Source organism: Arvicola amphibius, chromosome 1 (assembly GCF_903992535.2).
Source record: "Arvicola amphibius chromosome 1, mArvAmp1.2, whole genome shotgun sequence".
NCBI lineage: Eukaryota > Metazoa > Chordata > Mammalia > Rodentia > Cricetidae > Arvicola > Arvicola amphibius.
The window spans coordinates 154,736,984-154,853,558 of record NC_052047.1 but is presented as its reverse complement, the minus strand read 5'-3'; the positions used below and the strand labels follow the sequence as shown (position 1 = coordinate 154,853,558).

Genomic DNA, 116,575 nt, shown 5'->3' with positions numbered 1-116,575 from the left:
AGCCAGAAGTGTAGTTCATTTGGAGGACCAGGAAAGCAGTTTTCAGTGACTGCTTCTTGTCCCACTGTGTCATGGAAGGAACAATGTGGAAGGTAAGAGAAGGCATTGATTAACTGTTCATCTTGCTTCTGAAAAGTCTGGCCTGGGAGATCGAAACAGAGAACGAGAAATCAGGCAGCCAGGAAGGTTTAAATATCTTTAAGATTGGTCAGGAAATGGCGGGGGAGGGGAGGAGGGAGGCAGAATGAAATAGAAGTAAGAAGGGTGGAGCAAAGAAAGATGTAAATGAAGAAGGGTGAGAAAGAGTGGTCAGGAACAAGAGAGGGACAAAGAGAAATTGCAGCCGACTGCAGTGGGACTGGAGAGGGGACTTTTAACAGGCTCTGTTACCTAGTTACTTCAAAGAAGAGACAGCAAGTTCTTTATTAAGATCAGTGGAATTTCAACTTCTCCCATCACAACAAAGATTGGTTTAGGCTACCGGCAAGCACTGACTATCTTGCTGTAACGTGGCTCTGTCTGAATACTGGAAAAGTTAGGAGGTGAGGAAATAAATATGGAGTGTTTGCTTAACCTCTAACTCTTCCTCAAAAACTTGTGAAGGAACTGCAAAATTCACATTGCTTTGTGTGTTAAGGGAAGCCTACCAGAGATGACCAGTCAGTCTATAGCCTATTGAAAGTCTTTATTCCAACTGACTAAGACTAGCTTCAAGTATTTGGGATCTAAGTGTAGTAGCCTCGAGCATTTAGACTAAGGGGCTTTTAAAGACAAGAACCACAACCCGATATCCTGTTCAGCAGCTGGAAGAGGAAGTTTGCACAAGCTGGCAATTTAACAGAAGTTAAGATAGCTTAGGCACCTTAGCCTGGGGTCCTAGAATAGTTGGGTAATTTTCCATAAAATGCTTCATCAAATAGACCAGATTTGAGTTAAATCTAAAATGGCCTCATCAGGAATATAAGATGGAGGAACCTCTGCACTGCCTTGCCCCTCACATAAGCTCACTTTCTTTTTCGAGGGAGTCCATTAAATGAGTCATCAGCAAAAATCAGTAATCCCTCAGATGTCTAACTGGTTGAGTTGGAAATTTGTGCCCACTTCCCCACTTACTTTTCAACTTTTACTTTCTCAGAATTTCCTCTGTTCTAAGAGTGTCCTTGGTTATGAGTATTGATAACAGCACTAGCAGTGGTGTGGCCTGAGCCATCTGTAACACATGACTATTGCCTGAAACCTCCACCTACATTTTTATCAGTGTTTATTTACTTGGGGTATTGTTTGTTTTTTGTTTTGCTTTGTTTTGAAGACATGGTTTCTTGTGTAACAGCTCAGATTGTCCTGGAACTCCCTTTGCAAACCAAACTGGCCTCAAACTTACAGAGATCCACCTGTCTCTGCTTCCTGAGTGCTAGGACAAAAGGGGTGTGACACCATGCCAAACTCCATGACATATTTTTAATCTTCACAATACTCAATGTTGAGTCTTTACCACTCATCTTAGGGTGAGGAAGAGGCAGAAGTTATCTGTTGTGCTCACGGTCAGGAAGCTGTGATTGGCAGTCTGAGCTGAGCCCATACTCGTTGGCACTGAGACTGCTGTGCATTTTTCATAGAGCGTCCTTGTTATTTACAGTTGCTGCTGCTTTTCACAAACTGGAAACTAGGTCCTGAGGGGCTTCATAGATTTCCATCATGGCTCATTCGTCATAGCTGTTGACAGAAACCTAGCGCTCAGGTTCCACAATGGAGGGGTTACCATCATGGATACTGCCTTTGGATGGCTCCTACTTGACTTAGTTCGTCAGTTACACAGTAATGTGAAGAAGAAACTTAGGGGTGACAATTCTCAAGACCATTGTTCTGTTCTTTTCCGCAGACTAATAATCCTATTATAAAAGACTGCTAAAGTGCACAGTTATGCCATGTTGCTGGTGTGCACTTGTAATCCCAGCACTAAAGATGAGACAAGATGATCACACGTTTGAAGTCAGATGGGGCTACATAGCAAGATCCTGTTTAAAAAATAAATCAGTGTTTGTTCTGCAGTTAAAAGCACTTGCTGTTCTTTTATGGGATGAATTCATTCCCCTCACACATATACTGGCTCAATCACCTATACCTTGAGTTCCAGGGAATTGTCCACCCTTTTCTGGCTTCCATGGCCTGGCATTTAGGTGGTGCAGTGCTTACCCAGGAAAACACATGCAAACGAAGATAGATAGGTGGATGGATAAATAGATAGTTGATAGATAGGTAGATAGATAGATAGATAGATAGACAGATGATAGATAGATAGATAGATCCAAAAAATAGTTAACTAAAGATGGTTTCTATAGCTCTGCTTATTTTTATTTGAGTAAATAAATTGGCGTTGTGAATATAGAAAATAAGGTCCTTCATGTCTAGAGATGGAAAGTGATTTGGGTCTAAAATGTCATGATGACTCTGTTGCCTATTAAAATGAAAGACAAAATAAATGTTCAAAAAGACAGAACACTATGTGATACATATTTGGAGATTCACAATACTTTCCTCTGTCTTTTCTATCAGAAAATATTCTATTTTATGGCTAATGTGGGACTATCCTTACCCATCGCACAAGATAGCAAGAGCTGCGTGACGTCTTTGGGGGAAAGCCTTTGGAATAGGGTCTCGCCCATCATAGGTCTCCTTCCATTCCATGAATGTACCAGAAGGGTCTGCCTTCTGCTGGGTTTTGTCCAGATGGTGAGGTCATAAAGAAATATAGATCCTTCTGATGGTATTAAGCACTAATAAAGGTTTCAATGTTTAATTCAAAATGTTTTCTATTGGAGAGAGAGCAAAAGAAAGATACAGGGAAAAACACATCTTTGGACAGAAAAAAAAAACCCAAAAAACTAAAGCAGTAATTTAAACAATCATTTTGGATATTTTTTTCCAGATCTCATTTTGATATTTTTTCTTCTTTCTTTTGTCTTTAGGGTATTGCCAAGTTCTTCACCTACTTATTCATCTGCAAATTCACTATAGCTTCACTACTTCCATCTTCAAGGAAGACCAGGGCTTAACATCAAGGTAAGTAGAAAACTTTTGAATTCCTGGGATATAAGCTGCTATGTGGGTTCTTCTCTTTGTGTTTGAATTCAGTCTCTGCTTTAGTTTCTAGGCTTGGGTGTGTCTTATTTCTTGTCACTGGTATACTTTCCCGCCAAACAAAATCTGAGGAAAGCATGCTTTTCATGGCAATTGTGGGACTAATAATGAGAGGTCATTTCTGTTAAAATTTTAGGGTAGTTCTTGACTCAGAATGCTCTCACTCTTTCTGTTGTTGGGGTGATTATGCTTGGTCAGTTAGCTAACTGCTTCCTAACTTAGCACACTGGGGCAAACAAGGCCAGAATTGAAGAGGCAGATGGGACCCCAGTTAATCATTTCTTCTCTATAGATTCCGCCATACATTGACTCATTTTCAAATTAGTGTTTCAGGTGAACCATCTCTTTCTTTTTTAAGCTACCATGAGCTGTGAGAAGTGCAAGTCACAGAGGGACCATTCTTCTCGGGTATGTTGCTATATTCTGTTATGAAATATTTATATAATAGACTTGGTCATATTTGGTCCTAGATTGCATAGTTCTTCCTGCCAGGAATCTGCTTCCTTGTGTATTGTGAAATCATCCCCATTTACCTGATGCTTCTTCCTTTCTTTTCTTTTCTTTTCTTTTCGTTTTTTTGATACTTTTTATATTAGTGCACAGAATTGGAGAAGACATTTGTAAATCAAGTCTAAATCATATTAAAGTGGTTTTTTTCTTAAAGAATTTTTTTAATTTTGCCTAAAACAATAATAATGATGATACTAAAAATGTCAAATGCAATCTGTTATGGTAAAATTTGGGGAAATGAAACCAATGGTATTTTACAGCATGGAAACATTCTGAGTATGGATGATTCATTTAATCAGGACAACCTATATTATTAAACTACTTGAGTTTATAATTATTTTGTATATTGATTCTTACTGTGACCTTGTCAGGCTGATGAGGAAGACTGTGTTTCTTATTTGCTTATGGAAAGAAAGGAGAAAAGGGAGTATCAGGAAGGAGAAGTGAAGACTTGTTTCAGTTTTCTGATGTGAAATCAGAATTCTTTCTATTCTTTAAGCTTGGCTATAAAAATGACCCTTTTCTGTGTTCATACAGCTTTTTGAATATGTCAAAGAGGTTGAGTATTGACAAGCATTTGAGGATACTACTTCAAAGCCTCTGCCTTGTTTCTTCTTATCCAAGTTCCATAAAGCTAGAAGACCTAAATAGTTAGAAAATTCACATCAAGCTTGGATCTGTCTCTGTCTTACTCTATCTATAGAGAAATAATCTGATAACCACATACACTGCTTCCCTTTCCTTAAAATTTCAAGCCAAGAAAGACCCGTAATCCCAGCACTCTGTAAGCAGGAGGGAAATTTTCACATTCCTGCTGATTCAGGGAGGTATAACATTCCAAAAACCAACAACACCACAAATTCACAGGGAAAAGTACCTAAATTGCCCCCAATGTCTTTGCGTAATGAAAATCATTTCCAGCACTCCGCACAGCATGGCAAGAATATCGCTGGTGACAGCATTTAGACTGCAGATAGACTTCAGGATAATGTCTAAGGATGGCCAGAGTAAGTTTGTTATTTTACATTCTTTTAAATCTCTAAATCTGAGAATATTGGTGTCATCTCAAATGATAACAGGAGTAACCTTTACCATGCTCTGTCATTGTTATCCTCACTACCAGTGTACAGTATTGCTGCACTATAAACCATGACGGTTGGCATCATTTTCATGAAAACATGACTTAGGGAAAATGAACTTTTCTGACACAGGAGGCAGATGCTTCCCTTTATATTGTTTGAATCAATCCTCCTTAGTCCCTACCACCACACTTTCCTGGTTCTTGAGATAACATCCTATAGAAATGGAAATTGTGGATACAAAGTTTACAAAAAAGAGTGCATAGATGAGTGGGAAATGATTGGAAGCTGGGTATTAGCCTTCACTTGTTCAGTTCTTTGCTGGTTATTATGTGATAACAGGTAAGGCACTCATAATGAAAAATGTTCAGTATATCATTAGGTCTATCAAAGCATAAGAGAGGCCATTTTCTGTCCTACCTACTTATATGATTTTGGTATTGATGTAATGGCAGAAATGGTCAGTTCTTGTATGTTAGATGCTAGGGCAATCAATGTATCTATTACCAAAAATAACTATTTTTATGAGAAAATAATTAGTTAAATAATGATTTTTTTATTGTTAGCATTGAATACCTGGTACTGGATCATTGTGCTGTACCGTTTCTAAATTTAAAGCTTCTTAAATTAAAATTTTTGAAGTCTGGTATGGTGAGGTATCTCTAAAAACCCAGCCCTAGAAGACACAAACAAGACAATCATATATTTGAGGACAACAAGGACTAATTGAAAAGTTCCAGGAATGCTTGGATACATAATGAAAATCTATAATAGAAAAATAATAACAAATAAGCAAATGGATACAATTGCCAGTACAATATACCACTATGATTGGCAAATATGAAAATTATATTGTTTAAAATAATAAGCAAGACCTGAAACACTGTATCAGAAAGTTGATAGATTTAAAATATCTGGATAACACTTCTTTCCCCTTTATTGGTTGGGAAATGTACCATATGTGATGTGAGGAGATTATCAGACTGATTTGATAGGAAGCGGAGCTTGTGTTTTAGATCCCAAGTTAAACTCAGATTATTTTTACTCACTGATCTTCTGAGGTTGGTACTGAGATTCCCACAGGAATTCTGTGAATTGCACACTAAAAATGGAAATATTAGACTATCTACCATTTATTTTTAGGTCCCCAAAAAGGAGCAGAGTGATTGCAATGTTCATCAAATTGAGATGGAATCTAGAAAAAGAGCAAGTGAGGAAACCAACCCCCACAATCAATGTCCACCTAAGAAATATCAACAAGATCAGCCCACTTCCTCAAAAAAGACAATTGGCATCACCATAGATGGAAACCATGAGAACACTCTCAATGCTGTCAAAGAAGAGATAGAAAATCAACAAGACAAAGAAATGCTGGTGTGTGGCAAAGAAGGAATGAAAGGGTACGTAAACCTTGGCATACCGGAAGTCAGCCACATGGTCATTACATTCTCTAAAACTGAAATTACAGGGCTGGAGAGATGGCTCAGAGGTTAAGAGAATTGCCTGCTCTTCCAAAGGTCCTGAGTTCAATTCCCAGCAACCACATGGTGGCTCACAACCATCTGTAATGGGGTCTGCCCTCTTCTGGCCTGCAGGCATACACACAGACAGAATATTGTATACATAATAAATAAATAAATATAAAAAAAACTGAAAGTGCACAGAGAGAAGATAAGCAAGTGTTTGGTTCGCAGCACCAGGTGTGTACAGACTCCATCAAATTTTACATTCATGCAGTTGGGAAGAGGAACGAAAGGATTCTCAAGTGTAGAGAACCTCACCAAGAGGGGAAAAACCTCCTTGTTAATGGCCTCAAAGGAGAGTCCATCAAGGACACTCTGAAGAAGGATGGCAGGTTTGATTCCTTTGTAGAGCGTGACCATTGGAAGCTCATTAGTGACCTGGACACCATCATAGAAAACACCCAGCCTGTAGATGAGTTAGACGGCAAACTCTTTCAGGTCGAGGTTGAGAGAATAAAATATCCCCAGGCGGCAAACTCCACTGATTTGGAGAAGCCATCTTACTATGAGTTAAAAGAATACATTGTGAACAAGTACCCCACTTTAAAGAGAGGAAGTGAAAAAATCAGAGCATACATCAAAGTGAAATACGAAGTAAGAAAGCTCTTTTGAAACGCACAAAGCCAACTTTGGGAAATTGACAAAAAAACTCCACCCCAACTAAAGTGCTCAAACTTCTCTCACAGTTCAGTGATTCAGTTGGGCTCATAGTTTGGAACAACAATGGGAATGGGGGCCATGCCACTTGCTTCGTTTTTAAAGGATTGTATGTTCTTACTTGTATGCATGTGATAAATGACATCGTGGGGAAAGACATAGAGCAAAGTAAGTGGGCAGAAAAAATTAGTCAATGTACAAAAGTCATTTTTGATTATGAAGAGTTCCTGGCAGATGACGATAACTGCTTTTCCATTGAATCTTGGTTCGTGATCTATGATGACACACTTGACTATGCTCTCTTAAAACTAGAGGCAAATGAACAACAAGAACCTGCAGGGCTGTGTAATGGAATAGCTCCCATACCGTCTAGTGGATTAATTTATGTTATTGGTCAACTGATATAAAACAGAAGCATAGTGATGGCTGTGCTGTAGTTTCTCAAGATGAGCTCATTCAGAAAAGAAAAGCAGTGGATGACAGTAATCCTACACAGTATATCTATATGTACACCCAAAGAAGTTTCCAAGAAAAAGTCCATGAACCTGGTGTGTCTACCTGGAATAATGTTTTTTTATTGTGGGTCTTCGGGATCTCCTATATTTGATTCTAAAGGATCACTGATAGCCATGCACACTGCTGGCTTCATTTGTGAGTATGAAAGTGGGGTTTCCAGTATCATGGAGTTTGGCTGAGCTATAGAATCCATCTTCACCCATATTAAGACAAATCATACAACATGGTATGAAGAGGAATGTGCAAGTCAACAAGATGTAGAAATGAATAGTCTAGAGAGTTGAGGACTGGAGAGAATTTAGTCTGGTTTCCTTTTCCCTTTTAAAGAACAGCATTCTTATTCTTACAGTTACACAATATAGTCTTGCAGTACATTTCTACAATGTATTCTTCTTACACTTATACAATGTATATTGATCATATCCATCTACTGCCACCTTGTGTCAACTCTTCTAGGACCCCAATCTCTATCTCAATTTCATGCCTTTTTATTTTTTGCTATTAATAGGTTCCTGAGCCCAATTTGTACTGCCCATATGCACATAACTATGTGGCCACTCACTGGGGCATGAACACCCTACCACTACCATGTCCCCAAAAGAAAGCAACTTTCCTTGCATCTGCGGCCATCTACTGTCAATAGCTGCTCAGCAAAGGGCATTGTCCTGAAGGCCCCACTTCATCCTTGTAGGACTTTTGATTGACCTTGTTTAGGAAACCATGGCTTCAGTGAGTAGGCCTGCAACATCCCTGTCATGTCTAGATGTCACTTTCCACAGCTCTCCTCCCACTCCTCTGGCTCTTTTGTGTTCCCCTTGACCATGAAGTTTCATGACCTGATTAGGGTTGATACAGATGCCCCATCCACAACTGAATACTTAACAACTGAACGCTTCATAAGTCTTTTCTGTCCAATTTTGAGTATAGCACAAATGTCCTCATGCCTGTAGCCTATTTTCCACTTTTTAAAAATATAAGATGCTCATTAGTTCTTTTAAATCTAAAGCATGCATATAATGTATTTTGATCATGCTCGTCTCTCTATTCCCCTTCCTAACTTCTCCCCTTAACTTCTCCCAGATCTATGCCTCCCAACTTAATATCCTGATTTTTCTTTGAAAAGTAACATTAGTCCAATTTGTGCTACCTATATACTGTCAGGTATTGGGACATGTACTGGAGCATGGTTGAACTACCAAAGCCCAAATCTTTAAGAAAACTGACTTTTTCTTCCCAAGTCAACTGCTTAAAGCTTCTCAGTGAAAGGTGGGGTTCCTAGGTCCCTTCCCAACCCATTCCAATGGAAAATCAGATGATAATATCTACTTTTATAATTAATCTTACTTAAAGACCTTATGTTTTTTTGAAGTTCGTTAGTTTATACCAAGTGTCCCCTCTTCTGTTCCCAGATTTCATCCACATTTACACTTAGTTATCCTCTAGGCTCCTCACAGCTTTTCAGAGCTGCTGGTTTGGATGCCCTGGCAGTTAGAAAGAACTGGTCAGGCAGCCTTTAGGATGCCCCTGTATTGGAGTCACCTGAGCCTTTCTGATGAGTAGACAGAGGTGTGAGTTCTAAGAAGGCACATTACAGGCAGGTATCATTTTCACACTATCACATCCACATGATTCGTACCTACAGTTATTGACTCATGTCACCTGGATGAAGTGGTATTTGCCAGATTTCTCCACTGTGAAGACATACCCCTTCTCTTTCCACGTTCTGATAGCACCCATGGGAAGGAAGTCACTTATGCACAGTCTTTGTTTAAAGAGTGGGGACTGTTTCCCCGTCCTGGAGTAGGTATTCCTGAAGTAGCTACATAATCTATTGGGACGATTCTGCGATGGGAATTTCTCTCTTATCCACTAATTTACTCGGTTATTCAGAAATATCAGTAAGAGCACAGAAGCTGTGCCCCATTGCCTCCCTGCTCCAGTTTCCTGCACTTGCCTGCATGCATGCCTACCTCAAGGAATGCACTGTACCTAACATAAATTCTTTGCCTGAATTTGAACCCAGAGTTTTATGAATACTATGTGTCTGTAGTCTGCTGGCCCCCAAGAATTTTAAGTAATATATTCTTTTCTTTTGTATCTGTGTCTCCTCTATTAATGGGAGAAGTTCTTTATATATGTGAGTGTAATAACCTGAATAGATAGATAGATAGATGATAGATGATAGAAATATGGATAGATATAGATCATATATAAATCATACATACATACAAGTATAGATATATAGACAATATATAATAATATAGATAATAGCTACATAGGTAATTGCATAGACACATAGGTGATAGATACATAGGTAGATATATACATAAATGCATATATATGATGATATACATGAACACATAAATAATATGTGTAGATAAATGCATAGATGTAAACGCATAGATAAATAGCCAATACAGATAAACAAATGTATAGATATAAATCCAGAGACATAAATTCAAAGATACATATAATAAAGACATATAATATGTAGATATTGTAGCTACATATATATATATATATATAAAATAGATTCAGAGCAACAGCATATATGGTAAAATTGCTTGTCTGCACTTGAATGAGGAATAACACTTTATCTACTAAATAATGTGCTCCTGTGCAGTTCCTTTTGCTTTAATCTGACATATGTGATTCTCTTCTAAAGTTGAGGTGGCTTCCACCCACTCCACCTACACCTGACACACACTGGATGAGATTCCTTAAACGTTTGAAATGGTTACACAAAAATAACTCTGGAATATCCCACATTCATGCTGTCCTGTTAGCCTTTGAATTCTGAATGATTTTGTAAAATTGTATAACTTAAACTTCACAGTGTGACATTTACTGGATTTAGCAGATGTGTACTGTCCCATGCTTATATAGAGCTTGTCTCTATTCATTACCACAGAGTGATACATGGATTTGCTATAATTTGTTTAGTTGTTCTCTTTTTCAAGAGATTTCAGTTGCTTCCCGTGTCCAGTGATTATTAATAAACTTCTACAAGTTTCTGTGTTTTGGTTTTTATATAACACTGTTGTCCAAATACCAACCAACCAAAGAGTATAATTGGAGTCTATACTAAGACAATGCTTAGCTTTATAAAAAAAAAATCAGCCAGAATTCTTCCAAAGTAATTACTATTTTGTATATTTCAACAAATGACAGAAGTCCCATGCCCCAACCCCAACATTTGGTATTATCTGGTTCTGTGTTGTGGTTTATTTGATTTGGATTTGAGGCACAACACTGGGAAGGATGGAGGCTTTCTGAGGATTACAAGGTTTGTTGAAGAAGTTGAGGCTAGTTTAGCCTCATTCGTTCTTGTAATGAGGCTAGACATTACAAGAATCAGAGGCTCTTTGAGTGTGAGAGGAGCAACAGAAGAAGGCCTCTGCGAAACTGCAACCAGGGAATGTCACCTGGAGCAGGGGGAAATTGTTGACCGAGGTGTAGATGTCTGAGGAGATGCCATGACTTGTCACTATGACACTACTAGTAATTTATGGAGAAATTGCAAAGCCACCACATTAGACCCCCCCCCCTACTTACAATTCAGATAGTACAAACCTCTATCTGACGTCCTTCCATAATCTTCCAAGAAATAATTGATTTCTACCTTCCATGTTTCCTGTCTTTTGTAAAAGCTAATGTTTAATTTATTCTTTGAGGGTTTTACACACAAACACAGTGTATTTTGATCATATCCACACCCACAATCCCATTTAACTCCTTCTGGATCTCTCCCAGCTCCGTGTCTCCTCCTCCTCTTTCTTCTCCTTCCGTCCTTTCTCCCCTCTTCTTTTTGTTTTCAAAACCCTCTAAGTCCAAAATTAGTACTACCAAAATCTACATGGATTTGAAACTATCCAAACCCCTGTGGTTCTCACTGTTCCTAATGCTGCTACCCTTTAAAACAGTTCCTCACGTTGTGGTGACCTTCAACCATAAAGTTATTTCATAATTGTTGCTACTTCATAACTGTAATTTTGCTACTGTTATAAATTGTAATGCAGATATCTGAAGTGCAGGATATCAGATATGTGAAAGGGTTATTTGGACCCTGAAAGGGGTTGTGGCTCACAAGTTGAGAACCACTGCACTAGTGTGTGGTCAACCCACCTGGCGCTACATCACTGAAGAAAACCGTGTCTCTTCCCTTTTTCCTGAACCCTGGCCATCATTCTTTTATTATATTTGTAGTTTTACGTTTTTTCAGAATGTCATATGACTGGAGTTACATGGTGTCTCCCAGTAGCCATCAACTGCTAACAGTGTCTCAGCTGTAGCGGAGACTCAAGGGCCCCTCTCTCACCAAGACTTGCATGTCATCTGGCTTGAATTTGTGCAGTTCTGTTGCAAACAACTGTAGCTGCTGTGAGTTCACCATTGCAACAGTCACGTCGTGTTCAGAAGACACTGTTTCACAGCAGTCCCCTCTGACCTCTGGCATTTAATCCTGGTCCCTCCTCTTCCACAACATCTCCTAAACTTCAGGGAATGGACGTATAATAAAGATGTCCCATTTGTGGCTGAACACTCCATAGATATTTGTGCTCTATACTTCGACAACTTGTAAGTCTCTTCATTAATTGCTGCACACTGCCAAAATAAGCTTCTCTGACTGGGATTGAAAACTGGTTTTATCTAAAGGTATAGAGGTAAGTTTGGAAGACAGTTTATCAAGATACACAGTAATGGGTTCTCCTCTAAGACATATGAGTTCCCCAACCACAGGCAAAATTTGCCATTCCAGGCATGATTTCCTCCTGTGAAACAAGTCTTAAACCAAACCAGAAACTGGTTGGTGGCACTCATAACATTTATACCACCATTGCACACATGGCCATGTCTTGCCAGGCCAATCATTATTGCAGCTTATATGATTCACACCCAAATGAGATTGTTGCTGACTCCCCTGCTCCCAGAAGCCTGCCTGACACTTTCCAGTATGAAGAAAGATAACCAGCAAGATCTAAGCTCCCAGGTTGACCCTAGTTTTATTCCTTCATGTCCTATGAACAAAGTATGTTGTACCTTTAGCAGTAGAGTCTTATCAAACTTTTTCAGAGCAATGGCAAAGGCTGTATTCTTTGGGGGGTCTTTGGGAACTCCCTGACCAAGCAGGGGGCAGGTATTCCATACCTGGGACTCAGTATTTTGCCTGACTAACTATGGCTTCTGAGAGAAACATTTGTCCCCATGTAGGGTGACTCCACTTAAACCTCTCTCTCTCTTGTGTGTGTGATGTATGTCTTTTTCTCCATATATAGGCATATACACACATATGAATATATATGCATATGTAGATATATATGTCAATGAGAAAAGTATATAATACTAATGAAGGGATAGGTTTAAATGGGAATGTAGCGCAGACAGGGGGAGAAAAAATACCACTTAAGAATGTTTAGAAACACCAAAGATAATCATTATAATTGGAGACATATTTATACAGACACACACACACACATGTATATATTCATTTTTTCCTTTCTTCTACTGAAATAATACATGACCTACTTATTTTTACAGCTTTGACTGCTTTCTAAATAGATATTCTAAGTGAACCCTAGAGGCTTTTTTATTTTATTTTATTTTCTATCATTTTGTTTAATTGATTTGTGTATTATTTATTCATATAGAGGCTAAAATTAGGTGCGTCACTCCTCCATCTCAGAAAACATCCCCTGTTCACCATCGGCTACCTGTGGATGTATAGATCATTCACTGCCTCTCTGTGTAAACTCTAACCCAGCTATAATGGAAAAGGGGAAAGTCCAGGTTAGACCTGAAGGCCACAAGTATATTCACAGGTTATTTATAGCACAATATCGCCCCCTGCAGGAGATGATCAGTAAGTACATGCTTTAAAACGAGCCACCCCCCACCCCACCCCAAAAGAACAACCTGTTGAAACTGATTCCTAGGAAGCCTTTTTTTTTTTTTTTTTTTTTTTTTTTTTTTTTTTTTTTTTTTTTTTTGGTGTTTCGAGACAGGGTTTCTCTGCGGCTTTAGAGCCTGACCTGGAGCTAGCTCTTGTAGACCAGGCTGGCCTTGAACTCAGAGATCCGCCCGCCTCTGCCTCCCGAGTGCTGGGATTAAAGGCGTGCGCCACCACCGCCCGGCTCCTAGGAAGCCTTTTTTTCCCATGCATTCTTTTCTTGGTCTGAAGGAATGCATCCTCACCAACTAGCACAAGCAGCATCCAAAAGGCCCTTGGCAGTTAACTGCAAATGATGTACTCAAGTCAGCGTAGTCCTGGCATTGCTTGTTTAAGACAACAACAAAGACAGCTCTCTTTTTGGAGGAAACTTTGTTCTTTACTTTACTCAGATGTTGTTAACTAATGCACCAGAGCCCCCAGCTTACAAGCACCTCAGGTGGTGAGAGGGGAACTCCAATAATAATAATAAATTCTATAAGTCGGAAACATGCTAGGACCTCTTAACCTTAGCAAAATATAAATGACGAAATCTTGCATATTCCACCAGGAAGAGGGAAGTATATGCTCCACTGGGGAGAGGGAGGTGTGCCCTGTGATTGGCTTCTTTGTGTCTGGAGGCTCAAAGTGGGAGAGGGGGCCACCGCACCCATTTGCAGGCTCATGCACAAGCTGTCTGCACTGAGTTGGACCTACATTATATAGGAGTTCTTCAGAAGCGCCATTGGTTGGGGCAGCTCTGCTGCTTTGGTCATGCCATCTGGCTAAAGCAAAAGTACCATGAAGTGGAAAAATCCCAGCACAACAGATTCCTGGGATTTTTGAAGCAAGACTATTTTTTTTTCTTACAGGGGAGAACCCAATCTCCTCTACACAGCACCTATGGGTATTTAGTATTTTGCAGTAGCAGGATTTATCCCACCCACTTTGTGGCAGGGTTTCTCAAGTCATAATGTCAGGAGTGTCCAAAACACAAAATCTTAGAAGATGGAAAATGAACTCTCAGCCCCGAACAAGAGCAACACAAGAGACTCTAAACAACTGCATAAGGAATATGGGAGGGTGTGTCCAAAAACGCACACCCAACCCTAGGCCTGCAAGGATGTTAGGCTTCATAGAAGGGGTGGGCGGAGTTCCACATGAAATTAACAATGCGAGTGGGTAGCTGGGTGCACCATATAAGCACAGCGGAGCTTCCCGAAGGGAATGTAACCATCAAATATCTTGATTTTAACCTGGCGAGGCCCACATCAGATTTCCAACATATCCCTGGGTAGTAAGAGATAAAGACAAGAAATGCCCACTTACCTTTGCTTGTTAGGATCTTCAGGCTGCCAGGCCCTGGCCCCCTGTAGGGGGAAACGCTTCTACCAGGAGACATGGAGAGATGTCACTGAACTCTGGAAGCTTTAGCCTCTGCCTGTCACTTCACACACGTGGCAGCTAAGGACATGCGGATGATCAGCCCAGCTCATAAGGAGGACACAGAGCTACCGTGACGGGATGTGACTGCCGTTTCAGGTGATGTATGTGAGTCTCTCTGGGTTCCTCTTTCCCAGATTTGATACTGAATTGACCGTGTGGAAACAATAACTGGGGAGAAGACACAGTGGCTAAAACAAGCATGAGGACTGAGTTTGGATCCCCAGCACCCATATCAAAGTGAAGAATGATGGCGCATGCCATAACTCCAACACTGAGTGGGGTGGGGAGCAGTGGCAGCCGCAGCAGTGGTGGTGCAGAGACAGGTGAATCTGGAAGTTCTTTGACCAATCAGCCGAGCCAACTAGCTGGGCCATAGGGCCATTGAGAAAACTTGTGTCCAGAAATGAGGTAAAAAGTGATTAAGGAAGATATTGGAAATCAGCCTGTGGCCTCCACATTCACACACACACACACACATGCACGCACACACAGGAACAAAACATGTGCACACACAGATGCACACAGAGCTTAGAAAAGGGGAATAACAAAATGGATATATGAAGAATGAACTACTACTACTGGTGATTATGGTCATTGATAATAATAATGATGAAATATATTAAGAGACATGAATTTCCAATGCCAATATCATGAATGAAATGGAGGGTCATGATAGGCACAGAAGGTATCGTGTGTATAACAAAGAAGGACTGTGAACAACTCCATGTTCATAAATCCCACAACTTCAAAGAAACGAATCAAGTCCTTAAGACAACAAGCCAAGACAACTCCTTGGATTACCCTATAACGACTGAGAAAATTTAATTTGTAACTGAAATGTTTCTGAAAGAAAATATCCACTCCTAGATATTTTAGAGACGAATTCACATTGCTCTTCCAGGAATTAGAAGATTATTAATTTCGCAACTTATTTTAGGAAGCTTATATTACCTGGATTTTGAAACCCATACAAAGACAGTACAAAGAAGGGGGAAAATGAAATAAAATATTCAGAAAAGTGTCTTTCATAAATGCATGTCTTCAACCCCTCAAAGACTCAAGTTTCCATTTATGTAACATTCTTTTAAAACAAAACAAAACAAAACAGAAAACCAGAGGCTAAAGAGATGACTCAGTGCCTTATAGTAGCTTCTGCTCTTTCAAGGGACCTGAGTTCGGTTTCCAGCATCTGTGTCAGGGGCCCACAACTGTCTAGAACTCCAGCTTCAGGCGTCAAATGCCTCTAGACATTTTTGGCACCTGCACTTTCTCTCTTTCTCTCTCCCCCGCCTCTCTCTCTCTCTCTCTCTCTCTCTCTCTCTCTCTCTCTCTCTCTCTCTCTCTCTGACACACAGACACACACACAGACACACAGACACACAGACAGACACACATGCATAGAGACACACACGTGCACGTGCAAGCACAGAGACACACATACCTATACATAATTAAAATTAATAAAATGAAATGTTTTTAAAATCACAGAATCGTATACATGGAGAGTGTGTTGATGACAGTCACAGACAGGATGACGGTGGAAAGGAAATGGTGTGTTTAGAACAGGGCAACGTGGAAGAAAGACAACCTGGGGGATTTGCTGCGTGTTGTGTGCAAAGCAGACTATACAGTGTAAAACGCAAGAATAGACCAATGAAGAATCATGGTGTAACATGAATTTTTTTTTTTTTTTTTTTTTTTTTTGGTTTTTCGAGACAGGGTTTCTCTGTAGCTTTGAAGCCTATCCTGGAACTAGCTCTTGTAGACCAGGCTGGTCTCGAACTCACAGAGATCCGCCTGCCTCTGCCTCCCGAGTGCTGGGATTAAAGGCGTGCGCCACCACCGCCCGGCGTAACATGAATATTTTAATTGTGTGGTTACCAGTAACAATGCCTATTATAGTTTTGTACAATTGGATATTTATGACTTGATAAGCAAGGGGGAAGGAGATACCTGGAATAGCTCCGTCTCCTCAACCAAGGCTTCTATCTGGCTTTTTTTTTTAAAATCTGGGGTTTCACTTAGCTGGAACCCAGCTTCTTGCAGTGAGGATGCCATCCGCATTGCTTAGGTCCTTGGAGAGAAAACTACATGTGAGTAATCAGATGACAGCGTCTGTGAGTAAGCAAGCCCAGCAGACTCCAGCCCCAGCCGGCTGATTCCCAGCTGCCTGGAGCTAACGCCTGTGAGCCAGACCAAGTGTCCCCAGACGCCTCCCTCGAATGGCAGATTGGATGCAAAGGAAATGCTTGCTGCTGTTTTTAGCCACTAATTTCAGAGTGGTTTATTACACAGTGATGGATGATGGGGGGAAAGGTGACGTTTACTTAATACTTCATGGGAGAAAAAGGTATGTGTTCATTGAAATTTGTGGGAGCAATGATGGCATTTTTAAAAGCATCGCCAAACTGAACAATTCAAGCCTGATTTTATTCCATTAAATCTTAGGGAGGTTTCATTATAACCACAATAACTCCAAATTACATATTATGTCATTTGCTTAAGGAGTTTTATACCACTGATAGCTATAAGACATAATTTTGGTGATATATATATATATACATATATACATATATATATATATATATATATATATATATATATATATATATATATTGGATGTTCAAGTGGAATGCTGTTTGAATTTTAGGAGTTTGTGACCCAGATTCGCTGAAGTTAGGATATCTTTGAAATATTTTTAAGGTATCACACATACATAATTATTATTGACTTATAATTAGAAATTATTACTTGAAGACTGGAGAGATGGCTCAGTGTTTAAGAGTACTGATTGCTCTTCTTGAGGATCCAGGTTCAACGCTTAGCACCAACATGGCAACTTACAACAGTCTATAACTCCAGCTCCAGGGGACTCAAAACCCCTGACAAAACACCAATGCATAAAGCAACAAGGAAACTGTTATTTGAAAATTGTTTTTATGAACTGTAAGTTAATGTGGCTTATTAAAATACTAATTTTGCAAGTATCTTTGCGTCAGTTGCTTGTCTCGTTTCTATGGTAACGTATCTGAAAGAAGGGAGGAAGCACTACTGTTCGGTTCCTAGTTCGAGGGTAGAGCTCCTCATATGAGAGAAGTAACTGTGGGAGCTGGTTGCATTGTGACGTGTAAGGAAAATAAGGGATGGATACTGGTGGCATTCAGTTCTCCTTCTCCTTTATGTCCAAAACCGCAGCCGGTGGAATGGCGCTGCCTACAGTTACGGTGGATCTTCCCATCTTGATTGACTTGGCTCTAGCTAAGTCCTTACAGGCATTCTGAGACAGTTTTCTCCTGAGTGACTCTAGATCCTGTCAGGTTATCAATCAGTATTAACTATCCCATCTAATTACCGATGGAAACTCCTCTGTGTATTCACACCCTCTAGCAAATTACCCAGGCTTCGCATTCTCTCCTTTAAATTCTGCTATAATCCCTGCCGTGTTAGGATGGCAGACCCAGGAAAGCTATAGGATGGACAGAGAAAGTAGGGGTCTATGCCGGGCAGTGGTAGTGCACACCTTTAATCCCTGCACTCGGGAGGCAGAGGTAGCCAGATCTCTGTGAAGCCTGGTCAAGAGAAAGGAAGAAAGGAAGGAAGGAAGGAAGGAAGGAAGGAAGGAAGGAAGGAAGGAAGGAAGGAAGGAAGGAAGGAAGGAAGGAAGGAAGGAAGGAAGGAAGGAAGGAAGGAAGGAAGGGGTATATCTATTTCTTTCTGTTTCCTGTTTATCTTTCAAGCAGTCAGTTAGATATTTCTTAATACTTCCTCCACCCCCCCCCCCACGCCTAGATTAAGCGTGTTCCACCTGGGAATTCCTAGTTTATCTGCTCAGGAGCAGTTTTTGTTTGTCTCCTCAAACATAAAAAGAGCATATGAAAGTCTGAAAAGGCAATTCTAAAAAAAGATTCACAATTTCATTACCAATATAAAATTATTCCAAATACCATCTTCACTTTATCAGAATGAATTCATTGTACGTGAGGTTTCACCCACGGAGAAAGGAAGTGTGTATTCCCTGACAAGGTTAATATGTAATTCTCTTAGAAATGTTAACTTTTTTTTGAGACCTGGTCTGGATATGGGGCCTGAAATTTTAATTTTATTGCTCAGTCTCTCAAGTGCTGAAGTTACGAGTGCGGGGTACCATGTCCAGCAATAATGTGCAATCCAGATCTCAATCCCCTTTAGTCAGAACGGACTTTAGAATATTTTCCTCTTTAGCCATTAATGATCAAAATAAGTGAGTTAACTTGTGTTTGTTCTGCTCTCTCCTGGTTTTATTCACAGAGACACTGCAGGAGGAACCAGTTTAGCCTGTGCCTTCTAACTCTAATAATAAGGAAATAGTCCAACAAGACCTTTTCTGCTCCCATTTGACTCTGTCTCTCAGTGGTCACCAGTGTGTGGCCTTTGACCTGTACATGAGGTTTCCGACCAGCAGGGGGCGAGAAAGCTCTAAGCGCTCTGGTGCGAGCGGCCAGGAGGCGTGGCTTCTTCATCCTTGACCGACAGCTAAGGAAGGATGCAGGCGAAGATGAGGTAATAGCAGGCAGAACGAGGAGGGCGTGGGGTTGTTCGTGTGTATGTGTGTCTCTGTGTTTGTGTGCGAGTGTGAGTGTGTCCGTGCGTGCGCGAGCCGGAGAAAAATGCGACCCTCGGAGCTCGCGCCGCGGACTCAGTCGGCGCTGCGCTTAAAACAGAAAGACATAAAGTTCCATTTTTAAAGAGACTGCAAAGTTAAGGCCCGGCCGTGGCCGCTGGGGTCGGGATGTTGCGCGTGCTCTCGGCACCCGGGGACTAGGGAAGTGTCCGCGGGAGCGAGCTCTCCCTGGCGCACTGCCGGGGAGGGGCGACTCCTTCTGGAAGGCACTGAGCCGAGCCGCAGGGAGGGGGAGCTGTGCCGCCGCGGTCGCCACGCTCCGCACGGAGAGAGGGCGGAGGGCGTGACCGTGCGGCGCGATCCACGCGGACGCCTGCGGAGCCCGAGGCGCAACTGGTGCGAGGCGGGTGCAGCGCCGCTCGGGCCGCGCGCCCCCGGGTGGCTTTGCAAGGCGGGGCGGCGAGGGCGCAGGGCCGGGCCTTTGCATGAAGCCGCTGGACCCTTCGGAGCAGCGGTGGCAGCGGCGGAGCCCGGCGGAGCGTGGTCGGAGGCGGGCGGCCCCGGGGTCCGCGTCCCGGTGCCTGCGCGGCTGCGGACTCCCCCATGGGCCGCAGCTGAGGCTGCCCGCGGCGGCGGGGCGCGGGGCGGGGGGCGCGGTCCAGGCCCGGAGGCGGCGGCGCCGGAGGAAGCGCAGGAGGCCGGGCCCGGGAGACGGGCAGCGGCGCGCCACAGCCCCGGGCTCGCCATGCTCCTGGCCTCGGCCGTGGTGGTGTGGGAATGGCTGAACGAGCACGGCCGCTGGCGTCCCTACAGCCCCGCCGTGAGCCACCACATCGAAGCGGTGGTGCGCGCGGGTCCCCGCGCGGGGGGCAGCGTGGTACTGGGCCAGGTGGACAGTCGGCTCGCGCCCTACATCATCGATCTGCAGTCCATGAACCAGTTCCGTCAAGACACGGGTGAGCCGCCCACAGCCCTTGTCTCTCCCGGGAGCTACCGCCCTCGTGGTCGTGGGTTGTGGGCAGTTTCTCCTACTGGTGTCAAAGATCGGTGTTGAGGGCAGGTGCTTCCCTTCCCTAGATCCTCTCAGGATTCTATGAGCACCTCCAAATAAATGAATGCCCTTGCAAGTAATTTAAAGTGTCTTGATTAAGCAAACTCAGCTACGGCTTAACAGCAGGAGACCCCTTTATACCCCCTTTCAGTCCCTAGTGGCTCTTTGTGCAGGCACCCTAGAACTTGGAGCCCCCAAGCAATGCTTCCTTAGCAAGGAAGACATCGCTGGAGCCCCTTGGCTGCTCACACCTTGGCTGACACTGCTTTGTCTTAAGCACCCTTGTTGCTACCACATGTTCCCCTTTAACCTTGCTGTCTCTGGCCCTCCTCTGTGAACTCAGGTTTCCCAGTGTCTGCTCCTGGGTGTAAGTCTTGGGGAGACAGAGTGATCCCCTGGCTCTAATTGCAGTCTAGTATGTGGAAGTGTGGGAATATTACTGGGAAGAGAGAATGGGGCCAGGGGTTTCAGGGCTAGAACATCCTGGATGTGGTGGCATCCACATATATCTCTGCTTGTATACTCCAAGTGCTGAAGCAACAGGCCAGAGCAGATGGAGAGAGGAGGGGGGAAGGACTGGGCTCTGGAATGCCTGGCAGGGAAGCTGCTCCCTTTGTCCGTGGAGGAGGAGGGAGAGAGTAGGTGGAAGGCTAAGAAGAAACTGTCCCCAGTTTTTTTTTTTTTTTTCTTAAAGTAGCATACAAGGGCCACTCTGGCCTCCCAAGGCACTTAACTCTTGTCTTTACATAAAAATCGAGTTGCCAGCAAGACCACTAGGAATCTCCCAGCTGTGCAGCCTTTAGCCTGGAATGGAGCTACAGAGGTTAGAATATGGGTTTGGAGCCAGGAGGGAGAAGGAAACCACAGTTGCTCTTTCCCCTGGGTCTAGTGTGTTCAAGTTTAATTTAACAGATGACCTGGGACAAGCTTCTGTCTCCAGAGAGTAATCTTTTTAATTGGGGGTCATTTCTGGAATTCTGGCTGGCCTTTCCCAGGGAGGTAGCTGCAGAGCCTGGAGAAGCAGGTGTGGTAGGGAGGGAGAAGAGGAGGAGGGCCCTGTGGCTCAGGGAACAGCTGCTGGACAGGTCCTCTGAACTTCCTAGGAAAACCCTCACATCCTGTGGGCTAATTGGAATTGTCATGGGAAAGAAGTATAGTTCCCCCCTCTTGTTATCTGCGGTCACAACTCTGAACAGCCTGTTTGCCAAGAACTGAAAAACCCTGGCCAATGGAGGAAAACTTTCAGGGGAGGGGGACGTTCCAGAAGTTTTAGCATCTGGCGGACTTGAGCCTTGATGGAGAAAGTGGGGAGGAGGAGCTGAGAAGGAAGAGAGGATAAAGAGGAATGCAGGGAGGTGGGGTAAGAGGATTAAATGTAGGAATTAGATGCCATTGTGCCTTTGGGTAGAGGATGTGGCAGTAAGGCATGGGGACCTCAGATGGAGGGCCTGTGTGGGGGTGTGATGGAGGAAGCAGCTGAGCCATGGAGGTGGGATCAGCAGACCACCTGACAGGGAGTTCCAGGCCTGCTCAAAATAAAACAAAACAAGTTTAGCTCTTCTATTTCAGACTAAGTCTGTGCAGCATATGGAGAGCCATTCTAGCCATGGGCCGGCCCCATCCCCTGCCCCGCTGTTAAAAAGTCAGAGGTTTCGCCACAGAGAAACCCTGTCTCGAAAAAACCAAAAAAAAAAAAAAAAAAAAAAAAAAAAAAAAAAAAAAAGTCAGAGGTTTCATCTGCATTGGGGGCTATTTAAGATGGACACAGATCTAGGAGCAGCCGTGGCTTAGGCGTTGTTCTTGACAAAGTGAAGTTCTAGAGAACCTGGAGTCAATGACAGCATCTCCTTCCCAGGTTTTGGTGCTGGTGGCTCTTCTCGGGACACAACCTATTGCCCACTGGTTATGGCAGAATCACTTCGTTTCTTCTGTTTCATGTCCGAGGCTGAGAAATAGCCATGGTCCTCGGCAAGACTCTGCCACTGAGCTGTTTCTTCTGCCTCTGCACCCCCTTTAAAAATATGGTCTAGGTATTTCCTTCAGGCTGGCCTCAAACTGACCAACTCCCTGTCTCAGCCTCCCAAGTGCTGGGATTGGTTACAGATGTGCACCACCCCCTCCAGCCTGAATCCTTTTAAAGTTTGCCTTGCGTGTTTCACATCCACACTGCTTTGGCGTCGTCCCCGTTTCCTGCATCAAGTTCACTTTCCTGGGCACCTCTCTCCTCCATGCCAAGTGCTAGGCTGGGATGCTAAAGGCATAAATAAGACTGAATTCCTAGAAAGGCTGGGCCTGCCAGGGAGCTTGTCAGTGCAGATTAGAGTTCCTTCATGTCAGCGCTGACCCCTTCTGCTGTCTCCTGAGTCCACACAAGAACTCGGTTCCTCTCAATGAGACCATTGATGAGACCGCGACATGTTAGGAACTTTAAGCCACCAGCTCCCAGGCAACCTTAGCCAAGCCCTGGCAATGTTTAATTAAATTACTCACTGTCCCCAAGCCTCACTGTAAAGCTGGGAACCAGAAAAGTCCCTATAAAGCCAGACAAGCTGGAAGTCCCCTGCCTAGAGGCAATTCCTTTCCCTTTGGTTGTCTTGTTTTATAGGCATTTGACATGAGAGCTTTCTCTTTTCAGAGTTGTATGCCTGGATACCTAGTGAGCTTGGTCTCTTCATTCCTTCGAGCTCTTGACTGCATCCAGACTGTCTCCAGGGAGATGGCTAGGAGGTTGCAGACACCCATCTGCCCACTTCTGTTTGCCCTGGGCTTTCCTTCCCCAGACTTTTGCAAATAGGAGCTGATTTGCATTCTAGGTTACTTTTCTCTAGGCATTTGGGCTGGAGAATATTGGAAAAGGTAAGGAGGGAAGGGGTTCTGGACCAGTCTGTATGCCTTAGTGGAGTCCTCTCCATGCGAAGTCCTCTGCTGTCATCTTCCTTTTCTTTTATAGTCAGGCCTTCCCATATCCGTTCAGGTCTTTCCCCTCGTCGATTGAAGAGAAGCCTTCAGAGACCCTTTCTTCCAGCATAAGCATCTGCACATGCACACCCCAGACCCCCTGCACCAACAGCAATGCTAATGATAATGGATTGACGCAAGAGTGAAGTATTTTCCAGCTCAAAGCTTTTCGTGCTAGCCTGTCTCTTTTTATCTTTAATGAGAAGGGCCCGATGGAGTGAGTGGGACTGCAAGATTGGACGGAATCTCTCCTATCGCATACTAGCTAGTGTGGACACAGCAGTGGAGGGGTTAGACACAGTGGTTACCGAGTGGGTACTAGAGATGTGTCGTGCCAAGAAAGTTGCACGGGTGTCTTGTTTCAGCTTCACGAGGATTATACGAAGACTAGTCGCGTTTTATGGAAAGAGGAGCAAGTTGACAGAGCTTAAATTGCTCAAGAGTTCAAGTTACTTTGTCAGTGACAGAGCTAAGCGTCCAGAGAAGTGTCCCGTGTATGCTTGCTGCATTTGTGGACTAATTTCATGCGCAGTGTAGGTGTGGCTTGCTGCATTTGTGGACATTGTGGACTAATTTCACGTGCGGTGGTAGGTATGTGGGGGGGGGCCTATCAGGAATAGAACATCCACGAATTTGCCCTTACGGAGCTTTCTACACTGAGGGTGAGCTGACATCACCCTCAGTATGAGAAGCTGAGAGTTTGACAGTATAGACTAAAAACACAGGTGTGGGTCACATGTCAGAGATCTCAGCCCATGCCTGGAGCAGTCTTCTAGTTCCCAAAGGCAAAAACATCTCCAATGCTCTGAAGTGAGAAACCATTTTTCCTTCTCTTTCTTCCTCTTTGGTTTGTGAACATCCTCTATGCCTACTGTATTGGAAACCTTCTCCCTGGGTCCTCACACCATAGGACCCAGGTGGATGGAACTTCTTCAGATTGTCTAATCCACTGCCCTGATTCTAGAATAGCCCAGGCCTAGAATATTCCAAATAGAGAAGTCTCTAGGAATAAAATATTATCTTCTCTCTTCTCCCAAGCCTTTTGTTCTGAGGTTATATATTTTTGATGACTACCCTATAGGGCTAAACCAAATTCAGCAACTTTCTAACCAGAAACCTAGCTCATCTTTACATTCCCCTGTTTGCTACCGCTTTGCATTCTCCTTGTGGTCAACCTCAGGATTCTTTGACTCATCTTCTTGTTCAGAGCCCGAGTGGCTAATGTTTCCAGGAATGCAACATGTGTGCCCCGCTGGCTGAAATTTTGATGTGGATAAAGAGAACTGGATTCCCAGACCAAGGCTCTTGGGTCTTGGGGTCATTGCTGCGTCCCTGGAAACCTCATTTGCAGAGTGTTCAGCTGCCTGTGCCAAGTCCTTCCCAGTCCTCTCTGTAGGGTCTCCCCACCTCTCCTTTTGCTTCTCTCACACTTGTCCACTCTGAACTGATCAGGAGAGCAGCTTTGGTCCTATCACCTATACTTAATACCCTTCGCTAGCTCTTCCTCACCCTAAAACAAAGCCCATCACAGCTTGGTGTTCTAGACCATTGATGCCCTGGCTATAGCTTGGTCCTCTATGCTGTAGGTTCTCCTGGTAGTTCTGTGGTTTTCTCCACACCACCTATTCATGTGGTTCCCCTTGGAAAGAAGCCCTTTCTTTCCATCTGACTATTGAAAGTCTCTGTATCTTTCAAGTCTTATGTCATTTGTCATCTATTTCTCCAAAAGTTCTGCAAGCCATCATTACTTCGGTGATTAATTACTATATTAGTGAGTCCCTCAGGCTCAATAAATGTCAAACCTGTGGGACAGAGCTAGGGTAAACGGTTTTATGCGCTCTGTCATCCGATTGAGGATCTAGGGAGAGTGGTGGATCCGCATCTAACGAGCCACAAAGATAAATATCCAAACTGCGCGCTGAGATCAGTGCTGTTAAAAAGTGGGAACAGGATTTGACTTGGTCACAAAATTTTCATTGGGGTGAAATGAGTTTTCTTTGACCCGAAAGAGCCAACAAGGAATTTGCTGAGTGGTTAGGAAGGAGGACCTAGCATGGTGAAAATTCCCAGAATCAGAGACCAGCAGCGGGAGAGACTGGAGGCCAGCGTGAAAGAAATGTGTGTAGAGTATGTGGGGGGAGGAGCTGTAGAGGGGGTGAAGCAGGGGATTTTGGGCCTGGCTGAAGAAAAGAAAATTGGGGGAAGATTTAAGCAGAGAAGGTATCCAGTCATTTTTCTGGACAAATTGAGTTCCCTTGATGGTTTTTTTTTTTTTTTTTTTTTGGCTCCTCATTTTGCATCATAAACAAACAGTCCCTCACACATTTGCCTTCTTACACCCTTTGAGGCTGCGCTCTGCTAAGGAATGCTGGAGTTTTGCATTTTCCATAGCAACTGAAGGAATGCTGAGCACCCTGCGATCAGTGAGTAACTATGATAGTAGCCGGAGTGTTCGTGGCACAGTTTATGGTGTTTTAATCACGCCAGACCTTGCCTTAGGGAGTGGACTACAAAGAGCCCCACAGCCATATCCCTGCCAACGCTCAGCACCCACAAGGAGAGTAAGCGTAGACATCTAGTATAGACGTCTGAAGACTGTCAGTCCAGTTCTGCACCTAAAGCTTCCTGAGGGGTGGGGCTGGGACTAGAGAGCGGACAGTGGCCTGAGAACTAAAAGAGAGAATTTCAATAGGTGAAAATGACAAGGGCTTGTCAGTAGAAAGGGAACCACAATGGAAGACATGAGGATTAGGTCTGTATCTGACAGAAATAGTGGGAAATACAAAGAAGATCAACTAGGGACGTGTGTATGGAGCCAGGACATGGTCTAGAGAGTTCAGAGACAATGTTTAAACTTTTACAGGATTGATAATTTTATTGGCTAAAAACTAATTGATCAAACAAACAGAATTATTGCTTTTTAAGTGCCTTTGGAAGCTCTAAAGAAGTGCATTGCCCCTGTTCCCTGGAGGGCATTTTCAAAAGTGTCATTAAACTCTCTGAACTTCATTTTCTTATCTGTAAACTGTGTTTTATAGGATTGCCATGGAAGTTGTACCTGTGAGCAACCAAGAGTAAAGACTGAATAGGGGCAGGGTGATTTTGTGTTTTTTCTCTTTCCGCCGTGTCTTCCCCTACACACACACACACACACACACACACACACACACACATACACACACACACACGTCCTCTTACCGCACTTTTCCTATAACATCTCAAGGGTGAACTGCAGTAATAATCACTATTTGATTGAGCACTTGCTGCATGATAAGTTCCTGCCTGTCTTCAAATCCACCTGTTACAGCTATGCATAGGCCTAAGAGATGAGGAAAGAAGGCTTCCCCCACAGCTGGAAGGGATGGAACCTCTACCATGGACCCTGTCCTTTGTTCCCCAGAAAGCTGACCTGCTGCTGAGGAAGGAAATGGAGGCTAACCGGGGAACTTCCCCCTCCATCCTGATACCCTAGGGCCCCTCACAGAGTCCTGGCCCTGAATGGAGAATTGTTCTGCTTCTCCCTCCTGCCTCTGAATGTTGATGTTTTGGGTTATTAAGGGGCTTGGAGATGGGGTGGGGAGTAGGTTATGACCCTGGCAAAGGCCTGAATAACCATTGTTCCTTTCTTTCCCCCTTGAATGGCATTCTGTCCCAGTCATGGTGTCTCCCGATTGGGGGAAGGGGTGGGTCAGAGGCCAGGGAAGGGGAGCCTTTTCCCACCACTTCCTCAGATAGAGTGTAAGCTGGCAGATGCAGGGACCCCCAGCATCTCAGAGTCCCCTTCAGACTTTAGCCCCGATGTTGATGCCTTGAATGAGTCCTGGTTGGACAGAGAATTTGTTACTAGGGTGGGGAGAGGAAGAAGGTGTAGTGATTCTGGAGTCCAGCTCCCTGTGGGCCTGCTGGGTCGTCCCTCTGATGGCATCATCTTGTTATCACCGTGGTTCTTCCAAACCTATAGGGAGACTATTAAAATGAAGAGGATGCCATCTTTAGAAGGGTTGAGTTTCTCGGAAGAAAACCTTAGATAATTATGAAATTATTCTCGTGACTATTGAGAATGTTATTACTGCTGATAAAAGACTTAATTCCCGGGGAATAGGTAAGAGTTCTCTCAAGATGACGCCCCCATCTCCCAATAACACTTTTTCATTTTAACTTTTATTTTTGTTTTTGTTTTGTTTTATTTTTACATTTATTTGTTTGGCAGGGTAGGGGATGGGTTGGGCTGCAGCATGTGTGTGGAGGCCGGAGGGCAACTTCTGGGAGTCAGTTTTCTCCTTCCACCATGTGAGTCCTGGGCTCCAAATTGAGGTCGTCAGGTTTAGAAGCACGTTCCCTTCCCCTGAGCCATCTCACAATCCCACGTTTTCCTTCTTTTTAAATGTGCTCCAAAAGAGCCATGGTCAGCTTCATTTTTACAACTCCTGACCTTTTAGATGGAAGCAAAGTTGTCTTTCTTTCTTCTGGACTTCCATGGTTCTGTGTTCTTTCCTCCATAGCCCTGGGTTCAGGGCTCTTCAGGTGGGCCGAGATGGCATATGAGCTCTTCTCTGCATGAGGGGATTTCTCCCCCAAGTGAGTGTTACCAGATGGCCATGGAAATTCTGGCACCTTTAGTGTTTGTTTGTTTGTTTTTTGCAAAAAACTCCCGGGGAGAGTTGCCTTATTCCTCTGAACAAGAGTTGACTGAGGTATTCTGTATTAGCTGGAAAGTGAATTGATTTGTCTCCAAATCAATATACCTGAACCCTGAGTTTGGAGGTCCATTCTGCTGCCTGGCAATGCTTCCTGTGCCCTCCGTGTGGCTTCATCTGCTTCTACCCTGGATTGTTGTAGACTCCCGAATGAGTCTTATTCAAAACCCTACTAGGCAGTGCAGTAGGACTGCAGTTATGCTGACCTGGGAATCTAATACACATCAGTGGTGTTCGCTACCAACCCTGACCCCTCCCTCCTCTGTTTTCGGCAGGGACCCTACGTCCAGTTCGCCGCAACTACTACGACCCATCCTCAGCCCCTGGGAAGGGTGTCGTGTGGGAGTGGGAGAACGACAATGGTTCCTGGACACCCTATGACATGGAAGTGGGTATCACCATCCAGCATGCCTATGAGAAACAGCACCCCTGGATCGACCTCACTTCCATTGGCTTCAGCTACATCATTGACTTCAGCACCATGGGCCAGATCAACAGGCAGACCCAGCGCCAACGCCGTATCCGCCGCCGACTAGACCTCATCTACCCCATGGTCACAGGCACTATGCCGAAGGCTCAGTCCTGGCCAGTCAGTCCTGGAACGGCCACTTCCCCCCCTGCACCAGCCTGTTCCTGTCCTCAGTGTGTTTTGGTGATGAGCGTCAAGGCTGCTGTGGTCCATGGGAGCAGTGGGCCCCTTCAGCCTCCAGGAACTCGCAAGAATATAGCTCCCTCTGGAGTGGGCAGGCTGCCCCCACCATCTGGCCCTGGGACGAAGCCACTAGATACCTCCAGCACCATGCGGGGCCCAGGGAAGACTGCTTCATCACAGGTGATCCGGAGACAAGTCCCTAATACACCAGCTGGGGCAACGGCAGGCTCCCCCACCAGCCCACAAGGAAGCAACAGGAAGCCTGGAAGGGTGGCACTGGCCACCTTGAATCGGTCCAACCTGCAACGACTGGCCATAGCCCAGTCCCGGGTGCTGATTGCCTCGGGGTAGGTGTTTCCATGGCTGTCACAGAGCACTTACCCACCTCAGAGATAGCATGTGACTCACCTGTGGGTCAGACAGCAAGATGGGCTGGCTAAGACATGCATGCCTAGTCTCGTCAGACTGAGCTGCCTCTGGTAGGTGGAAGCCAGCCTGGTGTGAACAAGGAGCGATTTCACATTAGGGCACCAAGAGGTCTGGATATGACTGAGGTTTTGCCTGTTAGTTGCCATGTCGTCTGAGGCACGACCCACACGTGAAGCTCTGACTTCATCATTAGTAAACACTGCAAGCATACCCATGTTACAGTCCCAGCGAGTACAAATGACAGTGCTAGGAAATCTTAGCCGGCATTAGTTGAGCTTCCACTGTGTGCTGGTTTAATGGTTTTAGCTTTTCATTTATAATCTCTATAATGACTGGAGACATTATCCCATTTCACAGATGAAGAGAATCAGATATATGGCAGGAGTCTGGCCTTGCAGCACCCCCCCCCCCCCCCCCACACACACACCAGGTATTCACATCAGTACAGGCATACAGTAGGTGTCAAGCAGGGATTGCTTCTCCCATACCGCATTTCAGCATGCTTATGACATGCTGGAGCTGTTGTAGGCACCATTAGTGTTTCTTACTTTCTTGATATCCCTCATCCACCAAATGGGAGTGCCCAGGTCCCTACAGTGCCCACAGCAGCTTTTGCCTGACCTGCTGACTTCTTGTCAACCCATAACACCCAGCCGCCTACCTTTTGTCCCCAAAGGTCTGGCCCTGTTGCTGCCCTGTGCCCGTGGTTGAGATGGCTTTAAAGCTGGAATGGGTCCCTAAGACTGAAAATCCAGGCTGCCCTAAGGCAGGGCCATAGATGCTTAGCTGGGTCTCCAGATATCTTAGCAGAGGGAGGTCTTAGCACAAGAGGGAAGGGAAATGAAAGAAAACAGGCAGCAGAGGGAGGAGCACTGGGCTGGAAGAGCCTCTCTTCCTGCCTCTCACTAGTGGAAGCCCTAGGATCTTTGCAGTTTGACACACACATTTCCTTGTGTGTCAAATGACGATTCCCGGTTTACACAACCTGCTTATGGGATTGTTCTGAAAACGTCTATGGACAGAGTTCACTCCTTGACAAGTCCCAGATGGGCTTGCCCAAATTATCCCATTTCTGTCACTGATGTATTTTATACATGGGCACTTTGCTAAGTTTTAACCTTTCCTTGGAGGGTCACCCAGCTCATGTGGTGCAGAGAAGTTGGAACACAGGATTTTGCCCACTGCTCCATCGTTGTTTTGGCTACAGCTGCAGTGACTCAGAAGGCAGCGTATAATGTCAGTTGGAGGCATGGAAGGCTCATGACTGCTTCCAGGTTGAAGGATGGGACGGAGGGCAAGAGGTTCCTGGATCCTGCTGCTCCTCTGCTCCTCTCTCCTGGATTGCAGCCGTGTGCTAGGCGCTCTAGCAGAGTTCGGGGGTGATTGCTGGCACACAGGAGGAGGTTCTGTGTGCACACATGAGCCCTTGATTGTTGGGCTTGAACCCGAGTTCCTTGCTGTGCCACTTGGAGTAAGTTTTGCATCCTCTGTCTTCAGTGTTCTTGGCTGTTGAGTGACATAATAGTACTTCCATTCAAGGGTTGTCTGAAGGGTTAAATGAGGCCTTCAGGTTAGAGACTGCAGAGTCCAGTGGGGGTTAGCTGCAGATGATGATGATGGTGATGATGGTGTATCTAATGGCTAAACACTTGTGTTGTTACTGAACTGACGTCAAAGCTGAGCTGATCCAATTTACACCTCGTCTTTGTCCCCCTTGAGAAATGTCCCAGTGACTCTATGCCATCACGGAGACAGATAGCCCTTGAGCTGCAGTGAGTCTGAGGAGGTCAACAGGCTTCATTTCTTCCCTTTATCCCTCCACCAAACTGCAGAAAGGAGTTCAGTCCTGGCAGCACACTTTCAAAAGGGCTATAGAAATGAGTTGATTTTGCTCTGTCTTCCCGAAAGGGAGCCCCCTCCCACCTCTGTCTGTCTTCCAGCCCTTTCTTCTCACCTTTTCCCACCTCCCACACCCCATTGCCATCTTCCTTTCCAGCTTTTCTTGGCCACTAATGAGCGTGTGTTATCCGCTTTGTCTGGCATTGCCATCAAGCTTCTGTCATTACACAGCCCGTCCCCATCCTCCCTGCCCGTGACCTCTTCAAACAACTTTCCCACAGGAAAGAAAAAGAAAGAGAAGATCAGGGAGGGCAGGCAATGTGGGATGAAGAGAAGGTCTTGGCAGGGAACAAAAGATGCAGTGAATTATTCAGACACAAGCAGGAGGTTCTTAAAAGGGGTGGGGAGGTCTGTGCAGGGCAGCCATCACCCTTCTCCCCTCAGAGTCCAGGTTTCTGTACCTCCAGCTAGGCATGGTTTTTGGTTGCCTTAGAGACAAGGCCATTGTCCTTCATGAGGTTTCCTGGTTTGGTGAATAACTCAGAAAACAGGAGCTTTCTCATCATAGGGTCTGCAGGGATAGCCCCCCTCCCCAACCCCATTCACGCCCCCTTCCCTGCTCTGTGTCAGCTCCTCTCTTTTCTTAGTTTTATTTTATCAATGGAAATAAAAACTTGGACCCTCCCATAACTGGTAACAACCCAGGAGGAATAGGGGCAGGACTATCATCGGATTGGCCAGCTCATGGCTAGGTTCAAAGGCTTTGGCTGAGTTTGCCTGGAGCATGTGAGAAGCAGGCTTGTAATTGGATTGCTGTTTCTTAGGAGGGGCTCTGGCTCAAATAGCTGAGGCCCCAAGGGCAGAGGACAAGTTTTCTGGGGTTTTCCTTTTAACCTGGAATCATGGGGGAAGGGTAGGCAGGTGTTGCCTGCTCATAGTCCCCAGCACTGCTGGGCTTTCTTCTCTGCCCTTTATACCTGATACCCTGTGCTCAAGAATGTGAGAAAACTGGATTATTAAAGCAGGAAGTGGCAGATATCAAGTCCTTTGATGATTGGAAAATAAAAGTGTAAACAGTTGCCCAAATTTGCACAAGGCTCTGCTGTTCACCAGCTACTTGACCTAGATCCTACAGCCTCATGGGGACCCCAAGGGAGCAGACATTTATCAGGTCCTGTTTACAGCTGGGGTAAAGGCAGGCAGATGTGATCACAGAATACAGAGGAGCTGGCCAGCACTGCCAAAGGCAAAGCAGGCTGAATACAGATGGGGCAGCCACTGTCCCTTTCTCCCTCCCTGTCTGGTGTTTGGGAAAGCACGCAACCCTGGCTCCACTGCTGTCCACAGACTAAGGACCACGTTGCCCGTTTCCTAACTTACTGGCCCAGGTTGGCCCCACCGGTTGATACCAGTGTCTCTGAGTATTCAGGGGTTCCACAAGCAGACTTCCCCAATCTCTCTTTAGATCCCCTACACTCCACAGTTCTTGGGCTGCTCTGAGGAGTGGAGTATTTCCTGGTTGACCAGATAGCATGTGGAAACCCGCCAGTCCAGTTTGTGGGAACAAAGGTGGCCTTTGTCACTCAGATCACAGTATTTTATCAGCTGAGGTGGAGGCCCGCTGGGGAGGTGGTGAAAGGGGGCAGGTGCCAGGCTGTAGTGTGAGTGCTGTCCCCCGGGTGGACAGCCTGGGAACATACCACAGGAGGCAGGCTCTTCGAGCCTTTCCATGTAGAGTCTGGAAGGTGAATCTGCCTGGAGGGGGTCCAGGGCTTCTGAGTCACCTTCCTCTCAAACAGTTGAATGGGAAATTGCCAAGGGGACACATTCTAACCCTAGACCACTGAGACTCCAGCAGTTAGCTCTTTCTGTTTTCAGTGTTTGGTCATTTACAGAACCTGGAATCAAGTCGGTTCCTTTTTTCCTTGGTCTAGTGACTCTTATTTAAAAACATCTTTCCCTCCCCATATCCAGTCCTTCCCTTATTCAGGGAGCTGTTCAGAAAGAAAAGTAGCCTTTTGGTTTGGCCAGATATATAAACAACATTGTTTTATGAGCTTCACCGCATCTGTCTTTTTGGAAAGTGGCTTCATCATACTGGGCCTGTGTAGGACAGAGAGACCTGGCTGTTAGGCCTCTCTTCTGTCCTAATGATGGCTTTGTTCATTACAGTATGGGCTAGCAAAGAGCTTGTCATAATGGGAGGCAGAGTGGAAGGCTCTGGAGCCGCATACTGTGTTGCAATCTTGGTCTGGTTTTCCTAACCTCTGTGTGCCCAGCCCTGTTACCTATGCAGTGAGATTGACAGTCATGCCTCTTACATAGATTGTTGGGAGGATTGTGTGGATTTTTCTGTTGTGGACAGTTACGGTTGCCCCCTAGCCTGATGGAGAAAGAGCTGGGGGTGTCACGTTCACAGCTGCTGCACCCCCAACATTAAGCATAATTGTTCCAAAGTGGGTTCAACAAGTTCTTTTCAAATAGACCCATAAATAAGTAAGGATGTCTTCCTTCTGACTTCCCAGAACAGACCCGCCCCAGCTGGATTCTCAGGCTGCCTGGCTCCCAGAGGTATCTCTCACCAGTCTGGCTGGCTTCTCTAAGCCAGCTGTGGAAGCCTGGGTGGCAGAAGCCTGGAATGGCACAAGTCCCATCTCTATGTGTCCTGTATTTTCTCTGTGGGTGCTTTCACTGTGGGCGGCCCAGCTTTTCTCAGGCAGCTGTGTGGCTCCTCTCCAGAGCTGGGGGGGGGGGGGACAGGACAGGGAGCAGAGGAGATTCGGCTTGTGTTTATAAGTTTCTGGGACCAGGAGAAGTGACAGCTGTTCAAGCAGTGGTTTCCAAGTGCTGGACCAGGGATTGCAGCATCTCCACTCTGAGAAGCTTTGTGTGGTGGTGGGGGGGCAGGGGAATGCAGATTCCTGTGGTGCATGCATTTGGGGGAAAGGGTTATGGCTCTGATCTTGGCTAAAGATCTGTTTTACCCAAGGCTGGGTGTAGGCAGAAATGGACAGCAACTTAGAAGAACATCTAGGTAGAAAAGCCAACATTTATGAAGGTTCTTAGGCAGGAGTGTGACTGGCAGGAACTAGGACCAGCAAGAACAGAGAGTTAAGAAGCACCTAGGAGGGACTGGAAGAAGACAAGGAAGTTAGGGCAGAGGTCTTGGCAGCTCGCACAGGGCCAGGAACCTTAGCGTTCACTGGACCCATTCTGCATTCTCAGGTTCTAAGTGGCGGGTGTTGTGATCTGAGTTCACTTTTGAATCTCTTACCTCCCACTGATGTGTGAAGAACCTAGTGCGCTTTGGTAGGTTTAAACACTGGTTCATTTTGTTATGTCCATCGAAGCCATATTACATATGCCCTTTCCTTCTACAGGGTCCCCACTGTGCCTGTGAAAAACTTGAATGGGTCCAGCCCTGTCAACCCTGCCTTGGCAGGTAAGAACTAACTGACCTGGGCTGGACTGGCTTAGGCTGAAACATCAGTCATGGAATAGCTAATGGACACTCATTTATAAAGAGGAGAGAATTTGGATGCTAACTGGAGAAAATGGGATCTTAGGGGTTGAACAAGAAGACTTGGGGTGGTGCTAAAAGCTGAGCATGTTAGGGGTCGTGGGGGATAGCTCAATAATAAAGTGTTTGACAGGCAAGCATGAGGGCAAAAGATTTATTTCAAAATTCCTGTTTTTTTTTTTTTTAAAGAAAAAAAGCAATTTGGGAATAGTGATGTGTGCATATAATCCTACTGCTAGAGAGGCAGAGATAGGCATATTCCTGGAGTTTGTTGGCCACCAGTCCCCTGGTGATATCCAGGCCAATGATATCTTGACTCAAGAAACAAGGTGAGCATCCTCTCTAAGGTCCAAGGGACATCATGGAATGGGGTGGGGGGTGGGGTGAGAAGAATGGAAGATGTGGAAGATGCGGAGAAGGCTGTACAATTCCACCTCAGTTCAGTACAGACAGCTCAGTTATGATCTTACATTAGCTGTCGCTGCCTACACGGGGCCTGCATGAGAATGGGCTTGCCATTGGTCAGGCATGAACTGGGGAGGACCACAGAGAGCCCTGAAAGTCCGTATTGAACTAGTAGCTATTAATAGATTCTGGGAGGGGGAGTTTTTGCCTTCAGTTATGCACCCCACTGAACTCTAATGAATAGTTCTGTACTCACGGTCACACAAAAGTCCCTGATCAGAATTAGTGATTCCCAAAACAGAAAGATGCAAATGTGGGACAGAGGCTTTTAGACCAAGCGAGAAGAACTGAAGAGGGTAGGGGTCAGAGCAAAAGTACATTTAATTAATAATTTTTTTAAGTGAGATGATTGGCTTCTGAGGAACAACTTACAAAGCTATCTTCTGGCCTTCACCTACCCGCACACCCAAACATGCATACAACTGCATTTGTGTGTGTAGAGAACGCATGAGTTATGAAAACTGCTCAAGAGGAGAAGAGTGGGTAAAAGGGAGGGGTGTGTGGGAATCTTGGGACCACATTCTTCAGCGCTTCCTCACCCCTGCCCTGCCCCTTCCAGGAATCACCGGGATCCTCATGAGTGCAGCTGGATTGCCTGTGTGCCTCACTCGGCCACCAAAGCTGGTCCTCCACCCACCCCCTGTCAGCAAGAGTGAAATAAAGTCCATCCCAGGGGTCTCTAACACAAGCCGCAAGACCACCAAAAAGCAGGCCAAGAAAGGTACAGGCCTCTTCTGATTAGATACCTGCAGTGAAAGTCTGGACTTCCAGTCCTGTCTCTACCTGCACCAAGGTCAAAGTTACCCCCCTGGGCTGTCACTTCCTCCTCTGCTAAGTAGGCCTCACTAGTAGATTTTGATGAGTCAACCAAAGTGGGTTGATTGGGTCAGAAAGAACTACCTGGAGACACATAAACATGAAAAGCAACAGTAGCAGAAATATAAAAACGTGAAGTGTTGTACAAAGACAGTATGTTAGAAGAGACACAAAGCTGGAACCAGAACAGAAACCCTTAATCAAGAAGTCCTAACTTTGTCACTAGCTAGCTGGGCACAACTTCTGCTTTCTTGTCTTTGTAACGCTCAATGCCAGCAGGTATATCCTAGAATGTGCCCGTGAAAACGGAAAAGCGACCACTGTCTTATGTCTCTCTGGGCCTTGGGCCCCATGAACTCTCCTTCACAAATCTCTGTGTCCTGTTTGTAATCCAGCTACTAAGGGAAAGGGTGCCTTCCTTGACCACAGAGACTGTGGATTGATTCTGTGGCTGATTGTCCTGCTGGCTGCTGTTGGTTATGAAATGATGTGCTTCTCCTTCCAAGCCTCCATCATAAAAACTTCCTGTGAAATTTGAGTCAGAATATCTGTGTGTAGCCCTTAGTCCAGGGTTTGGCAACAGGTAACAGGCTCTCAACTAATAGAAGCCCAATTCTTTCCAGAGAAGCAGGGCATTGGTAGGGAAGGGCCTGCATCTCAGCTTTTGGCTGTTGTTGGCTGAACTTCCTCACACCCTTGTTCTACTTTCCCTGTCTGTTTCAATTTCCCTGCTCCAGTGAACTCGCGTGCTTTGTTCTTGGTCCAGTAGGTCAGGGCAGGGGTTTACACTTCTGCCCTCTTCCTGGCACTATTAATAGCACATACTGTCTCCTTATCTGGCCAAGCGCTATCGGGCTGTACATACATCAGCTCTTTAGTCGTCAAAGCACCCACTGCAGTAGGTGCTATCAGTTGTCCTTATTTTATGGATGTCAAGACAGCTTGCAGACGTCAGGAGAGTAGCCCCAGATTCCATGGATCTCTTTGCTCTGTGAGGACTTGTAAACCTATCCTCTGCCTTTGCGTTGGTCAGCTTACTTCTCAAATCCAGCTCCTGAAGATCCTTAGTTCCTGTGACCCTTAGTATGCTTCCCGGAGCCTTAACCTCTCTCCACCGCTGAGCTGCGTCTGCTGGCAGCAGCAGCACTATCCAAAGCCAGGGAGGATTGTCCTGAAACTGGGGGTCATAACTTCCTGCTTTCCCATAAAAATAATTTGAGTGTGATACCATGTTATGAAGCTGAGCTAGGGCTTAACGAGTTGTAAGAGAAATGTAACCCGACTTGTGGTGTTTGTGGAGCAATGCAAAGTGTTTGCATTTCTGTTTTCTCCAGGGATCATTTGGGCAAGTCTAGGCTCCCTGAGTATCAGGAAGGAGAAATATAGTTTTATCTCAGTTATAATGCGGATTTACTGAAATAGGCAGACATGTCACAGAGTGGACTGGAGGAGGGCAAGACAGCCAGGAGCAGCTCGTCCTTCCTCAAGCCATTTCGATTGATCTGGGACAACCTCTCCTCTGTTCACACTCCTTAAACTATTGCAAAATATTTTAACCTCCTTTTCTCATGTGTGTGTGTGTGTGTGTGAGAGAGAGAGAGAGAGAAGGGGGGAGGGAGGGAGAGAGAGAGAGAGGGAGGAGACACAGAGTAGGGAGGGAGGGAGGGAGGGAGGGAGGGAGGGAGGGAGGGAGGGAGGGAGGGGACCAGAGGTCAACCTCAATATCATTCCTTAGATGCCATTTACCTTGTTTTTGAGACAGGGTCTCTTACTTGCTTGGGGCTTTCCAGTCATGCTGGTTTGCTGGCTGTCAGTAAACCCCAGAGTTCTGCCTGTCTTCAGTTCCCTATCTCTGGAATTATAAGCATGTTCCACTACACTGGCTTTTTCATCTGGTTTCTGGGGACCAAACGTAGGTCCTCATTCTTGCAAGGCAAACATTTTACTAACTCAGCTCCTTTCACCCCCTTTTCTCTGTGAACTTTCACCTCACTCTCTTCTCTGAAGAGCATAGAATGCAAGGCTGGTTGATCCATTTCCTCCGTCTTGGTGACATAGTGACTGTCCTGTCCCCATAGGTAAAACCCCAGAGGAAGTGTTAAAGAAATACCTGCAGAAGGTCCGGCATCCCCCAGAAGAGGTAAGTTCAGGGGGCATAGGGTAGGGTTCACTTTCTCAATCACCAAGTGCATGTCCTCTGTCCCCATGTTCTGCAGGATATGGCAGGTGCTGTGTTCTCAGTCCTGGCTGGCACAGAGCAGATTTAGCTGATGCCATCACTTCAAGGTTCAAGGTTTCCAACTGAAGCCACGGTTTAACTTGCCCCATTTAGCAGCATTCTAAATGATTCTAAGCTGCCTTCCATGCTTGTCTGAGTTTAAGCTAAACAGTGTGCCAAGCCATGTGAACTCCCTTTAGAATGGATTTGATATGGACCAGTGATTCTCATCTGAAATGATTTGCCCCTGAGGGAACATGTGGCCTTGTGTGGGGATTCCCTGGGTTGTGGTGATTGACTAGGGAGTGTGCGGCTAACATTTAGTGGGTAGAAACCAGAGAAACTTCTGAGCACCCTGTAAGGCCTGGAACAGTACCCACAGCAAAGACTTTTCCCTGCCACAGTCAACAGTCATAGATTTATTTAGATACAAGCCCCCTCTAATTTGAAATATAACGTCCTTACAGATATGCAGCATCAGCAAAGATTGTCATGGTATCTGTTGACAAGCAGCTGGAAGACACCAAGTAAGGGCAATGTAGCATCAAGATTATAATGCGGTCAGTGAGCCCAAGTTGTCAGGTATAAGAATTATTTGAGGTATTTCTCTGCTGTGTAAAGCAAGACAGCACTATATTTAGAACTCCCCCCGCCCCAAACACAGCATCCCTGATTTGTAGACTTTCTAGAAGGGGGTGACCCACTCATCTGGTGCCTGCCATCATACAGGAACCATTATGCCCTGGTTGTCCTGGCTGGGTGAGAGCTGATGCCTCTCTCTTCTTCCTCTTCCAGGACTGCACCATCTGTATGGAGCGCCTCACAGCCCCTTCTGGCTACAAGGGCCCACAACCTACAGTCAAGCCTGACTTGGTGGGGAAGCTGTCCAGGTGTGGCCACATCTACCACATCTACTGCCTGGTGGCCATGTACAACAATGGGAACAAGGTTAGTGTCTGCGGGGGTGGGGGGCGTCAGCCACGGTTTGTTCCTAGGTGTCCTTGTTCTCCTGTAAAATGGTTTAGATCATGTAACAGGTACTCGAGGTATATTTGATACTTTACTTATTGCTGTGACAAACTTCTGGCATGAGCGATTTAAAGAAGTAAGGGTTTATTTTGTCTCACAGTTGAAGACAGCCTTATGGTGAGGAAGTTGTGGTGGTGGGAGGAGCTTGAAGGAGCTGGTCCATGGGTAGATAGGAGGCAGAGAGTGACGGATGCCGGTGCTCAGCTCACATTCCCCTTTTTATCTAGTTTAGGACTTCAGCCCATAGAATGGAGCTGTTCTCATTTAGATGGCTACAGCACATTCTAGAAACATGTCCCTCACAGACATGCCCAGAGGTATGTTTTCATGGTAAATCTAAATCCCATCAGGTCAACAAGCAGGATTAACCTTCCCATCAGGGCAACCGGAATGAGCATTTTCGCTGTTTTCTTCTTTGGTGTTTTCAGGATTAATTAGCCCCACATTACAAAATCTGTCTTCATTTTCCCTTTGGGCTAAGCTTCTCCTCATCTCTAGTTTGGGTTGTATGTACGGTGGTCTAGCAGAGGTGAGCTTTGTCCATGAAGACTCTTTGGAAAATGGTCCACAGCTGAGTGACGTGGCTCCCATCAGTAAAGGGGCCTTCATCACAGTGCCGCACCCAGAGTGAGAATTTGTTCATTCATGACACTGTACGCGGTCTCCCGGCAGCTTTTATTCTCCATGCGAGTGACTTAAGTTGAAATTCGTCTTTGAACAATGGCAAAACACTTAGATTGTCCCAGCCAAGGCGTTGTCAGTGTACCTGGTAACTCCTGCATCGATTGTTGGAGGATGAGACTAGGCCTCTTCCATTATTTCCCATCATAGTTTCACATATCTGGGTGTTTCCCTAGGTGACAGTTTTCCCTTTTCCGTATCTGGGCTTTTCAAAGTCACTGACTTGCATTCTTGCCAATGTCTGGAACCGCCATCACCCGCTTCCCTTTGAGTTTGAGAACTACTCATGTCTCTGGACTCATCAGCTCACAAGTCTGAGATTTCCATGGTGTCTCTCAGCTTCTTAGTCACCCAAAAACATGTCTGGGTTTTTTAGGGGTCTTGTGTAGTGGGGATGAAACAGTAGCTGCTCCTTGCCCCGTGTGTGTGTGTGTGTGTGTGTGTGTGTGTGTTTGTGTGTGTGTTCACATGAACATGAGGAGGCTGGAGGACACCCTCTGGTGTTATCTCCAGAACAGTACCCACCTCTTTTGAGACAAGGATGTCTTGTGGCTCACGAATTAGGATAGGGTGGCTGGCCACCAAGTGCCAGGGATCCTCTTGCCTCCATCTCTCCAGCACCAGGTCACAAGTGAATGTCCCCACTCCTGGCATTCTAGGGATCAAACTCAATGACTGTAAACAAGCTGCTTTCCTTCTATGCCGTCCTTTCAGATCAATGACTACTTCACAGATGTTATGACTGTTACTATTCAGAATGGTATCTCTGTTTTATTATGGCTCTCATTTCCCCCTTTCATCTTTACATAGGGTTGGATGGCTAACCATGTCATCTTGGTGTCCAGATGGCCTTTGTCATTGGTGAAGTGAAAGAGTCCATGTCCCCTTTCATAGCTCAGGACTGAAATCTTTTATGAGTGCCTCACCATTTCAGAGATCTTTTGGAGATTTGGGGGTGTCTTAGCACATTCTTTCCCCTTCCGATGACTCTCCCCAGACTGCCCAGTAACTCCATTTGCATGTCTGGAGGGCTCCAGACATGTTTCTCAAGCATGCCCTTTGCTCTCCCTCTCAGCAGTACTTTGAAGCATTTTTATTCTCTTAAGCACATTGAAGCATGGGAGAGAATGGACTCATTCGCCCCAGGCCTTGAAGCAAATTAAGGCTAGTGGAGAAAGCGGGAGCCTGGTTTCAGAGGGTGGTGACTATGAATACTAGCTGTTATTTAAAGCGAGCCAACCGTGGATGGAAACATCTCATCTCCTTCTTCCAAAAGACTCCAGGTGTCTGTCCGCCAGGGCCTTGGTCCCACCTGAGCAGCATCATGTTCTGCATACATGTTTGCTGCCTGTGCTTGCTTCCTTCCTAGTTACTCCCCTTCCTTCTCTCGGAACCGACAGTTCCCTATGCTGCCTGGGACCTCTTGCAGGATATTATCAGCCCTATCAGGTGACTCTTCACCAGATCCTGCTATGAAACTACAACCGTTTACATTACTGTCTCCACAACCAACATTCAAATCAGTTTTTATGGCTATGACAGAAATACATGGGAAAACAACAGAAAAGGAAGGAGTGGTTTTGTTTTGGGTTTTTGTTTGTTTGTTCTTTGTTTTTGGCTCACCATTTCTGTGGTTGGCAGAATTCTTTGCTGTGGGTTTATGATGAGGCAAACCATGGCCACAAGCACATGAGGTGGGAAGGGAAGAAGTCTCTCACTGAGGGCAAGCCCTGCTTGGGTATATCATGTAGCCTCTGTGTGTCCCCCCCTCTATCCCTCCCTCCCTCACCTCCTTTTCTTCCTGCCCTTCACACCTACTGGCTGCCATCACATCAGTCCACCAATCGCTTTATCTACTGATGAGGTCTAGCCAGTCACTCTACAAAAGCTCCCCAGTGAGAAAACAGTCCCAACAGTCCCTTAACCCATGCGCCTTGAGGGACAAACCTGCCATGACCTGCTATGTGGTGTAGGGCAGAGACTGGGGAGTTTTAGGGACTTCACTGGAATTCCAGCCCTCGCTGGTGGCAAGTACTTCCCTCTTGATGTCCCTCAACTTCCTTTTCTCTGGGGGAATCTCAGTTCCTTCCCTGCTGGAGCCAATTTGTAACTGTTTCTAAGAGCCTTGGGTTTTTTTTTTTTTTTTTTTTGGTGTGTGTGTGTTTTGTTTGTTTTTGTTTATTGTTGTTTCATTTGTTTGCTTGAGACAGGGTTTCTCTGTACTGCTCTGGCTGTCCTAGAACTTGTTCTGTAGACCAGGCTGGCCTCAAACCTGCCTCTGCCTCCTGTGTGCTGGAATTAAAGGCGTGCACCACCACCGCCCAGCAAGAACCATTTTCCTTAAAGTAACTTTTGTTCTTTTCCGGCACAGGACCCAGGCATTAGTCTCCACGGATATAAGCACACTGATAGCATTTAAATATGGCATAGGCTGAACATTTTCTCTGCGCATCTCACTTAACTTTCGTTAGCCCAGTGAAAGAGGAGGTTTATATTTCTTGTTCTGCAAGGAAATGGAGGCAGATTAACTTGTCCCAGGCTACAAGGTAGAGTTGAGATTCAAAATCTAGGAAGATTTACTTTAGAATTCATACTCTGAACCTCTGCACTTCTAGGTTGCCAGTTCTGACTCAGTGGGCCTGATGTGGGGTCCACAGTTTCCTGGGTGAGTCCAGGACTCAGCAGTTGAGCAGTTGTTGCTCTTGAGCAGTTACTGTGTGTTCCACCCACGTATGTGTTAGTTAAATCACAATTCCCTGTGTAGGCTTCCTGCCCTGGTTACGCTTCCTCTCAAGGACCGGTGTCTCATCTGTGCGCCTCAGCTGCTTGTGCCATTTTCTTCCTTATATTTTAGAGAAAGCCAAAATGGCTTAGGTAGCTTGAGAGGGCTCCAGGCCTATTATCGGTTGGGTGAGTTTTGTCTCTTGAGGCCTTGGTCTCTGGTGCCTTAGGGGCTGAAGGAAAGGTCATGCCCGAAGCAGTTTCCTAATTTAACTAAAGTGCAACTTGTTTCCTTAGGATGGGAGTTTGCAGTGTCCAACATGTAAGACCATTTATGGTGTCAAGACAGGCACCCAGCCTCCGGGGAAGATGGAGTACCACCTCATCCCCCACTCCCTGCCTGGACACCCAGACTGCAAGACCATCCGAATTATCTACAGTATCCCACCTGGCATTCAGGTGAGCCCACCCTTGAATGGTACTGTTTATGATTGCAACTTTCAGTGTTTGTGGGTAAAATGTTGTACTAGGAAAAATCTCCTTCCCATCCTTGTTCTGGTCCTGTGTCTCACCCCCCTGGCTCCCCCTTCACCACCATTGTTCTTAATTTTCTGTATCCTTCCAGCGTTCTTTGTATATACTCAGTGCAGACCACATCCTCCCCTCCTGTATTTGCACAAAGAGCTACATTTAGGCTCATTGTTTCACACTCTGCTTCTTTCAGCTAACAATATGGACTTTAGATTTTTTTTCTGTGTTCATATAAAATGTCCTCATTCTTTCTCATGTCTGTGTAATAATCCAGTGTATATATCATTTATTTCAGCATCTCCACTCGCTATTTAGTTGTGGTGTTCTGCTTCAGCAGATAATGCTATCACTAATAACCTAGTATACCCTTGACCACGTCTGTAGGATAATTTCCTGGAAGCAGAATTTCTTGATCAAACAGTTATTTGCGTTAAAAAAAATTTGATGGTTATGCTTGTCTTTGTCTTTGGTGGCCTTTCTTTCCTCTCTGGGTCAGGAACATTCTGAGTAATAGTCCCATGAGTCAGTGCGATGTGGCCCTTCCCTCATACAGGGGAGCCTTTCCTCGGTGTTCTCAGGAACAGACTGGATTCATCCCTTAGCAAACATTGCTTAGCTGGCCCTCTCTCACTCCCACCTGTGTCTTCCTGCTTGGCTTTTGTCTGACAATGTTTGCATGTGGGTTGTGCCCAGGTGTGTGTTAGGTACCGGTGAAACAGTGTTAGAATTGGTTCAGCCTTTGATCCCTTGAAGCCAGTGGGACCAGGAGGACGGTAAACAAGTAAATGACAAAGTGCTTCCAATGCCATGTCAAGTTATGAGGAAATAAAGCAGGGAAGTGTGATAGTTCATAAAACACGCATCTTCCCTGGGGCATGTGGTAGCCAGGCAGAGCAAGATAATTACCTCTCCCTTCTGATCTGGGGAGCAGAAACGGATCTGCACCACTGATGAAAGTGACACAGAGTGGGGGGGTGTGGGGCTTCAAAGTCTTATGACCCCGGGTCCCACATCCTGTCTTCCAGCTGCCTGGGTTTTTTGTTTTTTTTTTTTTTTTTTTTTTTTTTCATCTGTACTGCTGGGAATCTGCTAGGCAGAGAGCCAAGTGGGGGAGATCTGTCCGAGTGCACATCTCAGGACCCACTACTACCAAAGGGCTCCTGCTTCCTGCTCTCTGATTGGCTGGGATGTTAGGGTGAGGAAGAGGTTCTTATGTGTGGTCTCTCTGGAAGCTGGGAGGAGACTTTCTGGTGCAGGGCACTCTCGAGTGAAGCCATGAAAGACAAAGAATTGTCTGCATCTGTACTCTGTGCATTTCTATCTGGAGGAGGTAACAGTTGTTGAGAAAAATTGTTTATGTTTATGAACGGTAGAATTTACTCGGTTAGGAGGTTGGGAGCTGAGACTTGTGAAAGGCAGGGAAGAAGGAAGCTGATGAGGTTGTAGGGGACAGGTCACAAAAGGCCTTATGTGTGAGGGCCATGCATGGAGACTGGCTATGAGGAGCCCCTGTAAACTGCTTGTATGATTAGGATTATCGATCATCATGTAAATTTGGAGTGGCATTTCACTTGTAATTTAATAAATAAATCTTGCCTGGGGATCAGGAGTAAAACAGCCACACTGGTCAGTCTCACAGCCAGGCAGTGGTAACACACACCTTTAATCTCAGTATCCACACTAGTTGCCGTAGAAACCGGGCAGTGCATGCCTTTAATCCCAGTGGTGCACACCTTTAACCCCCGAACTAGAGAGGATTATAAGACAGGAGGAGACAGCTCTAAGTCACATTCTCATTCTGGATCGCCATTGAGGTTGAGGTAAGAGCCAGGGGCTGGCTGCCTTTGCTTTCTGGATCTTCAGCTCGAACACTGGTTTCTCTCTGTGAGTTTTCATTAATTGTGCAGCAGTGATTGACATTATGCTGTAAGAAGCCAGTGTGACTTCAGAACACGAGATGAGTAGACATAAGACCACTGCAGCGTTTCAGGCTCCCCCTAGGGGAGGGCTAGGGTAAGAAAGTAAGATGTGGTTGGCTGTTGCTCAGGAGAGACTTACAGAATGATTCTGGGGCAGCTGCCGGAGTGGTAGGGAAGAATGGAAATGTGGGAGTGGGTGGCAAGATGGCTCACTCGTAAGGATGCTTGCTGCCAGTCCTGACAACTGAGAGCCAGTCCCTGAAATCCATGAGTGGAAGGAAAGAGCTGACTCCTGCAAGGTGTCCTCTGACCTCCGTACATGCACTGTGGAACACACACACACACACACACACACACACACACACACACACACAAAAGAAAATGAAAAAAAGTCCAGCAGGGGTCAAAAGGTCAAGGAGGTGGGGCATCCATTGAGAATGCCACACTTTTAAGCCTCCAGAATCAAGGAAGAGAGAAAGCCTCTGCAGAGGGGCCAGTGCTGCCTATTCAGGGCCCCAGCACCTCCAGTAACACTCTGGCTTGTGAGAGGAAATAATCTCTAAACAGTCAGATGCTCTGCAGACTCACTACTGAGTCAGTGGCAAGATGTTCAGTGTTGTGTCCCTTGAAGCTCCAGGGACAGTGCAGGCTTGGGCTTCGCTGAGCTGAGATCTTCAAGCTCCACTTTCACTGCAGAAAGTGAGTCCCTTCGGGAGAAGCTTTGGGCCCGGCTGAGGCAGAGTCGTGACTGCTTTACCTGGCGACAGGCCCAGACTGCACAGCCTTACTGGGTCAGTGCCACTCAGGCTTAGCTGGACACACACACAGCAGCCCCAGGCATCAGAGAAGCAGTTGGAGCTGTGGTCAGGCTTGGTCCTCAGTGAGGAAGCCTACCTTAGAGGCGTGTGGCCGTGGGAATGCTGCCCATTTGTAGAGATTTAGTCTGAATGTGAAGTCAAGTCTGTCAGACTCTTTTACTCCGAAAGAACCTCACTGCTTCCTTTGGCTCACAGTGACATTTGTTTATCTTTTAACATTTTTTTTGTATGATCAAAATAAACTGTATACAGATACAGAATTCCCAAGCAATAGATAAAAGCATACTTTAAAATTTTTTATTGTTTTTACTCTTTGGCATCTTTTATACATATGTACACTGAGTTTGAGCATTTTCAACCCTGTTGCCCTCACACCCCTCCCTCTCACTTACCAAAATCCTTTCCCCCAACAGTCCCCCTCCTTTTTCTGAGCCGGTGCATTTAATTTCATTCATTCACTCATTTGCTCACCCGATACCCAGCTGGCAGGCATTCATCGATCTGCAGGAGAGCATTGCCAACAGCTGCATAGCACTGTCAATACTGTGTGGCTTGCACTCACAACGAGCTTTAAGTAAGGTTCTACTTCCAAGGGGTCAGGAACGTTCAGAAATGATAGACGGGCATGTGTATAGGTGGAAAGTTGTCGTATCAACCTCCGTAAACTTCTCGAAGGGACCAGTGACTCTGATGGGCCTTGTGATAGCTCTGTCAATGTCGCACAATTTAGAATCACCCAGCAAGAGAGTCCCATGAGGGACTGTATAGATTGGTTTGGGTCATAGGTGTGCCCGTGGGGGATTTTCTCGATTGCATTCGTTGAGGTGGGAAGACCTGCCCACTGTGAGTGACGTCATTCCCTAGGAAAGGGGGCTCTGTCATGCAGAAGAGCAGAGCGGGTGAGACTGCTGTGCATGTATTACGTTATTGCTCTGTGCTCTTGACTGTGGGTATAATGTGACTGCCTGCTTCAAGTTCTCGCTACTTTGACTTCCCCACAAGGATGGACTGTAACCTGTAATTGTGAGCCAAATAAGTCCCCTATCCCTTAAGTTCTTTGATTGGGATACTTTGCCATATTAACAAAAATGAGACTCAGACAGACACTAATGGGGAAGCCTCTTACCTTGTTCTTTTTTGCTGTATCTTAACAGAATATCTGAGCTGAGTGATTTTTGTTTTTTTAAAAAAGAGGTTAATGTAACTCATGGTTCTGGAGCATGGGAAATCCAGAAGTTGTACCTGGTAGCATTGGGCAAATGGGAGCAAATAGACAGCAGATGTGTTCAGAAGAGCAGGACACAAGGAGCCCTTGCTTTGTAAGCAGCCTGCTTTCACAACATCAGTCAGTCCCTGGAGAGCAAGACGAGAACTCTCTGAAGAAAGGCATTCATCCCCTCCGACAACCTCATCGCCTCTTCACACCACAGCTGCCCACAAGGCTGCACTGGAGGCCAAATTCCAGCAAGCGTACCCTAGCATCTGGGTTCGGACTCCGTTCTCTGTTCATGTCTTTCCCACTCGGTGTCCTGAGATGACTTGTGTAATGAAGTGTTGGGTGACCAGAGATTAAGGGCCACAGATTTTCTGACCTGAACATTGCTCTCTATGTTGTTGAATAAGGAAGCAAAACCCATGAAGACCAAGGAGAAGATCATGCGAAAAACTCTGACCGCATGGCTTGTAGCTCAGAGAACTTTATTATTTTGAGTAGTTGGTTTGAAAGTCCCGTGCACATGCCTCAGAAAACATAGGATTAAGTCAGTTTTGGCAAAGGCAGTCACGTCTCGCAGCCAGTTAGCTTCTGTGGGCTGTGGTCTTCACCATTCATAAAACAGTAGAATAGGTGGTGTTGGAACTGATGCTGATAAAATTTCCTGTGCTCTTTCTGAAGACGGGCCCCAAACTCCCTGAGCATTGGCAGCACCCCTTAAGGGAGTGCTCCAAATCACTCCTGCCAAAGGGGAATTCCATGTGGTCCAGCAGGGAGCTAGCAGCTGCGGACCAAACTCAGGTCACATGATGTGTGACAACTTAGACTGAGCATTTTTTTTTAATTTGTTATTATTTTTGGGGTGGGGGGGTTGTCCTCTGCCTGAACTCTGTGACTCTTGTTATTGTCCCACCAAGCCTGAACTAGCTTCTCATCAGAAATGTTTTGCAAGATGCCTTTGTTTTCTTTCTGCTTCCAGGGACCAGAACATCCAAATCCTGGGAAGAGCTTCAGCGCCCGTGGCTTCCCACGACATTGTTACCTTCCAGACAGCGAGAAAGGGAGAAAAGTAAGAGCAGATGTTCTACAGTAGGGATGGGGATTGATTGTGTTTCTGCAGTGCACAGAGCAGAGGGAACTGGTTTCTTTTAACTGTGTATATGCAGTAGTGAGGTCATATTGCAGTAAGCCATAGGTAAGAATTGGTATGATTAGGATGTTTTATTTGACTTTTTAAAAATCTCTCTGTGTGTGTGAGTGTTACATGTGTATGATATCTGTGGGATTGCAGACACTCATATTCTGCAGTGTGCATATGGAAGTCCGAGGACAGCTTTCAGGAGATAGTTCTCACCTTGTACTTTGAGGCAGGGCCTCTCTTGTTTCTTGCTGCTGCATCGCCTACTCCAGACTAGCTGGCCTCAGAGCTTCCAGGTGATTTTTCTGTAGCTACCATCCATCTTTCCCAGTAGTGCTGGGATTATGATGTGAACCACTGCATCCAGCTTTTAACGTGGGCTCTGGGGATTCGAACTCAGGTCATCAGGCTTGCATAGCTAGTGCTTTCACCCACGGAGCCATCTCACCAGCCTGATTAGAATACTTTTGCAGATAGTTAGGAGTGGAATGGTTTCTTCTCCTCTCCTCTGAGTATTACTGGCAATAATTCACCTATGTTGGGATCTTTATCTAGAGTCCTGCGGTTTAAAGCTGGTTCTGGGGAAACACTAGTGTTAACTCCTAACAGCACAACAGAAACTCGGAACTGAAACCACGATCTTCTCAGGATCCCTGGTTGATCTAATCTGAGCACTCTTGAAAGCATGAGCAGAGTGTTCTGGGATCTTTGTTGGTGGGAAATTATTTTGTTTGTTTTCTGGATTCCTTGTAATTCATCAAGACTTCTCAATATTTTAGTTGGAAGGACTGGATTTTCAGAGTCTTTCCTGATGTCAAGGGGGCTAAGAACATTAGTCTTGGGGACGTATTGGGGAAATGTAAGAGGCATGCTCTTTAGTCAGCCTACTCAACAAATGACCATCTTTCTGCATTCTGAGTGTTAATGGCTATGTTGCTGCGGTGGGTTTAAAGCTTGAGCATATGCAAGTGTGCTTGAGCTCCAGCAGACTGCTGCAGACCATAGAGTGGTTCATAAACAGAAGATGTTTATTTCTTGTAGTACTGGGGTTTAGGAGGTCCAAGATCAAGGTGCTGGCAGAGTCAGACTCTGGCAAGGGTTCACTTCCTGCTTGTAGACAAAGCCTCTTCTCTCTGTGTCCTCAACAGGGAGAGAGGGCAAAAATTCTCTTCCCAGTCCCTTTTTATAAGAGTGTTGATCTCATTCATTGGCATTCGTTTATGTGACTTAATAAACCTCAGAAAGCTCCATATTCGAATACTTACTTTGGAGGTGGTGATGAGAAGTTCACATGAATTTAGGGGGTGCATAAGTACTTACCCACAGACTCCCCATGTGTCTTCCTGTTTTGAAAGCCAGACTGAAGAGTTTCCAAGAAATGTAAATGAGACCATAGAGTGGTCCTACAGGATTCTGACAGGATTCCAATTGATAAGGGAAACGCTAGACTACAGGGATACAGGAAGGCAAGATGTCTTCACGGTAAACAAAATGAGCAGTTTTGAGAGTCCCAGAAAATAGTCAGGAAAAGATTCCTGCTCAAGCTTGTGTACATCCATCCCTTAAGCCTGGCTTATTGCTATTTTAAAATTCTTATTTGAAAATATGTCTGTGTAAAAGAAATCTCTCTGTGTGTGCAGCCTTTACATCAAATGTAAATTGTCCTGGAATTATTGATTCTCCGCTGGCCAGAGGTTTCAACCCGACTCCAAAGTGGAAGCTTCCATTTCCCCCCTTCTATCTCATAATACGCTCCATCTTTCCATACTGCTCAGTGTCACGGGGTGTGAATATGTTCTGTCCTTCCAACGAGGAAAAGAATAGTTTGTAACAAGGACCACACCAAGAAAGCTGCACTAGGGCCCCGTCTTCCAATTGAGACTGAGAATTAAGGCAGGCAACTGTTTTCCATTAAGAGACAAATTTCTGTGCTTCAGCCTAAGATCTGCAGCTGAGCGTCTCCACTGTATGGTCTACTGTTCAGACTGCAGTCATGGGCTGGGAGTGTGGTTCAGGGGGTAGAATGCTTGCCTAGAATGTGGGCAACCCTGGCTTTCATCCTCAGCACTTATAACTTACGCTTACACTTGCCTGTAGTCTCAGTGCTAAACCTGTTAAGTTTGAGGCCTTGCTGGGATGCGTGAGGCTGTCTCAGACAAGCACAAGACTACACCCACGTGGCTGAGGGCCACTCTCTTTCTAGGCCTTCCTCTTTGTGTAGCAGCAGACCTCAAACCCTTGGAAGCCAGGCTGTGCACATTCACAATCTTGAATTCTTGCTTTCAGTGACCGAATACACTCAGCTCACTCCTCCCTGCATTGCCTTCCCAGACTCTTACTCCTCTGCTAATCCTACAGGAGGCTGCCTCATTTTTTTTTCTTGACACCATGTCAGTTATCCCAAAACACAGTTTCTGGCATCAAGCGCCTTTGTTTAAAAGTAATTAGTTTTTCAAGCAGCACATGATGCCTCAATGGCCTTTCCCTGTCTTCTTTACAAGGAATACTTGTCTTGACTTACCATAAGTCCCCACCTTACAGGATGCATGTAAACCATCTCCTCTCACCATTTCCTTTAGCAATACCATTATTAGTCCGTGCCCTTCATACCCACAGCTCCATGATCCTAAACTTGGGCTTTGTTGCAGGTTTTTGCAGCTGCACCATACTTTTCGTTCTGCCCTTCCTAATGGTGGGTCAGTGACTCTCACTGTCTCAAAAAAGAAAATGTGTGGAGAGCACTCCGGTAAAACACAGCTCCTCCAGGGGCTTCCGAGTGCACACACACACACACACACACACACACACACACACACACACACAGTTGCATGCTCCCACACATGTGCACATGCTTACGCCACACATGCACACAATCTTTGGGGTGGGTGATCCTATTGACATTTTATAAATAAACAAATTAAAGCTCAGAAAGATATTTGAAGTTGTCGGAAAGTAACAGAGCTGAGATTCACTATAGAATGCCCAGACTCCAATTTCAAATCTTTCTCTTCTTCTGGGTTACTTAGAACATCACGATGAAGGGGCAAGGGTGGTTAGGTACCTTGGGATGAATCCACCATCTGAAGACCAGTATGGAACAACTGCCTGTGGTCTCTCAACTTTGTTGCCCTAGGTTCTGAAGCTGCTTCTGGTGGCCTGGGATCGCCGTCTCATCTTTGCCATTGGAACCTCCAGCACCACGGGCGAGTCCGACACTGTCATCTGGAATGAGGTGCACCACAAGACAGAATTTGGCTCTAATCTCACTGGCCATGGCTACCCAGATGCCAATTACCTGGATAATGTGCTGGCTGAACTAGCTGCCCAGGGTATCTCTGAAGACAGCACTGCCCAGGAAAAAGACTGAGGTGGGGCGGGGGGAACTGGGGGACTACATGGCAGGAAGTGAAGAGAGTCACGTGGAAGTTGATGCCGTGCCTCCTGACTCCCTTGTTTTCTTTCTTGTTCTGTCTCCATCTCGCACCCCACTTCTTGGTCACAGAAGGAACTAGATTAAGGTGATGTCATTCATAAACTTTATCCAATACAAACAGGATGTGGGATGAGGGCCACCCCCCCTTTGTTCCCATGGAGTTGTCAGTGCTGGGAAGGCAAGAACCTGCACCTCTCCTTGCCCCTAAGTAGGGGATGTGGTCAGCACACTTAAGGTATGGGCAGTGCTGAAGCACTCCATATCCTGGCCTTGTGAAGCTGAGATCCCGTGCCTCAGCTGGCTTCTTGCTGCTTCCTCTCTGCTTTGATAGCAGAGTTTCTGCTTTTCTTTTTTCCTCCACTGGAGTCAGGGAGCTCTCACTGTGCAAGACTGGGGAGAGAGGTGATGCTGTGACATCAGAAATCGGATGCCTTGGTGTAGGTTGAAGGAAGCAGTTCATGCTAAGAGGGTCAGAGTCAAAAGCCTCTGGGAGCGTGTTCAGCTCTCACAATAGTCCCTGGCTTCTCTGGGCCTGCCCTCTTCTTCCTCATGCCATTGACCTGTCCATAGGCGTCTGTTTCTCTCACGTGTATGGAAGGACTCAGGGATTCCTCTCTGGGGTGGCATCATGTGATGCTGTTTCCAGCCCCTGTCTGATCAAACCAGAGTCTGCATGCCACTGAGCATCTGCAGTATCCTCAGGGAGGGGAGCCCATAGCCTTCTTCCCAACTCATCTCAGACCAGCTCAGTTTCATCAAGTCACTGTGAGTTGGAGCCCATACTTGTCTCTGTGTTGTCTATGTATGCACATATGTTTGTGTGGGTGTGTGTGCATCACTGGGCTAGGTTTTTGGGAAAGTCCCATCATGTCTCCGAATTCTCTTTCACATATCAAATCCCAGTTGGGTTGGGGATCCAACAGTGAAGGTATGGCCCTTCTTTTGTGTTTTTCTCAGCCTTTCCCTGCCCATCTCGTGATAAACTTGCACCCTGATGTGCACAGACCTGTACTTGGGAAGAAGTATTGATGCAAGAGCTAGATTGACCCTTCTCTTTCTTATTAATATTAGATCAGAGCCAACCTCCATCCAGTCTTGTTTATATAAGAGCTCAATTCACCTCCATTGCAGATTTGCTAATTCAAGGCCAGAGATGCTACCAGTCCCCTTTTCTTCAGCCCCCATCTAATACAGGTTGACCAAAAGCATGGTGGTGGGGGCCTCTTTAGTTCATTCCTAACATGGTTAGGAACACATTGTAGTCTTCTCTAACCTGCATCTGGGTGTTGTCCCAAGATCCAGTCTGTCCCCAACATCTTCTCACCTTTGACTCCACTAAAGAATGGACTAGGTATCTGGTAAGAGAGAATGAAGAATCAAAAAGGGACATCAGTGTCCCCTTTGGAAATGGGTTCTTTGAACTGTGTTTGGGGAAAGTTCCTCTGAATACTAATTCGAATTTATATAACTCATGTTGTGGATTTGATGTGTATATGTGTATGTGTGTGTGTGTATATATATACATATATACATTAAATATATGTATATATATTCATATATAACTCGTAAGATTTGAAAGGTTTTGATGCTTGAAGAAGAAACAAAGAGAGAGGAATAAAGCAACCTTCCACAGTGGTACATAAGTTGTAACTGGAGTCCACACTTTGACGACACCCTGCTCCAGACGTGCCTCCCTTGGGGCCTCCAGCATTGTTGATAAGGCTGTGGCCAGGAGAATCAGTCCAGTTCCCTGGAACATGCTGGTACTGAGTTTTCTTTCACTCTACAAATGGCTAATGGAACTAATTGCTTCCCACTAGGGGGAGCTGAGGTAGGGGAGAGTGTTTGGCCATCTTATTCCAAGGCCTTCTATCAGTGGGAGGCCATTTTGTCTTACTAGCAGACCATGAAGGAGACTGTTGAGTTCACTGAGCCTGGGGAACGTTTCTGCCACAATAGAGAAAGAAGCATCAGAACTAAATGGAAGGCATAGCTCATGACATTTAAAGTCGCACCCATGCCTTTTATCAAGTTAACATATCTCAGAAATTATCAGCGCCTCATTCAGGGCTTATATAGTCATTTTTTGCCTTCCGTGCCCTTGGTACCTAACTGCCCTGCTTCTTGGCAGCAGGAATAGGAAGATAGATGGGAGTCCATGGGTATGAAAATGAGGCAGTGGCAAGCAAAGAGGTGGAAACAGGCTCTGAGCTGTGGAATTGGGCAGTGAGGGATGTTCTCACAAGGCAGAGGAGAGAGGTAGCACAAGGCAGAAGAAAGAGAACCCAAGAGAACTTCGAAGGGAGCGATTGTTCTAGGGGGGCAAATGAGAGTTAGTCCTCATGCCTTCAAGAATTCCTGCAGAGGACTTTGGAATGGCTGTGCTTCATTTGCTTTTGCCCCGAGGGGATACCTCACCCTCATCTTTCAACTTTCTGGGCTGAAGGAAACTTGGAAATATCAATAGTGTACTGTCAGTCAAAGCGATTGCTTTTACCCTGCTCTTTCTCTTGTGCCAACCCAAAAAGATACAGAATGGGTTTCAATGAGATTGTGCCCTGGGCACCAGCTACATTGACTACAGTTTTCACCCCAAGAGAAGCTCCAGTGTGCTCTGCTAGGCCAAGCAGGGGACCCCATGCTTTTCCTTTCACACTCCCAGCACCAGCAGCCATGTTCTCCCTGCCTAGGAGTCCAGGGACAACAAGTGGGATTTGCCACACCTTGTAAGACGTTGGTCCCTGAAGATGGGTGGTATATCTGTGGTTGTCTGTGCCTTTGTGTTCCATTCCCCTCTCCTTTTGTAAGACTCAGACTTCTCTGTGGTTTAAAACTTGGTCAAAAGTACTTGCCCTGGTATTACACTGTTTTGTGCATGAGAGGCTAGAGAGAAGGCTGCCTTGGCTCAAGAAATAATCACTGCCTCCTTTGCTTTTTGGTGGTCAATTATATCTCAGTGGGGGTTTCCGGGAGAGGGCTGGTGAATGTCCAGAGGTCAGGTGTTCTGTTTGTAACTGCTGTGCTTTGAAGTTCTTGGTGTTGCTCTACGAGAGGACATCGCCCCCTGGTGCTCATGAGGTGTATTGCAGAACAATAAACTGCAAATGAACAAGCACAAACTGTGGTTACTCTGAAGGGCCTGCTTTTGTAGAAGTGCTTTGGCACCTGCCTCAGAAGCATGTGGGTTACTTCCTCTATGTGTGAGGAACCTCAGACCGACTAGCTAGATAAAGGGAAAACCCCTTTATTTTCTAAAACTTTCCACATCTCTTCTACCCACACATTTGACCTGGCTTGACTCTAGGTTCCCCTCAAAGAGACAAACCACATGGCAAGGGAAATGAGTGCATGAACTTTGAGTGAGGGGAGGTTATTCAGAAAATGGACATTGGCTTCTTGTGTGCGAGAGGTTGTATGCGGGGGTGCATATGTGTGAGGGGATGCATGTGTGTGAGGGGATGCATGTGTGTGAGGGGATACGTGTGTGAGGGGATGGATGTGTGTGAGGGGATGGATGTGTGTGAGGGGATGCATGTGTGTGAGGGAATGCATGTGTGTGAGGGGATGCATGTGTGTGAGGGGATGGATGTGGCGGTGCGTATGTGTGAGAGATGCATGTGTGAAAGAGAAGACGCTTGTGTGTCTGCGGTGGGGGATGCATATGTGTGTGAAAATGTGCTGGTCTTGGAACTCAAAATCTGAGGTTAAAGGTTGGCATTAGATATCTTCCTCTGTCTTCTGCCTTATAATGAAGGAGGGTTCTCTCAGTGCACCTGGAAATGACCATTTTGGCTAGAGTAGTTTGGCTGACCAGTGAGCCCCAAGAGTCACTTGTCCCTACCTGCCAGTTCTGGGGCTACAGGGTCATACCATCATGCTTTTTTTTTTTCTTGGTTTTCCGAGACAGGGTTTCTCTGTCAGCTTTGGAGCCTGACCTGGAGCTAGCTCTTGTAGACCAGGCTGGTCTCAAACTCACAGAGATCTGCCTGCCTCTGTCCCCCAAGTGCTGGGATTAAAGGCGTGTGGCACCACCCCCGGGCAACATCTTGCATCTTTTACATGGATGTTGGGGATATACTCAAGATTCTCATGATTAAATAGCAAGCACTTTACTGAACCGTCTTCTTGTCCGTGAACACTGACTTTCATTGTCAGGCAGGTTTTTTTTTTTTTTCTCAAATAATTATTATTAAGCATCCGAGTAATCCTAGGAACACAAAAATTAGAATCAACTGTCCTTCCTCCTTTTCCACCAAACCATGTCTCCATCTCTGAAATCCTACGGAGTGTGGCTTTCTCAGAAACCAGCCCTGGTGTTTATGTAGACCCCAGCCTTAGAAAGTCAGAACCCAGCGGAACCCCAGAGCCCCACCCAGCGCTTCGTGAAGTGGCTTGAACCCCAACATTCCGGCTTCATACAGATGAGCACCCAAACAGAAGGTTGCTGAGTATACATTTTAATGCATATTTGCACACATTCTTGTTAGTAGAACATCATGTTTATAGAACAGATATTAAACATTTCCATGGGAAGTTGGTGCCTTAGGTCTAGGAGTCTCCTGCTGTGCTTTGCTGTACAGACTCAGTAATCCTTAAAGAATTCACAGAGGAAAGTCAGCACTTTAAGACAAATTCTTAGCTTGACTGAAGCAAAACTCACTCAGAACCCACAAGGCATGGAGGAAAAAGTTTTAATATTGAACATTTTAATACTGAAAAGGGCAGATTTGGTGAAAAAGGTTATGGAATCACTCCCTGCCCCCCCTTGGCTGGGCAGGAGGGAGGGCAGAGTTCAAATTCAGCTGTTCAAATTCAAGTTCATCTCAGCTGGAAGTGAATGAGTCATTCTTCCCACATTCCCAGAGGCTGAGACACTCAGAGCTCTTCAGAAGGCCTACTATGTGCACAGCCCTTGACTGTAGACAGTGAGGAGAGAACACATGGTCTTTCATAGAAGGCAGCTCACTGGTCATGTGCTGTGGTTAAGGTACACAATTTCTGAGGGAGCTGTGGAGTCATTTCTATGTTGTGGAGAATTAAATCAGATATTAAAATTAAACAAAACCCCAACTATTCTCTGGTGTCAGTCATGTACCCTGCCAGATATCCCATGAAAGTCATCCTGCAATTGAAATAAATGTCACAGGTGGTTCTGGAGGCCTTTTGCTGTTAATGATATAAGGTTTTCGTTTTGTTTTTAATCATATCAGCCCTGTTCCTAGCAGTGAAAAACAGCGAAGTCTAAAGGAGTGGAAGTTTTGTATAGTTTTAATTTTAGGGAGGAAGTAAATGCTTAAAAGGGGGTTTATTTTGACTTTTGCATTTTTCACCCCTAGGAAAATAAAAGCTTTTTGGAGTATAGGGGTATTAATGTTTGTCTGCCCCACACACGTGATGAGAAGATGGGAAGGAGAAAAGTAGAGAGGAAGAATGAAGGAAAGAGAGGAAGGGGTTATATTTTTGAAACATAGACATGAAACCATAATGCTTAATCTATCCAAAGTACAGTGCCATTCAGGTCCTCATTTATGATGCTATTAGTTGACAGATGGAAGAATTCAACTCTGGAATAGTGGCATTGTCTCCAGAATCCCAGTTTTTATCCTTAGTTACTTGTTTCCCTATAGGTCCTTTATCCTTCACTCCCTAACAGAAAATCGTAAGTTAAAACATTTTCTGAGGACTTGTTAACACTGTTCAGAAGCCCAAGACTGATCTAGACTGAGTCCTAATTCTGGGGCACTTGGGGAAAGTGGAATTCTTAGAAATATTCCACTGGGAGAGGACAGTCTGTACATCAACACAGAGTCCTTAAAGCTAAAAAGTAGTGGCCACTTAGGCCTCTGGTGGCATGTCAAGGTCATGCCTGCTGCTTGGTTTGTGAAACCCAGAGAGCTTCTTTAAAAAACAAAACAGAAGTAATAAGGTACTCAAAGCACAAACCCCTTCTGCTCATAAACTGGAAAGCCTTTTGAATTCAGACTAAATTCCTAATCTCCAAATCCAGTCTCTTCACGTCCCTACTTTGCATACACATGCATTCAGGTAAAGACAACCGTGAGAATGGATACACACCTGCTTCATGCCCTGGTCCTAGTCCATCCAGCTTTTTCAGAATGAAGCGTCCCCCTCCCCACCATACCCTTTTTAAACAGCCCGTTTAATTTCCTGGTGCAGAGGCCTAAACAAGAAGTCCCACAGCGGTAATACCTGCTTTTCATGGCAACAGTCACTTCAGTACTTAGAAAGGCAGAAGTAGAGAAAACCGAGTGAAAAAACGTGCTTGAAGCTGTGGCTGGAAATGACAAGAGACTGTTTTCTTTGATGACAATTAAGCCGGACTGGGATCCTGTTCTCTGTTGGAGGCCGATGCATCTGTTGCTAAGCTTTCAACCAAATTCTCTCGCTCACCAATTGCCTGGTATTCCTTCTTCTTGTACTTCCGGGTACTATAGATGGCCAAGGCAATGACAGCTCCCAGTGCCACGATGACTGCCAACGTGATTCCAGCAGCTTCTCCTCCTGACATACTGCTGTCCCCATGGATAACTGTCATGGCTCGGCGCAGCTCCAGTGGATCTCCCAGCTTCCACTGGTTGGTCTGGGGGTCTTTAATCCAGGATCTGGCAGTCTCACTACTGGTCACTATGACGGTGTTGGTGGCAGCTTGGCTCATGAGGGGTGGTTTGGTGTAAGGTGGGAGTCTTACAGGGAGCAGAGCCCCTCCTGTAAAGACCCCAGCCTTGACACAGTAGGACACTTGGCATCCATCACTGATGACAGCTAGGTGTTGGCTGAAGCCCCCAGGACATTTCTTTAGAGATGGTGCCCCTGCGTTTTTGGATGCATTGGAATTAACCAAAGGGTTCCCCATTATACAGCTAAAGAATCCACCAAAGGGGACTGAAAACTTGTACCCCAACTCATAATCCAGAGAAACACATACCTTAAGGTTCTCAAACAGGCTCAGTGGAATGTACCCAGCTGGGCATGACTGTGCATTTGTCTTGGGGTTGATGTTCTTGTCAGTGAAGACTCCTCCAAAGAGAAGTCCCGAGTTTTCAGGTACCTGGCCAGTGGCTGCACACCAGTAAGCCCTGAATTCAGCCTTGGCCACTCGGAACACATCTTCACACACTGTCTTGCAGAAGATTTTGAGGGTGCACTTCTTCTTACATTCCAGGCGACTGTAACCCTCCTCATGGATCTGAGACAGCAAATGGACAGGGGTGTAGCCAGAGGGGCAAGAGAAAGCACCAGTGAGCAGATTCTTTTGCTCCAGGTATTGGCAGAGAACATCTCCTGACAGTTCAGTGCATTCCTGGTAAACTCCACCAAAGGTGAAGTTGGTTACTTTCTCATCACAGGAGCCGTCGTCCATATTGGCTTGAAAATCGAAGTTGGGGGAATCGACATTTGTGCAGCCAGGGTGGGTGTTAAAAGTGTAATAGTGTCTCACAGCGGTTTCCACTGTCTTCGACAGCTTCTTCACCAAAGGACCTGGCAATCCAGGCAGCTTGTCAGGCTTGATGAAGAAATGCAGAGGCAAGCCAGATCGGTCTATTGCCACCAAGTGGTTAGTGATGCCCTTCTGCCAGGTTTCTAAGGTGATACCTGGATAGAATGGAACCCCACCCATGCTCTGCATCCTGGAGTTAGTTCTGTTAGAAAGATAGCTCTTGGTCAAAGCATTCTGGGAGGTGTAGTCCGCCTCAAGTTTGAAGTTCACGATGTTTAAGAAGGCAATCCCAGCAGAGGCAGTCACTGCGTTCTGGCTGTTCTGGTTGTCCAGGAGGAAGGAGGACCTTATGTGGTCCTCCTGAACAAGTGCGGCCCCAGCATCCACACTGGTGATCACGTGTGTGCCATAGTTGAGGACCAACAGTTCTGCCAGGTAGGTGGCCATCTTTGTCTGGTTTTTCTCTAGCTGGTCACAGATGTCCATAAGTGCTTTCATAAACCCCAAGCTGAGTTCTGAAGTAGGGCTGTTTTTGACAGTGTAGACCAGGTTTCTTACCTGCACCCTGGTGGTTACAGCTTGGTCCTTTACTTGAAGGTTCTTCATCCTTTGAAACTCAGAAGAGAACTTGCCGTTGACTTTAGAGAAAAGGGAGAGTTCCGTGTTGATGGAAGCTGAGGTAGTGCTCTGGTAATTCACCCAGGAGTCCAGGATTTCTGAGTTCATCTCCAGGTTGCTCTCTTTCTGAGGAATAGTAAAGACTTCATCGGGGATGATGTACTGTCCATCTTCTGTGGTCTTACAGTTGGTGTATGTCAAGTCCATCACCCGTCCCATGTCTATGTTTCTCAGATTATCCCAGCCGCCTCCTGGTAGGACCTCCAAGACAGGTAGTTTCAAGGTATCCTTGCATGTTTGAAATCCAGTCTTAACTGTCTCTCCAGGAGGCTTGTCTGTTTCTGCATGTGCTGTTATCGTCCAGATGATGACCATGGCCATGAAACTGTTCATGGTGCAGACAGTTCCAGCCATGTTCATGCCCCAGGCATCCACCAGCAAGACTGGAGAAAGCAGAAAGATGGGAAAGAAAACTGTTGCTGAAATAGAAATTTCTATAGTTCTCCTAAAACCATCAGTTCCTCTTTATGCTGCTCTAGTTACAAAATAGAGAAATGAAAGCTGGTTGGAATATTAGAGATCATTAGGACCTTGTAAAAATTATTCTACACTGGATAAACAAAGTACCCTCTTTATCATTTACTCCCCTGTGGCCCCCACCCTGCCTTTCTTTTACTGAAGTGACAGCCAGTAAAAGACACCTACCTCTTCTCTATCAGAAGGCTCTGGTCTGGTTTGACTGGTTTCAAAACTGCCTGACTGTTAGCTGCTGTAATCACTTTACTAGTTTCTTTTTACTGGAAATGCCAGTTAGTAGCAACATTGCCCTTATTTGCATACCCCGCCTCCACTAGACAGGGTACTCCCTGTCAAGGACAAATTGTAAGAATCTCCTTGGCACACTGAAGTCGAAGGCTGTCCTCTCAGGAGGAAAGAGTAAAGAAACTCAGATACTTTTGTGAGATCTCATTGTTACAAGTTACCACAATCCTGCTTTGGATGTGGAGTTATCTGGGGCTGAGCTCAACGGTCTAGAAAAGCATTCCATTTGCCTTATGTTGCGAAACCTCAGTTTGAGCTGACCTGAGCATTCTGTGTGATGGTGAGGGCCCCCCACACTGGGCTGTCTTTCTCCTTCCAGATCGAAATATTCCAGAGGAGACAAAGCCACACTATAAATTCTGTTAGGCTCAAAGCATAGAGTGCCCACACATTTGTCTGCTCTTTTCTGTGTGTGCGATTTTAAAGTAAACCATAACTGACCAAGCCTTTAGCTTTCCCATCCCATTATCGAGTGTATAGATTCAGGGAAGATGTTCTTTATTACTCACGTTAAAAATATTAACATTCATTTCTCATATTTCCAGGAAAACATACCCATAGGAGTTTTCTTTTCTTGTTCTCCCCTCTTTTGGCAAGTACTGACACCAGCTCCTTCAGATTTATAATTCAGAGAGATGTATTCTTTCCCAATGATCAAGTATCAGGATTAAGGGAAGCTCAGATGAATTACAATAGTTTGAAAAACTGGAGTGGTCTCAGGACATTTTGCTGGAAGCCAGGGACTCCATAATAGATTAAAAGGTTTCACATGGCACCCTCATGACTCCCCAGATTACTCCATGAATAGGATGCAAAGCTAAGACTTTTCAAACAGAATCCTGTTTCAGCCACAGGTTGGTACTGTCACCTGTGTACAGGCTATGAAGATCCCAAAGAAATGAATTTTCTCAGGCTGCCAGTGGGGCAGCAGAGAACACTTTTAGAAGGGACAAGGCTGCCCTTCACCGACTGAGTTTCCCTAGTCATTTTTCAGGCTCCAGTGGTGCTCTGTAAATCTAGAAAGGCCTCTCTGTGGGTCTGTTTATGCCAAGGTGTTTGAGGAAACCAACTCACACCAGCCTCCAAAGATGAATGAATTTGTAAACAATGTCCAAGCAGAGCTAAGCTGGAGAACACAGCCCAGCCACTGCAGAGGATGCTCTAGTTCATAAAAATCGGGCTATATACACCTCAAAAGAGAGCCCAGAGTTAAGAGGCTAAAGTTGAATGCTCTTTAGCACTTGGTAGTAACTCAGTATTTGTACTTTAATTGTTTCATGTACACGCATTTGAAGAAAGGCTAACCATTTCTCCTTATTCTCTCTTTTCTAGATCTCGTGGGTTGTGGTTCTGTGGGTACAGGGTATTTTGTGCAGGTATGAGGACCTGAGTTTGGATCCTTAGAACCCACCTAAAAATGTGGGTACAGCAGTGCATGCCTGTCTCCTCATGCTGGAGGATCCCTTGAACCTCTAGCTCGTGAGTCTCGTCAAGATGGTAAGCTTCAGGTTCAGCGAGAGACGCTGTCTCAAGAAATGAAAGTGGGGAGCAATTCAGGAAAGATCCTGATGTCAACCACTGACCTTCACATGTACCTGCAGGACATCAACACATACGCCTGTGTATCACACACACACACATACAAACACACACCTGTTGGGACCTTGATGTCCTGAAGGGAGAGGACAAGCAAAGTAAACACAGACAGTTCTATCAAGTCTCTCTAAATTACTAAACATTCTACCACTTTTTTTCATTCTTTTCATTATTAGTACAGTTTCCCACTCAACATTACAAAAAACCTGAAGAAATTATGCTACAATATTCTACAGCTAAGACAATTTTTTTCAAACCGTTTTGATTTACTGAGAGATCATTGTGTTATCATGATGTGTAAAACATGTGACTAGACCTTCAGCATGACTCCAGTTATGAACAAATACATAAAATTAGAGGCTTCAACAAAAACCCATTGACAGCAGTTATATCTGCTCAGGAGAGTTTTTTTTTAAAAATCATTTTTCTCAATTTTCTAGAGATTCTTTGGTTTTCTTGCTTTTTCAACAAGGGAATGTCTTACCTATTTGAGGTTTTTGTTTGTTTTACTGAGTATTTGCTAAGTGCCAAATAACTGGATATAATTTTGTACTAAGTAAAATAATTTGGGATGTAAGGATATATATTTTTAAAGTTTGTTTTTGTGATTATAACTAAATTTCTCCATTCTTTTCTCCATTAATTGTTATCTCATACACACACTCACACACAAACACACACACACATATATTCCTAAATATAACTTGCTCAGTCCATATAACGTTAATTGTGTTTATGTTTTCAGGAGTGACCATTTGGCACTGGACAACCAATTGGTGCCCCCACGCTTTTTTTTTTAAAAATGTTTCAACTTATTTTTGGCATTTTCATGTGCTAGGGGCGGGTGAGCACTTGGATTTTATTGTTTCTGTGCTCAAGGAAGTTCTCTTTTTAGTCGGTGGGGAGACAATAAAAGGAGAAGTGGAAATGGCAAGAATCTAGGACACAACCTCCATTTCTGTGCCAGGGCTGGAAAGTGGGGCTCGGAATAGGCAGCTGAGGATTTGGCTACTGTGTCTCTCCCCCATTTTTCCTGTTTTACTCCTCCCAACAATTTTCTTGCTTTTTCTTATACTTGAATACACATGCAAACACATGTTCTCTCCAGATGGCTGCCTGGAGGGACTGAGGACTGAGGCTAACCACTGAACTCTGACCTCTCGCAGAGAGAGGCAGTTCTTCCATAGAAGGTATGCATCCGCGGTGCTGAAAATCAATTTCGCTTCCTCCAACAAGCAGCAAGGGGGAAGTCACGGATCTTCTTTCTTCCCCAATCTGAACACGTGTGCCACTTCAGACACTGTCATGAGTTAAGCCGTGATTCATGTCTGAGGTTCACTTCTGTGTGGGCTTGGAGCCTGTCCAGGTGTTTGTGCCATGTGTGTGTCACTAGAGGTGTAAGGTGGTTGCACTAGCCAGGATCAGCACACTTGGTTTGTCAGGGATCTAAGAGACAAGCCCGGACCCTGACACACAAAGGATTGCTAAATGGAGCCTAGAGCTGTGACTTGTGCAGACCCTGGAATAAATGCTGGTGCAAACGAAGGACCTGTGTAGCACAGAACACAGTGACAATTTTTTTTTTTATTTCTGAGCAGTTAACTTCTAACCTGATATTCTGAGCATGGCTTTGTCATCTTAGAAGAAATTCTTTGCACCAAGTTTGTCCACTAACCACAAAAAACAAGAACTCAATGTGTCATGCTCCCCTTTACTCTGGAGGGCAAAACCAGAAGCTCCATGGGAAATTATGCATAGTCATAGTCAATGTGAAGCTAGAATTTGGCAGCCCAAACCGTTTTCTTCTGTTCTTTTCCTGAGACAGGGTCTCACTGTGTAGCACTGGCTGACCTGGAATTCTCTATATAGGCCAAGCTGGACTTGAACTCACAGAGCTTCCACCATATTAAAACGGGAGAAAATTTAGATGCAGTTTATTAAAGCAGAAAGCACAGCTCTCACCTCAAAGAGAAAAAGACATAGTTTATTCTGGGTTCAAATATGAGTGACCTGGAAACATATCCAGATTAGCCAACATGGTAACAATTTCATAAAGTTTGTCTAGAGAAAGAATGAAGACATTTATTCAGGAGTCAAGGTGTTTCTAAAATGTTTTGGGGGGAACACCAGGTAGTGGGCTTCGGCAAAGCTGCAAAGTCTGGGCTCTAAGGCTCAGGTGCTACCTGATGACACTTACCCTTTGGGTTGGTGGAAGCAAGGGGTCTGTTTCTACCTTCCGTAAAGGACTTCACCTGAAAGCCAGAAGGATTAGGTCAAACATGAAGGTAGGCAATGACCGTTGACTAGAGATAGCTCAAGATAATCTGACTCTAGACAGGCATCTTTGCACTGCTTACAATTGGAAAAGTTAGTCAGTCAGCTACGTGGGCTCCTCAATGCACTGGCGCAGCCTTTGTTCTGGGCACTTCAGTTTACTGTTTCTGATTTTGACCAAATGTCACACTTTTGCATGGAAAGGCCAAATACAGTGTCATGCCCTATGGTGCTGGGAAAACTGATGTCTAAGAGCGGATATAGATGAGATTGAATAGGCAGGAAGGCAGACTTCTAGAGGGAGAGGGAAATAGTTGGTAAAGCCATTAAGGGAGAAATCCCTGGTCATGTCAAATCCAATCCAAGTCCATCACAATCCAAGTCTGATTTTTTTCTCTTTTTTGCCTGATACTGCATTTTATGTGATGCACAATAGACATACTACACCTAAAGATAAAATAATTAAGAACACAGGATAGCCCTAAGATGTGACGAGGGAAATACTTACTTTAATCAATTGAAAACCTTCATTTAAAAACAATTTCTTTTTACCCACCGTGAGTGTGTAGGTGCCCAGACTCAAGTAGAGAGTCTTGGGTCCCGTGAGTGACGTATGTGCTGAGAACTAAGCCTGGGTCCGGGGCAAGACCACCAAATAAACGCTTCTAGTCATGGAGCTCGTGCTCCAGCCCCACAGAATCTCCTTTGAAAGCGCGATTGACTTTCCTCTTGTATCTACAGCTGTTTGTACTATGTGACATGCTTTATTTGACTTTCCTCTTGTATCTACAGCTGTTTGTACTATGTGACATGCTTTATTTGATGTTTGCAATATTTGGTCTGGTTCATTTTCTTTCAATTTCAGTTTTCTGTTGGCAAACTTGATTTTACAGCTGTAATCTCATAAGGAGTGGCCTGTCTTAACTTTAGAAAGTACTGATCTTTGATCTGAGTTATTATAGTTGTACCTTGTGGATAATAACTAGATCTATCTTTAATATCTTGCTATTGTGCCAGATTTTAGTTTGAGAAAGGAAATAAAAAGTCACATTATAGAAGACATCAGTAACAATGTACTGCTACATTAAATATCCTTTTAACAAATTGCCATTCCACATACCAAATATTATCAGTAACAGGGATGGAAACGAGGTCATGCATGCTAGAAAGGAGGATCCAGAAGTTTTGTAGGTAAACCAAAGATCATTTTTTATTTTTTATGAGAAAGAAAAATGTTGAAGTCACCTCGTAATTTTTCTCTCTTTTATTGGCAAAATACTTTGTGTGACTGAAGAGAAGGCTCAGTGGTTAAGAGTACTTGATGCTTGATGTGCCAGGCTTTGCCCAAGCCCATGGGAGACCTGCCCCTTTTTGAATGGAGATGGAGGAAGAGTGGATGGGGAGTGGGAAGATGGGAGTCCAGGGGAGGGAACAGGAAGAGAGAAGGGAGGAGAGCTGTGGTCAGTGTGTAAAATAAATTTTAAAAAGTACTAGTTGCTCTTTCAGAGGGCCTAAGTTCTTTTGCCAGAATGCACATGACCGCTCATAACTGTCTGGAAACCCGCTTTCAAGGAAACTGAGTCCCTCTCTGACCTCAGTAGACATTGCATGCATTTAGTACATTTACATAATACAGGCAAAGGCCCCATACACTTAAAATATATAAAAAATACTGTTTAATTTTTTAAAATCCCTTGCTAACTATACTATAAGATACCTTAAATAATCCATTCAAAAAATGTGTTGTTAGTGTGTAGCACGAATAATGAAAACCCAGAGACAGAAATTGGGGTTCAATCTGAAAACCAGCAGAGCAAATCAGCCAAGCCGCTAGAGAAGTCTTACCACTACTAAGGCTGGGTGACCACAAACTAAGCAGACTAAACCTCTCTCTCCTCTCATTTTATATTCCCTGGTATTAAAGGCATATGACTCCCTAGGACTGGGGTTAAAGGTATTAGCCACCACCACCTGGATTTGTTTCTGCCTTGATCTTGTGTAGTCCAGGGTGGCCTTGAACTCACAGAGCTCCGTCTGACTCTCTCTCCCAAATCCTGGGTTTAAAGAAATTGTTTAAGAAAACCTTTGATCTCTAAGCTAGTTTTTCTGTAAATATCATTAAGAGGAAATCAATATTTAAGAAAACATTATTGTTTTAAATAGAGAACCAGGCACCAGTTTTACAGAGTATAGAGTTTTGACCTTAGGAATTTTTAATGACCTTTAACTACAGCAACTGAAAACATACCTTGTATCTTAAATATCTAGAAGTTATAAATAAAGGCAAAACAGTGAGCCTTTTCTGTGTTGTTGTAACAAATTTAAATGAGCTATTTTTTAAACATTTAAATCGTATAACAGGCATTTAGAAATTGCTTTTGTTTCAGAAGATGTGTGTGGTGGGGGAGGGGTAAACAGGCATTTCTGTTCCCACCGTTTTCATCCCTTTCACTTGAAGTCAACTCTCTCCACCTTTGGAGTAGACGTATTAATCATTTAACAGGCATCCTACTCAAATGTTTCTTTTCTTCCTCAAAGCTAAAGGTGGCACAGAAATTAGTTATTGTCCCAAATACATTGTAAAAGACAAATTACATTTACGAAATATTAAAACACGTTGGGATCAACTGTAAGCCTTAAGATACATTTGTATGCCTTTATGTAGGTTAAATAAACTTTGAAATGATCACTTTTTTTTCTGTAGCCACCAAACTTTAGAGTTATATCTTAACTAAGTTTGACTAAGATAAGGATCTTGAAAAACCTGTTTTTAAAAGAGCCAGCAACAGTCAAAACACACCCTTAAAAGTCTACATTCTCTCTCTCTCTCTCTCTCTCTCTCTCTCTCTCTCTCTCTCTCTCTCTCTCTCTCACACACACACACACACACACACAAACAAACTCACAAACACACATGCATCTTAAATCAGACATGCCAATGCCAAGAGTGGTAATTCTAGAGCAAAATAAGTTTTAAATTGTAAGACAAAGTGGGCATAGTTTTGTTTTGTTTTGTTTTGTTTTTTAAAAAAAGCCATGTTTAGGAATTTTAGAGCAGGGAGTTTTGTTCAAGTAAATTATCATGAAAACGTGTAATACAGCCAGAGAGTACTTCTTTGACAAGACACAATAGTTCACACCTCTACATCAGCCAGAAGAAAAGCCTAACCAAAGGAAAAAGGTCAAAGGGGAAGTGTGTTGTTGAAACTGGATTCCTATATTTCTCTGTTTATGAACAAATAAGCCAAAAGACACTTACACAAATGGAAATTTCCCCCTCTAGGTTTTATGTTAGAGGCCATAATAGTCTTTTCCATTCATACAGAATTTGTTCTGCTTGGAGATAAGAAAAATGCAACATTCGAGACTGCATGAGACTAGGGAGCTAACAGTTAGACAGCTCAGAATTTGCCTTTGGTTCTGACAGAACCTCTAAGATTTTCCTAATTTCCTGCCTGGTGTTAACATCACCTTTGAACTTATAGTTTCCGAAGTTCTTTTTAAATATAAATTACAAATTCATTATTTCTTTCTTTCTTTTTTTTTTTTTTTTTGGTTTTTCGAGACAGGGTTTCTCTGTAGCTTTGGAGCCTGTCCTGGAACTAGCTCTTGTAGACCAGGCTGGTCTCGAACTCACAGAGATCCGCCTGCCTCTGCCTCCCGAGTGCTGGGATTAAAGGCGTGCGCCACCGCTGCCCGGCTCATTATTTCTTTAGATATTTTAAAACTCTAATTAAGCTGTCCAACTATAATTCTAGTGTCCACTGAGGACTTCACAGTTACCAAACAAAGGCACATGGAGGCCCCGAAACAGGTTTTCTTTAGCAGTTCCTCTTCGAGTTTCAGTCTCTAATTCTCTCCTGAAAGCTGCCAGCTTCCCTAAGCTAGCTAGGAGATCTGAATTTTGTTTCCGATTCTTGTGCTGCCTAAGCTGAAGACAGAAAAGTGACATTAAGCAGGGGAGGTGGCAGAAAAAAATGCTAATTAGATATTGGAGTGATGGCAGGAGAAAAAGACAAAAGCCATCAAAGCTAACAATCGAACATTCTAAAAACAAACAAAAACAGATGCCCCAAAACAGAACACTCTGAAACAAGCAAAATACAACGAAGGAAGCACACCCTGCAACCCCCTCCCTAAGTATTGAAACAGTCCTTCCAACCAGCTCAGAATAAATCTATTGGGTACTAACCTAAAGACGGGGAGGCCCAGGCCCGACAGAGAAGTTACCAAAATCTACCAGAAGAGACAATGAGGCACACAAGTTGGGCACAAGGGTCCTTTGATGGTACGTGGCTCTGGTTTGGGTGACTCTTCAATGAAAATGGACCATCCTTGAGTGCTGATGTTCAGGTACTAAAATTGTCCATGCATAAACAGAGCTCTTACATGAAAGATAATACAAGAGTTTATTCTGAAGCTAAATCTAAGTTACCATGTGCTGGGGAAACAGATTCAGCTTTCCTTAAGTTCCATTATGATAATGATTTCACAAGCTTTTTATAATGACAGAAAAAGAAAGTCATAATTAAAGTTGTTTTTTTCAGATACATTGGTAGGAACATCGGATAGGTAGATATGCGGGTTACAACAGCTAGTAGGTTGCTTTAAGTCTTTGCCTTAAGCTTCAGATGCTGTCTGAAGATGGTGAGTGGGTGGAAATGGGTGGTCTCTGTGTACGTTCCAAAAAGTATTGTACCTGATAGCCACAAGCTTGTTAGGTCAAAAGCAGAAATGGATGATAAATAGGAGCTGAAGAGACTACAGATAACTTGGATCTGGACATGTAGCATTTTACCTGTCCTTAGTCATACATATTCTTACACAGTCAGCAATGTAGAATCTACAACATGGGTACTTTTGTTTGTTTTTGTTTTCTAGGATCTTAGGTTCACAGACTGAAGACTTAGTCTTGGTTGTCACTCCATGATTCCAATAGCACATTGCTAACTAGACTTTCGATTTCCTCTGAATTCTCAGGCCGCCTCAGCACAGTCTCAGTACATATTTCCCTAACATTCTAATGGAGACCTGTTTCATTGCTCTGTGAGGGAAACAGAACTGAATATCTGTTGTTGGTCAGGCATTCATTGTAGGTGCTATTGTGCAGTAGCCAATGTCAGATTTAATATTGTTGCAAAAGTCAGAATGATGGGAGACCCTTAGGGTCTCCCCTTACCCCTATTTTTTCATATGTATGTATGTGTGTTTGTGTGTTGTGTGGATATATGTGTGTAGAGGCCTGGAGCTGACTTCAAGTCCTTTCCTCACTTGCTCTCTACTTAATTAGTATTGAGACACAGTTTCCTTTGAACGCAGAGTTCACTGGTTTTGCTACACCAGTTAGCCAGTTTGCTGTGATGACTCCTCTCTCTGCCTCCTGCACGCTAGGATTACAGATGAGCCTCCACATCTTCCTGGCCTTAACGCAGGTCCTGGGGGTGGGAATTCTGGCCTCACACTTGTTAAGGCTTTACTTGCTGCTCTCCCTCCCCAGCCGCTTCCTTTTCATCTCCCCTGCAAACTCAAGTATACAAAGCTTGAGCAAGTAAGACTAGCTCCGTTTTCCTCCCCACTTCAGGCTTCTGAGTGATGGTTCTGAGAGTCTACCATGAAAGGTTTCTTGTATCTTCCTTCACCAAGAAACAGGACCTTGGCCTGGAGAGCTCAGCACAGACTTTTATTCTGTCTTCCTTTCTTACTCATCATATCTTTCTGGTTATGTGACTTCTTATTTGAGGAAGATTTGGGCAAAAGATGTGATTGAATGGCTTTGGATTTCTCTGAATTAACTGTTGTCAGGTTTCATTTTTCCACAATTGTTTTATCATCAGGTAATACAAAAGAAAATTCAGAATAACAGCCAGTGTTTCTATTAAATGAAAAAAAATTTTCATTTATTATAATCGGTATGTTTTGAAATATATAAAACAATTTTTGATTAATATGTGGAAATACTCTGAAGCATAGCAAATCTGTTTTGTTAAGTCCCTTGTTGCTATAGGATTGTAGTTCTTTGCATTTTACTTGTTATAGTTTCTTTCTGTTTTAAACAGTTTTTTGTTAATTTTTTTTTTATTGAGCACTGAGTCCTAAATGGGACATTTCTGTCATTACCACTACCACCCAGGCCCAAGGAACACTGTGAGAGAGTGGGCAGGGAGAATGCAAGAGCCAAAGGAGAGGGAAGATGCCATGAAATACCGTCATCCAGAAGTGACACAGCTTCTGCAATCAGGACCACACACCAGCAGCAGATACCTGCATAAGACTGGACCCTTCAACATCCATCATGGGTAGATTCCACCCCTCCCTAAGGAGCTATTACTGACAATTAGAGGTTCCTGTAGGAGGACGGACCATTCTCTTCAATGGCACTACTTTTTTTTCTTTTATTGTCGTCTTCCAAAGGGTCTTCAGATGAAGCAAAGTCAAAGTTAGCATCAGTTTTCTTTCTGTTCAAAATATTCATGAGCAGATCAAGAAGAAAACAAGAGCATTCGCTTAGGTTTTCCTAGGTGTTTCTTCCATCTCAGAATATATGTACTTGGGAGCTTTGAGTCCTCTGTTAAAATAGAGGTGTGTGTGTGTGTGTGTGTGTCTGCATGCACACGCTCATGTATGCACACACACATGTATGCACATATATGCACGTAAAACAAAAATGAACCTAACAGTATGTGCTGGGTTGAGGGTTTATTTGACTTCTAGATTTTTTTTTTTTCGGTTTGACATAGTTGCTCAAGTTTCTTAATCGTTATTTTGACAAACTGGGATGTGAAAAAGATTTTAGAACTGAAACAACATAAATATCCTAGGGCTGCAGTTGCCATCACACAAGTTCTGGGTTTTCTCTAAACTTTCACTTCCACAGCAGTGAAGTAAATAGTAGCCCCTACTTGCAAGGAATAGATTGCTCAGAGGACTGGCTTTGGGCGCCAGTGAACGTTCACATGTGTAGGCAGGAGCTTGATGGATATCAGCTTTTGTTTTCTGACCTTGCTAGGAACTCTAGTGGTTGTTCTAATAGCTTATTCCTTCTGTTAGAGGATCTGAAGATCCTACCTTTTTTGGGCATGCCAATATGGGGAGCCATGTTAACTCAGAAGGATGCGTGAATATTTCATTAGTATCCTAAAGAAAGGGAAATGGTGAGATTGCAGTGACATTTGGGCTAATGTCACAGGCTGAGCAGAGTGACTGATGGCTTACCTTTTCAAGTAATTCATTCTAGGCTTCCTTTAGAAGGGAGCAGACAAAGTTGCCCGGTACATGGCCAACCAGCTTGTAAGTATTGAGGCCATGCCAACAAGTGCTCTCTTCAACTTTGTCTTTTTGGGCAAATGTAGGTGATATGTAAACGCACAGTCATGGCTGTGTTCTAGGAAGTTACTATGTTAAGAACTGCATCAGAATGGGCTTATCCTGGATTCTGTTGCTTACCAACCCCTTATTAAAAATAATGGGATTGTAAAATATCAAGATTTGAGCCTGAGAAAAATGTTCAATTCCACTCGTCTATCATGAGAGAAATGAAATGAGTCAAGGTCTCGTTTCACCCTCGTGAGAAGGTTGTCTTTAAAAGACAAGAAGGAAATACTGACAAGGACTCAGAGAAATGAGACTCTTATGCTGTGGAATAATAATTTAAGATGTGTTACATTTGTTTATGCTGTGAAATATTTGTTTAATGATGCAAAGATGTGTTGCATTCTTTTATGTTGCATTTGTTTACCTCTGTGAAGCTGTGTTAGTTTGTGTGTCTAAATCTAAAACACCTGATTGCTCTAACAAAGAGCTGAACAGCCAGTAACTAGGCAGGAGAGAGAAATAGGTGGGGTTTCCAGGCAGAGAGAATAAATAGGAGAAGAAATCTAGGCTCAGTAAATAAATAAACAAACAACAAACAAACAAATAAATGAATAAAAAGAGGGAGAAGCAACGAGCAAGAAGAGAAGAGGAGGCCATAAGGGACCAGTCACAAGCCAGCCATGGAGTAAGAAGGAAAGAAAGATATATAGAATAAAGGAAGGTAAAAGGCCCAGAGCCAAAATATAACTAAAGAGAAACAGCTAATTTAAGTTAGAAAAGCTGACTGAAAACAAACCAAGCTAAGACTGAGCATTCAAGCCTCCATGTGTTTAATTTGGGAGCTGGCTGGTGGACCCCCCAAAATAAAAGTACCAAAAAAGAAACAAAACCAAAACAAAAAAAAACAACTAGCACTATTAATGAGAATAGAAGTTAGTACAGCTATATGGAAAATAGTATGGATACTTCTCAAGAAATTTGAAGTTTCTTGAGCACACCAGGTATACACCCAAAGGAAATGAAATCTTTATACCAACAAGATGCTTGTGCCCCATGCTTGTGCAGAACTCCCGCCATAACCAAAACACGGAGTAAATCCTGATGCCTATCACCCAGTGGATGAAGAAAATCAGATAACTCCTCAGATTGCATGAGATTGTGTCCTCTGCAGCAACATGAGTCAAACTAGAGAACACTGTAATGAATCTAGATGGACACAGAAAGACGAACAGTCTAAACCCTCAATCGTTTATGAAAAACAGCAAGCTTGTAGATGCATAGAAAGAATGTTAGACACCAGGAACGGGAAGAGTCAGAGGTAAGCAGGGCAAGAGGAGATTAGCAGGACCTTTATCTTATTTAAAAGTTTTATTCTATGCCAATTTCATACTCATATATAACACATTCTGGTTATATTCATCCCTATACCCTCTCTTGTCTTCCATCAATCCTCCCCCCCATCAAGTTCCCATCCCCATTCTATGTCTTTTTATTCTGTTTTTGCTTTTGTTTTGTGACCCACCAAGCTTAACCAGGGCTACTTATGTGGGGTGCAAAAATATTCACTGCAACACAGGAACTCACCAGTGGTTTCTTCACGAAAGGCAACTACTTCCTCTCTTCCAGCAATCCTTAGCTGCCTTTCGTTCCCTTGGTGAGTTTAACTGGGGCCCATGAGCTCCTTCCCCATCTATGATTGAACATTTACTGTCTCAGTCTTGCATGGTCCCTATTCTAGTGAATGTATCTGTCATGAGTACATCAGTGCCTTGGTCATGCCCTATCCCTAAGAGTGTTTCAAGACCCTCCTCCCCATCATTCAGCTTTTTAAGGCTTGTTTCCACAAGAGGAAGTTACAGAAATGGGAACGGGTCTAGGGAGAGGGAGGGTATTAGCATGGGAAGGTACAACAAGGACTCAACATATACAGTATAAAAATATCACAGTAGGTTGGGGAGATGACTGTCAATGGAGTGTCTGCCATGTAAGTATACAGACCTAGGTTTGGCTACCCAACACCCATTATTGTATCAGTCAGACTGAGTAGCAGAGGGGCATAGGTCTTTAATCTCAATGCTGAGTGAAGAGTAGCAAAGAGATGCCTAGAACTCACTGGCCAGCCAGCCTATGCAAATGGTTAGCATCAGATTCAGTCAGAGACTTGACTCAAATAAATAATAAGAAAGAAGGAGGGAGGGAGGGAGGGAGGGAGGGAGGGAGGGAGGGAGGAAGGGAGGGAGGGAGGGAGGAAGGAGATGGAGAGAGAGAGAGAGAGAGAGAGAGAGAGAGAGAGAGACTACCCAACACCCTCAGTTGGCCTCCACACAGGCATGCACACTCATATACACTTGAATGCAACCCCTCCCCTTAATACACACACAAAGTAACACAGAGCTAGCTGGAGACCTGGAGACTGGATTCAATTCCTCATTCTGCTACTAAGCTGCTGGTGCCTTTAAGGAAGTCAGTTCTGTCTTTGAGTCTCTGTTTTCCTATCTGCAGAATCTGCTAAGGTGGCCTCCATCATCTCTAGGACACATGGCCCAGAATCTGTAAATCAGTTATAGGAATCTTCTTGACTCCATATTATTGCTAAGATAGTCCACTCGATCTAATTAAGGATAGTCTTAATTTATGTCATGCACATCACCGTTAGAGCACCTGCTAGCGCTTCCTCTTAGTGACTTGTCCTTTGTGTGATGTGTGATTTATGCATCATACTTTTATTTCCACCAGAACTGTTTGTGGTGAGGTGGTTTGCCCAGTTTGTGGTGGTAACTCTTCCTGAGCTTTTTAGTCTTGCCTCTTGCTGAGAGGCCTAAGACACTCACATGGTGCTTATGCTAATTCTTTGGTCTGGGTAAATGGGGACTAGAGTCACATCTGTGTTGAAACAGGTCTTCGTGTCTTCAGGGACAGTTCTTAACCCCTGGAACACTGAACATTAGATCAGTGGCCTGTGTCCCTCCCACATCATTTAAGGCCCCAGTACCCAGGCGTGGCTCAGAAAGCTCCTTAAGGCCAGGGGAAATCTCTTGCCTCTTCTCTTTTGCCAACACATAAGAGTATAGTCACGGTTTGAAGGAGGGCAAACCCTGGGCACTAGCCACTTTGCTTTCCAAGAGAAGCTCCAGTGTGCTCTGCTAGGCCAAGCAGGGAACCCCATGCTTTTCCTTTCACACTCCCAGCACCAGCAGCCATGTTCTCCCTGCCTGGGACTCCAGGGATGACAAGTGGGATTTGCCACACCTTGTAAGACGTTGGTCCCTGAAGATGGGTGGTATATCTGTGGTTGTCTGTGCCTTTGTGTTCCATTCCCCTCTCCTTTTGTAAGACTCAGACTTCTCTGTGGTTTCAAACTTGGTCAGAACTTCTCCCCCCATCTTGCCCCGCTTTGCGCTTATGTTGTGCAACCCTGTTTCTCATGCCAAATGTGGAACTGATGACCAACCACATTTGGATACCTCCGAAGTACCTCCTGGTGAGCCAATGAGGTTTTTTTTGTTTGTATTTTGTTCTCGTTTTCTTGTGGAAATATGGGTGAGGGGTTACTTTTAGGATCGGAAATAACACAAACACCGCTGCATCACCAATAGCCTACCCTCGCTCACAGAAGCTGGAAACCCAGAGCACACTGTACAGCTAGAAGAAGGTGGCTCAACAATTTGGAGACTGTCTCTTCCAGCCAGCTTAGGTAATGTGAACTCCTTCCAGGTGATTCTTCAGGGATCACCTTGCGTCTTCTAGGCAGCTTGGCTGGTCTGAGCTTCTTCCAGGCAGCTTGCCTGGTCCGAGCCTCTTCTAGGCAGTTCAACTTATCTGAGAACGTCTCTCAGCAGTCCTTACTATTAATACATAGTTAGTTGTCGTAGGGTTTTGCTGCTGTGAAGAGACACCATGACCACTGCAATGCTTGTAAAGGGAAGCATTTAATTGGGGCCGACTTACAGTTCAGAGGTTTAGTATCATGCCAGGAAGCATGGTCGCACACGAGCAGACAGTGTTGGAGGGGCAGCAGAGAGTTCTAGATCCAGAACTGTAGGCAGCAGAAAGAGAAGGAGACACTGAGCTTTTGAGATGTTTATTTCCCAAACTTAGGGAGTGTCCTGGTGAGGGGTGTGTGTGTGTGTGTGTGTGTGTGTGGTTTCCCAGCTTGACATAAGCAAGAGTCATGGGAAGAGGGAAGTCAGCTTAGGAAAATGTCCCCAACAGACTGGCCTGTGGTCGAGCCTGAGGACCGTCTTCTTGATTAATGATTGATGTGGCAGGATGCACATTGATGTGGCTGAGCAAGCCTTAAGGGAGCACACCAATGAACAACGTTCCTCTATGGCCTCTGCTTCAGCTGCTGCCCTGAGTGCCTGCCCTGATGTCCCCCAGGCATGAGTGTGACATACAAGATGGAATGTTTTCTTTCCGTTGAGAACATTTTGTGTCTTGAGAAGCTTCCCTCTGAGATGGAAAGATTTATCTTAGAGGAGCTTGGTATGCAACAGCGTGAGAGCATTGAGAACATCCACCCAGCATAAGAAACAATTGCTGAGCCGGGCGGTGGTGGCGCACGCCTTTAATCCCAGCACTCGGGAGGCAGAGGCAGGCAGATCTCTGAGTTCGAGGCCAGCCTGGTCTACAAGAGCTAGATCCAGGACAGGCTCTAGAAACTACAGGGAAACCCTGTCTCGAAAAAACAAAAACAAAAACAAAAACAAACAAACAAAAAAGAAACAATTGCTGTCCCCTTTGCTTGTCTGCTACCAACTCTGAATGGGGGTTTCCCGGAGAGGGCTGATGAATGTCCAGATGTCAGGTGTTCTGTTTGTAACTGCTGTGCTTTGAAGTTCTTGGTGTTGCTCTACAAGAGGACATCGCCCCCTGGTGCTCATGAGGTGTATTGCAGAACAATAAACTGCAAATGAACAAGCACAAACTGTGGTTACTCTGAAGGGCCTGCTTTTGTAGAAGTGCTTTGGCACCTGTCTCAGAAGCATGTGGGTTACTTCCTCTATGTGTGAGCAACCTCAGTCCGACTAGCTAGATAAAGGGAAAACCCCTTTATTTTCTAAAAATCTCAGCATCTTTTCTACCCACACATTTGACCTGGCTCGAGTCTAGGTTCCTCCCAATTAAACAGACCATATGGCAAGGGAAATGGTGTGAATCTGTGGGAAAATGGTTATCTTGAAGGCCAGAAATGTTAACTTTTTCTTAATATTTATTTATTTTGATTTTGTGTGTATGAGTGTTTTGCCTGCAGTGGGTCCCCTGGGACTGGAGTTATGGAGGGTTGTGAGCTGCTGTCTGGGTATTAGGAATACAATCCCAGAGAGCAGCAAGTGCTCACAGCTGCTGAGTCAAGTCTTAGGGCCTGAATGCCACCTTCTTGTAAGTGACTCCACTATGACGGAGTATATTCTTTAATCATTTGCAGGTGGGTTTCCCCCTTCAAATAAAGGTTTAGTTTTAATGATTCTAACACTGATTAGAACACAATAAGAACGTAATGAAGACTTCCAGTTTCTCAAACTTCCCCTCCCCCATCTCATATCCTATGAAATGTGGCTTTCTCAGAGCCAGGCCTTGCTTGCCACAGAGCTCAGCAGAGCCAGGAGTGCCCCTTGGGGGTCAAGATCTGACTCTGTGAGATGACTGTGAAGCAGAACCCCCAATTCTGACGCTGTTCATACAGATGGGCACTGAGACAGCATGCCACCAGGTACACATAATAACGAATATTTATATGCATCTTTGTTAGTAGAAATATAAGTTAGTGAGATACTTTTGTCTCAATGGGAGGTTGGTGCCTTAGGTCTAGGAGTCTCCTGCTGTGCTTTGCTGTACAGACTCAGTAATCCTTAAAGAATTCACTGAGGAAAGTCAGCACTTTAAGACAAATTCTTAGCTTGACTGGAATGTAAAACTCACTTAGAACCCATAAGGCATGAAAAAAAAATGTTTTAATATTGAACATTTTAATACTGGAAAGGGCAGGTTTGGTGAAGGGGTTATGGAGTCAACCCCCTTTGACTGGGCAAGAGGGAGGGCAGAGTTCAAATTCAGCTGTTCAAGTTCAAGTTCATCTCAGCTGGAAGTGAATGAGTCATTCTTCCCACATTCCCAGAGGCTGAGACACTCAGAGCTCTTCAGAAGGCCTACTGTGTGCACAGCCCTTGACTGTAGACAGTGAGGAGAGAACACACGGTCTTTCATAGAAGGCAGCTCACTGGTCACGTGCTGTGGTGAAGGTACAATTTCTGAGGGAGCTGTGGAGTCATTTCTATGTTGTGGAGAATTAAATCAGATATTAAAATTGAACAAAACCCCAACTATTGTCCGGTGTCAGTAATGTACCCTGCCAGATATCCCATGAACGTCATCCTGCAATTGAAATAAATGTCACAGGTGGTTTTGGAGGCCTTTTCCAGTTAGCTTAATGACAGAACTTTTTTTTTTTTTTAATCACATCAGCCCTGTGCCGAGCAGTGAAAGCAAGCCAAAACTGAAAGAAGAGGACATAATGTATTTTGGTTTTGGTTTTAGTTAAAAGGAAAAAGAAATACTTAAGTGGGGGCTTATTTTGACTTTTGCATTTTTCACCCCTTGGAAAATAAAGACTTGTAATATGGGGGGTATGTATGTTTGTGTCTTTGTATTTGTTCCCACACTTGTGGTGGGAAGACATTAAGGGTAAGTGTTAGTCACAGAAGAAGAAAGAGTTATATTTTTGGTAACATCGAAGATTAAACCATAATAATTGACCTATCTAAACAACAGTCCCTTTCAAAGTCTGTCTGAGGTTGGCTAGAGGAAATCAGCGAATTCCTGGAACATTGGCGTCCTCTTGAGTTTTTACGTTTCTTGATTTATTTCCAGTTTCCCACCACCCTTTTGCTTCTGACCTCATATGAGAAGTTTGTAAGTTAAAATATTTCCTGAAGATTTGTTGATACTACTCAGAAGTCTAAAATTGATCTGGGCAAAGTAAATCCTAACTGTGGGGCAGACACAGAAAATGGGCTTGCTATGAGTTTGCAGTCCTTTGGGGTGCATGGGGAGTCGACACACTCATCAGTTCAGAGTTCAGGAGGCTCTACAGCACTGGCTGAACAGGACTGTCTGTGTAGTGGCATTTTATTTGTGTTTTAATAAATAAAGTTTGCCTGAAGGTCAGAAAAGCAAACCAGCCAGTCACTGTCTCTTACCTCTACCTCAGTCCGAAATGGTGATCCTGCCTCCAGGAATCTCAGAATGAGACTGTGTGTGAGAGCTGTCTCCTCCCATTTTATAATCCTCTCTAGTGCTGGGATTAAAGGTGTGCACCACTACTGCCGGTTTCTGTGGCAAACTAGTGTGGCTACTGGGATTAACGGTGTGTATCACCACTGCCTGGCCTGTAAAGCTGATCACTGTGACTGTTTTCCTCTCTGAACTTCAAGCAAGCTTTATTTATTAAAATACAAGTGAAATATCACTACATGTCTGTGTCTTTTCAGAGTCCTGACTGCCTCTGGGAGCATAAAACCCCAAACAAGATATAGGGATGGTAAAAATCTTCTAACACACAAATTGGAAACTTCTGTCGACTTCAGACTAAATGCAATTTCATCCCAAAGCTCTTGTTGCTCCCTGGCCTATCACTTTTCACATACAGAGATTCAGGTAAAGGCAACCTGTGACTTGTTGGGAATGTACACTCCCATTATGGCTGGGAACCAGGGCTGGGTTTTGCTGAATTAGATGAAATCTTTCTTCCTCTACCTTGTTCACATTGATCCTTTAATTCCCAATGCAGAGACATGAACACAATCACAGCATTATAAAACCTTCTTTTTATTGCAGCTCTCATTTTACTCCTTAGGAAGGCAGAGGTGAAGGAGAAAGGAGTAAAAGAAATGCTTGAACCCATGCTTGTTCCTTTCAGGAAGAATTAAGCTGGAGTTGGATCCTGCACCCCATCAGGAGTGGCCCTAGCTCTTGCAAAAGGAAAAGACATCGGCGGTTTTGAAGTTACTTTGTATTCATTCTTCTTAGATCTCCCGTGGCCATAGATTGCCATGGCAATTAAAATGCCTACTGCCAGGATAGCCCCAACTGTAATTCCAACAATGGTTCCTCCTGACACGCTACCGCTGTGTAGTCCCGATGGCTCCTCTAGCCTCCACTGCTGGGTGTAGTTGTCCTTAATCCAGGGTTTGGCGCTATAGCTACTTGTCTCTTCATCAGAGCTGGTGTCAGACTGACTCATGAGAGGAAGCTGAGTGTAAGGTGGTAGCCTAACAGGGGCTAGGGAATCTTTTGTAAAGATCCCAGCCTTGACACAGTAGGACACTTGGCATCCATCACTGATAACAGCTAACTGTTGGCTGAAGCCCCCAGGACACTTTTGCGGAAATGATTTCCCCAAGTCTCTGGATGTTGAAGAATTAACCAAAGGGTTCCCCTTTGTGCAACTGAAGAACCCACCAAAGGGGATTGAAAACTTATGCCCCAACTCATGATCCATAGAAACACATACCTTGAGGTTCTGAAACAGACTCAGTGAAATGTACCCAGATGGGCATGACTGTTCATTTGTGGCGGGGTTGATGCTCTTGTCAGTGAAGACTCCCCCAAAGAGAAGTCCTGAGTTTTGGGATACTTGACTACTGGCCATACACCAATAAGCCCTGAATTCAGCTTTAGCCACTTTGAATACATTTTCACACACTTGACTACAGAAGATCTTGAGGGTGCACTTCTCTCTGCATTCCGTGGTTCTGTAACCCTCCTCATAGGTCTGAGACAGTAAATGGACAGGACTGTATCCAGAGGGACAGGAGAAATCACCAGTGAGTGGATTCTTCTGCTCCAACTTCTGGCAGAGGATTAGTGAACTGTACCATGTGAGTTGTTGACACACCTGATAAATGCCTCCGAAGGGAGAGTTGGCTACCTTACCGTCACAAGAGCCATCATCTGTATTGGCTTGAAAGTTGAAGTTGGGGGAATCGACATTTGTGCAGCCTGGGTATGTGTTAAAGTTGTAGTAGTTTCTCACAGCAGTTTCCACTGTCTTCGACAGCTTCTGCACCAAGTGGTATGGCAAACCAGGCAGCTTGTTAGGCTTGATGAAGAAATGCAGAGGCAAGCCAGATCGGTCTACTGCCACCAAATGGTTAGCCATGCCCTTCTGCCAGGTTTCTAAGGTGATGCCCGGGAAGAATGGAGCTCCTCCAATGCTCTGCATCCTGGAGTTGGTTCTGTTAGCAAGGTACCCTCTGGTCAAGCCATTCTGGTAATCAAAGCCTGCTTCAGTGTTGAAGTTCACAGCCTTTGCGAAAGTGATTCCAGCAGAGGCAGTCACCGCAACATGGTTTCCCTTATGGTTCTTAAGGAAGGAGGACCTTATGTGGTCCTCCTGAATGAGTGCAGCCCCAGCATCCACACTGGTGATCACGTGTGTGCCATAGTTGAGGACCAACAGTTCTGCCAGGTAGGTGGCCATCTTTGTCTGGTTTTTCTCTAGACGGTCACATATTTCCTTGAGCTCTTTCTTAAATCCCAAGCTGAGTTCTGAACTTGGGTTGTTTTTCACTGTGTAGGCCAAATTTCTCACCTGAACTCTTGTAGTTACAGCATGATCCTTCACTTGAAGGGTCTTCATCCTTTGGAACTCAGAAGAGAACTTGCCGTTGACTTTGAAAGGAAAATCGAGTGCCATGTTGATGGAAGCTGAGGTGGTGCTGCGGTAATTCACCCAGGAGTCCAGGATTTCTGAGTTCATGTCCAGGTTGCTCTCTTTCTGAGGAATAGTAAAGACTTCATCGGGGATGATGTACTGTCCATCTTCTGTGGTCTTACAGTTGGTGTATGTCAAGTCCATCACCCGTCCCATGTCTATGTTCCTCAGATTATCCCAGCCCCCTCCTGGTAGCACTTCTAGAACTGGTATATTGAAAGCCTCCTGGCACTTTCGAAAACTAGTTTCCCTGGTCTCTTCCAGGAGCTTGTCTTCTTCAGCACGTGCTCCTGTAGTCCAGATGAGGACCGCGACAACGAAGATGTTCATGGTGCAGATAGCCCCAGTCACACACTAGTCCTGGACATCCGCCAGAGAGCCTGGGGCAAACTGAAAGACAAAAAGAAAGCAATTACTTAAACAGTAGTTGCTTGAAATTTTAACAATTCTCCTAAAACCATAAGTTGTTCTTCAGCCTGTGTTAGCTGAAAAATTGGCAAAGGGTAGTTGGTTGCAGAACGTACGATCACTTGAGCATGCAACAAAATATAGTATAACATACAAGTGAACACATACTGTGCGTACTTCCCACCCGTTTTCTCCAACCCAGCTGTTCACTCTGCGGTAACACATCCTCAGAAGAAGCAGATCCCACATCTCACCTATTCTTTACCTAGAGAGCCGTTTTGGCTTTTTGTTCGCTCCCTTGGTCTTGTTCCAAACTTGGCTCACTGTTCTGTTCTCTTGTCAGGCTCCAGTGCCAGATTCTTTTGCTGAATATGAAGAGTCAGTAGCGACATCTGCTCTTCTTGACATGCTTTTATCTCCCCCAGGTACAGGGTATTTCTACCTCGTGGACAAGCCTTAGATTCCTCATTGGCTTACTGAGACTGGAGGCTGTCCTCTCAGAAGAAAGGGGGAAGAGTAGCATGCACGCACGTTTTGTGATGTCTCATCGCTACAAGCCCCCATGCTCTGGTGTGTGTATGATATTATCTGGGGCTGAGATGAAGAATGAAGACAATTGTGTTTGCAGTATCCTGGGACACTTCAGTCTGACTTGTCTTAAGCATTTCATGTGAGTGAGTGAGTAACCTTGTTTCCTTTCAGATAAAAATCTCACAAAGAAGACAACAGCCACTCTATTATCTCAGTTTTATTTTTTTCAAAAACATAGAGTGACCAAGAAGTATGTGTGCCTGTGTACAAACACATACCTTTTTCTGTATATTTAATTTGCAAGTGTACATTTTATACTTTTAAATGTTCCAACCCACTGTAGGTGTATAAAAATAAGTGTGACTCTTCCTTACAAAATTAAAGAAATTAAAATTTATCTTTATATCATTCGAAGAACATAGTTTCATGTCCCTCCCCATCTCTCTTTCTGTGCTGATGCCAGTTCTGTTAAATGAATGATTTAGAGAGATACATGAGACCCAGTGATCAAGGATCAGGATTAAAGGAAGTTCATCTCTATGAGTTATTTAGGAAAATTAAAATGTGTCTTTGTACATTAACTAGTATCCAGGGACAATAGAGAAGCCAAAAACAGTTTGAATTGCACCATCATGGCTCCCCAAAGCATACCATAACCAAGATGCAGCCATGTTTCAATTTATAGATTAATGTTCTTACCTGTATGACTTGAAGTTTTCAGGGAAATGAATAATGCTAAGTCATCACTGATATAGCGGAGGAGAGAGTTTAGAAGGAATGAGGTCTGTTCCTGGTCTTCACAGACGAGTTTCTCTGGTCACTGTTGAAACCATAATGGTGTTCTGTAAATACAGAACTACTACACTGTGGCTCTGTTCATGCCACAGAAGCCTGCTTACGGAAACTGACTTATACCAATCAACAAAAAAAAAGATTGTTTGTTAACAATGTCTAGGCTATGCTTAGCTGGAAAGCTCAGGTACCTCTGAGGACACTGTTCCTTAGCTTATAATCGGGTGGTTATGTGCTAATACCTCAGGAGAGGGAGGCCAGAATTAGAAAACTGAGCATAGAAGTAGCTATAATGATTCTGTATTTGAGTCCTTCTCTTCAAACTATTCCAGGGCTGGCTGGCTGGAAGTGGAATACTCTTCCTCCTACATTCATTTGGAGACAGACAAGCAATTTCTCATTCTTTGTTGCTGTTTTCTTGAGCTCACTCTTCTGAAAGAAGAATAGCAGCGAGGTAAATGTAGACAGTTCTAAATCTAGATGTTTCTAAAGACTTAATGTCTGCCTTTTTTTTCTTTGCTACAGTCTTCCTTTTCAATTTTAGCATAGGAAATAAAATATAATATAGTTATGGAAGTCATCAAGGGTTATATAGCAAAATGTTTTAGTAGGACAAGGACAAGAGAGGTCAAAGGGAAGTGAATATAATCAAAATATATTATGCATGAAGATGCCATGATGAATCCCATTATGTATAATTGATGCGTACTAATAAAATAGTTAGATTTTAGAAAAATAAACACAAAGGTTTTTAAATTTTTTAAATTCATTTTACATACCAACCACAGTTACTCCTCCCTCCCCTCTTCCTGCTCCTCCCCATCTTCCCTCCAACCCACCCTAAAAATAAAAACATTTTATAGAAAACACAATTCTTTTAAAATGACTTATTTCTCTCTCTCTCTCTCTCTCTCTCTCTCTCTCTCTCTCTCTCTCTCTCTCTCTGTGTGTGTGTGTATGTGTGTGTGTGTGTGAGAGAGAGAGAATCAATGAAGGCTACAAGAGGATGTCAGATCCTTGAAACTGGAATTACAAATGATTATGAGCTGTCTGACCTGAGTTCTAGGAACCAAACTCAGAATTCTGGGAACACAGCAAACCCTCCTAACTGCTGAGCCCTATCTCTAACCCTACAGCATAATTTTTTCAAACAATTTTAATAACACATTAAATAATGCTGAAATCATTCAGTGTTACAGATATTTACAAATATCCACTACAAGAGGCATCTCCACCAACCCATTGATGGTAGTGACATCTGGTTGGTAAGAATTATTTAATTGCTTTGATTTTTTCTTTTATTATTATTACTACTACTACTACTACTACTACTACTACTACTACTACTACAACTACAAATTTTCACCTCCTCCCCTTCTCCCATTTCCTTCCCCCTCCCTCCTCCCCCTCCCCATACCTCTCCAGTCCAAAGAGCAGCTAGGGTTCCTTGCCCTGTGGGAAGTCCAAGGTCCTCCCCCCTCCATCCAGGTCTAGGAAGGTGAGCATCCAAACAGACTAGGCTCCCACCAAGCCAGTACGTGCAGTAGGATCAAAACCCAGTGCCATTGTCCTTGGCTTCTCAGTCAGCCCTCATTGTCAGCCATGTTCAGAGAGTCCGGTTTGATCACATGCTCCATCAGTCCCGGTCCAGCTGGCCTTGGTGAGTTCCCTTATCAATTTTGTTTTTATATGTTTTAGTTTTTTAATGATGAGCATTTTTCACCCATTTATCAAAAAAGTATGTTGTAACTGCCAAACTATGTTCAGTAACATAATGCATAACTTTTTTAAAAGAAACAAATCACTTTCGGAGTTTCGGAGTTTGCCCAGATGTGTTGAATGCCTATGGACTCAGTGAGTTGTGTTTTTAATTCATGTAAAAGGTGGGAAATTTAGGGTGCAACCTCCATCTGCACACCAGGGAAGTAAGTTGGTTCTTAACAGGCATTTCCCTGTCTTTCCCCTTCCACCAACAATTTCCTCTGCTCTCCTGCATTGACTTATGTGTACAAGAGCATACTCTTTCCGGCTGGTCATCCTGGGTGAGGAAATGCCCGAGGCTACACACTAAACTCTGGCCTCAAGCAGAGAGAAGCAGTGCTTCTGCACGAGGTACATCTAAGGTGCTGAAAGGCACTTTCACTTCCTCTAACGAGCCACGAACCGGAAGCCACATCTGTGTGACCACGGACAAGCTTCTGCCTCCATGTCATGAGGAGCTGTGATTCATGTGTGATGTTCATCCTGTGCAGGCGTGGGACCGGATCAGATGTTTACAACCCCTGTATTCTGTCATCCATCTGGGATAATTTAATGTGCCAGGATTATCCCATTTTATGTCTTCCTCAGGAATCTAAAAGGCTCATCAGAAACTCAGCACACAAAGCAAGGAGCTGGGACTCTGCAGTCCATGGGATAAATTCCAGTCTGGACTATGGAGGATATACCAGTGAGACAGTGACATTTTCTCCTTTCAGTCTCCTAACCTGATGTTCTGGAACTTGCCTGGTCCACTCCTTCCCCTTAGAGGCAGTTCTCCCACCAGGACTGCTTGTCTACTAAAAGAAGAACCCAGTGGGTGCACAGCCCCTTTTATTATGGTGGGTAGGAAGAGAACGCTGATGGGAAATGCCTCTGTGCCGTCATATCAAAAGCTCGACCTATTTCCAGAAGATAGCTGATGGCCAGAAATCTAGTTTAACATCACAGTAAAAAAGGAGACTTACGAAACAGAACATGAAGAATCCAGTCTGTCCTGGATGGATTTGCATGGTCTAGGGAACTGGCCCTCCTTTCTCACTAAGAGTGTAGCTGGATCTGTGGCCTAAGACAGAAAACTGACGCTATACTCCCCAAAACAGACATTTAAAAAGAAAGGAATAGAAAGAAACATTGCACTGAATATTAGAAAAGACTCCAAAACTCTCTCTACTCAGCCCTCTACCAAATCAACAGCAAGACACCGGTTCAAAAAGACCCCTGCTGAGTCCTGGCTTGGCAGGCCCAGACTAAAAGTTTCAGCAGAGTTAAAAGCTAAAGAGTATCCAGTAGAATTACTCTAGACCACAGGAAGAAACTTCACATTAGAACTGCATAGTATTCAATGAGGTAGAAAACTGGTTGGAGTCTGTGGGGTAGCACAGATTCAGCTTTTAAGCATCAGTATGCCAGACATCAAGCAGCTGCCTAGGGCCAGGGCCAGTATTGTCAAACTAATAGTGAAGATAAGACCAGAATCTTAATCTGGTCTTGAAAGAGACCACACAGGAGTAAGAACAGCATTGGAACCTGTGCCCCCTGAAGGCAGCCGAGGTGTGACCCACATAGATTCATGACTTGGGTCTGTGAAAACCCACCAATTGATGGACTCAAACTCTATGACGTGACCTCTAAAGGGGAGAACCAGAGTTGGGGCCAGCACTCACAACTAGACTCCTGAAGTGTCTGTAACCAGACTGTCCAAAGGCGTGACCATCATCTGTGAAATGATTTGTGAAAAACTGTTCAATGAGGGACCAACATCCGTGACCCAACCTTGCAAAGGTCTACTAAGGGAAGTGACAGGTATCTGAACTCATGTTAGAAGGCTAGGAGACCGGGTTTACATAACTTTAATGTTGCCTAATGATTACATCTAAGTAGCCACTGGTTCATCCTAAACTCTTGTTCTTTAGTTGTCTTTATGTTTTAATTGGCACATAGTTAACTATGCATTTTCATGAGGTACTGTATGATAATTTGATGCATATTCATAATTTGTAATAAATAAAACAGGCTATTAAAATTTATCCTTTCAAAAGATATCCTTGCTTTGTGTTTGTAATAAAAGGGAGTAAGACATAAATTACTGCCAACTCCACACATGCTGTGGGGAACTATAACTTCCTTCTATTTGACTTATTATCTAACTTCCTTTATTTATCATTCCCCCTTCCTTTCCTAGCCTGTAATAACCCCTGAAGTACTCTCTACTTGGATTTTCTGAAAGAACAGCAAGCACTGTTAAGCCCTGAGCCATCTATCCAGTCCTGAATTTTTTTTATTAAAAATTTCCACCTCCTCCCCTCCTCCCATTTCCCTCTCCCTCCCTCTCCAGTCCAAAGAGCAGCCAGGGTTCCCTGCCCTGTGGGAAGTCCAAGGTCCTCCTCCCTCCATCCAGGTCTAGGAAGGTGAGCATCCAAACAGACTAGGCTCCCACCAAGCCAGTACGTGCAGTAGGAGCAAAACCCAGTGCCAATGTCCTTGACTTCTCAGTCAGCCCTCATTGTCTGCCATGTTCAGAAAGTCCAGTTTGATCACATGCTCCATCAGTCCCGGTCCAGCTGGCCTTGGTGAGCTCCCATTAGATCAGCCCTACAGTCTCAGTGGGTGGGCACACCCCTCACGATCCTGACTTCCTTGCTCATGTTCTTCCTCCTTCTGCTCCTCATTTGGACCTTGGGAGCTCAGTCCAGTGCTCCAATGTGGGTCTCTGTCTCTATCTCCATCCATCGCCATGTGAAGGTTCTATGGTGATATGCAAGATATTCATCAGTATGGCTATAGGATAAGGCCATTTCAGGCTCCCTCTCCTCAGCTGCCCAAGGAAAAGACACTTAAGGTCATGCTTAACTTCCTTAGCAATCAGGGAACTGCAAATCAAAACAACTCTGAGATACCATCTTACACCTGTCAGAATAGCTAAAATCCAAAACACCAATGATAGCCTATGTTGGAGAGGATATGGAGTAAGGGGAACACTCATCCATTGTTGGTGGGAATGCAAACTTGTGCAACCACTTTGGAAATCAGTGTGGTGGTTTCTCAGGAAACTGGGAGTCAACCTACCTCAGGACCCAGCAATTCCACTCTTGGGATTATACCCAAGAGATGCCCAATCATACTACAAAAGCATTTGTTCAACTATGTTCATTGTAGCACTATTTGTAATAGCCAGAAACTGGAAAAAACCTAGATGCCTCTCAATGGAAGAATGGATAAAGTGTGGAATATGTACACATTAGAGTACTACTCAGCGGTAAAAAACAATGACATCTTGAATTTTGCATGCAAATGGATGGAAATAGAAAACACTATCCTGAGTGAGGTAACCCAGACCCAAAAAGATGAATATGGTATGTACTCACTCATAAGTGGATTCTAAATGAAGAACATTGAGCCTATAATTTGTGATCCTAAAGAAGCTAAATAAGAAGGTGAACCCAAAGAAAAACATATAGTTATCCTCCTGGATATTGGAAGGAGACAAGATTGTCGGGCAAAAATTGGAAACTTGGGGGTGGGGTGGGGTGGGGGTAAGGGGAGAAGGGGAGAGAAAAGTGAGAAGGGAATGATGGGGAGAGCTTGGGGGAATGGGACGGTTGGGATGGAGGAAGGGTGGATATGGGAGCAGGGAAGTATATATCTTAATTAAGGGAGCCATTTTAGGGTTGGCAAGAGACTTGACTCTAGAGGTGTTCCCAGGTGTCCATGGAGATGTCCCCAGTCCTAAATTTTTTAACAAAGGGAATTGTGCATGTTATTGGATCAACTTTTAAACAAACTGTATATAATTCCTGGCACATCATAGGCTTTCAATAATAGCCATTCCCTTCCTTTGGTTTCACATCTCTAGATTACCTACCAGGTAAACTTGAGTGTAATTGTTTATTAAACAGACATTAAGCACATAGTTTGTGGAAGGATCTGCCCAGTGCTTTGGAAGAAAGAGTGAAGGACAGCTTAGGCATGGATGCTGACAACTTAGGAGAAGATTATCAGGAAAAATACCTTGTCAGATGGAGTTTGGGGGTTCCTATAGTATTTTAAAAGAACATATTCCATAGTGATTACCTAATCTGTAGGATTCTAGGACCAAGGAAGACTTGACAGAGGAGCATACTTACTAAATCATCTTTCCCCATAGATATTGCTAATGATTCAGCAAGGCATAGAGATGATTAAATGAGAACACTGGAACACAAAAGTACTATGCAGAATAGTGATCACCAGGACAGATGTGCTTTAGAGTTGGTTGTTGTAGCTCATCATGGTTTATTTACACAATCATTAAAGAAACAAGACTTCATTTACCATTTACTCTAGAATTATCTTGAAAAACCTGGTTGAAGATGATTTTAGTGACAGTCTGCAGCAAACTCTCTGACATAGATATCTTATTTCAGATCATGCTCTAGAATGAGGACATCACTGGAGTGGTGGCACTTCTTAGAGAAAACGTGGAAACCGAGGCACGGTTATCAGCACAGGAAGAAAGCCTGACATCAGAGTTCAGAGAGACTGCAGACAGGACACGAACGAACAGCCTTATAAGGTCGAGAGTGAAAACTGATCTCGTGAGTAGATATGAAATCAGAATGTCTCAGAGAAGTTTTTCTTTTCTGGCTAGTCATATCTGGTCACAAGATTTCAGGCATGAATCTCATGCCATTCTGTTTACAACTATGTCTAAGCTTTTGATATTGTAACATGGCACCATCTACAAAATCCATGGTTGAGAATTCAATTGAGTATTTAAAAAATTTCCCCAGAATATCCTATGATACTTAAGTAAATTTATAATTTTGCATTGGGTCATCTTAATTACTATCCTTGGCTGCAGGTATCCCCAGGATACCTCGGTGTAGGGCCTGCTCTTTCCTCATCATGACCATATAGATATGAATTATGGTAGTCTTAGCTCCTTGTATCTGGTCTCCATGGTCTTTATGACTGCACACCCATTATCCTTCATTCTTTCTAGGTATAGTTTACAGGTACCCTACCACTTTACTACCTCCGAGTCATCATTGTTAAATTCATGTCAGTGGGAACTCTTGAGTTCCTAATCCAAAATTAATATTTCTGATTAGTGCCAGCTCTTGGATAGGTAGTAATCCAAGACAAGTGAATATATCTCAAGAGGTAAATGAACTGGCAAGAACCATGCTTAAATGTTTTTTATGAAGACATTGATGAATGATTTGTCCCTATGACTAGGTTTTGACTCATGTCCCTAAAACATGGTATCTTGAACTTAGCACCTGGTACCCTATGGTAGAGGAATACTATCAAAACCATATTTATTTTACCTGCCAATTGACCAAATTTTAAATCTAACATCTGTCCATGAAAAGAAAGTAAAGTAAAAAAAAAAACTCCATTAAGTACAATCATCCAGTAGATATGTCAAGTTGGCGTTTCTTGAAATTTTCTTTTGCTTAACATTTATTTATTTATTATGTATACAGTATTCTCCCTGCATGTGTCTCTGCAGGCCAGAAGATGGCACCAGATCTCATTATAGGTGGTTGTGAGCCACCATGTGTTTGCTGGGAATTAGTAGTCAGTGCTCTTTTTTTTTTCTCATTTTTTTATTCAAGATTTCCATCTCCTCCCCTTCTCCTCCCCCTTCCCTCCCCTCCCTTCCACCCATACCCCCACTCCACCCCTCTCCAAAGACAAAGAGCCATCAGGGTTCCCTTCACTATGTTTAGTCCAAGGTCCTCCCAGCTCCCCCTAAGTCCAGGAAGGTGAGCAACCAAACTGACAAGGTTCACAGTGAGTCCGTCCATGCTGTAGAGTTCATGTTCACTGCCATTGTCCTTGGTTTCTCAGTCCTCCTCCACCGTCAGCCACATTCAGAGAGTCCGGTCTGGTCCCCTGTTCCATCAGTCCCATTCCGACTGGACTTGGTGGTCTCCCGTTAGATCTGTCCCACCGTCTCAGTGGGTAAAAGCACTCCTCGCGGTCCTGGCTTCCTTGCTCATGATCTCCCTCCTTTTGCTCTTCATCAGGACCTTGAGAGCTCAGTCTGGTGCTCCTATGTGGCATTGGATGGAGTAGTCAGTGCTCTTAACCACTGAGATAAATCTCTAGCCTTTGAAACAATTTCTTTAACTTACTACCAGTTTTCTGAGTCACACTATTATTTTATTATTTACATTTAACAAAAGGCTTAAGTTGTTTTTTGTTCTGTTTTTACCTAAGGAACTGTAGGGCAGAGATAGGACATCTGCTTCTTCCTCTCCTTGAATTTCTTCAACGCTTCTTTGATCTCCTTGTTTCTCAGACTATAGATGATAGGATTCAACATGGGGATCACTGCTCCCTAGAACATGGATACCACCTTATTTTTGTCCTGAGAGTAGCCAGCACTAGAATGGAGGTATGAGAAGAGACCAGAGCCATAGAAAAGAATCACTGTAGTTAGATGAGAAGCGCAGGTGTTAAAAGCCTTCATCCGCCCATGGATTGAATGAATCTTCATGACAGCAGCAATGATGTAGCCATAGGAGACCAAGACAACCAGGGCTGATGCCCCACCAACTGTACACACAACCAGAAAATTTATTACTTGACTGAGAAAAGTACTAGAGCAAGACAAGGACATCAGGGGTGGCAAATCACAGAAAAAATGGTTAATGATCCGAGACCCACAGAAATGAAGTTGAAATATGGAGCTGGTTTGGACCAAGCCAGTGAGGAGCCCTCCTGTGTATGCTGTGATGGCCATCCCCATGCAGGTGGTGGGTGACAGGATGGATGGATAGAGTAGAGGATTAGAGATGGCAGCATATCTGTCGTATGCCATGGCTGCCAGGAGACAGCACTCGGTGCCTCCCATTCCAATAAAGAAGAAAAACTGTGTGGCACAGCCTACAAAGGAGATGACCTTCTGCTCCCTAAAGAAATCACAGAGCATCTTAGAGGAAGTGTATGAGACATCAACAAAGGACAAGTTGCTAAGGAAGAAGTACATGGGGGAGTGGAGGTGTGAGTCCATTCTGATCAGGACAATGAGGCCCAGGTTCCCAGCCATGGTCACCATGTAGAACCCCAGGAACAACATGAAAAGGACAACCTGCAGCTGGGGATGCTCTAAAAATCCCAAAAGGATGAAATTGGTCACCATGCTAATGTTTCTTCCCACAGCCATGTATCAGCTCCGCTGTCTTCAAAGACCCAGAGATAGACTCCTGGGGGCAACCAAAATCCAAGTGAAGAAACTCCTTTGCTTTGTCAAAGAATCATAAAATCCTACAACCAGAAGACATCCCCCAAAATAAATACTTTACGTCTGATGCAGAATTCCCCTCCACAGTGTATGGAGGTCACCATCCTACTTATCTGATGAACTTGTTAATGCAAAATATGTCAAGATAGTAGTTTTCACATTATCTGGATCATCACCTTATTGTCAGTAGCAACACCATGATAATGGAGGGAGTTAACTTATTAGTGGTACTTGTGTTGACAATGTCTCTCTTCTTCTGAATTGCTAAAATGTTGCACTATTAAATCACTTAGATATAGACATATTTTCCTTTCTTTTTAAAGAGAAGAAATATAACAAAATTCAAAATGCTTGCAGGTGTTTCATAGTTTAGTTTAGTTTTTTTAATTGAAAATTCATGCAGTATATTCTGATTACAGATTTCCCTCCCACATCTCCTTCCAGATCCTTCCCACTTTCTTGCTCTCTTTCTTTAGAAAATGATAGGCAAAAGATAAATAATTAAAAGAACAATAAAAATCACAAAACACATACACACAAAGACAGAAACAAGTAAGATTTTAAAAATGCCCAAACAAAGCAATATGAGAAAAAAATCTACAAAGCACCATTGAGTTTGTTTTGTATTGGCCATCCATTGTTGGGCATGGGACCTACCTTAAGCTTGGTTTATATACCAGTAAATTTCTACTGGAAAAATAATTTTCCTGTTGTTTTATCATTACACTTATAAGCAGGTTTCATAGATTGTTCCCCCCCCCCTGTATGTATGTGTGTGTGTCCGACCTTTTTTCTTGTCTCCTCTCCTCTACCTCTATCTCAACAGCATGAAACAAATAGAGATAAAACTTGGAAAAATACTGACCAAACCAGAGAGTGGAAAATGTCTAATGATATAAACTTTGAATACTTTTCTTACACCAAGATTATCAGCAAGTGACCATGTTGTACTGTGTGCTTGTTAGAGCTAAATGCTGATGATGTGGCTACTAATAACACATTAAGAAGTGCAGAATACTCATTGAAAGGCATAGCACAGACAGAAAATCAGGTGATCATTAGCAAAGCATAACAAGTGCTATAGAGAAACCTTGCCTTGGAGCCTGGAGATAGAAGGTAGTGTTTTCAGAGAAAAAAAATCTGTGAGAACATTTGCAAAGATGGGTACAGGAGTCCTGGGATGGGAAGACACTGTGTGAGAGGCTTGGGGTGCATGGCGGAGATCCGAGTTGTTCATTTTAAGCAGGAGGAGAACATTTGCAGAAATCCTGGGGAGCAAGCTTAGTACTTAAGGCATATGAAAGGATCAGAGCACAGAGAAATGGGAGTAGAAGACACGTAAGTTCTGAAAGCCAGAGATGGGGAGATAAATTGTGAAAGATCATTGAAAGCTTAGGGGGGAAAGACATATTTGTTTCAAACATACAAAATCATAAACATGCATATACATACATACGTAATCACATAAAATGCATGTCATTACATACATATGTACATTAATATTTTATTTCAGCCTCTCTCCACTTCCAGACTTTCAATCGATTTATGTGGCTCTATTTTCGGACAGAAGCAATCACCTTACAATGTTGCATAGATTTGATTTGTTTCTTAACTTTCTGTCCTTCACTAGAACAGAAGTGTAACAAAGACAGCTATTTTTAGAATTCTTTTCTTTTTTGTTAATTAAATACACAAAGCACTTCAACCTACACCTAGCACAGAGCAGGCTCTACCAAATATCTAGTGGGTAAATACCATGTTAAAGTGTTTGATCTTCTCCCTGCAAACAAGAGAGAAAACATTAATCTTAGTTTATCCGTAAACATTCTGATTCCTTACTGTAAACAAGTAACTAGACGGCAAATACACAACTAAACAGTTACCTTAGCGTAATTCAGAGTAATGGACTTACAGAAGTAGTAAGAGAGATGACTGGGGATTAAAGGGGACAAAGAAAGATCGCCAGGAAGTTGCTTTGAAAACCATAACTAAAGTTGTCGACAGTTGGCTAGAGACAGGCAGATTTACAAACTAATGCACCTCTAAGCCTTTCACTGCAGGAAAGAAACCACCCGGGGCTGGACCATTGGCAAGTCCTGCCCGTCTTTACTGTGGACCGTTTGCTGTGATCATCAAAGGTATATTTTATCCAGATACATATGATTCTTTCCTATTTCAGCCCTGAGACCATGATTTCTAGGTTTACATTTTTAAAATATGGTAAGAGCTAATCACTAATTAATTTATATAATTCCTGTGTAGGCAGCATGGTTATTTTGACCTAAATTATCTTCAGGTATTGATATAGGAGAGTATATGAGATATACTACATTCATTTATAATACAGCTTTTTTTTTTTCATGGCTTGAATACTACCATCAATTGTCTGTTTTTGTTGTTGTTGATAGTGGTGTGTTTTTTTCTTTCAGCGATTTTGAGTTTATTTGTCATCTCTGCACCCATTATCCTATTTGTGGTTACTCAAAGCAGGGTTCTGTAATCAAACAGAGTAGAGCTAGTCTATAATCTTTGTATCTTCGATCATAAGTTTTTTCACATGGGACAAGCCAGTGGTGCTGAGACTTGGGTTTGGAGCCTATTGCATAGTAGGTGGGTTTTCTATTAGTGAGCTATATCTTTAATCCTGAACACATCACACATTAATCTCTTGCTGTGATTTCCCTTATCTTTAAAATACAGGAGGCAATAGAAAAGGAAATACTTCATTGTTTCACTAATGATCAGTCCTATTGGGATTCTGACCAAGATCATTCCATCTCTACATGGTCTGCTTCTCATCTGCACCTGCAGATTGAATGCAAGTGTGTGTGTGTGTGTGTGTGTGTGTGTGTGTACGCTTGTACAGCACAGCAATGGTTACACTGGCACTTCCTCTCATGTTACCATCAATCTTTAGAGCATCGTATTGGTCCATTTCACAACACTTAACATGCTTTGTATTTTGTTGGATCCCTTCTCCTTAACTATAAGCTATGAGATGTTTTATAACCAAGATTTTTGCACCTAATAGACCTAAATGGCATTGATTTATATTCCTGGCAAAAAATGTATTGAAATTATGGTAGAACAAGAAATTATTAAGCTGTTAAGTCAACATTTAAGCTTCTGATTCTTTAACTCCCAAGTTTGTTGTCTTCCCAACAAACCCATCCACATGTGGATCTGAGCAATTGATGGTACTCTATCACTGATACAACTGAGTGAGCTGTGATCTTTCACCCAGCCCATGTGACTGGACAGGACCAGAATCTGAAAATGATTATAAAGAGTTTTCTTGTCCTCAATCCTGGCAGCGTGATTAACTTTTAACAATCAAGCTAATGTGTCAAGATAAAAAGGAATGGATCTCTGATGTGGTCGTTCCCATATAAATGATGTTCTGTAGGATGTGGTGAATAAAACAGAAAGATTGACATGAAGAAAAAGTGTTTGCATGGATCACTTTTCTGCCATCATTTATTAGAGTGCTTGGATTTTAAAGATTCCCAGTGGATATTTTGTTCACTGGCTGAATAAGGGTTACCACAAAGACCTATAAACTTGTACTATAACCAAAACAGTGAGACTTTTTCTATTTTAAATACTTCCTGTATACTCAAAAAATATTGAGAATATATATAAACTAATAAAATATCACAGCTGTAAATCAGCTAACTTAGACTTTCTTGACTATGATTATAAACTAACACCAAAAGAGACAGGGAGAATGTCAATATAGTTGGTTAGACTGGAGGCTGAATTAGATTCTGTATCTCATGCTTTGGGAATAGCCCTTCACCCTCGACCTTCTTCTAAAGCCTGGAGTCTCAATGGGAGACACAAAGACATTTTACTTTGCAGGCACACCATGCTCGCACACCCCTGAGAGTCTAGAGCAACATAAGAAGTACTGGCTTTTAAATCCTGGTATTATTATTTTTACTACATTTCTCCTCCTCTTCTGAAGGTGCAAAAAACCCAATTAACTTAGATCAGTATTGTCTTAGTTCATTTCTCTTCCCATTCCAAATGCTAAGTAATAGAAACCTTTCAAAGAATAATACGTTCTCCAAATTCTATCACATAGTTTCCCTCATTAAATTCGGAGCAGCAAGAGCAAAGTTTCCAGCGTCGTTCCTGCTTCACCTTTCCCTTTCAGTCATTGGCTTTATCATTCAATGATTCACGGGTAACCAATCAAAGGAAGTGGTGAAGGTGACTCACCTGGAACACCTACAATTCGGTGCTTCAGTTAGCTGGTTGAGGCCAGACACTCAGAGAGAGAGAGAGAGAGAGAACAAAGCCCTTTCCTTTCCTGACAGAACCTGGAAGACAGGTCATATTGGAGGAGATAAGTAAGGGTTGGATATAGCCGTATTCAATTGACTGCCAAGAGAAGGACTTGGGAGTGTGGGATATAAAGAAACCCAGGTTGTCTCCAGGTGCCGTTGAGTCTCTCTAGGTGGTGATACATCCCCAAGAGTCCTGATGGGCAGTGTGGCTGGCTAACTGGACTCAGGAGTAAAAAGAATGCCAGGGTTGCCTGAATCAAGTTGGTATCAGCAACTCTCCCTATTTTCTTTATATTCCCAGTCCCTCATCTCCAGTGAGAGCTCCCTGCAGTCAGGGAACAGATTTCTAGTTTAGCTTTACAATGGGCAACAGGCCCCTATAGTAACAGTTACCTTTGTAGAATGGGGGGGGGGGTGTTTTCCATGACATACTTGAATTATGCAGGATTAGAACTAGGAGCAAATTAGTACAAACCCCAGAAAAGAATCGAAGAAGAGAGAGAAAAGAAATGGGGGAAGAAAAGAAGGAGACGAGGGAGAGGGAGAGAAAGTGATCCTAGGAAAACAACAGCATAGTCATGAAGTGGAGTGTGTACCCGAGAAAGGGGTTAGTGTACACTGAGAGACAGTGAAGGGGTTGAGCCTTCAAGAGTCTGAATTAATTGACTTTGTGGCTTCTTTTCTAAAGTCTGGGATTCTGATTCACCAAAATAAAAAGGAAAGGACACAGACGGCTGTAATGTTTTTCATTGCACGGACAGCAAACAGAGCCTCTTGCACAGTTTACTTCATAATATCCTCAGAGAACCCCAAAGAAAAGCCATCTGCAGTGGATTTTCACATGAGAAAATGGAATTTTGGAGAAGTAGCTTCAATAAGGTCACACAAACATCTCTTTGCAAAGCAGAGACTTGAACAAAATCCTTCCAGCATCAAAAGGCCACACTTGGTCCTCTGCACCACAGTGCCCCATAAAAAGATAGATGGCAACAGAAAAAAATAGCTTTCAAAAATCCCACAAGTGGTAGTTCTAAAGAAAAGTTTTGGGTTTTGACCAGGACAGGATTTCCCTCCTGTGTGTATGTTGTCTTTGACTTCTCAAACATCTAGTTTGAAAAGATTTGAGTGTGTCCTACAGGGAGGAGCACTCCAGGATTGAAGTGGGCACTGTGCAAACCCACAGAACTCTGTGGCTTTTTTCATGGATTTCTGCCTCATCTATTTGTGTTGGCTGTGCTTTGACTTTGAGAAAAGCCTGTTGCAACTTTTCCTCTCTTCCCACAGCCTGAGCAGCTTCTCCTGGCTTGGGCCAGTATCTCATACTACAAAGCCAAACAAATTATATCCTCTCCCCAATTTCCTAGCTCTTGGCCCTATGCCTACATTTTTTGGGTACTCTCTCAAACTTGACATTAAAGAATGGAGAATCATGGTTAAAGTGATGGTTTCTATGTAATTAAATCTTTTCTAGGAAAAAGAAAGCCACAACAAAACCAAAACAAATTTCTGGTTTCTTTTTCTTATTGCAGAGTGAAATGTGTATGGGTGGGGTAGGAGAAGACTGTAGTATTTACAATTCCTGTCTCCCTTCCCCTTCATAAAAAATATTCTTGCTCTCTCTCTCCCTGCTTTTCTTTTTTATTTGTACCACTCTTAACCAGGGAGCTCTCTTCTCATGCAGTTTACTCCGAGTTGTTTGAGAAGATCAGGAGATTTTAATTTGCTTGCTCACAAACTGCCACAAATTTGTAAATGGTCTATTTTGCTCCCTCGTCACTCTCTATGCCTTCTTGTTCTTTCATGAAGAATTTTCATTAGTCTGTTGCTTGTGAATGTCCCAGAAGCTTTCTCAGAGGCCTCAATCCTTAGTGATACTTTAGGAAATCAAAGAGGAGAAGTGTGACATGGGAAGAAGGCAGGAAACGGAGGTCTTCCCACCTTGTGGTGATAGACTCAAGAGTGGAGCGAGGCAGTCTCAAATAGTGGTACAGCAATGCTCTCAGGAGGTGCTTGGGTAAGGCTCGGTACTAAAGAAAGTGGCAGATAAGTTTAACAAGAAAAGAAGGGAGTGAAGGGGATAGAACAATGCCTCAGCAGTTAAGAGTACTTGCTTTCCTTGAGGATTGGAGTTTGGTTCCCAGACCCAGCTCCAGAGGAAATGATGCTGTCTTCTGGTCTCTGTCTACAAGCATCTATATGCACATGGTAGACACACATACATCTAGGTAAAAAAATAAAATAAAATCTTTTAAAAAAAGAAATGGAAAGTAAGTGCAGTCAGTTGCTGTAGGAAATCCTTCAACCAGTAGACTTTAAATTACCTGCCCACTTGGGTGTGGCCTCTTATACTATAAATGATGATGTATGTGCTCTCTCTCTCTTTTCCAGCTACTGGATTTGGTTGCTGTTCCCTGATTGAGCAGAGGACTATGATCTGTGAGTCTACCCGTACATAAATAACCCTTTATTATACTCAATTCTGAGCTAGTGTAGGATTTCTTTTTAGCATTTGGCAAATACTGGCCAGCCAGTGAGATGTCTCTGTCAATTCTAGAGTTTTGGAAGTTGCTTACAATACACTTTCTGTTTACGTAGGTAATTTTAAATTCTGAAGTCTTTGATGGAGTTGAAGAATAATTATAATTTTTCTTAGTTATGATAAAAGATAAAGTAGATACAAATATTGTAACTATAATTCTTGCTTGATAACTGTTTTGTTATATGCAGTTTTACTGTGTTAAAGTTAAAACCTTCCTTCTTATTTAAACAGAAAAGGGGAAATGATGTGGGAGGTTTTTCTGTATATGTGTTGCTTATATTGGTTAATGAATAAAGCAACTGCCTTGGCCTGTTGATAGGGTAGAGTAGAACTAGGTGAGGAAAACTAAACTGAATGAGAGAGAAAGAAGGCTGAATCAGGAGACAACATGTAGCTCCGCCAGATACAGATGCTGGGGATGGAACTATACCTGGTAAGCCACAGCCATGTCATGCTACATAGATTAATGGAGATGGGCTAGTTTAGGATGTAAGACCTACCTGATAATAAGCAATGATTTAATTAATACAGTTTCTGTGTGGTTATTTCTGGAGTCTGGGCAGCCAAGAAATGAGCGAATGGCCTCATACAACAGTGGGTATTATGTGCAGATTGGCAAAACCAGAGCAAGCTTGAAGAAAAGGACAGGGGCCACATAGAGGAACTCTTAGGCATGGGTCAGCCCACACTGCTCAGAAGGTCATTTCCTGTCCTGTGACTTGGGATATGTAAGAATATGACTACCTAAGAATGACCACCAACAAAAACAGAACACAGAATCAACAAGGACCTAGAGCAGTCATATAGAGGAGATGTCTGTAGGCTGTTACACATTTCCTCAGAGACTTGCCTGTCTCAGGTCATTGAAAACATACAAAAATTCATCTGTGTATTTTGCTGCATCAAAGGGAAAATGGAGAAAAGTTCCATGAAACTGTCTCTGCCCTAGAATAGTGCTGTAGGCAGTCATGGGAACACCAAGCCAAGAGCTGCAAGCCACATTTGTGAGGCATCTGCGGCACCACACACAGTGTGCCTATTATCCGTTCTCCAAAGAGATTCTGTTCCTTTGATCCTTCACAGAGGGAAGGTGAGGAGCCTCTTCTGGAAATTCACAGTGCCGTGGGATTTCCCACTGACAGACCACTCTCAACTTTCTTTTGTTTTTGTGTAGAAAAATGCATGTAAGTGGATATTTTTGCGTGTGTGTGTGTGTGTGTGTGTATGGGTGGATGCATGGGCACATGTGTGTGCATAAGACCAGATGTTGAAGCTGAAGAGTCTTCCACTATTGTCTTACACCTTATCATTTGAGACAGGATCCCTTACTGAACCCAGAGCTCACTGATTGGCTAGACTGATTAGTCCTTGAACTCTAGTAATTGTTTTGTCTCCTCTGTGATCATGCCCACCTTTTATGTGGGTGCTGGGAAATCTAAACTTAGGTTTTCATACTTTACCAACTGAGCCATCCTCTAGCCTGCCTAACTTTCCTTTAAAGAGTCATTTGGAGACTAGGAGCACAACAAGCACGTGACTATTGGGAATTGGGCTTCCATTGCACAGTTGACTTTACAAAAAAAAAGGAAAAGAAAGCCGAACACCATGTGTCTCTGGAAAAGCACAACCATTCTCAACTTGCTTATCTTAACAGTGACATTGTGCTGGTGGGGTTCAATTTCAAGAAGAGACAGCTATGATTTGAGGCAGGCATTAATGGATGTCCCTGGAGAGGCCTGACCAGCTGGAACCCAGATGGTGGGAAAAGCCTTGTCTATAGAAATCCACAAAGATCCAGGCAAATGGAAGACATTTGTGCTGGCATGGAGATAGATGGTTTGGGAAGACTAGCAGGAAAACAAAGATATGGTGGTTGTATGTTCCAGCATCTGTTTATTTTATTGTCATTAATTAGCACTGAAAGCACAAAGTGAGTCACCATCTTTTAATGTGTATATAGTACATGTGTGTGATGTGTATGCAGGGGTGTGTGCACAAAGGCTACATGTTCAGGTATCCTGTTCTATCATGCTCCACATAATTCCCTTGAGATGGGGTTTCTCACTGACCTGGAAAACCACTTACTAAGATCTCAAAGTCCAATATGTCTCTCTGCCAGAATGCCCGTTTTCTATCATGTATATCTCCCTGAGCCCAGTTTTTGCTTTCATGGCTTCTTGTGCTGCAAGAGCTTCCTGCGAGGGACCTTCGCACTTTTTCCATTTTCCCCTGGGAAACTTCTTAATCTTTGTAAGGATGTTTTTTTGTGGGCTTAACAGTTAAGATACTTTAACAGTCTCTCCGCTCACGATAACATTAACTACTACATACAAGCCCTTTTGAATTTCTGATTGACTTCCTATCATACCCCCTAGCTATATTAGCACAACTATTCTTTTTTGTTTATTTGTTTTTTGAGACAGGGTCTCTCTATATAGCCTTGGCTGTCCTGGAACCACTTTATAGGCCAGGCTGACCTCAAACTCACAAAGATCCACCTGCCTCTGTTTCCCAAGTGCTGGTATTAAAGAAAGGTGTGTGCAATTATGTCTAGCACAACCATTTGCTTTAGCTGGTTTGTTTATTATATGAAGTGATGGGCATCATAATGACTTCTGTCCAAATATAACATTTCCTTTGATTGTGTTCGTTCCTCCTCCCCATCTCCTGCTCCTCCCTCTCTCACCTAACTCCTTCCTTTCCCAGATAGTCCCTCTTAGATTTTCATTCCGTACTTTTGTGTGTGTGTGTGTGTGTGTGTGTGTGTGTGTGTGTGTGTGTTATGTTCTAGGTTCCACATATAAGAGAAAATAGGAAATATTTGCTTTTATTGGTCAGGGCTATTTCATTAAATACTATTGTCTCTAAATCCATTCCTTTTACTTCAAAGGACATCATTTGATTCTTTGTAGGTGGAGAGCCCTCTACTGTGGGGGTGGAGCAATGACTCAGTAATTATAAACATTTGCTGCTCTTCCAGAAGAACAAGCTCAGTTCCCAGAACCCACACCGAACGGCTCACAACCACATGTCACTCCAGTTCAAGGGGATATAATAGTCTCTTTTTGGTCTCCAGGACCGAGAAGTGCTGCCTCACTAAAGATGAGCCCAGGATAGCCTGTCTTGGCCCTCCCTCCCCGCTACTAGCTATGCCTTCCCTTTCCTCCCAGTCCTAATGGGCACTTGTCCCCTCTCATCACTTTCTGGCTCAGATAATAGTTGTGTCTCCATGCCACTTCTCTTTGAGGTCTTTTGGTACTGATGGCTCGCCACTGCATTTCAGTGCCTGACACAGACGTGGAATTTAAAAGGATAGCTTTTCTATAGAAGGTCTTTCCACCTCCCTGCACCACCTACCATTCCCTAAGATTTCACCTTCCTTTCCCATGGCTACCTGTCTAGTCTCAACACCACACACACACACACACACACACACACACACACACAAATCTAATATTTGCATGAGAGATAACTCACAGTATGTGTCTGAATCTGGCGTATTTCACATAACCATCTCCATTTGCTCCACATTCCTGCAAACGTCACTGCTTCACTTTTCTCTACAGATGTATAAAATCCATTGTTGTACATGTACTGCGTTTTTATTTTTCACCCATAGGTAAAAAATAGGCACCGAGGCTGATTCTAGTTCCTGGCTACTGTGATTAATGTAACAATAAACATAGCTGTGTAAGTATTTCTGATGTATGTTGAGTTCTTTGAGAATATGCCCAAGAGTGATATAGCTGGGTCATATGGTACTTTTATGTTCTGTTTTTTAAAGAAACTGCCATACTGTTCCCCATAATGTTGCACCAGTTTATACTCCCACTTCAGTGAACAAGCGTTTCTTTCTCTTGCCAGTATATTTTTGGATTTGATATGTTGATGATTTCCATTCAGACTGAGGTGAGGTGGAATCTTGAAACAAATTTTAATTATATATGAAGATATTTGATGCTTTTTTAAATTCATTCATTCATTTGTTTATTTGACTAATCTTTTTTTCATTTATTTTGCATACCAGCAAGTTCCCCCTCCCTCCTATCTTCCCATCTGTGGTCGGAGGCTACTCATTTGTTTTTGATTCCCTCCCCTCTCTAGTCTATACTTCTACCCACCCATCCACTCCTCCATCTCCATTCAGATAGGGACTGGTCTCTCAAGGGCTTAGCTCATGGACAGTGGATCAACAGTCAGGGAGCCTGCATGGGACCGACTTAGGACCTCTGCATGTGTGTGACAGTCATGTAGCTTGGTCCTTTAGTAAGGTTTCTAACAGTGGGAGCAGGACTTCTCCCTGGTGCTTAGCTGGCTTTTGGTAACCTGTTCCTATGCTGGATTACCTGGTCCTACCTCAACGTAAGGGGAAGGGATTGGTCCTGCCTCAACTTGATGCTGAATGATTTTATAAATATGTATTGTTTGTTTGTGTTTCTTCTTTAGAGAATTATCTAGGCAATTCATTATTTTATCAAGTCAGCCCTTTGACAATTTCATGCAGGCATATAGTGCATCCTGATTACTATCTCCCCTACTTGCTCTTCTTACTCTCCTACCCCAAGAACTTCACTTGTCCCTGCCAGTTTTTCCCCAGATGCATGACTTTCTGTTTTGTTGTGTGAGACATTCAGTTAAGCCCTGTCTATGTAACCTTTGGTTGGAACTAATGGAGCCTGATAGCATCATCAGTGGGTATACTACTGAAGTCAATGACTCTGTTTCCCTGACTCTATCTGTAGGGAATAATTCCTCTATCTATACATGGCTATTGGCTGGCCTGTTCTTCTGCAGACCCAGTGCAAGCATCTGCAGTTATTGAAAGTCATGATTGCAACAGCTATGTACTGCCCTAAGGATGATGTTTCACAACCATTCTCCGTGGCTTCTGGCTCTTACATTCTTTCTCTCCCCTCTCTGCCATGTTCGTTGAGCCTTAGGAGAAATAGAATAAAGGATCTCAGCAGTCACTTATTGGTGTTGGAAGTCCTTTTGTACATGTGTTGCTTTTACTGGTTTATTAATTAAGAATCTGGCTTGGCCTGTAATAGGGCAAGGTAGAGCTAAACAGGAGAAAACTAAACTGAATGCTGGGAGAAAGAAGGTGGAGTCAGGAGATGCCATGTAGCTCTGCCTGAGACAGATGCTGGGACTTTACCCAGTAAGCCACAGCCTTGTGGCAATGCACAGATTAATGGTGATGGGTTAATTTAAAATATAGTTAACCAAAATATAAATATGTAAAGATTGTAACTATAATCCGTTTACTATGTTAAAGTTAAAACCTTTCTTTTTATTTAAATAGAAAAGGAAATGGTGTGGGAAGTCCTTCTGTATATGTGTTGCTTTTATTGGTTAATTAATTAAGAATCTGGCTTGGCTTGTGATAGGGAAAAGTAGAGCTAGGTGGGGAAAAAGAAACTGATTGCTGGGAGAAAGAAGGTGGAATCAGGAGACACCATGTAGCCCTGCTGGAGACAGATGCTGGAACTTTACCCAGTAAACTACAGCCTTGTGGCAATATACAGATTAATGGAAATAGGTTAATTTAAAATATAATTAACCAAAAAATATGCTTAAGCTATTGGCCAAACAGTATTGTAAATAATATGGTTTCTGTGTGATTATTTTGAGGCTGAGCAGCTGGGCACTAACTAGCGGCCTCCTACAACAACTTATTCTCCAAATTTTGTGCATCCATGTATTTCAGCTTTTCCTGTAGTTCACTGAAAAAACAAGGCTTCTGTAGTTAGGAATGATGGTGGCAATTGTGTATGGGTACAAGCATATATATTTCGAAGCAGTTTGGTGCTGTGTCAGTTCAGGTAAACAACTGAATTCAGTTCTACCCTAGTAATTAGCTCATTTTTTGACTAGAAGATTTGGGATGAGAATGTTGGTGTTTAATTTGGGGAGATTTTATACATCCTAAATGTTAATTCTCTGTTTGACATAGAATTGACAGAGATTCCCCTATGCTGTAGATTTTATCTTCTCTCTGCTGAAAATTTCTTCTGCTGTGCAGACGCTTTTAATTTCAAGCATTTGTCAAGTTTCAGCGTTATTTCCTGTGCGAATGGAGTCATTTCCAGAAAGTTCTTGCCTTTGCCTACATCTTGAAATACTTCCCACTTGCAGCTTCAAAGTTTCATGTTTTTGACCCCATTTTGTGTTGATTTTTATTCCGCAAAGGAATAAATGCAATAACTTTAGTTATAATAGAAGCTAAAGTTTGGGAGGGAGTTGTTTTTGAGAAGAAGAATCAGAAAATGTGCAATGAGGGATATTCATTTTCTATGGCTTCCTAATGAATTAGCATACTTCAGCAGTTGAAAACAACAGAGGAGCACTAGTCAGCTCTAGCGGCCATAAACCCAGCACAGCCCTGATGTTTCTCAACAGGGTAGCAAAGGGTATTAAGGCGCTTTGGTAGCAACTGCAAGAGCAACACTGCCTCCTTTGGCGTCTTTTGCGGTAGAAAAGGGAGCCATTTTGATTTCACTTTGCAGAGTCGGGGAATGAACAATAAATGTAACTTAGTTCAAGGAGGATTTTTGTTTGTTGTTTGTTTGTTTGTTTTTCAAGACAAGGTTTCTCTGTAGCTTTGGATCTTGCCCTAGAACTTCCTCTGTAGACAAGGCTGGCCTCAAACTCACAGAGATCCATCTGCCTCTGCATCCTGGGTGCTAAGATTAAAGGCATGTGCCACCATCACCCAGCAAAGATTTTTTTATAGCTAGAGTTTTCATACTTACTTAAAAGTATATGAGAATAAGAGATCACGAACCTACATGACACAAATAAGAGAGGATAATTATGCACAGTGTCTAAGGAATGTATAAAAAAGACATTTGAATGGATAATATCATTTGAAGAGGCAGCTACTTAGAAAAACACAGTATTCTGTTTGCATGAATGCAGTAGGAATACTAATATTCTCTTCCCTTGAGTAACACTGTTGCACATCCATGTCTGCTGCTCATTTTCTAGGTCACCCTCACCAACTGTGAGTTGAGTCTTTGCTGTCTCACCCTTACATGTCATGAAGATGCTATATGAATACAAACTCCAAAGGGTCATAGATATAAAATTCAGCATAGTATTATTAAAAACATTAGACTTAAGCCAGGAAGTAGTGGTATACATCTTTAATACCAGCACTTGGGAGACAGGAAGGTGAATCTCTGAGTTTGAGGCCAGCCTGGTCTATAGGGCGAGTTCCAGGATAACCATGTCTGGACAGAGAAACCCTGTCTCAAAACACAAACAAAACAAAACAAAACATTAGACTTGGAACTCAGAACTATCTACACTCAGATCCCCATGCATTTATCTGTGCTCTTTGTGAGTGCAGAGTCTCAGGATGGACCTCTCTCTACTGGTTAATAAATGCTAAAGAGGGTTTTGAATTAATTTTTAAGTTAGATATTTTTTAGAAATATGATATATGCATTCAATCTATTTTAGCATATTTCCTTCCCTCTTTCCCCTCTCTAACTTCTGAACTCTTCCCATGTCTCTTTTCCAACTCCATGTCCTCTTTTTTCATATAACCCACTGAGTCCAACTAATGTTGCCCATCAAGGCATGAATGTTTGGCTATCCACTAGAACTTTGTCAACCTACCAGGGACCAGACCCCTGAACAAAACTGAGTTTTCTTCTCCAGGTAGCCATCAGCTGTCAATAGCTCCTCAGCTAGGAGTGGGGGCTCCAGTGCCCCTCCATGCTCTGTGCTGACATGTTGGGGGGCTCATGCCCCCCCCGGTCCATGCTGACATGTTGATTGGCTTGGTCTTGTTCAGTCATGTGCAGGTGACCACAGCCATCTGTAGCATCAGGGGGCTGCTTGTTTGTTCCCTGCTGCCCGGCTAGCTTAGCCCTAAAATAGTCACACAGAAATTGTATTAATTAAAACACTGCTTGGCCCATTAGCTCTAACTTCTTATTGGCTAACTCTTACATCTTAATTTAATCCATTTCTATTAATCTGTATATCACCATGAGGTTGTGGCCTACCAGCAAAATTCCAGCAAGCCTATCTCCAGTGCTAGATTCATGGCGTCTCTCTGATTCTGCCTTAGTCCTCCCAGAATTCAGTTCCATCTTCCCCACCTACCTAACCTCTGTCCTATCAACAGGCCAAGGCAGTTTCTTTATTCATTAATGGTAATGACATCACATAGAGAGGACTCCCATATAACGTTACAGTCCTGTCATGTCCAGAAAATACTGCTTTTTCTTCAAACTTTGGCTCTTACAATCTTCTTCAATGGTTTCTGAGTCTTGGAGAAGATGGTGCAATATAGACATCCAGTTTATGACTGCACATTTCACAGATACTTGTGCCCTGTATTTTGGTCAGTTGTAACATTCTGTATTATCTACTGTCCACTGCACAAAGATGTTTCTCTGATGTGGGTTGAGAGAATTTCATATTTTGATAACTCACTATGTTAAGTGCAGAAGTTGTAAGAAGTTGTATGGAAAATCTTGCTTTATTTTACATGGTGCTTCTCATTCTGTGGTTAATTGTATTTTCCTCAGAGTCATATTTTATAGATAGACCAAAAGTAAATCAAATTGGGCAAGGCAAGCTATGTTTTAAACTCATAAAAAGCAATGACTATTTCCAGGGAACTTATGTTGACTTCATAATATCTACTTCTATCTACTCTTGTCTTCCTCGTTTGGTTCAGTTCTATGGCAGAACATGACTGATACATACAGACTATGCTGTAGAGTAATAGGTACGGGATGCCTCAAACCCCATAGTCTTCGGTGGTCACACGTCTTCTGAGGCTTGAGGTTTGAGATTTCAGAACCCCATATGTCACACAGAACAAGTGGCTTGTATACCTCTCTGAATGGTTGATTCAAATGTGTCTTCTGCTGAAGTTTTATTTTTTGATTTGATGGTTGAAGTGTTAGTATATTTCTTAACTTTAAAACTTAAATCTATTGTTTCCACATATTACTTCTTTTTCTTCCCTTCACTACCATAATTCTATGGATATTTACCTCAGAATAACACCTACCCAAACTGGACATCTTTGTTCTGATAAAGGTTCAATCTTTCCTTTCCTCTTCCCCTTTCTCTTCCCTTCTTTCTTTCTTCACTTTCTCCTTCCTTTTCTTCCTCAACTTCCTTCTTTCCTCCTTTCTTTCCTTTGCTCTTTCCCTCTCTTCTTCCTCACCCTCCCTTTCTTTTTTCCTTTTCCATTTCTTCTTTTCTTTCCAGTTTGAATATATACTTTCCAGTGAAACTCCATTGAAGAAAACTAATGTTTCTTTTGCAAACAGGCATCAATTGATGATAGCTTCTTAGGTAGGAATGGGAGACTGATTCCACTTCCCTTCTTGTGCTAGAACCCCATTTGGCCTGAACCTGTGCAGGCTCTGTGCATGCCACCAATGTCTGAGTTCATATGTTTGTCAGTCCTTTTGTCTCTGGAAGACATTGTTAGAGAAGGTGAGATTTTTAGGGGATATATTCTCTGTTGTTTACTGTATATTTTCAACCTCATTGTTTTCGTTAATGGTAATACCAGTATCTGGAAATTTTTAATAACAATTTTTGAATTTAATAAAAGAGTACTGTGTCTGTATAATTCCCATTCAATTCTTTTATTTACTCTTCAACTCCCTCTCAAATTCATGACATTATCTTTAATTATCATTACTACATATAATATATATGTATATGTAGCCTGCTAAATCCATTTAGTGTTGCTCATATGTATATGCATTTAGGGACAACCCTTTGGAATTTAATAATCTATCAGGAAGCTTGTCTTTAGAGAAGACTGGTTCTCCCTCTCTTGGCAGCTATTAAGTGCATGTAACTATCTAGGAGGGGTCTTTGTGAGATTTCCCCATGCATGTTGGCATGTCAACTGGTATTGTCATTGTCTATGTCCTATTTAGGAAACCATATTTTTGAGATTTCATGTGCAAAACTCTCTCTCTCTCTCTCTCTCTCTCTCTCTCTCTCTCTCTCTCTGTGTGTGTGTGTGTGTGTGTGTGTGTGTGTGTGTGAGAGACACCACCTCACAACAGAGGTCCTGCTTCTCTGACTCTTAGTCTTTCTACCCCTCTTCCATGATGTTTCCTGAGCTTTAAGTGCAGGGGCTATGTTACAGATATATTATTTGGGGTTGGGCAACCCACTGCCAATTGTTCTCTGCATTTTTGTCAATTGTATGCTCTTGTAATGGGCTCTGTTTGCTAAGCAAAGAAGTTTCTTTCACAAGGGGTGATAACTGCACTTATCTGTAGAAACGAGGATAGTATTTAGAATGCAGTTAGAAACTAAACTAAAATGGTTTAAGGAAGTGGAAGTAGTAGGCTCTCCTCTATGGAGATGACCCTACCAGCCATGCATAAATGGCTGGAATTACAGTGCCATGCATGAATTCCCTCCTGTTGACCGGGCCTTAAGTTCAATTAGATGGCTGTCAGCTACCCCCAAGATATAAGTGCCACTACTGAACCAGCTGGGGATAATTTACTGTACTGGTCAATTTTGTGGTTCATAGGCTTTACAGCTGGGTAGGGTAGTGCTTGCTTCTATCCCTTAATAACTTGCATGACACCTCAAATATTCTAAGAGCTAGTCATCAGGAAGGAGGCTTCTAGGTCAGTTCTAGATCATTTCCTCCAAGTCCTGTATCTGAAATGTGTGTTGTCTTCAGTAGGGTCTTACCTTCAAATTCTGGGAGGAAAGCAAAGACAACAGAAATAGATTATATTCTTTTGGGAGTTTTGTGCACTACCCTGATCAACAACTCCAAGGGAGGTTTCCTATGCCTGTCACTGATGGCTTTGCTAGCTGCTCTATGGTTCTTGGGGTTAACATTATCACCCCAAGTGATGTAACTTCATTTAAAACATATGCATTTTAAGTCATAATATAAATTTATATTATACATATCAATTTAAAATTATGCTAGTGTATGGCTTGTGCCAAGCACCCTTAGTACTATTTCCTCCTTCCTCCTTCTCCCTTTGCCTTGGTCTTCCCTTCTGGCAGTTAAGGCCCTGCAGTTCTGTTTGTATGGCAGGGTTTCTATCCTGTAGTTCTTGTTTATGAGCATTTAGATCTGCATATTGTACTTCTTTTTACTATGAGCCATTTCTTTTTTTTGAACACAACCTGTAGGATGTCTAGGATTTCCAAGAAGGTGATCTTGCAGACCCATTGGGTCATGTTCTGCTTTGATGTTGAACCCTTCACCACTCAGACAGTCCACACAGTGTGTTCAGCCTAGCAATCTACAGCTTTGTTAGGGCTCCCTCACATCCACTCGATAAAATCCACTTTGGCACTTGTTTACTCCTTGGTCGCCTCATTTGCTTTATCCGGGTCTAGTTTATGCTACATTTTCACAAAGTGAGAGGACATACACTGCTTATAATATGGCTTTATTTCAATCCCAGTACTTGAGTTATCCTATATATGAGGGTCATACATACATATTTAAATATACACACATGTTACCAGGTGCAGAAATCTTTAGTAAACCTCATTTTTTCCTCTTAACTATATATTACATTTTATCTTGAGATTTAAAAGTTTTTACTATTATTATTATTCAGGTGTGTGTGTGTGTGTATGTGTGTGTGTGCATGTGTGTGATATACATTGATGAGTGCAGGTACTTGCAGAGTCCAGAAGAAAGTGATTGATCCTCTGAAGCTAGAGCTTCAGACAATTTTGAGTTGCCCAGTGTGGGTGCTGGGAACTGAACTCAGGTCCTCTGTAAGAGTCGTGCACACTCTTAACCACTGCGCCACCTCTTCAGCTCATAAATGTTTAGGCCTAAAATGCATGTCTTCTTAGTCATTATACATTTTGAGATTTGCAAAATCTAATTTTCTTTAGAAGATTGTTTGTGAAAACTGTTTTTATTCTCAGCTTAGAAAGTCTGATAAGAATCTTAAGAGATGAGGCTAGAGAGATGGTTGTTCAGTGTTTGAAAGCACTGCTTCTATTCCAGGGGAACCAAATTCAGTTCTCAGGTCCCTTGTAAGGCTGCTCCCAGCTATATGTTTCAGAGGATCCAGCATCCTCTTCTGTCCTTTGCAGACACCTGCATAAGGTGTCATCACACATACAAACACATAAATTAAAAATTAAAATATGTCTCCAAAAAAAGAATCTTAAGAGAGGATTAGCTGAGTTTTTGATTGCCTTGTATTTAAACGTGCTTGCCATCAGAGTTCCTGTCAAATAGTTTCGTAGTTACAAATTCCATGCACTGACAGGTCACATGACATTAGACCACAAGCCTCCACTATGGAGCATGGTTACAAAGTCTCAACTTAATTTTCTTTGTACCCAAATCAAAGCCTTGAGAGAATCACAGTTTTCTTTCTTGTGCAATGCCTTCTCTTAATTCTGTATCACACTGAGGTATAATTCCTTTGAACTCTGAGATGTGTGAATGGGTCACCTATCAGGTTTCGAGGTAGTCCCATTTTCCATATGCTCTGTCAGAATCCAATATTTTTAGAGTTAAATAGATTCCTCCCATGTGTGAAAGCTATCTTCAGAGCTATGTATGTTCTTAGGATTGTTGTTTTTACATTATGCAAATTTATATGCTATAAATTTCCATTTTTGTTTGCTCAGAAATATATTTTAAGACATTTTCTGAACATTACTCCACCCAGTACCATTTGTTGCATTATAGAAGTTGTGGTATATGAACTTTGCCTGGAGAAGATGAACAAATACCTTTTCACCCCAGGTAGAGTATGTTGAAAGATCAAAATACCAATTTTACCCAAGTCTAAGTTGGTGAATCAATGAGCTTGATAAGGGTTGCTTGCAGGATCAAAGGTGAGGATTATTTACAAGACTATGGGCAACTATGGGCAGCTACAACACTGAAGAAAATGTGGCTTTCATGCACTGTTCTCTCAATCACGCTTGTTTTTCATTTATTCTAGTTCCTGTTACCGTGGGTACCAGGGTCCAGTTTCAGCTCAGGTTCAGGTCCTGAGATGGAGAAGGGGTGTCAGCACAAGGTACATATGATAAAACAGTATTTGTAACATTAGCTGTGTCTCACAGTTTTGAAAAGGCGAGCAGGGCATGAATACACAGAATAGGGAAAAAGCCTTAGAAGTACACATAGTGCCAAATGTTGAGAGTACGTTCCCTGGACACCAATCATAGAATCATTTGTAGGTTCTGGTATTCTCCAAGAGGAAGACTACAGTGCAAAATGTGGGCTGGATAGATCTGTCTTTACTATACATAGGAGCTTATATTGGTTATATTCTGACCAGCAAGTGGATTGAACTCAAGTGACCCCGAATAGTTCGAGCCATCTTTATTTATACTTAAACAGAGGTTTTTTTTTTTTTCTTACCAGGCTTACATGGACAGCTTTATTATTGGCTCCTTTTTTTTTTTTCGGTTTTTTGAGACAGGGTTTCCCTGTAGTTTCTAGAGCCTGTCCTGGAACTAGCTCTTGTAGACCAGGCTGGCCTCGAACTCAGAGATCTGCCTGCCTCTGCCTCCCGAATGCTGGGATTAAAGGCGTGCGCCACCACCACCCGGCTTATTGGCTCCTATTTTTGACTTTAAGAAAAATATCACAATTTAAGGAATACTTTGTGAACACTATGAAAGCCCCCATCATTCCCCTTTGTCTGGGGACCAGTCTCCAGCAGCACAGGACTTTGGCAGGAATCCACAGTGTCAGCTAGGCTAAACTTTTCTATCTGAGATGGGTTAGGGAAAAAGGCATGTGCAAACTCTCTCGGTGTTTTCTTTCTTTATTTCTATTCTTCTTTTTTCTCTCTTTATTCTCTATCTCACATTGTTTTACAGTTTTTATATCCGAACAAAATCTTTCAGGCAGTACAAGAGTCAAAATAGTTGCATTCCATTTTTCCAGTGAATGATTACAGGTAAAAACATGCTTTTCATCTCCCTCATATGATTAAACATTTTATGTATTTTAGGTGAAAAACAAATTATCCCAAGAACCCAGATACATTCATACCCAAGCAACTTGTTATAGATTAACCATGTGACAAGCAAGGTGTTTTTGTTAGGTTGTTTACTGTCAGGCTGCATTTTTTAGTTACAAGGAAAGGGCCAATTACTTTATTACTAATTTATTAATAAGAAAGGTAATCTTATAGGAATCTTAAATCACAAACCTAAACTTTATATACAAAAAAGAACCAGTCTGCTCTATTTTAAATTGTTAGGGTACATATACATTCATTAATAGATTTTTATCAGGAGATTGAAGACATAAATGCGTAAAAGGAATTAATCATCACCTGTGGTCATCAACCAAACCTAGCAAGGAGAATACATAATAATTGGGCTGCTTTGTTCCCTGACTTTAAAGAGTTTAACATTTAGCTATGTCCCTTTCTAAAACCTTAGAGTTGTCTTTGGGTTTTCACCTCAAAGTTGTTTAACAGAAACATCTTAGTCTAACTTTATTATTTTCAAAGCTTTGTTTCATCTGTGATGTAGTCTGAGACCTGTGAATGCACCCCCAGCATTAAGGTTAAAAGAATTTAGACTAGCTAGGCTATAGGGACTCACTTGTTAGTCATTAACTGGAGCTACAATCCATGCAGCTCCTTAGGTGAGACTCACAGACCTTGGCTATGAAACATATTCTTGTATTTATTTTTAATCCCTATATCTATTTTTACTTTTAAAACTCTGTATAATTATTACCAAATTAGACAGTATGGCTTAGGGGGAATCATCTTGAAATACACAGGTAAAAATGCCCAGTAGAACGGGATATTTCCAAGAGAAAAACACACTATATTACAAGAAGTGGAGATCTCCCCACATCCACTCATACCATGTTAGGTACCAGAGAGAGTTGCAGAAAACATGTAAAGGTGCAGCAGAAGCAAAAAACATCCGGGGGTCTGCAGTCCCGTGGCCTTGCCTAAAGGAGATTGGCTCATCAGAGGATTTCCTTCTGCTGGGCTGACACTTGGAACTTCAACTGTAACTCGCTCCTCCTCTGGCATGGTCCATGGCACTTTATGATTCCCCAATACATCACCCCACCCCCTTTAAAATGTTATTCTATGTAGATGGAGCGGTGGGGCTGTGTCCCGCCACCTGGCTAACTTTACCCAAAATAATTACATGGAAACTGTATTCATTTAAATACTGCCTGGCCCCTGGCCCGTTATCTGTAGCTTCTTATTGGTTGATTCTCTTATCCTGCTTTAACCCATATTTAGTAATCTGTGTAGCACCACGAGGGGTGGCTTACCAGGATAGATCTTAACCTGCGTTCATCTCAGAGAGGAGAAGCATGGCGACTGCATATGGAGACTGCCTGAAGCTTCTCCCCCCTGCCTTTTACCCAGCATTCTGTTAGGTCTACTCCGCCTACCTAATTTTCTGTCTCTTAAAGGGCCAAGGCAGTTTCTTTATTAATAAATGAAAGTAATACATAGACACTCCTCCATCAATTCTAGACCTAGAGTTCAGCACTTTTGCAGGTTTAACTAAATATCGAGCCAGACACATCCTGTTCTCCCAGCACTTATGTCAGTTGGCAGCCACTTGTGGTTACAAATTCAAAAAATAATATTCATGGGCACAATGCTTTAAGAACAACAATATTCAAACTCAGATAGCTCCTTCATGGCTGTATGTTTTTAGACGAGTTCCTTTGTCATGAGAGTCCCATGTGTCAAGCTCTCTGTAAAAGCATTCTTTTCCCATCTCACTGTACCATGCCCCTTCCACCAACGTAAGTTCCTATGTATGGTAAAGATGGATCTGTCCATTCCACATTTTACATTGTAGCTTTTCCTCTTGGAGCATACCAGATCCTACCAGTGATTCTATGTTTGGTGTCCAGGGAACTTACTCTAATAGTTGGCACGATGTGTATTCCTGAGGCTTTTTTTCCCTGTTCTGTATATGCATGCCCTGCTCTCCTTTCCAGAACTGTGAGACACAGCTAATGTTCCGGTGTTGTTTTCTCATTACGTACGTAATTGTCTCTATTGAGTCAAAAAGGTTCCCAGAATTAGGAGCTGTAGTTAGTAATTCCAGATAAGACATTTGAGAAACATTAGCCACCGGTGAATCTTAGGGGAAAATATTCGAGAAAAAAAAAAAAAAACAGAATTTCCAGGGAAAAGTACAGCTGTTGCATGTGTAACTGACAAAGTAAAACTAAAAACTGCCCCCCGAAAAATCACCAATATAATGCCAAGTGAGAGTCCATTTCCACAGGTGTTTTGCCCTGAGGAAACCCATTGGACAGGCAGTCACATACTGATCCGAGACTAGGCTGCATGGCTCCCAACACATGGAGCCCTAGAACAGGCCAGTGTTCCTTATGGCTCAGATGAGCCAGGCAGTCAGATACCGACTTCCCTCATGTTGACTCATTATGCAACCCTTGTCTTTGGAGCTTTGTGTCATTTCCAAGACACTCAGATCGATCCCAACTAGCTTCATGATTCTCACCTACAACATGCTGTAAGAGCTTCTTTAATTTTCTGCTGAAAGTCTATCCCAATTCAAGCAATTCAAATGCAAATAATCTCTGATTATCATAGTTTCCTGTGCCAGGCCATCTGCATTTCCCCATTTCGTGTTAGCTTCTATCACTTCTACCTCACTCTCTCCATCTTCACTATCCATTTCTTCCTATGGATTGTGTGTCTGTGGATCCCAGGAGCTCATATTTAGCATGAATCTAAGTTGTTTCTCTTTCTCTTAATCTCCCAGAAAGAACCCTTGAAGCCAACATCTCTATCTCATCTTCCCTTTCTTCTGTGGAGGGGAGCATCTGCATATCTTTTTCTTTTTGCAATTCTTCCCTTACATAGGCAACTTATTTTTGTCTTGTCTTGTTTTGTTTTGTTTTTCGAGACAAGATTTCTCTGTAGCTTTGGAGCCTGTACTGGAACTACCTCTTGTACACCAGGCTGGCCTTGAACTCTCAAAGATCCACCTGCCTATGCCTCTTTGGTGCTAGGATTAAAGGTATATGTGCCACCACTGCCTGGCTAAGCAAGTTCTTTATGAGTGCATAATTCAGCCGTAGTTGCAGCCGTTATTTCCAAGCCATTATTTCCATGTAATTGATGCCACAGTCTACATACAATCCCACCCCTACATGCTACTCTCAGGGACTGTAACATATCCTCTAATCCACCAGGACATCTACATATTCACTCCTCACACTCTCGAGGGGTCTTGCCACTCCATTCCACATATAGTAACCCAGTACTCTGGGCTTTCCTCTAATGGAATTCTACTTTTAGAGAAATTCATCTTAGTTACATGTCATCTTATTCATAGCAGGGATGGTACAACTACTAACGCAGTAAGAATGCTTGCCGTTCTATATCTCATTAAAAAGGCTGGCTACATTAGGATTGCCCCATGGCCATTCCACCCCTAGAAGTTTAATTCAGTTGCGTGCCTCATCATGTGCTCTTGATGACTCAGCTTTGGTTCTACTGTATCCAATGTTTGAATACCAAGGGTTATGTAAACATTTCCTGGAAAACATGAACAAATGTTCACTTACCTATTGTGTGGCAAGGAAGTTCATTTAATATAGGAAGTAAACAACTCAAAATAGCCTTAGGAAGTCCATGAAATTGACTAGATTCACTAGGCCCCTCCCTCACTAAAAGTTGATAAGCAGTAAAAACAGCTAAAAGCCCC

At 43.5% G+C, this 116,575-nt stretch overlaps 4 protein-coding genes across 5 annotated transcripts; 1 reads left to right on the top strand and 3 right to left on the bottom strand.

Annotated features, from left to right (window-relative positions):
• The first annotated feature begins 19,732 nt into the window (after positions 1-19,732).
• Dtx4 (deltex E3 ubiquitin ligase 4) lies at positions 19,733-76,491 on the top strand. Of its 2 annotated transcripts, XR_005286644.1 has the most exons (10): positions 19,733-20,351; positions 28,377-29,100; positions 34,402-34,463; positions 35,566-35,727; positions 37,901-37,962; positions 38,836-38,988; positions 42,769-42,930; positions 47,932-48,021; positions 51,224-54,522; positions 76,411-76,491. XR_005286644.1 is itself a non-coding variant. In XM_038341000.1 (9 exons), exons 1-9 carry the CDS (start codon positions 20,141-20,143, stop codon positions 51,455-51,457), a joined length of 1,860 nt encoding a protein of 619 aa, XP_038196928.1. In that variant the 5' UTR covers positions 19,733-20,140; the 3' UTR covers positions 51,458-54,653. The 2 variants fall into 2 exon arrangements, 1 of the variants encoding a protein (XP_038196928.1); XM_038341000.1 differs by lacking the exon at positions 76,411-76,491 and having other exon boundaries at positions 51,224-54,653.
• On the bottom strand, positions 55,965-60,392 carry LOC119821886 (macrophage-expressed gene 1 protein). The gene is made up of 2 exons (XM_038340992.1): positions 60,306-60,392; positions 55,965-60,043 (listed from the first exon to the last, which is right to left on the bottom strand). The coding sequence occupies exon 2, from the start codon at positions 60,018-60,020 to the stop codon at positions 57,855-57,857; it is 2,166 nt and encodes a 721-aa protein (XP_038196920.1). The 5' UTR covers positions 60,021-60,043; positions 60,306-60,392; the 3' UTR covers positions 55,965-57,854.
• Positions 76,492-79,527: 3,036 nt separating the features above from the next.
• On the bottom strand, positions 79,528-81,648 carry LOC119805280 (macrophage-expressed gene 1 protein-like). The gene has a single exon (XM_038317248.1). It carries the CDS (start codon positions 81,646-81,648, stop codon positions 79,528-79,530), a length of 2,121 nt encoding a protein of 706 aa, XP_038173176.1.
• Positions 81,649-91,138: 9,490 nt separating this feature from the next.
• LOC119805135 (olfactory receptor 5A1-like) lies at positions 91,139-91,966 on the bottom strand. The gene has a single exon (XM_038317001.1). It carries the CDS (start codon positions 91,964-91,966, stop codon positions 91,139-91,141), a length of 828 nt encoding a protein of 275 aa, XP_038172929.1.
• Positions 91,967-116,575: the final 24,609 nt, after the last annotated feature.

Bases quoted from the DNA above. Each gene is read 5' to 3' on its own strand.
- LOC119805280 (XM_038317248.1), bottom strand. From the start codon at position 81,648: ATGAACATCTTCGTTGTCGCGGTCCTCATCTGGACTACAGGAGCACGT.
- LOC119805135 (XM_038317001.1), bottom strand. From the start codon at position 91,966: ATGGCTGTGGGAAGAAACATTAGCATGGTGACCAATTTCATCCTTTTG.
- Dtx4 (XM_038341000.1), top strand. From the start codon at position 20,141: ATGCTCCTGGCCTCGGCCGTGGTGGTGTGGGAATGGCTGAACGAGCAC. The intron at 34,464-35,565 runs GTAAGAACTAAC...TGCCCCTTCCAG, and splicing joins TGTCAACCCTGCCTTGGCAG to GAATCACCGGGATCCTCATG. The intron at 35,728-37,900 runs GTACAGGCCTCT...CTGTCCCCATAG, and splicing joins CAAAAAGCAGGCCAAGAAAG to GTAAAACCCCAGAGGAAGTG.
- LOC119821886 (XM_038340992.1), bottom strand. From the start codon at position 60,020: ATGAACATGGCTGGAACTGTCTGCACCATGAACAGTTTCATGGCCATG.